Raw genomic sequence first — 132,275 nt, 5'->3', positions numbered from 1 at the left:
AATACCGAGCTCAGGTAAGATTAACAATTATGTCATAGGCATAACTCAAATGGACTATTAATGGTGCCACTAGAACTAGAAGAGTGTTAATCGTGGCAATGTTGAGACACAGAATATGGCAATTGCAAAACAGAGGTCAGTGCTCATTTGGAGTAAAACGGAACAACAAGGGAGATTCCTAACGTGGGTTATGTTGTGATAAGCCACGAGAACCTCATCACAGAACAAAGAATAGACTATGTCACGATGGAGGGGAATGTTCTCAGGCAAATCTTTCAGGAACACATTTAATGCAGCGTATCTTAAAACGATAGGTTATTATAGGTTATTTAATTGGTATTAAACAAAGCGTATGCTTCTGAACGAGAGGGGCAGTGATTGACCTGAGTCTCACAGGGACCTGGGGGATGTTCGGCTCTGATTGGACAACAATTCTGGAAGTTCACAAACTCACGAGGTTTCCCAGGTTCAGACGGGCGGCACAAAATTCGACACTGAACTTGAATTTCAGGGCTGAGGAAGAGCCGCAATGTCGGAGAATCAGTACTAAGTGAGCGCTCTACTGGCGGGGGACTGCAGTTATGCAGCGCCGCACTCTCGGAGGGTCAGCATAGATAGAGCGGCCGAATGCTCGCGGGTCAGTACTCAAAGAGCACCGTACATCGGATGGTCATGCTGAGGGAACGCCGCATGATTTGAGATTCAATATAGATGTAGCGGACGCATTCTCACGGGTCAGCACTGAGGGAGCATCGCACCATCGGAGGGTCAGTAATGAGGAAGGACCCTACCTTTACTGCATCAGTGTCCACAATTCAATGGATTCTATGCTCAAGTGATGTCGGTCCCCGTGGGAAGCGAATCTTTACTCGAATAAAGATTTGCAGGATTTATCATTTTCGTATTGGGGATTGGTAATGGTGGCACATTTCAGCCCAATGTTAAGCAGGTCGTGCTGCATATGAAATGGACTGCTGCAGTCTGACGAGTAGAGACTGCTACTCGAATGTGGTGTAATCAGGAATGAAAGTGAGCATTTCAGAATTAATAATAATGGGAAGATCATTCACAAACAGCTGAAAACGCGGAATCGCATCTGCTAGGGTTCATTGTTCCCAGAAATGGTTAATGCTGCCTTTGTCATAAGTTTTACAGTACAAAAGGAAAGTTGCTCTCACCTGACTCAACTAACATTGATACATTAATACGAACAAAGGGAATGTGGACCTGTCGGTGTTGGCAGTTTGAACAGAAAATTAGGAAGGCCACATATATAATCATTAAACGTCAAAACACCTCTCAGCAATACAAAGCAATCTTCCTCTATTTGTGCATATCGTTGTTCTGTCCGTGTCATTGCTCTGGAAGCATAGGCAACTGGTAAGCATGTCGAATTGTCATCTTTCTGTCACAATACTGCTCCGATTTCGCTGTAACTAGCATCAGTCGAGATTTCGGTCTCTTTGCCTGGATCAAAGAACAATATAAGTTGTACAGTCTTCAGTTGAGACTTTAGATCGAGCCATTCCTTTTGATGATTGTCTGTCCAATCAAACGTGGTAGACTTCTTGATGAGATTTCTGAGAGCAGTAGTTCTGGACGAAAGTTTGGGAATGAATTTTCCTAGATAATTCACAAGACCTAAAAATCGTAAAACGGCCATTTTGTTCTCTGGGACTTTCATTTGTTGTATGGCAGTAATCTTGTCGTTTTCAGGTCGCACACCGTGTTCTGAAATCTGGTCTCCAGGGAACTTCAGAGTCGAAATAGCAAAACTATATTTGGTTCTATTCAGTTTCTAACCAAGTTTATGAACTCTTTAAAAGACTTGTAATAATCTTGAGCTGTGTTCTTCTCTTGTAGATGACCACACGATTATATCATCCACATATACAGGTACACCTTCAATACCTCCAGTCACCTGTTTCATCACACGATGAAAGGTCTCTAATGCTGAGATAATCCCAAATGGCATCCTGTTATAGCAGTCTGTACGAAAAGGCCTGGTGAAAGTACATAATTTCTATTGGATTCACCCAGCTGCATTTGCCAGAATCCTCTGGAGACATCCAGTTTGGGAAAAAAAGTGTTAGCCCTTTCGCCAGTTATTTCTTCCCTTGCGGGTATAGGATGGTGCTGTCTCTTACTATTAATGAGATCTTTAGTGTCGATGCATATCCTCAAATCACCAGAAAGTTACTTCACACAAACCATGGAACTGACCCAGTCAGTCGGTTCTGTGATTCTTGATATAATGCCTTGACTTTGCAATCTTGCAAGATTAAGCTTCAGCCTCACTCGAAGTAGTGCAGGAACTCTTCTCGGTGGGTGTACCACAGGTTTGGCATCCGGTGGTAACTGAATTTTGTAACGGAAGGAGAGAGTACCCATGCTTGTGAAGATGTCTGGAAAACGATCCAGAACCCCTTGAATGTCGCCTTGAATCAGCTGCTGAGATGAACTCGCACTATAAATTCCCTGCATAAGGTGTAGATCTTTCCAGCCCTGTGCACATAAGAGTGATGATTTGTTTGATTCAACAATCTCAAATCTTAGAGATATCGCTGTGTCATGATTGGTAACCAAAAAGTAGCAAGATCCCATTGAGGTGATTATATTGCCATTGTAATCGCGCAGTGGACATGTCGGTGTATTGATTTTCCGAGTTTGCTTCAGCTTTGGGAAGTCAAGCCTATTGATCAAATTAGCAGAAGCGCCAGTATCAAGATTAAAATTGATTGGATAATTGTTAACTTGAAGTACTATGTTCCAATCCATTTCTGTGTTGATAGCGTGAACTATCTTGAGAGGATATGAGACTTCTGTGGTGCATCATACTTCTCCATGATGCCTACGAAGAACGAGTGTTCCAAAGAATAAGCATCTAGATCATTGGAAAAAAAAATCTTGAAAACATTATTCCTTCTAACATTCATCTCTTTTGAATTTAAATTCAAAGATTTAAATTTGTGAGTGGATCTGCACTGAGCAACGAAGTGGTTCTGTTTGCCACATTGTGAGCAAATCTTTCCTGGAGCTGGGCATTTTTTGAGGATGGGCATTCCCATAACTTCCACACGTCATCATGTATACATCATTGCGCACGAAACTTCTTTGCGCATGCGCAGATGTCTCACATCTTTTAATAAGGTGTGCATGTGTAGATTTCGAATGCGTGTGGGCAAGATGGCTCCCGTCTGAAATGCGCCTTTTTTCATCTGTGACACTGCCTTATCACATTCTACCTCGAGGTTCTTTTCTCGGAGGAACATTTCATGATAGTGACTTTTGGATAATTGATGTAGATGCGCATTTCGATCGCATTTTCAAGCGTAAGGTCCTTCTGCCTCAGCAACCGTTCTCTGAGCTTTTCATCGATTATTCCGAAGACAATTTGTTCCCTGATCATTGAATCAGTTAACATGGCGAAATTACAAGATTGAGCTAACAGTTTGAGAGCACTCACAAAGTAATCAATTGTTTTACATTATTCTGATGAAAATAAAATGCTCAAAAGTTTCTTTGTCTGAATTTTGCACATCCATGACACATGCCTAACAAATGATGCAGCCTGCCTTCGAACCCTGCATATCATAATGCATTCTTCAACATGCACGTTGTCCTGAAGCAAACCGGAGATTTTCCTTCCTGAGAATTATTTACATGACTCACATTTCATTTCAAAGCTTACTTTGGAGTAAAGGATCCAACTCGTAAAGATTTGAAAGGTGGCCCGACTGCCACAATAGTGAAAAGAGTATTTTTCGGGTACCGCCAGGCGTTTCTTCAACTGGACATATTACTCCAGGATGCCCCGAACCGACGGCCCCTCCGCCCCCTGTGCTTGACAGGGTGCTCAACAATACCCGAGCCACCACTGGCAATTGTGACCTCACCGCTTTCCCTTCCTCTCGGATCCAAGACAGTGTCTCCCGTGTCCTCACTCGCCCACCGCCCCACGCCCCGCCCCACCAGACCGATTAAAAAAATTAATCATCCACCGTTTCCACAAACTGCTCCTCCCTCACCCCAATCACTCCTTCCGTGTAATCCTGGTACAGTTCACCATCACCCATAACCCCAGGCAACTTCCCATACGATACAGACGATGCAGCACCTGCCACAGTACCCCTTCTCATCACCATGTCTCAACGAGCAGCGTTTTACTAGTTGATTGCCTGCTGAACAGTTTGTCGCAGTCTGCAAGCTTGACCTCGCCCGTCATGTCTCTTGTCATTCCAAATTACGATGTGGAGATGCCGGCGTTGGACTGGGGTGAGCACAGTAAGAAGTCTTACAACACCAGGTTAAAGTCCAACAGGTTTGTTTCAAACACGAGCTTTCGGAGCACGGCTCCTTCTTCAGGTGAATGGAAAGGCTTGTTCCAGAAATGTTTATATAGACACAGTCAGAGATGCCCCGGAATGCGAGCACCTGCAGGCAATCAAATCATCAAAGATGCAGAGAGAGAGGTAACTCCAGGTTAAAGACGTGTGAATTGTCCCAAGCCAGTTCAGTCGGTAGGCCTCTGCAAGTCCAGGCTTGTTGGTGGGGGCCGAATGTAATGCGACATGAATCCCAGATCCCGGTTGAGTCCGCATTCATGCGTGCGGAACTTAGCTATAAGTTTTTGCTCAGCAATTTTGCGTTGTCGCGTCTCCTGAAGGCCTCCTTGTAGAATGCTGACCCGGAGATCAGAGGCTGAATGTCCTTGACTGCTGAAGTGTTCCCCAACTGGAAGGGAACAGTCCTGCCTGTTGATAGTCGCACGATGCCCGTTTATTCGTTGTCGCAGTGTCTGCATGCTCTCGCCAATGTACCACGCTTCGGGACATCCTTTCCTGCAGCGTATGAGGTAGACTACATTGGTCGAGTCGCACGAGTATGCGCCGCGTACCTGGTGGGTGGTGTTTCCACGTGTAATGGTGGTGTCCATGTCGATGATCTGGCATGTCTTGCAGAGATTACCCTGGCAGGGTTTTGTGGTGTTGTGGTTGCTGTTCAGAAGGCTGGGTAATTTGCTGCAAACAATGGTTTGTTTGAGGTTGCGCGGTTGTTTGAAGGCCAGTAGTGGGGGTGTGGGGATGACCTTGGCAAGATGTCCATCCTCGCTGATGATGTGTTGGAGGCTGCGAAGAAGATGTCGTAGTTTCTCCGCCCCAGGAAAGTACTGGACGACGAAGGGTACTCTGTCAGTGGTGTCCCGTGTTTGTCTTCTGAGGAGGTCGGTGCGGGTTTTTGCTGTGGCGCGGTGGAACTGTCGATCAATGAGTCGAGCGCCATATCCCGTTCGTACGAGGGCATCTTTCAGCATCTGTAGGTGTCTGTTGCGCTCCTCCTTGTCTGAGCAGATCCTGTGTATACGGAGGGCTTGTCCATAGGGGATGGCTTCTTTAATGTGTTTCGGGTGAAAGCTGGAGAAGTGGAGCATCGTGAGATTATCTGTGGGCTTGCGGTAAAGCGAGGTGCTGAGGTGACCGTCCTTGATGGAGACGAGTGTGTCCAAGAATGGAACTGAATTTGGAGAATAGTCCATTGTTTGCAGCAAATTACCCAGCCTTCAGAACAGTAACCACAACACCACAAAACCCTGCCAGGGTAATCTCTGCAAGACATGCCAGATCATCGACATGGACACCACCATTACACGTGGAAACACCACCCACCAGGTACGCGGCGCATACTCGTGCGACTCGACCAATGTAGTCTACCTCATACGCTGCAGGAAAGGATGTCCCGAAGCGGGGTACATTGGCGAGAGCATGCAGACACTGCGACAACGAATAAACGGGCATCGTGCGACTATCAACAGGCAGGACTGTTCCCTTCCAGTTGGGGAACACTTCAGCAGTCAAGGACATTCAGCCTCTGATCTCCGGGTCAGCATTCTACAAGGAGGCCTTCAGGAGACGCGACAACGCAAAATTGCTGAGCAAAAACTTATAGCTAAGTTCCGCACGCATGAATGCGGACTCAACCGGGATCTGGGATTCATGTCGCATTACATTCGGCCCCCACCAACAAGCCTGGACTTGCAGAGGCCTACCGACTGAACTGGCTTGGGACAATTCACACGTCTTTAACCTGGAGTTACCTCTCTCTCTGCATCTTTGATGATTTGATTGCCTGCAGGTGCTCGCATTCCGGGGCATCTCTGACTGTGTCTATATAAACATTTCTGGAACAAGCCTTTCCATTCACCTGAAGAAGGAGCCGTGCTCCGAAAGCTCGTGTTTGAAACAAACCTGTTGGACTTTAACCTGGTGTTGTAAGACTTCTTACTGTGCCCATTCCAAATTACCAACGCTCTCGCCCAATTTCAGTCCTTCGCCTATTGCGCCGTTCCAGTGAAGCCCAACACAAACTGCAGGAACAGCACCACATCTTCAGATTATGCAATTTACAGCCCCCTGGATTTAACATGTTTATCGACAGTTTCAGACCATAAAATGTTTACACCCTGTTGTCCTAATGCCACCTTCCACTACAGGGCCATCAGTCAATTGTTCAAAGGCGTTGCTCTCACTGACCGTTGACCGTTCCACTGCAGGTTCTGCTATTTAACTTTATGATTCTTTAAAACTAACATCAGCACTCATTTTGATTTGTGCCCATGACACATTTTCAAACGCCTCCCTGTTCCCATCTGTCCTTGTATTTTCCTTATTGGGAACATGGTGTAGATTTAAGTGTGTTTAATTTAGTACTTCTACGTCAGGAATCTTTCAATCTCCCTGTTCGCCGATTTACAGCCCAGTTTATACCACTCAAGCAAATCTCCCAGGCTGCCCGCGCAGCCTCGAAATACGGCGGAAACGTTCCTTAAGGGACATGCAATTAAAATAATGCTCTATCTCTCGCAATACAGTCGATCAATGCAGCAGTACCAACCTTTCCTTCCTCACAACGCCAGGCACAGATTTTAGACATAAGCAGCAACTTTTTTACCTCTGACATGCACTACTGGGTCTGTTTGAAAGAAATTAGAAAATACGACCATGAGTATGTCATTGGGGCACATACATTTCTATGCTCCTTTGTCTACGGCTGCTTGTACACAGACGAATTGCTGTCGTGATGCTTTCTCGAGAAAATACACAGCACTTACCCTTGGGCTAGCCTCGTTAACATGGTAGTTAGTTCCCCGGCCTACTTTAAGAGTTCTAATTTGTTCATGTCTTTGTGTGGATTTTAAAACATATGCCAAGAAGAATAAATGGTTGAAAATGCTGCAAAAGAGGAGAAGCTTCCTTTCTGAAAAATCTGAGAAGTCAGTTTCATCGATCAGCATGTCAATCTACAATCAGTCTGCAAGACGTTTTCCAGTGCTTCAGACGATGGACTGGAAACCCACTGGAGATGCAACGCGCAGGTGGGACTTCTGTCACTATTATAGGCAATTAATTTGAAGAAGGTCCATTGGGACTAATCATGCACTGAGCGGAATAATGTCCCGGACCTCACAATCACGTGCTTTATTTCACTGCAGCTACATATATTCACCAAATTTCGAATGGAAATAAAACAAAACATAGGTAAACCTGCGATAGTCTTCCTTCCTCTCTCTCTTTATATTTTAGTCGCTATCTGTGCTTGCTTTTTTTCGGCCAGAAATTCAAGGAACGGAAAACATAGACTTGGACCAGGACTTCGTTCGGTGAATAACATGCGTTCGGAAAACGCAGTTATTTGCAACCTCAGCAGTGCATTGCATTGAATCTAATCCATAAATCTCTCTGGCACTTTATTGTAAAGTTACAAATTTTGCACCTTGGGGCCATGTACGATCTGACCAGACACTTGTATAGGCACCGACAGTGTGATGACACCCCCACCCTTAACTGGGTGATGGTTAGTGGGGTGGTGTACACGATATTGGGTTGGTCGTCTGCCTGTATTCCGCGCTGCGCGGTGACTGGATTCATAGGGTTGGGTGCTGCCTATGCAGTCGGTGGTGCGTGTGCTTTCCTTTTCGGGGCCTGGGGGGCTCTATACTTAATCCCTGTTCCGTTTACGTACCGATGGGCAGTTTCATTAAATTCCTGTCAGTCGGGGCCATCTTCCTGGTCTAAATTTGGTCCAAAGGTATCTCTGAAACCATTCTGAACTGAGAGCAGTGATTGCAATTTTGCAATTTGCTGCCTGCATTTGGCATAGTCTACCGAACTCTCCCTTTGTTCCATGATAGAACTGTGGGGTGCTCGTAGGTCTGCTTTTAAGTCCTTGCATTGCTTTTTCAATTGTTCTACATGGTGTTCTGTTTCTTCCCTTAACAAAACTGCGCATTGCGGGTCTTGGTAGGCCTTATCATATTGGGTCTAAAAGCTGCTTAGGTGAGCTAGACAAGATTGGTGTGCCCGTTTGACATCAGCCATTTCCTTGTCCTTGGCTGCTCGCTGCTCTCTGAGTTTCATATTTACTTTTTTGCATTCACTAACATTTCCCTCACTACTCTTCTCTTTCTCTTCGAGCTGTCTGCGGAGCATCCTCACGACCTCCTCTGTGCCTCGCAATTGGACCAAACAGGACACGATTGCCATTTGTTTTGTGGGTTCTCTCGGAGTGACAAAATCACTTCTGGTTCGAGTCCCGTCAGAGGTCGCCAATAATGTTGACTTTATTTACTCGCTATAAATATAGCAGTCACTAAGGTTGCCTTTTGTCTAGATGTTGATGTTATATTGCTTTCAGAGTCGTCAAATGACACCACCAGAGGTTCAACCGGATATCGACAAAGACCCAACAAGCAGTTGGTTAGTTCAAGTTCAATAATACTTTATTTAACTGACACATGCAATAATAAAACTACGAGCTGAACTACACCTAACAACTTTGACAACATGTACTTAACTTCAGGCACCTGGCTTAGGTCAGAGGAACAGTGGCATTTGTTCGTATCTGGATCTGCTGAGTCTGTATTAGTAACTGCTGTTCAACTGGGTTCATCCATCTGGTAGCGAGCTTTGAATTTGGACTTGCTTCTGGTCATAGTGCAGCAGTTGGAGATGGACGTTGCCGGAGCTACAGGTCTAAAAGAGATCGAACAAATGGCAGTTTCTCTCTTTATCCTTGGGGAGGGGAGGGGAGTTGCGCTCTTTTGGATTGTCCTTAGGTTTGGACCCAATTAATTGGGCAGTTCTCAATCACTGTCTTCGATCTGAGCCAATAAAGAGGCAGGCGCCTTGATGGCTGGACATGTCCAAAGCAGTCATTGATCTTGCTGTTTATGCTTCCTGAGTAAAGGGAGTGGCGCCAATGCATCTGGAATTGTATGGGTTACCTGAGTATCAGTCCTTTGTCTTACGGAGATGTGTCATTAAAATGCTAATTGGTTTGGTGTTTCAATGCTGTATGGATTCTCTGCTCACGAACATACATGCAGGCTCTGTGCCTGCCTGAATCGAACATTGTCCCTATTTCCATTTAGGCTTTGCGAACGTCCATGTTTCTTGTCGTAGGTGGCCATCCCAGATGGCTATAGTGAGGAGGGTGTATACCATCTCTCTCTAATCCCATTCTATTCATGTATTTGTCAAGATCCTAAACATTACTATCGTATCTGCTTCCATTACCTGCCTCCGCAACATCCATATCGAACGATAATACGAAACAGTCTCAGTTAGAAATAGAGATGCAATATATGTTGGAGAAGGACTTAATTGAGCCCAACAGGAGTAAATGGAGTGCACTGGTAGTGTTAGTGCCGAGGCCTCATGAAACCATTCGGTCTGCAGAGATTACCGGCGAATAAATGCCATCACCAAAATAGATTCAAAACAAATTCAAAGTTGGAGGATTGTATTGATGGAAAATGCCGTGCCTCTTTAATGCCGAAGATCAGTCAGTTTAAAGGATATCGGCAGGTTACGTTAACGTCGAAGGCTGACGGGATATATGCCTTCGTAACGCCCCGAGGGTTGTTTAAATGCAAGGCAATGCCGTTTGGACTCAAAAATGCGCTAGCAATATTCCAAAGTCTTCTATGCCAACTCGTGGCTTGAGTTTCTAACTGTGTACTCTACTTGGACGATGTGCTAGTGCAGTGACAGTTGGAAAGTCACAGAAAGCAATTGGAGAAGTTAGTCAAACAACAGAAGTTGACGAAGCCAGTTCTCAATTTGGCTAAAAACGAGTTCGGGAAGGCAAACATAACATATTCAAGCCATGTTCAATTCAGAGTTAAAATTGTATACATCCCCGGAAAGGCTAATGTGATTGTTGATGCTTTGTCACGGATTTAAGGACTGACTAATTAATAATGTAGGTACTGGGAAGGGATCGTATTTAATGAGGATGGATAAATAGGCTTCTGTTTGTGATTTATGGTTTGCGAACCACATAATAAAACGTCCATGCCTTGACGTTGCAGTCCTTTTATGGAGGGATATATTTGAGGGCTCTTCCTGTTGATTTCCTTATTTCTGATTTATTTTATTTGCCTTTATATTTTAGATCCGCTAGTGTTTGATGCACGTATGCCTTACCGTCGAGCAGAGAAAGTGAAGCATTCAAAAATAGCACACTGTTCCAGCTTTTGAACAATGGAACTGAGACTTGTTTTGCGCCTGATAGATCGAAAGGTGATATTGGTTAGTTGGTGGCCAATGAACTGGTTAAAATGCCGTGTTGCAGCCGGCAGGAGGCGATGAATGGGTCGTATGCGAATGGATTGTATTCCGAGTGCCAATGAAAGGACTGTCGGGTCCTGGACGCTCAGAGAAGAGGCCATTTCTCGTTCTCGAGAAAAGCTGCCCAGCCACTGTATGTCTGAATCTGCAGTGAACTTGAATGAATAAACAGTCAAAACCACAACAGACTAGAAAGCCGAAACCTCGACATTTACGCCGATAGTAAGCGAAGGTATGCTGGAAGGCAACCATCTGAATGAAAGATTCTTAAATTTTACATTCATCATTGTTTTCCATCATTCTATTTACCTCTGTTTTTGTTGGTCTGATGTGTTTTTGCGCGCGGGTGTGTGTGGAGGTTGGGGCGAGGTAAAGACGATGGGTTAGGAATTAACTAATAATTAGCGCAGCACGGTGGTGCAGTGTTTAGCAGTGCTGCCTGAGGGCGCTGAGGTCCCATTGTCGATCTTGGGTCACTGTCCGTGTTGAGTTTGCACATTTTCCCGTGTCAGCGTCGGTTTCGCCCCCACAACCCAAAGATGTGCAGGGTAGGTGGATTGGCCACTCTAAATTGCCCGTTAATTAGAAAAAATAAATTGGATACTCTTAAATGTATTTTAAAAAAGGAATGAACTAATAGTTAACTAATTGTATTTGCAACACAGTTAATTATATTGATTGTTATTTATAACAATACGTGTGTTTTAATCATCAACCACGGCAACTGTAGTGATTGGGCAGCCAGGGGCCAAAGGCCTGGTGTTTGTCTCAGAACTATTTGTTAATTGCAGTTGTGTTGCGACTCCGGGTCAAGTCATAGATTCTTAGAGTCAAAACTGTTTACTGCATAGAAACGGTCCCTTCGTCCCACCTTGTCCATGCCACCCAATTTCTCTCACGAAGCTAATCCCACTTGCCTGCATTTGGTCCATATCCCTATATACCCACCCTGCCCATGAAACTTTCTAACTGCTTTTTAAAGGACAACAATTTATCCGCCTCTAGCACTGTCTCTGGCAGCCCGTTCCAAATGCTCACCACCCTCTGTGTGAATACATTTCCCTCTGGTATATTTTGTATCTTACTCCTCGCATATTAAACCTATGCCCTCTAGTTCGAAACTTATCTACCTTTGGAAAAATATAGCGATTATTAACCTCATCTGTGGTCCTCATTATTTTATAGACCTCTATAAGTTCAACCCTAAGCCTCCTACCCACCAGGGAAAAATGTCCCAGCTACCAGCCTGTCCTATAACTCAGACCATCAAACCCTGATAGTACCCTCGTAAATCTCTTCTACACTGTTCTAGTTTAACAAAACCCTTCCTATAATTGGGTGACCAGAACTAAACACAGATTCATTTCACAAATTCCCTAACATTCATGCCTTTCTCAACAGTAAATACTGACGAGAAATATTCACTTAGGACCTTTCCCATCCCCTGTGGGTGCGCTGGTAGATGACCTTGTTTAACCTTAAGTGACCCTACCCTCTCCCTAGCCACTCTTTTGCCGTCTATATATTTTTGAAAGCTCTTTGGATTTTGCTTTGCCTTATCTACCAAGCCAATCTCATGTCCCCTTTTTGCCCTCCTTATTTATCTCTTAACAACTTCGACAAGACTTATACGATTCAAGGGATCCATTTAATCCCCGCTGCCTATGCATATCATGTGCCTCCTTCTTTCTTTTGATCAAAGCCTCAATATCCCGTGTGCCAGGGTCTACTTCTACCAGTCTTATTCCTCACTCTAAGAAGAATGTGCTCATCCTGAACCCGAGATAACACTCTTTTGAAAGACTCCCACTTACCAGCTGTTGTCTTGCCTGTAAACAGGCTCCTCCAATCAACTTTTGAAAGTCTCCATCTACCATCGAAATTGTCCTTGTCCCAATTTAGAATTTTTATTTTTGGGCCAGAGCTATCATTCTCCTGACTTACCTTAAAACTAATGGAATTATGGTCACTGGTCCCAAAGGGATCCCGTACAAACATTTCCGTCACCTGCCCTTCCTTATACCCCAAGAGGAGGTCAGCCCCCCCCCCCCTTGCACAATCCTAGTTCATTCCTCTCCCCCAGATTTGCAGGCCCCTACTCAATTTCTGGTAAGCCCCTCTGTTTATAAGATTAAGCACCCAAACGGAAAATCTGGATGGTTTCATGTCAGCCAACTAAAGGTTTATGGAACTCAGTGCAGCCACTCACACCACATTTCACTAGCAATAGCAGACAAAGACGACCCGTCCACTGGAAACGTAATCCAACCCTCCCCCAGCCAGGACAGCACGTCCACAGACACGACTTTGACTCCGCTCCCAGAGATGAGTTTCCGCCACACATTTGATTCACCCCTAGAGATAGCAATAGCGACCGCGAAAACACAGCGGACGTACTTGAAATCCCCGACCAATGGCAAAACAGACCAGGTCCCAATCACTACAGCCCCAGTGACACCGACCATGATATGTTCGGCTCCTCAGAGACGATTTATTTGCCACTACCAGAACCTGACACACCGCCCGACGATAGCGATCCCCCCTTGCCACTACCGCCCTACAGGATAAGAAACAATGACACAGCAATAACACTTATCGACTGATCAGAAAGGAGGAAACGGCTCCCACATCGTCCCAGGCCGCCATGGCACAGAAACTCCAGTCATGAGTTTGACGACCGGGAGATGGTGACTCAGAGTCTGACTCCTACCATGCTAATCCCTCTATGATCATTTTCGGAATGGAACCCTGAGCTGTCCAGATAATGAGAGAAATGAACTGTTCTTGAAAATACAGAAAAATGTGTCATTTCAAACATGGAAGTCTGGCAATATCTGGTCTGAGAGAAACATGAGAGGATACAGGGAAAGATCCCATGAAGGGTTAATAGCAGCTGCAAAAAGCAGGGTTATAAAGTGCAATTTCTTTCTCTCAAGCAGGCATATAGGATTCTTCTATTAAGCTAAAAACAATGGTTCACACCTTCATTGAATGTAAATATCCTAGGAAGCATCTAGAAAAGCATGGATGAAGGTTTCAATTGAATTAAGTGACAAATGTTTAAAACAGGCAGGTCTTTCAAGTCCTAACCAAGTGAAATTTTAGCACACAGTTAAAAGCAAAGGTTTCACACCTTCATTGAAATTAGCTCTCTTAGTAAACAGCTGGAAAAGATGGACGATGTTCAGTCAAATTTGGTGAAAATTCTAAGTGTGAAATTCTACTAACATCAAGTAAATTAAAGAAAATTGGAGACAACCTGTCTATGAGAAACATAATTTAAAGTCAAAATCAAAGGCAAAGTTATGAGCTGGGGACAAATGGAAAATTCTTTTGAACATTACATGTTCAAACACCTGGTTGAAACAAATTCGCTGATGGGAAAAACTAACTCAACACTGGACGGAGAAATTGTCCGCCCACTCAGCGCATCGAACACAGGCTGCGAGATTGCTCGCACTGTGACAGAATTTCATCCTCGGATGCCTTGTCTCCCAAATGTTTGGTTTAAAAAAAAATGAGGGAGTCACATATGGTGAAAAATCTAAATGGGAAACTGATGTTAAGGAGAATCAGACAGACAAACGAGATATTAAGCAACAAGATAATAACAGATATTATGCTTGTACCCCCAGGAATATACAAATATACCAGGAGACAGTGGAAGACAAAAGCAAAATGAAGACGGACCTGATGACCTGCATCATGATCGTCGTTGGATCACTACAGTTGCGCTCGTTATCAGACCCTAAACCCTTCACCATACAGGCCCTAAACATGACCACCAAATATAATAGCCCTAGCCCTGACACCACACCACACATAGAAACAGCCACTAATACCCCAACATGGTGCGAAAACATATAAAGTGGTATTCCCTTTCTTACATGGTAGAAGCCCGATTGCTTATAGCAATACTTTGCAGTGTCATTCAGACACGTAGAATTCGGAAATGGCGAAGCAGAGCCTCCCTCCCCCCAGTATACACACTCAGAGCCACTTTTCTCCGACTTGAACAAACCCCACATTCTTTTTGAACCCTTTTTCTGCCTAATAGATTCCGCAGTTTTCAAGACAAAGTACTTTCTCTGTAAATGACATTAATGTTAAGTAGAAATGTGAGGCTGCTATTGTTTATTTTGTACTGTACTATAAGTTCATTTGGTTATTAGCTAGCAACATAAGTGTAGTTTAGGTAAGGACGGTTAGAGTTTTCCGTTTGTGTGGAGAAGTTGAAATGTATAATGGAATGTTATAGTGCCCACTTAGAATTTTTTATAGATGTGTGATGTATTAAAAAATACTTAGGTAAATGTTCCTTGATTGCTGGTACACGGCACACCAGAGAGCAGAAGATTCAGTAGTGTGAGCCATCACCCTTTGCATTTAGGATCCAGAGGACCGAATGTAGCCATCTGGGATGGCCACTTACAACAAGAAACATGAATGTTCGCAAAGCCTAAAAGGAAATATGGACCATGTAAGATTCAGGCAGGCACAGAGACTGCATTTATGTTTATGAAAGAGAATCCAGACAGCATCGAAACACCCAACCAATTAAATTGTAATGACCCATCTCCGTTAGACAAAGGATTGATACTCAGGTAACTGATACAATTTCAGACACAACGACGGCATTCCCTTTATTCAGGAAGCATAAACAGCAAGGCCGATGACCACTTAGGACATGCCCAGTCATCAATGCACCCTCCCCTTTATGGCTCAGATTGAAGGCAGTAATCGAGAATTGCCCAATTAATTGGGTCCAAACTTATGGACCGCCTAAAAGAACGTGAAACCCGACAAGGATAAAGAGAGATACTGCCATGTGTTCGATCTCTTTTAGACCTGGCGCACCGCAACGTCCATCTCCAACTGCAGCACAATGACCAGAACGAAGTCCAAGTTCAATGCTCGCTACCAGATGGATGAGCCCAGCTGAATAGCAGTTGCTTCTCCAGACCCAGTAGATCCAGGTTCGAACAAAGAGGAGGTAAATATATCTGTTAAGGCCCCAGCTATTTCTCCCCTTGCCTTCTGCAATAGCCGGGGACAGATCTCATCCGTCCCCGGAAGCTTGTCGAACTTAATGCAACTTAGAATAATCAACACTTCCTCCTTTGATATATTGACGTTCTGAAGAGCATTCACACACCTATCCCTGACCTTAAAATCCATCATATCATTTTCCCTGGTGAATGTCGACACAAGGTACTCATTATGCATTTCGCCCACTTCCTGTGTTTCCACACTTAACTTTCATCCATTGCCCTTGAGTGGGCTAACTCTTTCTCCTGCTGCCCTCATGCTCCTTAAATGTGCCTAAAAAGCCTTGGGATTCTCCTTGTCCATGTTTGCTAAATACATTTCATGGCCCCTTTTAGACCTTGTCATTCCACGTTTATGTCCTTCCTACTTTGGCTGCACTCCCCAGCGCTTCATCAGTTTTACATACCTAGATCTATCATATGTAAGCTTACAATTTCCCTTGTCATCCATGGTTCTAGAATACTGCCATTTCTATCCTTCATTTTTGCATCGAAATGCCTGTCCTGCACTTCAATCAACTAGCCTTTCAAAGCCTCCCACATGTCAGTCGTGGATTTGCCCTCAAATATTAGCTCCCAGTCCGCAATCCCCAGTTCCTGTCTAATATGGATGTAATTGGCCCTCACCCAATTCGGCACCCTCAACCTCAAGTCACTCTTCTTATATATGACTATTCAAAATGTTAGGCAATTATGGTCGCGAAGCCCAAAATGCTTACCAACTGAAAGACCAATCACTTGGCCTGGCTCATTCTCCAGTACCAAGCCCAGTATAGCACCCTTGCTGGTTGGATTGTCGTCCTGGACAAACCTAACAAATTGCACTGCATGCGAGCCCCTGGTAGTAAGGTACTCTAACTCAATGTGGGGAGTTACCCTACTCTTCACAACTACTCTGCTTTTTCAGACCTTTTCGGTATCTGACTACACAACTGCTCCTCTGTCTCCTGCGGGCTGTTGGGAGATCTGTAGAACACGCCTAACATTGTGACTTCATCCTTCTTATTCCTGAGCTTCTCCCATAATGCCAAACTACAAGATCCCTCCAATATATCCTCCCTCAACACAGCAGTGATCTGTTCCCTAATCAGCAATTCAACTCTCCACCTCCCGTCTTTCCCTTTCTATTCCATCTATCCCGGAATGTTAAGCTGCCAGTCCCGTCCCGTCCCTCCTTTAACAATGTCCTCGTAATTGCAATTACATCATAGTACGATGCAGGCTCTCAGTTCATCTGTCTTACCTGCTATACTTCTTGCATTGAAGCATTGAAGCAAACACACTCCAGACCTACAGTCCTGCTGAGCGCTGCAGCTTCCATCTTCTGCTCTTACTCTGCACTATGCTTACCTCAGTCTCACTTTTTTTCCCAGTCTCCACGATTACTGGCCTATTGATCCAGTTCCAACCTCCTGCCGCAATAGTTTAAAACCTCCCGCACAGCACTAGCCACCTCTTCTGCTGTCTCTGCTGGATGATGATCTTCCTCTTGTTTGTCATTGAAGGGGTTCTTCGTAGACCCACAGTGCAGTCGAGGTGACTGAGTTGACTTCTCTCAGAATCCTCTACTGCCGCCTCTGCGATGATTCACTGCAGACTTACTAACGGTGTTTAAAATGATATGGAGGAATGGGTGGAACCAGTCGATCGCGGTTATCCGGAGAGAATGTTTTCACTCATGAAACTATTTGAAACCAGACGTGACAGAATTATGATTATTGAAATGGACTCCGCTGCCGGGTGTGCGGAGGGCTGAGGAAATGCTGACATGATGCCCACAACATCTAAGGTGCAGAATGTCCTCATTTATTAAAAAAATAATTTTTATTGAAAAATTTTGAATTTAAACAACAACAACGAACCATAATAAGATACCAAAAATAACAATAATAATAGCAATTATAAACATTCGCCCCACCTCCATGAACAACACAGCATATTAACAACAATGCAAATTAACACAGTATTAAGTTACATAATAGAAACTACAATGAGGAACACCACCCTCCCCCCCCCCCCCCCCCCCTCCTCCTCCCCGGATCGCTGCTGCTATTGACCAAAATACCTCTCTTTGAGCCAGGAAGTCAAGAAAAGGCTGTCATCGTTTATAGAACCCTTGTATTGATCCTCTCAGGGCAAATTTGACCCTTTCCAAATTTATAAATCCCGCCATGTCGCTGATCCAGGTCTCCATATTTGGGGGCCTCGCATCCTTCCACTGCAGCAAGTTCCTTCGTCGGGCTACTAGGGACGCAAAGGCCAGGACACCGGCCTCTTTCACCTCCTGCACTCCCGGCTCTACCGCAACTCCAAAAATCGCGAGTCCCCACCCTGGTTTGACCCTGGATCCAACCACCCTCAACACCGTCCCCGCCACCCCCTTCCAGAATTCTTCCAATGCTGGGCATGCCCAAAACATATGGGCGTGGTTCGCTGGACTCCCCGAACATCTGGTGCACCTGTCCTCACCCCCAAAGAACCTACTCATCCTAGTCCCAGACATGTGGGCCCGGTGCGGCACCTTAAATTGGATGAGACTAAGCCAAGCACATGAGGCCTCACAAACCTCCATGGATCCACTCCACCCATCTGGTCCATAAACTCCCTCAGCACCTTGGCCGCCGCAGGCCTTCTACCCATCCTAGAGCTGGACCGATCCAGTGATGGATCCAACACAGTATTGAATTCCCCCCCCCCCCCCCCCCCGCCATGATCAGACCCTCCAGATCCGGGACCCGTCCCAACATACGCCTCATAAAGCCTGCATCGTCCCAATTTGGGGCATACACACTAGCAAGTACCACCTTCTCTCCTTGTAGCCTGCCCCTAACCATGACATACCTACCCCCCTTATCCGCCACCACCTCTGATGCCTCAAATGACACATTTTTCCCCACCAGAATCGCCACTCCCCGGTTCTTCACATCCAACCCCGAGTGGAAAACCTGCCCAACCCATCCCTTCCTCAGACGGACCTAGTCCGCCACCTTCAGGTGGGTCTCCTGAAGCATTGCCACATCTGCCTTTAGCCCCCTCAGATGAGCAAGTACCCTCGACCGCTTCACCGGCCCATTCAATCCTCTCGCATTCCAGGTGACCAACCGAATCAGAGGGCGTCCCGCCCCCCCCTCCCACCCGTCGACTAGCCATAGCCCGTCGACTGCCCGCCCCAGGTCAACACCCCCTGCCCGACCCAGTCCCCACAGCGACAACACCTCACCTCTGTCTCCCCGGCCCCCACCAGCTCCTTCCTGACCCTACCAGCAGCAACCCGGTATTCCCCTTCCCCCCCTCCCTCCCCCCCCACAGGCTAGGAACCCTCCTAGCCACGAACAATCATCCATTGTACTTCCGTGGGTCAGCTAACTTCTGCTGACCCCGGAAACTCCCCCCAATAACCCGACCCCTCCCAAATTCGGAACATTCCCCCAATCTATCCCTCCTCCAGGCACCGCTCCTGCATGGGGAAGAACCAGCTAAGGCCCCGCCTACCCCCGTCATCGTCTCCACCTCCCAGCCCCGCAGCGCGGGAAAGCAGAGGAAAGCCCGCGCTTTTGCACTGCCCCACCACACCCTTCTGATGCAGCTCCCAAATACCAGCCCCATTCCGTACCCCCAACCCGACATAGAATACAACAAACCCCCCCCAACCCTCCCCGCAAGATACAAAACTCAAACAATGCCCCACCGCAAAAGAAACATAACAGAACGACACCCCCATAAATAACCATATCAAAATTGTAAAAGTACAGAAAAAGAGAACACAGCAACAGCAGAATCCAGCAATAAGGTATTACAACCGACCCCGCACCCCACAACCCCTAGTTCAAGTCCAGTTTCTCCATCCGCACGAAGGCCCATGCCTCCTCCGGGGAATCGAAATAATAATGCCGGTCCAAATAAGTTACCCACAGGCGCGCAGGCTGCAACATTCTGAACTTTATCTTTTTCTTGTAAAGCACCTCTTTCGTCCGATTAAACACGGACCGCCGCTTAGCCATCTCCGCACTCCAATCCTGGTAGATCCATACTACCCCATTCTCCCAGTTGCTGCTCTTCACCTTCTTGGCCCACTGCAGCACATACTCCCGATCACTGAACCGTTGGAACCTAACCTGCACCGCACGCGGGGGTTCATTCTCCTTAGGCCTCGTGGCCAGTACTCTGTGTGCTCCCTCCAGCTCCAGGGGCAGATGGAAAGACCCGGCCCCCACTAGCGAGTTCAGCATCGTGGCCACGTAGGTTGTCAGGTCCGACGCCTCCAGCCCCTCCGCAAGGCCCAAGATCCGCAGATTTTTCCGCCTCATGCGGTGATCAAGCTCCTCGAAGTGGTCCTGCCACTTCTTGTGGAGTGCCTTGTGCCCCTCCACCTTACCAACGAGGATCCCGGCCTCCTCCTCTCGTTCAGTGGCCTGTGTCTGCAACTCCTTGATGGCAGCACCCTGGGTCGTCTGAATCTCCGAGAGCCTTTTGTTCATTTCCTGCAGAGAGCTCAGTACCTCAGCCTTGAAGTCTGCAAAACAGCGTAGGAGAGCAGCTTTTTGCTCCAGGGCCCATTGCTTCCACTCCTCTGGAGCTCCGCCAGCCGCCATTTTGGATTCCTTCCCCCGTTTTGTATGGGGAGCTGCTGCCGTTTTTTCCCCCTTTCCACTCCGAGTTCGAGTCATGGACTGCGGGGAAAGTCGATCAGCACATCTCCCACCGGGAGACGTCGAAAAATTTCCGTTTTGGGCTCTAAAAGGAACCGAAAAGTCCGTTTAAACGGGAGCTCCCAAATGTGCGGCTTCCTACATCATCGCTGTCACTGGAAGTCAGGTGCAGAATGTCTTCATGTAATCTTTTCACTTATGGCCTTTCGAAATCCAAACACAATATACCAAGTGCATTCTCTTATTGCGCCCTGTTTGATACTTCTTGAAAGAACTGTAATAAATTTGAGGGATATTATTTCTCTTTCAAAATGCTTTGTTAAAACTGTTGGAGTGTATTTGGTGTATCCAAATCTTCTGTTGCTCTCTCCCTGCAATATAGATTCTTGGATGTTCCCACTCACCTTCAAACGCGAATACTTTCATGCCTATATTATCCTTACTTTCTTAGCCCGAGGAAGTACGATCATCTCTGATCTCGTGCCTACCACATGCGTTACCTGTGGCGCGCCATATCCTTACTCTCCGTCCCATTGTCGGCCTTCTCCACGCATGGAAAAACTATTGCACCATGTCCCGTCCTCCCATGTTCTATTGGTAGTCTCTTCAATTGAAAATGAACGGGAAATGAGAGATGAATATGGATGGAATGTCTGATTATTAATTCTAACATCAGTAACTCGCATAGTTACTGTGCCACATGTTACATCAGGTTATGATTAACACTGTGAGCCTTGCAAACATGATGTAGGTGCATCAGGGTGCTAGTTCTGAATAATTGCTCCAGTGAATGTGTAAGGCAGAAAGCAACAGGCAAATAAATAACCAAGAATGCAGATTCCAGTTGCCTGAAAGAATATATAATCTGAATGTGCGAAGAATCCCACGCTTCTATTGTGTTCTGACCCACATTTGATATATTTTCTTGCGTTTTCACTGGAAATAAAATGGATCTGGTCAGCAATCAATTTCAAAGGAAAGTAAGTTTCACGAAATAAGATCAGGAATAAAATGTATTACTGGGTAACAAGTGTCCCTCTAACAGTTGTGTGGAGCTTGAAGAGTTTGAATGGCAATATCTTCTTTTAAAAAGTGTCTGATGATGATTTTTGGGGCCAGATTTGATACGAGCCATGTTTCAACAATTCGTCTGGAGCATGAACCAACCAGTCCTTTGAGGCTAATTGCTGAATTACAATGACTGCACGCCGCGTTTTAAATGTAGGTTTCCATGTGCTCGAACACCGAACGGATTCCAATGAGGTGAACTGATCTTGATGTGACCGAATTTCTTGTTATTTAGGCTCTTTATTGCCTTCTGTGGTAAGTACTTTGCACTGTAAATAATTTGCTTTATTTGTGATTCATTTTGCGTCTTTGCTTCGTTTTACTGGCATTTCTATTCTGATGATAGGTACTCATCACATTGCTATTGGAATCGCACATCAGGCACGTATTTTCTTTCTGAAGAAGAGCCAAGCGTTAACCCTGTTTCTCTGTCCACAGATGCTGCCAGCCTTTCTTAAATGTGTTCATCTATGTTTCTGTTTTATTAAAGGTTCCTAGCGTCCACGGTATTTTCCTTTTTATTTTATTTGTGTCTTTACTTATTTTTTGCTGGTTCAGCGAGCTGATAGGGGCAGGGTTAGCATAATAAGAGGCAGCACGGTGGTTAGCACAGTTGCTTCACAGCTTCAGGGTTCCAGGTTCGATTCCCTCCTTGGGTCACTGTCCATGTTCAGTCTGAACATTATCTCTGTGTCTGCGTGGATTTTCTCCGGGAGCGCCGGTTTCCTCCCACAGCCCAAAGGTGTGAAGGTTAGGTGGATTGGCCACGCTAAATTGCCCTTAGGTTAGATGGGGTTGCTGGGTTATGAGATGGGGTGGAGCTTTGGTTTTAAATAGGGTTTTCTTTCCAAGAGCCGGTGCAGATTGGATGGGCAGAATGGCCTTCATCTGCATTGGAACTTCTATGATAATGTCGTCAACCTGTTTTTTCTTTGTCATTTAATCATTCCAAGGTGGATTGTAGTGCAAATACCTTGCAATTTCCTTGCTCATTCAATCTCCCGCCAGCCCATCGCTGATCTGTTTTTCCTCCGACCTGATTTACCTTTAATTTCATAGCGATATATTTCTAAATGTTCCCCGTTCTGATCAAAGATTTATACCCTCGTTCACAGATTTTGTTCGACATGAAGTGCTTGTCCAGCAGCCTCACCAGTTATAGTTGCAATGTGAAAGATCGTATGTTTGAATTAAAATTACGAATACAAAATAATATATATTTTCTGAGCGGAATATAATGAAATAAATCAAGATGCTTCAACAAAAAAAATAGTGGTTGCTTCAAATCTGAAATTAAAACTGAGACTACTGGGTAAACTAAGTAAATGCAGCTGCATATATGGAGAATACAGAATAAACGCTTCGTTGTTACTCCTGCAAGTGATCCGGGAACACTCCAGCTTAACTATAAGACAACGGAAAGTAATCACAGGCCTGACAGCTAATGAGAAGCGAGGGTTCTGCTTCTATGCCGTATACTAGAATGAAGCTTGGACAACTTGCACATAGAGTACTATGTTCAATGACACTAGGCTCAAGGTAAACTCGAAATTGCTGCACTGTCACCTCCCTTGAATTAATGCACATGCACGTCCCACACAAACAAGTTTTAAAGTCACCGCTCTCAATTAGTTAGTTCCTAATTGAGCTACAAACAGGGCACATATGCCTGTCAGGGACATCAAAACCATGAAGACCGGCATTCAACCAGGCTTCATGGAAACATCAGCTTTCGTCGTACTCCTCTACAATGGCCTATTCTTCCCTGAGGCTCCTGTTGAATTTCCTGAAATTTATTCCCCAATGATATTATTCAACGGATAATTATCCAACTTATAATTCAGCAATGGATTCAGAACCTCTGTTAAACTTGCCTCCTTCCTCAACTATCTGCCTGACAGTGCTTGGCACTTACTACGAGTTACTTTTTACGGCCTTTTTCGAGCACTTGCAGGTGAATCATTCTCCTGATTCCGAACGAAAGGGCTGTTTTGAGTTCATTGAGCACATCACTCCTCGTTAGTATAGTGGTCAGTATCCCCGCCTGTCACGCGGGAGACCGGGGTTCAATTCCCCGACGGGGAGTATATTTATATTTTGAGTGTTCAATATTTTAAAAGATGCTTTTTGATCTTTGCAAACTGAGACCACATCAATACCAGTACAATTGATCAAAAGATCAAAGGAAATCCGTTGTAATCGAGGCCGATTGCTTCAGGCGATGGATTTAAAATCATTCGGGTTACTGCCAATTCTGACAAATCTGTCTCATTTGCCCTCTCAAACGGTTTCAATATTTAACGAAGTTTGTTGGAGATAATCAGTGCTGACACGAAATGGGATCCACCTCTGTCTTAAGAACATCCCAACAATCTGCCTCCGCCGTCTTTTGCCGGAAGAGAGGGAAGGAAAACCGCTTCAACTCCGTTTGAAATGAATAAACCTTAATTTCTAAACAGTGACCCCGAGGTCCGGCAGCACCTGAATGTACTGAAAATAGCTACTGTTTCGTGCTCCGACAGGAGTTCCATATGCCCTTCCCCCACTCTGTCTTTTAGCTTTGACAAAAGGTCATCTGGACTTGAAACGTTAGGTCTTTTCTCACCCTACTAATGCTGCCAGACCTGCTGAGATTTTCCAGCATTATCTCCATGGTTTCAGATTACAGCATCCGCAGTAATTTGCTTTTATCCAGTGTTTAACTCATTGCCACTTCTCTTCCAGGAATGCTACCCTTAAAAAGTACTGCTCATCTCCGACAGAATTTCCGTATGTACCTCACCCAGTCTGTCTTTAGCTTTCACAAACAGTAATCTGAACTCGCTGCAGGTGCTGCCTGATCTGCTGAGAGTTTCCATCATTTCTCTTTGGTCGAAGAGTCCACAGATGCTGTCACACTTGCTGAGATTAGCCAGTGTGTCAATGATTCTATGAGTATTTTCTGTATTTCATCCGGATTATTGTATTTGGAGCAGAAATGAATAACAGCTATGCGTTTCATTAAGTTCCTTTTAATTTGCAGTATGTTAGGAGAAAAAAAATACATTTTTTTCAATGCATGAGATTTTTGTTACCGCGCGTGACTAGACCTGTGATTCAATAATCAATACAAACTTTTACTGTGCGTTCGATGAATGTGTAAGGAGACGGCTGCTGGTGTTTACTAATACTCTATATGCCTATATTTGGTACACACTCTATCTAACGTTTAGATACAACCAATTATATAAATTACATATTACCACTGTGAAACTTATATGTTTTGAGGGTGCTAATAGCTTTACTCATCTACTTTGTTTAAAAAGTAAAGTAACTCACCCTAATAACTTGAAGAAACATACAAAATGGCCTTTGAATAGAGTCACTGATTTAATGAGAAATACTGTACTAATTAATCAAGTCTAAAATGTTGGGTATCAATGATAAGGACATGACAGCATATTTCCTCCATCCTAAACAAGTGAGCAAAGGAGATATAAAAAATTATTTTATCTTAGCAAGAAGTAACAGAAACGAACGATAATGAGAGGGATGGTTCCACAAGAAATTGACACTTAAGAGGGCCAGTCAGGGAACAATAGGATATTACATCAATCGCTGACCATCACTTTCAAGAAACTGATTGGAAACTGATTATGCCAATCTAAACCAATCACAAATCGATCACGTAGCTCTTAATCAATTAAGAACTACCTCGTTTTATTTGGGCCAGTTAGAATGCAATAGCGTCGTTAGTCACGCTGTGGGTTGTGGCTTCAAATGAGCTAATAAGCAGAAGTTTTAATTCAACAGGTTGCGCATTAAGATTGGAACTGAATTTTGTTTGTTCTACCGGGTGTCTAGAGGGAAGGAGAGATGACGAAAGGGAATAGACGTCGAGCGTCAATCCATGGTCAAACCGGAAAACAAAACCGTAGCATGATCGTCAAATCTTGGCCTCTTTGATAAATATAAATCTACAACTTATTAAAGATTTCCCAAGTTACTTCCCCAAACCGTCTCCTGTTGGCTAAATGGAAAAAGGCTCAAATGGCTTTTAGAATAACTATTAAAACACCCAGACCCAAACTCGCACGGGACTCCCACTTCCCTCCCCATCAGCTCGAGCCACACCCCAGCAGATCTGCATAACTGTATGACACAGTCTCTTTCAATTACAAGAAACCATTTGTAGAAAAGCCCCAACTTCAGTAGAGCTTCATGTGTTGTGATGTTATACCTCAGATTCGTACATTCGAAGTATTACTTTTGGATCCCTCAACACTCAGTGTATGTTTTGAACAGTTTGGGCCTTGGCGTCGGACCCTGCGGGACACCTCTAGCCACTGCTTGCCACTACCAAAAAAAACTTTCTTCCAATCTCTTTGCCCTCTGCATCCCAATGTACTGAAGGAAGTGGGCATGGAAATAGTTGATGTGTTAGTTGCCATCTTCCAAAATTCTGTAAATTCCAGAACAAGCAAGGCAGATTGGAGAATGCCAAATTTAACCCCGCTATTGTTTTTTAAGGTGGAGGGCGAGAACAGATTATTACAGACCGATTAGTAGGAGGAACCTGTTGTCGTAAAAGATGTGATAAAGGGGCACGTGGAACATATGAACACACTTAGACAAAGTCAATATTGATTCATGAGGGTCGCAAGGTGGCACAGTGGGCTAGCTCTACTGCCGCACGGCGCAGAGATCCCAAGTTCGATCCCGGCTCTCGGTCACTGTTCGTGTAGAGTTTGCACATTCTCCTCGTGTTTGCGTGGGTTGGCCACGCTAAATTGCCCCTCAATTGGAAAAAATGAATTGGGTACTCTAAATTTATTTATAAAATTGATCTATGAAAGGGAAATCACATTTGATAAACCTATGGGCTATTTTTGAGGACTTAACGAGAGGAAAAGACCAGTTGAAGAAGAATATTTGGTTTTCAAGAAAGAAACACAGGTTACTGTGCAAAATTAAAGAACTTCAGACTCGGGGTAACATATTGGCACGTACCGAGAATTTGTTAACAGGAAGGAAACAAAGAGTCGGAATAATTTGTTTTTTTTTTTAATTGGCAGGCAGCGACTAGTGGTGTCCCGCAGTGATCAGCCATTGGACCTGAGCGATTAATAATACACATCAATGACTTGGATGATGAATCCAAAAGCAATATTTCTAGGTTTACTGATGAGGCGAAACTTGGTGCAAATGTGAAGATGAAGACCGTTTATTGTCACAAGTAGGCTTCAAATGAAGTTACTGTGAAAAGCCCCTAGTCGCCACATTCCGGCGCCTGCCCGGGGAGGCTGGTACGGGAGGCTGGTATGTGAGTGGTAATTTTAAAATACTTCGAGTGTATCGATGTGCAGAGGCTTCAAGATGATTCAAACACGTTGAACGATTGGCAAATACATGGTAAATGCATATCCTTGGCCGAAGAAACGAAACGGCAGAGCGTATTTAAAATACCCACAGTAGAGAAGGAAGCATTCGGCACATCGAGTCTACACTGACTCTCTGAAAGTGCACCCTAACTAGGCCCACTCCCTGCCCCATTCCCTGTACCCCCACTTAAACTTTTGACATTTAGGGGCAATGTTAGCATGGGTAATCCACATAACCTGCATCTCTCGTGGTAGGTTGGGGAATGTTGTTTTACGAAGGGACGTGGTTGTTCTTGTAGACCAGTCAGTGAAACCAGGCGTACATGTTCATCAAGCAGTTAGGCAGGCAAATGGTACTTTGTTCTTCATTCCAAGAGGACTTGAGAACAACTGTACGTAGCTTTGCTGTGGCCACAGCTGGAATATTTTGTGCATTTTGCAATCCTTATCTCAGAAGTAATATTATTGTCATAGAGGAAGCGCAGCGAAATTTCACCACGCCGATTCTAGGGATGGCAGATTGTCCTATAATCCGACATTTGGTCGATGGAGCCTGTATTCACTGTGAGTTAGAAGTAGGGAAGGGGATCTAATTCAAGGACATAAAATCCCAAAAGGGCTGCATAGACTGGATTCTGGAATGTGTCCTCTGGCTGGGGTAATCTGGAACAAGGTGTCACTGTCTCAGGATACGGGATAGGCCGCTTAAGACTGAAATGAGGAGCGACTTTGCCATTCAGAGTTTGGTGAACAATTAAATTCTCGAGGGTGGGGGCGGGGCGGGTGGGCGGTGGCGGTGGAGGCCATGTCATTGCCTGTAGCTAAGAAGTAAATCAACATATTTCTGGACGCTCATGGCGTCAAGGGTTATGTGAAGAATGGGGGTGTACGGTTTTAAGATGGAGGATCAGCCATGATCATTTTGAATGGCTGAGTTGGCTCGTAGGACCGAATAGCCCATTGCTACTTCTATGTCTATGTTTTTGAACCTCGGCAAGAATCAATTTGAATCAACGTCTTTGAACAGAATGACTGAATATAATTAATTTATTAAATGCTCATATTAAATTCGTTTACTTGTAATGGATTATTCGTTAAATATTTGGGTACGCGACTGCATCAGATCTTGCAAACTATTTCCCTGGAGCCAAATTAAGAGAAATGCATCGAATCAAACGGAAGGAAAAAACAGCAACACATTGGGAGGATGGAACCACCAAACTTTGGATGACAAAACAGCTGAACACACGAACCGGTTGAGCCACAGGGTCCATAACAATAAGCCTTTGATAAGGATTGGAGACTGTATGGGAAAACGGGCCCTCCTCATTGCGGACTGTGGTCTCCTCGAACATTTCATTGCCCCTTTGCGGCCAAATAACCGGGACTGAAAAAACAAAATTCTCACGGTGCTTTGAATGTTACCTCGACCTCAAACATTCACTCTGCTTCCAAATACTGATTGAATGGTGAAATGTTTGTTGAACTGAGAGCCGAATATGCAGCATTTATCCGTCTCACTAAAAAGTTAGTTACGTCCATCCCGCAGCAGATGGAATCTTTGGCTGTGATAGCACGAGCTGTTGGGAGAGACATTACCTGAATGAGACCGTCAGACGGAGTATATTTGGGAATTTGGAGCAACCTCGGAATTCGGTGCAAAGAGGAAAGACTTGTTCTTTTGCTTTGTTTTCGAACTTTTTTTTATTTTCAGTAAAGTTGTCTTGCCCTGCTGCAGGAGAGAGTGTATAAGGGAGGGAGTTGATTTGTAGGTAGTGCGTAAATAGTTTTCTGCACTCTAATTGTCCATGAAAGAACTTGAAGATTTCCAGCTTTTTAAACATATCTTTTTAAAAGAATTTTCCATTTGGCATGGATTTAAGGTGGAGTCTCAGTCCTGTGGTTTGCACGGACTGCACTATGTAGGCATTCATAGATGTTCCTTGGCGTCTGAATTACCACATTTACAGGAAGTGCCACCCGTTTGACCAGGTCGTGTTTCAGAGCCTGAGCGTCGGCTGGATGCACAGTGGCAGATCCGCGAGCCTATGAGGTTCATGGATAGCGCGTTTTCTCTGTAGTGCAAGCAGCACAAATTCACAGCACTGTGATTGAGCCATCTGCACGGGGAGGGGGGAGGGGGGAGGGGGGGGGGGGGGGGGGGTAAGAGTGGAAGAGAAATTGTGGTCAGAGACTCAATAGATGAGGGCGCAGACAGGTGTTTTGCGGTCACAGACAATACTCCAGGATGTTATGTTACACCCCTTGTGCTGTGGTGAAGGGTGTCACTGAACGGCTGCAGGGCACTCTGAAGGGGGAGCGTGACAAGTCCAAAGTGCTGATTCACATTGGTAACAATGTTATCGGCAGAAGGAGGTGTACAGTTATAAGATTATTCTGGTTATTTGCGTTTATGAATTAAGACATCGTATTGATAAGCAGTGGTGTCTCACGAGAACGTTCCGCGATAAGGAGTCCAGCTGCCCACCGCTCATCACGGACGTGAGAACAGCCATAAACACTGCATAGTGGGAGTCTTTCAATAATGAAATATTTTAATTGTGAGAACTTGTTGCCGAGTTATGCTTGTTGTACTTGGAAAATAGAGGTTCAGAAGATGACTTTCCAGATGCTGAGTAGTTCGGAGAGAGTCAACAGGCCCTTGGCGTGTATCTCAATAACTTGGGTCGTGAATTCAAATTCATTGCCAGAAGAAGTGGAGTGGACGGGATATACACCATTTTCTCTCACAGTTAGTTGTCATTAAAAATGGTAGAATGCGGTTTCAGGCATAATCGTAAAAGGGAGGTGTTAATGTATTGGATGTTACAGACCAAATGAATGGAAACATCGCGCACACAGGTACAAACAGAAACTCAAACTTAATAGTTGCACGATTAAGTCTAAGCATGCAAGCAGACGCATTTATAATGTAACATATGTAACCGAAACAAAGGGGGAGGGAGGGTTAGAAAGAACATCGTCACGAATTTGGCTGATTGTTGCTGTATCTCTGAAGATTGAGAATGAGAAATGAGAAAAAGATCTCATGTTGTTGGAAGTTTGGAAGATCATTCAGGATAAAGAATGATTCATGACAAAGGGACTTGGTCAAATGTCAGAATTGCATGAGAAAATAAAAGATGCGTAGACGCGGGTAACCCCCAATGCATTCCCAGTTCATCGCCTTAACCTCTCGGCCAGGACGACATGCACTCCAGCATGCAAAATCACACCCACCAGTCTTGAAAATAGTTCTCAAATCGAGACTCCTTTATTTTCAATTCTGATGCTGGAAGTTCTGTATTGCATAATTCTGATGGTGAATCTATAGTATTCATATCCGCTTAATCTTATTTGATCGGAAACGTTTCTCTCTGCTTATTTTTTTCTGATTTTCAATCACTCCAAAATACATTCATACAGGTCGCAGATACACACAAATACATTGAGAGATAACACAAGTACACATATTTATTCAATACTATCACGCTGATACACACACAATTCAATTTCAAATATCACAGAATTAATCATGAATATTTATATATTTAGAGCCTGATATAATGGAATAGCTGCAAAAGCCACGATGAAGGCGGTAAACGAGTGTATTTCTTTGTCAACAGCAATAGGAAAAGTTTATATTCTTTCATTTGCCGTATTCATTCTGCAATTTAGAATTGAGGAGATATATTGAAAAGAACATGTGGATTCCATCGGACAGAAGGAAATGAACATCGGTGTGCGTGCAGAATTCATGATAGGAATGTAACAAATATAGGTGCAGAGGCAGTCAGTAAAGATATACGGAGTTATACAAAAGGTTTACATTGCAGACGCAAGATAAGAAATGGGCATATTTTTTAGACTGTGAGAAACGATAAACCGCGGAGGAGCAAGGGGATTTGAGGCTCTCGGTACAGAACTCATTCACCGTCGGTGGAAATATACGATAATTAGTTTCAAGGTATCACTTCCAATCTGTCATATCTCAGGTACCACACCCCTCCACTCTGCCACGCCCCCCTCCTCCGTTGGATGCTTTGAAAAGTCTTTAGAATGTGCTGCTGCAATTCATACAGAAGGAGGCCATTCGGAACACCGAGGCTTCCCGTTCCTCAGAATGGGCACACTACCGAGGCCCAATCCCCTTCCCTACCCAATTAATCCTCCCAAGTTTGGTCACAACGGGGCAATTTAGCATGAGAAATCCATCTAAACTGCACATGTTTGGGCTGTGGGAGGAGACTGGGGCACCAATTAAGCCCCACTACTAGCGTTTCATTCTATTCAACCGCCAGGCCCTGAGTTTAACAATTAAGTTCCAGGCAGGCATTTTGCTCGTTTATCTCACCGAGATATACGAGAAATCGGCCACAAACAAAGGTAGGAGAATACTTGCTGTCAGACAGCAGTTTCATAACCCTGTACCACAAATACCATCTCACGGAGTTTCTATGTGGTCCACTCTTGCTTGCATGTCCAAAATTTCCAGTCAAAAAGTACAACTTAAGCTTGGAATATCCGAGGTCCAAATTATAGTCCATTTCCTCCATAGTTTTACCTGTTTCTCCACGGGCATTAGTGTCCCCTTCATTTGACATATTTCCTTTTCTGCCACCTTCTCAATAGAAATTAGGGATGGACAATAAATGTTGTTCAAGCCAGCTAAGCCCACATTCCTTGAATGAATAAAATTGTTCTTATATTTTTGCTTGCAGTATTCAATAACGTTTAAGTTTGTTTATGCATTTTAATGTTTTAATTTTAGATAACTGCATTTTCTCCCAGTCGCTTTTGTTCACGTTTCGGAATACTGCAGATTATATATTTCAAATACATTTTGGAAATCAGTGCAAGACCGACTGAGGCTCCTTGGACTGACGTGTGTGCGTTTTGTATCTCTCTTTCTCGCTCGCTCAGCATACTATAAAGTCACAAGCGTGCAGCTCTGTTTCTGGCGCCACTCCATCACTGAGCAGCAACCGGATGAGCTTTTAAGCCGAACAAGGCGGAGTGAGTCGCTGGTCTGGTGGGAAGACAAAGCCTACAAGAGAGATTGTGTGAAGGAAGATACAGAAACAAATCTCGCTCCAGAGGTCCTGCCACATCTGCTGCGCATCTCAGCGTTGGCGCGCGAGTGGCCTGGGCAACGGACTGGTGCCCTGGGGCAACCCCTCCGACTCCCCGCCTCTGAGATCACAATACCTGAGAGCGGTGACATCGTGCAATCAGCTGGAACACAGGAACAGGAGAAGGACATGCAGCCACTGAACCTGTACCACCTTTCAGTTAACCAGGACTGGTCTTCAGTAACCAGCACTGTTTCCAAAAACGTAAGAGCCGTGCATGATAAGAATATGTCACTCTCAATTTTACAAGTTTCAATTGTCCTCCCCAGTTTCATTTACACTTCGAGAGTGTTGCATATTTATATGTATATTATGACGTTCTTCTTAGCATTGCCCTGAATGCCTGGGTATTATTTAGTAATGTTACGTTCTCCTCCTTCGGGAATGTTTCACAAGAGGAACTAGTTACTATGTATGTGTCCTTTAATATAATTAATTATATAGTAGGGCGGTACTGGTTTGACAGAGTATTGTGTCCTGCTGATTTTGTGCAGATTTCAGTTCTGTGGTCTGCAGTTCTGGGACGTTGTGTCGCTCTTCATCCTTTAAATATTGATGTTTGGAATGGACTGTGTCCATACACTGCTGTGGGATTTCACAGGCGCATTCTCTCCACATGCCTCCACTGCGCTCATTTGGTCCATGATTTACACATTTGCTCTCTGGACGATTGCATTCAAATTACTGGCTACACGACATCCTTACCTGGCATCACCTGATATTGTCAACCGTTCTCTCTCCATCCTTTAAAACATGCATAAAAATTGCCACCATCAGCCATGCCCCGAATAAAATTAGACTTCGCCATCAGTTCCATGCAGTAATCCCCGCTCTCAGTTCATCTGTCTTACCTCTTATGCTTCTTGCATTGAAGCAAACGTTTCCTCAGCTCGAGCAAGTCTGTCCATCTCTCATCTCGTGCCTATCATATGTTATTTCTGACGCGCCATATTCTTACTCTCCGTCCCATACTGTGCCGCGTCTGCGCAGAGAACAACAATTACACCATTTCCAGTCCTCCGTATTCTATTGGTCGTCTCTTTAATCGATAATGATGAATAATTTCGGGATAGGATAGAAGAATACGGATGGATTGTCTGATTATTGATTCTAACAACAGTAACTTTGCATAGTTACTGCGACACATGGAATCCTGTTATATCCGGTTATGATTAATACTGTGTGCCTTGCAAATATGATGTCGGTGCATCAGTGTACTAGTTCTGAATAATTGTTCCTGTGAATGTGTAAGAAATAGACAGAACAATTAACCAAGAATGCAGATTCCAATTGTCTGAAAGAATATGTAATCTGAGAGAACGATGAATTGCACACTTCCATTGTGTTCTGATCCAGATTTGATTTATTTTCTCGGGTTTTCACTGAGAATAAAATGAGTCTGTTCAGCAATCCATTTCAAAGAGGAGTAAGTTTCACGACAGAAGATCAGGCGGAAAATGTATTACTGGGTGGCAAGTGTTTATGTAACAGTTGTATCGAGCTTTAAGCGTTTGAATGGCAATATCTTAGTTTAAAAAGTGCCTGAAGATAATAGTTTTGGGCCAAGGTTGATACGGACTGTGTTGCGTTAATTCGTGTGGAACATTAGCAAACCACTCCTTGTAGGCTAAGTGCTGAATTACAATGACTGCTGCGCGCGTTTTCAATGACGGTGTCCAAGTTCTCGAACACCGCATGTGTTCCAAAGAGGTACACTGATCTTGGAAGTGACCGAAGCTCTTGTTATTTTGGCTCTTTATTACCTTCTGTGGCCAATATTGATTGTAAGTACTTTGCCCTGCAAAATGTGTTTTCTTTGTGAGGCATTTTGCGTTTGAGCTTCGTTTTACACTGGCATTTGTTTTCTGATGGCAGGTAGTCATCACATCGCCATTGAAATTGCTCATCAGACACGCATTTTCGTTCTGAAGAAGAGTCAAGCGTTAACCCTGTTTATTTGTCCACATATACTGCCAGACGTGCTCAAATGTATTCATGCATTTTCTGTTTCAATAAAGATTTCTAGCGTCCACGGTATTTTGCTTTGATTTTACTTGCTTCTTACCTTGTTTTTTTGCTGGTTGAGAGAGCTGACAGGGACAAGATTAGCATAATGGCGGCAACGTAGTATTTTAGTCATTTATTCATTCGAAGATGACGATTGCAGTATCAATGCCACGCTATCTCCTTGATCATTCAATCTCCCGCCAGCCCATCGCAGATCTGTTTTTCCTCCGAACTGTTTTTTCTTTAATTTCATCTTGATACATTTCTAAATGCTGCCCGTTCTGATCAAAATTTTGTATTCCTGTTCGCAGATTTTGGTTAACGTGGTGCTTGTCCGGCAGTGTCTCATTTTACAGTTGCAATTTAGTTGCAATTATAGTAAAATGACAAATAAAAAATGTATACTTTCTGAACGGCAAATGGTCATATGATCGAATAAATCAATAGGATTAAAAAAAATATTGCGGCTGCTTGAAATCTGAAATTAAACCGGAGAATACTAGGTAAAGCAAGTACAACTGCACAAATGGAGGACAGAATAAACGCTTTGTGGAACGTGTCTACAAGATTGATGTGGTTGCCGCAACGCACTGGATAAATCTCCCCATTCAACGAATTGGATGGCTGCTTTCAAGAGGCGGAAATCGACGGATTCCATCCAAATGCATCAGAAAGCGAGATTTCGAAGTTTCGGCGAAGAAAGTTCGATTGCTCCTTCTGAGTTATTAAGAAAATGTAATGGATATGTTTTCTCGTGTGCCTTATATGGCTTCGAACGGCGAACTGCGTTTTAAAGTGAGTGCTGAGCGTTCAGCGTTTTCCTACCCTAACCCCCCCACAAATACTTCGTTTGGTCTTGTTCTTGTTGATTTGGGGGCAGCACGGTAGCATAGTGGTTACCATCAATGCTTTACAGCTCCAGGGTCCCAGGTTCGATTCCCGGCTGGGTCACTGTCTGTGTGGAGTCTGCACGTTCTCCCCGTGTCTGTGTGGGTTTCCTCCGGGTGCTCCGGTTTCCTCCCACAGTCCAAAGATGTGCGGGTTAGGTGGATTGGCCATGCTAAATTGCACGTAGTGTCCTAAAAAGTAAGGTTCAGGGGGAGTTGTTGGGTTACGGGTATAGGGTGGATACGTGAGTTTGAGTAGGGTGATCATTGCTCGGCACAACATCGAGGGCCGAAGGGCCTGTACTATTCTAAATTCTGAGTCAGAGCGTTGGACCAGTGAAATTTTAACTGAGCAACAGTTTTAAAGATTAACGTGTACTGAACCTGCATCAAATAAATCATGAGATATGTGCAGGTATGAAATTGCATCTTTAAGTGTAATTCTTGGCATGGCACTGTATTTTCACAGCTGATATACCTGCATTTGTTTTCTACCTCGAGTAATTTCTGTATTAAAAGCATTTCATGAGGTGCAAAATTCTTTGGAACTCACCGACCGCGATGGTGAACGGCTAACATGAATCTGTTTCTCGTCTAACACAGATAGGGTGTTGAGATATTTGTGGATAACCGTCCCTCTCCACCTGTCCGTCTCGGCCTGTTCACCTCGATCTGCTGTTGCAGCTGAATCATCCTCCTGATTCCGAATGAAATAGCTGTTTTGAAAATTCAGCTTAAGCGGTTCCTCTTTAGTATAGTGGTTAGTATCCTTGCTTGTCACGCGGGCGACCGCGGTTCAATTCCCCGATGGGGAGGTTTAATTTATATTTTTAGTGTTAAGTTGGTGGTCACATTCTTGTCATCTGCCAAGAAAAGCAGAACATTTTAAAAGATGCAACCACTAAAGCTTTTTAATCTGTGCAATCTGGGAACAATCTGGGACTTTAAACTTCTGAGTTGGGGGGAAAGGAAAGTGAAAGCGACAGGGAGCAGGGAGTTAAATGGCAAGATACGCAGGAGGATAACATGTAGGCAGGTGGATTTAAGCTTGAGGCAGACTAGGAATGCAACAAAAAGGAAGGATAACTTTGGACATCTTAGGACTTCCAATATCTGTACTGATAAGAAAGTTAACATTAAGGCACTTTACCTGAATGCTCGTAGCATTTGTAACAAAGTAGATGAACTAATGGCACAGATCATCGTGAATGATTATGATGTGGTAGGCATCACAGAGACATGGCTGCAGGGGGGTTCAGGACTGGCAGTTAAACATCCAAGGATATACAACCTATCGAAAAGACAGGGAGGTGGGCCGAGGGGGTGGGGTTGCCTTGCCTTGTTAGTTAAGAACAAAATTAAATCTATGGCACTAAACGACATAGGGTCGGATGATGTGGAGTCTGTGTGGGTAGAATTGAGGAACCACAAAGGCAAAAAAACCATAATGGGAGTTATGTACAGACCGCCTAACAGTGGTCAGGACCAGGGGCGCAACATGTACCGGGAAATAGAAAAGGCATGTCAGAAAGGCAAGGTCACAGTGATCATGGGGGACTTCAATATGCAGGTGGATTGGGTAAATAATGTAGCCAGTGGATCCAAAGAAAAGGAATTCATGGAATGCTTACAAGATGGCTTTTTGGAACAGCTTGTCATGGAGCCCACAAGGGAGCAGGCTATTCTGGACCTAGTGCTATGTAATGAACCAGACTTTATTAAAGATCTTAAAGTAAGGGAACACTTAGGAAGCAGCGATCATAATATGGTTGAGTTCAGTCTACAGTTTGAAAGAGAGAAGGCAAAATCGGATGTAATGGTGTTACAGTTAAATAAAGGTAATTACGAGGGCATGAGAGAGGAACTGGTGAAAATCAACTGGAAGCAGACTCTAGCAGGGAAGACAGTAGAGCAAAAATGGCAGGAGTTTGTATGCATAATTGAGGACACTGTACAGAGGTTCATCCCCAAGAAAAGAAAGATTATCCAGGGAGGGATTAGACAGCCATGGCTGACAAAGGAGGTCAGGAAATGTATCAAAGAAAAAGAGAGATCCTATAAAGTGGCCAAAAGCACCGGGAAATCAGAAGATTGGGAAGGCTACAAAAACAAACAGAGGTTAACAAAGAGACAAATAAGGAAGGAGAGGATCAAATATGAAGGCAGGCTAGCCAGTAATATAAGAAATGATAGTAAAAGTTTCTTTCAATACATAAGAAACAAACGTCAGGCCAAAGTAGACATTGGGCCAATTCAAACTGATTCTGGAAGGCTAGTGATGGGAGATGAGGAAATGGCTGGAGAACTTAATAAGTACTTTGCGTCTGTCTTCACAGTGGAAGACGTTAGTAATATCCCAAAAATTATAAAGGGTCAGGGGGCTGAGTTGAGTATGGTTGCCATTACAAAAGAGATGGTGCTAAAAAAGCTAAAAGGTCTTAAAATTGACAAATCTCCTGGCCCCGATGGGCTACATCCTAGAGTTCTGAGGGAGGTGGCTGAAGAAATAGCGGAAGCGTTGGTTGAGATCTTTCAAAAATCACTGGAGTCAGGGAAAGTCCCGGACGATTGGAAGATCGCTGTTGTAACCCCCTTGTTCAAGAAAGGATCAAGACAAAAGATGGAAAATTATAGGCTAATTAGCCTAACCTCGGTTGTTGGTAAAATTCTAGAATCGATCGTTAAGGATGAGATTTCTAATTTCTTGGAAGAGCAGGGTCGGATTAGAACAAGTCAACATGGATTTAGTAAGGGGAGGTCGTGCCTGACGAACCTGTTAGAATTCTTTGAGGAGGTGACAAGTAGGTTAGACCAGGGAAACCCAGTGGATGTGGTCTATCTGGATTTCCAAAAGGCCTTTGATAAGGTGCCACACAGGAGGCTGCTGAGTAAGGTGAGGGCCCATGGTGTTCGAGGTGAGCTACTGGCATGGGTTGAGGATTGGCTGTCTGACAGAAGGCAGAGAGTTGGGATAAAAGGTTCTTTTTCGGAATGGCAGCCGGTGACCAGCGGTGTCCCACAGGGTTCAGTGTTGGGGCCGCAGCTGTTCACCATATATATTAATGATCTGGATGAAGGGACTGGGGGCATTCTAGCGAAGTTTGCTGATGATACGAAGTTAGGTGGTCAGGCAGGTAGTGCTGAGGAAGTGGGGAGGCTGCAGAAGGATCTAGACAGTTTGGGAGAGTGGTGCAGGAAATGGCTGATGCATTTCAACGTGAGAAAATGTGAGGTCTTGCACTTTGGAAAAAAGAATCCAAGCATAGACTACTTTCTAAACGGTGAGAAAATTCATAATGCCAAAGTACAAAGGGATCTGGGAGTGCTAGTCGAGGATTCCCTAAAGGTAAACATGCAGGTTGAATCCGTGATTAAGAAAGCGAATGCTATGTTGTCATTTATCTCAAGAGGGTTGGAATATAAAAGCAGCGATGTGCTACTGAGCCTTTATAAGGCTCTGGTTAGGCCCCATTTGGAGTACTGTGTCCAGTTTTGGGCCCCACATCTCAGGAAGGACATACTGGCACTGGAGCGTGTCCAGCGGAGATTCACACGGATGATCCCTGGAATGGCGGGTCTAGCATATGAGGAACGGCTGGCGTTCCTGGGATTGTATTCATTGGAGTTCAGAAGGTTAAGGGGAGATCTAATAGAAACTTACAAGATAATACATGGCTTAGAAAGGATGGACGCAAAGAAACTGTTTCCGTTAGGCGAGGAGTCGAGGACCCGTGGGCACAGCCTTAGAATTAGAGGGGGTAAATTCAAAACAGAAATGCGGAGACATTTCTTCAGCCAGAGAGTGGTGGGCCTGTGGAATTCATTGCCGCAGAGTGCAGTGGAGGCCGGGACGCTAAATGGCTTCAAGGCAGAGATAGATAAATTCTTGATGTCGCGAGGAATTAAGGGCTATGGGGAGAATGCTGGGAGGTGGAGTTGAAATGCCCATCAGCCATGATTGAATGGCGGAGTGGACTCGATGGGCCGAATGGCCTTACTTCCACTCCTATGTCTTATGGTCTTATGGTCTAAGCCAATACCACCACAACGGATCAAAAGGCCAAAGGATATCTGATGTAATCGCAGCCAATTGCTTCAGGCGATTGAATGAAAATCCACTTGGGTTTCTGTCAAATGTGCCTCATTTTCCCCTCCCGCTGTTTCAATATTTCACTAAGTTTATTGGTGATAAGCTATCCTGACACGGACAGATTGTGATATTTTACTTCACGAATTACAGTTAGTCAATCCAGGTGAGCATCATAAAAATGCTTCACATGATACGATGGCGTGTTCTGCATCTACACACGCAGGCATAAAATCAATTTCAATCATTCCCTTTTGTGCACCATGGCTGAATATATGGGTTAAGCAACATTTAAGTCAATTTTATTTCGTACTAGATTACTGGAGAACATTTGACTTAGCCAAGTATTTCTTCGAACCAAGGCACAGTAACCAGAATTGCGCACCTCGGAATCCATTGGGAACGAAGCAAAAGCATCGTCGCTGAGTGGGATCCAGCCACCAACATTTCGATCAACAGCCGAACGCACCAACCGATTGCGTCACAGACAGGTTTCGCCAATTTCAAACAATAAAATTATATGGGAAGACAAAGATGCTGTTAGACCTGCTGGGATTTTCCAGTATTTTCTGTGTTTGGTGGGGACTGTTGGATTTGGAGCGAGAAAGGAATAACAGCTTTGCGATTAATTAAGTTAGTTTTAATTTGCTGTATATTGGGAGAAATAAAATACATATCTTTCAGTGCAAGACGTTTCTGTCATCGCGCTTGACTAGATCTGTGATTCGATAATCCATGTAAAGTGTTACTGTGCATCAGATGAACGTGTAAGGGGACGGTCCTATCGTATGTTTACTCATACTCTATATGTCTATATTTGACACACACTCTATATAACATTTAGATAAATGTAATTATATAAATTGCATATTACCACTTTGAAAACTTTATTGCTATTGAGGGTATAACTTGCGTTACTAATCTACTCTTTTTAAAAAGTAAAGTACCTCACCCCAAGTAGCCAGAAGGAAACATACAAACTGGCCTCTGAATACAATCAGTGATAGAGTCTGACTTAATGAGGATGATGTATTAGTTAATCAAGTCGGAAATGTTGGCTATCAATCAGACGAACATGACAGCAAATTTCCTCCCAACTGAACAAGGGAACAAGGGAGATATAAAAGCATAATTTTATCACAGCAAGAAGAGGGATGGTTCCACGAGAAATTGACACTTTCGAGGACCAGTCAGGGCACAATAGGAAATTACATTAATAGATGATCATCACCCTCAAGAATCTATTTGGAAACAAATTCTGCCTATCTAAAACAAGCACAAATAGATCACGTAGCCCTTAATCAATGAAGAATCCTAGTCTAATTTAGGCCACTTAGAATGCAACAGCATCATTGATCTTGCTGTGTGTTTTGGTTTGTAATGATTTAATAAGCACAAGCTTACATTGAACAAGTTACGCATCAAGTTTGGAACTGAATTTCGTTTGGAATACCGGGTGTCCAGAGGGAAGGAGGAGGTTACGGGAGAGAACAGAAATCGAGCGTCAACGTGGGTCCATGGTCAAACCGCAAAACTAAACCGTAGCGTGCGCGTCACATATCGGTCTGTCTTTGATAAGAATAAATCTACAACTTATTAAAGATTTCCCCTGTTACTTCACCAAACCGTCTCCTGTTGTCTCAATGGCAAAAGTCTCAAATTAATTTCAGAGTAACTATTTAAACGCCCAGACCCAGCCTCTCGCTGAACCCCCCCCCCCCCCCCCCCCCCACCAATCAGCTCAAACTATACCCCAGAAGATCTGTATAATTGTGTGATACTGTCCCCTTCAATTACAAGAAGCCATCGGTAAAATAGCCGCAACTTCATTGGACCTTCATGTGTTGTGATGTTATTTTTGAGATTCGGATATGCGAAATATTATTTTTGGATCCCTGATCCCTCAATGTATGTTTTGAATAGTTTGGGCCCAAGCGGCGATCTCTGCGTGACACTTCTAGTCACTGTTCTATAACAATAGGCCTTTGCTAACGATTGGAGACTGCATGAGAAAACGTGTCCTGCTCTTTGCAGACTGAGGTCTCCGTGAAAATTTCATTCCACCTTTGTGGCCAAATAATCGGGACTGTAAAAACAAAATACTCACGGTGCTTTGAATGTTAACTCGATCTCAAACATTCACTTTGCTTTTATATACTGATTGAAGGGTGCAATGTTTGTTAAAGTGTGTGCAGATATTCAGCATTTTCCGTTTCAGTAAAAGGTTAGGTACGTACATCGTGCAAGAGACAGAAGGTTCGCCTGTGAGAACACGAGCTGTTGGGAGAGACATTACCTGAGTGAGACAGACTGAGTATATTTCAGAATGTGGAGCAACCTGGGAATTCGGTGAAAAGGAGAAAGAGTTCTTCTTTTGCTTTGTTTTCAAACTTTTTTTTATCTTCAGGAAAGTTGTCTTGTTCTGCTGCAGGAAAAAGCGTATAAGGGAGATATTTGATTGGTAGGTAGGGCGTAAATAGTTTTCTGCATTCTAATTGTACAGGAAGGAACGTTAAGAGTACCAGATTTCAAAAATAATAATGTTCCAATGGCAAAAGTGTGACTGCGGATCTCAGTCCTGTGTTTTGCACGGCCTGCACTATGTAGTAATTCATAGATGCTCTTTTGATTATGAAGTACCACATTCACAAGAAGTGCCACTGATTTCACCAGTTTCACAGTCGTGTTTCAGAGCCTGAGCGTCGACTGGATGCACAGCGGCAGATCCGCGAGACCATAAGGTTCATGAATAGCGCGTTTTCCGATGTGGTCACCTCGCAGCTTAAGGAAGTGCAGTCATAGCGGCAATGCGTAACCCGATCAGAAAAAAAGGGGCCGGCAGGAAGCCAGGAAAGCACCAGCGTGCAGCTCCGTCAACAGCCGATGTTGTGTCTGAAAACGGCGAGAATTAAGTTTTTTCTTGGTACTGCAACAAGAACAACTTCGCAGCACTATGGTTGGCACATCTGCACAAGGGAGGAGGAGTAAGAGTGGAAGAACAATTGTGGTCGGGGACTCAATAGTCAGGGGCGCAGACAGGCGTTTTGCAGTCACAGTCAAGTCTCCAGGATGCTGTGTTACAACCCTGGAGCTAGGATCAAGGATGTCACTGAATAGAAGCAGGGTACTCTGAAGGGTTAGCGTGAACAGTCCGATGTGCTGGTTCGCATTGGCACCAATGATATAGGCAGAAATAGGTATATAGGTATGACATCATATTGGTTATTTGTGTTTATAAATTAAGAAATCGTATTTAGAAGCAGTGCGATCTTACGAGAACGTTTCGCGTTAAAGGGTCCTGTTGGTCACCACTCATCACGGACACGAGAACGGCCACAAAAGCTGCTTCCAGGTAGTCTTTCAATAATGAAATATTTCAGTCCTGAGAAGCAGTTGACGAATACGGATAGTTGTACTTAGAAAATAAACGACTAGAAGATTACTTTATAGTGCTTTCCAAATGCTGAGCCGTTCGGAGAGAGTAAACAGGCTCTCGGCGTGTAACTCAACAACTTGGGTGTCAATTCAAATTGATTGACAGAAGATGTGGAGCGGACGGGATCAAATACACCACTTTCACTCAGTCGGTTGTCAGTAGAAGAGATAGAATGCAATTTCAGGCATAATTTTTAAAGTAAATGTATTGGAAGAACCAGATCTTCCATAGAAATGGCTGGCAATATTGCACACAGAGAGACAAACAGAATCTCATCTGCATGCATCTACATTTACATTTATAATTAAACATATGTAACTTCAACAAAGGGAGAGGGGGGTTGTCAGAAAGAAGATCGTGAAGAAGTTGGGTGATTGTATTTCTGAAGGATGTGAAAAAGATCTCGTGTTGTTGGAAGGTGTGGAATATAATTGCGGGGAAAGAATGATTTATGAGCAAGGAACTTGGTCAAATGTCAAAATTGCATCAGAAAATGATGCGTAGTCGGCAGGATTCGAACCTGCGCGGGGAAACCCCAATGGATTTCTAGTCCATCGCCTTAACCACTCGGCCACGACTACATAGGGAACGACCTTAGAAATCATACTGACCAGTCTTCAAAATACTTCTCACAATGGAATTCTCTTACTTCTGATGCTGCATCTTACTCTTTTGTATTATTCTGACGGTTACGTGAATCTGTATTATTCATGTCGACTTAATCTTATTTGATCGGTACCGTTTCTTTCTTCCTATTTCTTTCTGTTTTTCAATCACTCCAAAATATATTTATACAGATCGCAGATGCACATAAATACAGTTCCTTTCCTCCAAAGGTTTAGCTGAATCTCCACAGGCATATTAATTTCAATGGAAATTAGGGATGGACAATAAATCTCCAAGCCACCGAAGCCCACATCCTTTGAATGAATTAAATGTGCTGATAATTTTGTTTGCTGTATTCATTCTGGTTTTAACTTTTCATTCTGCATATTATTGTTTTAATTTCAGATAATGGCATTTTCTCCCAGTCGTTTTTGTTCACGTTTCGCAATATTGCAGAAAGTATATTTCAAATACAATTTGGAAATCAGTGTAAGACCGACGGAGGCTTTGAACGGTGAACTGCTTTTAAAAGTGAGCGCTGAGCGTTCAGCGTTTTTCTGTGTCCTGAATACTTCATTTGTCATGTTATTCTGCTTATGTGTCACTGAGCGTTGGATCAGTGAAATTTTTACTGAACAGTTTTAAGTTCAATATTTTTTAACGTGTACTGAATCTGCATCAAATAAATATTGAGATGTTTACAGATATACAAATTGCATATTTAAGTAATTTTTAACATGACACTTTCACAGCTGATAAATCTGCATTTGTTTTCTATCTCGAGTAATTCCTACATTAAAAGTATTGCTCAAGGTGGAAATTGCTTTGGGACACCACGCACGCGTTGGTGAACGGTTACCATTAATTTGTTTCCCATCAAACAAGGATAAGGTGTTGTGAAATATATCTGAAACCTTCCGTCCCCACCTGCCCGTCTCTATCTCCCTATCGAAGAGTTCCTTTTTTCCGACCTTGTTCGAGCGCTTGCAGCTGAATCATTCTACTAATTCCGAATGGTAAGGATATTATAAGAGCTGGACGTGCGAAGTTCGTTGTTAATGTAGTGGTATTTTCCCCGCCTGTCACGTGGGAGACCTGGTTTAATTTCCCGACGGGGAGATTTGTTTTCTATTCTGAGTTAAATTGGTGTTCACATTCTTGTCCATCTGCCAAGAAAGCTTACGATATTAAACTATGCAACCACTAAAGCTCTTTGATCTGTGCAAACTGAGAACATATCAATTCATCACAATGGATCCTTATACCCCTGTATTAACACGACATACTTGGATGCTTCACCCGATGCCGGTGTTATGTAGTTCCATTGTATACTTCGTGTTGCTCGATTATGTATTTATTTTAGCTTCTTTTCTTTTCATGTACTTAATGATCCGTTGAGTTGCTGGCAGAAAAATACTTTTCGCTGTACCTCGATACACGTGACAATAAAAAAATCCAATCCAATCCATCAGGTCGAAGGAAATGTGTAAGGAGATGGTACTATCGAAGGAAATGTGTAGGGAGATGGTACTATCGAGGCTGATTGCGTCTGGCGATGCACTGAAAATCTATTGGAGTTCCTGTCAATTCTGAGAAATGTGCTTTATTTTGCCCCTCAAATTGTTTCAATATTTCACTAAGTTTATTGGAGATAATCAATCTGACACGCAATACGATCCACCTCTGCCTCAACAAGAAAGGAAATCGCCTCAGCTCCATTTGAAATTGATAAACCCCCATTTTTAAACAATGCCCCCATTCTTGATTGTCCCACAAGGGGGAACAATTTCTGCCAATCCAGCCTGTCAAGACCTCAGGGAAAAAAAGAAATCCAAGGTGGCGCCGGAGCTGGGCGACTTCTTGCAAGCTGTGCCCAGCAGACCCTCTAATTCTATATTTTACAAACGTTTGAGGTCAGGTACCAACCGACTCACAAACAGCGTTTTCCCTGCCGCCATCAGACTTTTGAATGGACCTACCTCGTATTAAGTTGATATTTTCTCTACATCCTAGTTATGACTGTAACATTACATTCTTAGTCTCTCCTTCCCGCCATACGCACGATATGTGTTGTCTGTGTAGCATGCAAGAACCAACACTTTTCACTGTGTACTAATATATGTGACAATAATAAATCTAATCAAATTAAATGAAAACATCTCAGAATCTTTTATTTTTCATTCTATTGGTCTCTTACTCTTCGAAACCCGAAAGCATGCACACCTAACGTGTCCAACCTCTCCTCGTACATATACATCTCTGAACAGATTCAAATACACTTACATCTTTGCAGGAAAAAAATGACCAATACTGCACACGATATTGCCGACGTGGCCTCTATAGAATTCGTTATTAATTATTTATATAAGAGGTGTAGCGAAGGCAGAATTTTTGCTGCTCAGATGGCGAAGTGCCTTCTTGAAGCACTGCAGTCACTGAGGTGCAGTTACACCCACAGTGCTGTTGAAGAAGTGAGTTTCAGGATTACACACAGCGACAGTGTGGGAACTGCGACACATGTCCAAGGCAGAATGGTAAAATTATGTACTCAATTCTTCTGTATTCCATTCCATTATCAATAAACACTCAATTAGCTTTCCAACCCGTTCAATTCACTGCAATAGGAAGGTTTTATTAGGGCGTTGAGTTTTGCCCAGCTACAACAGTTATACTCAAAATTGCTGCCCCGTTGTGTGACCTTCATGGGCGATTTCAATCAGTTTCAGCCTGACTTGCGAAACTTCTTTGGTTTACTTTGAAACGAGACACCTTCCCAGCAATACACAGGAATGTATATCTTAAAAGGGGGTTTCTGCTGCTGGGTTGGAATGACCAGTGATTTGTAAAGTTGCAATACGACAGCCAGCAATTCTAAATTTGTGTTAATTAATTCCACGATAGACAGTTAGTTAGGAGAAAAGAAAATTACACTTTTTTCAATGCATGTGGTTTTTGGTATCGCGCGTGACCAGATCTGTGATTCAAGAATCATGTAAACTTGCACGATGCATTAGATGAATGTGTAAGGATATGGTACTATCTGATGTTTACTAATACTTTACGTGCCTATATTTTATACACACTATTTAACTTTTAGATACAACCAATTATATAAATTGCATATTACCACTTTGGACACTGTATTGGTTTTGAGGGTATCAGTAGCTTTACTAATCTACTTTTTAAAAAAGTAAAATAACTCACTCCAAGCAACTAGAAGGAAACATGGCCTCTGAATACAATCACTTATGGAGACTGATATATTAAGGACGATGTACTAATTGAATAAGTCTGAAATGTTGGATATCAATCATAAGGACATGACTGCACATTTCCTCCATCCTAAACAGTGAGGAAGGGAGATATAAAAACATAATTTTATCTTAGCAAACGTGAACGAGAGGAATGGTTGCGCAAGAAATTGACACATTAGAGGGCCAGTCAGGGGACAATAGGACATTTCATCAATAGATGACCATCACCTTCAAGAAACGATTGGAATCTGATTCTGCCAATCAAAACCAATCACAAATCGACCACGCTGCCCTAAATCAATGAAGAACCCATGTCTCATTTCGGCCAATTAGAAAATGATAACATCACTGATCACGCTGTGGGTTGTGGCTTCTAATGTGTTAATAAGCAGTAGTTTTCATTGCTCAAATTGCGCCTCAAGTTAGGAACTGAAGTACGTTTGTAATACCGGGTGTCCAGAGGGAAGGGTTAGGGGAGAGAACAGAAATCGAGCATCATTCTGGGCCTATGGTCAATCCATTTCAAAGGGGAGTAAGTTTGAGGAAAGAAGAGCAGGAGGAAAATGTATTACTGGGTAAGTGTCTATGTAACTGTTTTATGTATCGATCTTTAAGAGTTTGAATGGCAATATCTTATTTTAAAAAGTGCCTGATGATGATTTTTGGGGCCAGATTTGATACCGACGATGTTCGTCTGGAGTATTAAGCAACCACGCGTTGTAGGCTAAGTGCTGAAATACAAGGATTGCTCCCCGCGTTATCAATGTAGGTTTTCAAGTTCTCGAACTCCGAACGTGTTCCAATGAGGTGCACTGATCTTGAAGTGAGCGAATCACTTGTTGTATCGGCTTTGAACGGTGAACTGATTTTTAAAGGGAGCGTTGAGCGTTCAGCCTTAATTTGGTATTGTTCTTGGTGCTTATGTGTCACTGAGCGTTGGACCAGTGAAATTGTAACTGAACAACAGTATTAAAGTTCAACATGTTTTTAACGTGTACTGTCTCTGCATCAAATAAATGTTGAGATGTTTACTGATATACAAATTGCATATCTAAGTGTACTTCTTAACATGATATTTTCACAGCCGACACATCTGTATTGGTTCTCCACTTCGAGTAGTCGTGGCCGAGTGGTTAAGGCGATGGACTAGAAATCCATTGGGGTTTCTCGGCGGAGGTTCGAATCCTGCCAACTGCGCATCGTTTTTCTTTAAGATTGTAGTGTAGTCGGGCAGCATGGTCGGCACGGGTTTGGAGGGCCGAAGGGCCTCTTCCTGTGCTGCACCTTTCTTTGTTCTTTGTTCTTTAAGTAATTTCTATATTTAGTATTTCATGAGGTGCAAAATGTTTTGGGACACACCGCGTTAGTGAACGGTTAACATTAATTTGTTTCTCATTGAACAAGAACACTGTGTTGTGAAATATATCGCTAACTTTCCGCCTCCACCTGTCCGTCTCTATCTGTTGTCAGTGCTTTGGCACTGACTATCAGTTATTTTGTTCGACCTTGTTCGAACACATGCAGCTGAATCATTCACCTCATTTCTAATGAAATGGCTGTTTGAAAATTTAGGTGTAACACTTCCTCGTTAGTATAGTGGTAAGTATCCCCGCCTGTCACGCGGGAGACCGGGGTTCAATTCCCCGACGGGGAGAATTAATTTATGTTTTGAATTGGTGGTCACATTCTTGTCCATCTGCCAAGATAAGCAAAACATTTTAAACGATGCAACCATTAAACCTCTTTTATCGGTGCAATCTGGGAACACATCAATACCAATACAATGGATCAAAACGTCAAAGGAAATCCGATGTAATTGCGGCCGGTTGCTTCAGTCGATGCAATTAAAATCCATTCTAGTTTCTGCCAATTCTGCCAAACGTGCCTCATTTTCTCCCTCAAACAGTTTCAATATTTCACTAAGTGTATTGGAGATAATCAGTCCTGACACGGAATACGATCCACCTCTGCCTCAACAATATCCCAAGTCTCTGCCTCCACCGTGCTTTGCCGGAAGACAGTTCCAAAGAGTGATGTACTGTGCAAAATTAAAGCACTTCAGACTCGGGGTACAGATTGGCACGTACCGAGAATTTGTTAGCAGGCAGTAAATAGAGAGTAGGAATAGATTGTTCTTTTATTAATTGGCAGGCAGTGATTAGTGGAGTCTCGCAGTGATCAGTCATAGGGCCTTCGCTATTCCTTATTCACATCAATGATTTGGATGGTGACTCCAAATGTAAGATTTCTAAGTTTGCTGATGAGACGAAACGGTGCAAACGTGAGTTGCCATTTTAAAATACTAAGAGTGTACAGATGAGCAGAGGCTTTGAGATGATTCAGACAAGTTGAGTAAGTGGGAAAATATCTGATAAATGCATATCGTTGGACGAAGATAGGAATCAGCAGAGCGTATTTAGAATCCCAACAGTGCAGCAGGAAGCCATTTGGCCCATAGAGTCTGCACTGACCCTCTGAAAGTGCACTCTCACTAGGTCCATTCCCCGCATTATTGCCCATAACACGTAGGGGCAATTTGAGCATGGCCAATCCACCTAACCTGCACATCTTTGGTGGCAGATTAAGAAATGATGTCTTACGAAGGGACACAGGTTCACCAAGCACCGAGAGAGGCAAATGGTCTTCATTGCAGAGGGCTTGAGAACTGCTGTACATAGCATTGTTGCGACCACAGATGGAATATTGCCTGCAGTTTTGCTGTCCTTGTCTCAGAAGTAATATTCTTGCCATAGAGGGAGCGCAGCAGAAGTTCCCCAGGCCGATCCCTGGTTTGGCAGGATTGTCTCCATCAGGCGAAATTGGTTCGTCTGGGCTTGTATTCACTGGACGTTAGAAGCAGGGGAGGGGATCTATTTCAAATACATATAATTCTAAAAGGGCTGCATAGACTGGATTGTGGAATGTTTCCTCTGGCTGGGGTAGTCTACAACAAGGGGTCGCTGTCTCGGGATAAGGGATCGGCCATTTAAGACTGAAATGAGGAGCAACTTTGTCACTCAGTGGATGGTGAACGATGAACTTCTCGACGCGGCGAGGTTGGGGGGGGGGGGGGGGGGGTGGTCGGTGGCTGTGGAAGCCATATCATTGACTATAGCTAAGAATTAAATGTACATATTTATGGACCCTAAAAGCGTCAAGGATTATGAGGAGTGGGGTGAATGGTGTCGAGTTGGAGGATCAGCGAGGATCATGCTGAATGGCTATACAGGCCCGAAGGACTGAATAGCTCATAGCTGCTCCTAGTTTCTATGTTGTGGAGATGCCGGCGTTGAACTGGGGTGAGCACAGTAAGAAGTCTCACAAACCAGGTTATATTCCAACAGTTTTGTTTCAAACACTAGCTTTCGGAGCCTGAGGAAGGAGCAGTGCTCCAAAAGTTAGTGTCTGAAGCAATTCTGTTGGACTTTAATATGGTGTTGTAAAACTTCTTACTTTCTTACTTTCTATGTTTTTGTACCTCGGTAAGAATCAATTTGAATCAGCGTCTTTGAACACAATGACTGAATATAATTCTCTAATTTAATATATGCTCATTCTAATTCAATTTTATTTTTAAAGGGTTATTCGTTTAATATTTCAAACGAATGATGATATTACATCAGATCAGATTTCCCTGGAGCCAAATAACGTGAACAAAAATGCATAGCACCCAAGCCATTCGGAACGAAAAGAAGCAACTCCTGAGTGGGAGTGAACTGCTAACGTTTCCGATTAGTAAGCAGCTAAACGCCCTAACGGATTGCGCCACAGAGGCTACAACAGGTGCTTTTCCTCAGGTTTGGAGAATGTATGGGAAGTGTCCTGCTCATTGTAGACCGAGGACTTCTCGAACATTTCGTTGCTTCTTTGTGGCCAAATAATCGAGACTGCAAAAACAAAATACTCATGTTGCTTTGAATGTTAACTCGACCTCAAACATTCACTCTGCTTCTGTATACTGATTGAACGGTGAAATGTTTGTTCAAGTGTGTGCGGAATTTTCAGCATATCTCCGACTCACGAGAAGGTTAGATATGTACATCGTGCAACAGATATAAGCTTCGCCTGCGAGAGCACCAGCAGTTGGGGGCGACAGCACCTGAGTGAGACAGTCAGGGTGAGTATATTTGGGAATTTGGAGCAACGTAGGAATTCGGTACAAAGGCGAAAGTGTTGCTATTTTGCTGTGTTTTCTAACTTTGTTTTATCTTCAAGAAAGTTGTCTTGTCCTGCTACAGGATAAAGGGTTTCAGGGGGAAGATTTGATTGGTAGATAGTACGGAAACAGTTTTCTTCACTCGAAATGTACATGAAGGAAGATTTCCAGCTTTTTAAAACTAACTTAAATATTTTTCCATATTGCGTGAATTTAAGGTGTGTCTATTACCAAAAGAGTGACTGGGGATGTCAGTCCTGCGTTTTGCATGTCCTGCGCTCTGTAAGAATTGATAGACGCTCCTTTGATTCGGAATTATCACATTTGCAGGAAGTGCCACAATTTGACCAGATTGAGAGTCGTGTTTCAGAGCCTGAGCGTCGGCTGGATGCACAGCGGTACATCTGCGAGGCTATGAGGTTCATGGATAGCGCGTTTTTAAACGTCGCCACCCCGCAGATAAACGAAGTGCAGCCATACATGTCAGAAGAAAGGGGCAGGTAGGAAGCCAGGAGAGCCCCAACGGGTAGATGTGAAGAACCAATTGTCTGTGTTCGGAAAACGGTGAGAATTATGTTTTTTCCTCGGTCGTGCAATCCGAACAAATTCACAGCACTGTGGTTGGTCCATCTGCACAAGTGGCGAGGAGTAAGATTGGAAGAGCAATTGTAGGAGGAGTCTCAATAGTGAGTGGCTCAGGCAGACTCCAGGATGCTATATTGCATACCTGGTGGTATGGTCAAGTATGTCACTGAATGGCTGCAGGGTACTCTGAAGGGGGAGAGTGAACAGTCCGAAGTGGTGGTTCACATTGGTACCAATGGTATAGGCAGCAAGAGGGATATTGTTATAACTTCATCTTGTTTATTTGTGTTTATTAATTCAGAAATTGTATGTATAAGCAGTGGGATCTTACGAGAACATTTCGCGATGAAGAGTCATGCTGGTCACGACTCATCATGGGCACGAGAAAGGCCACAAAAGCTGCTTCCTGGGACACATGTAATAATGAAATACTTTAGTTATAAGAGCATAAGAACTAGGAGCAGGAGTAGGCCACCTGCACCCTCGAACCTGCTCTGCCATTCAATTAGATCATGGCTGAGCTTTTATGGACTCAACTCCACTTTCCGGCCCAAACACCACAACCCTTAACCCCTTTATTCTTCAAAAACCTATCTACCTTTATCTTAAAAACATTGAATGAAGGAGCCTCAACTATTTCACTAGGCAAGGAATTCCATATATTCACAACCTTTTGGGTGAAGAAGTTCCTCCTAAACTCAGTCCTAAATCTACTTCCCCTTATTTTCAGACTATGCCCCCTAGTTCAGCTTTCACCCGCCAGTGGAAACAACCTGCCCGCATCTATCCTATCTATTCCCTTCATAATGTTATATGTTTCGATAAGATCCCCCCGCATCCTTCTAAATTCCAACGAGTACAGTCCCAGTCTACTCAACCTCTCCTCGTAATCCAACACCCTCAACTCTCGGATTAACCGAGTGAATCTCCTCTGCAAACCCTCCAGCGCCAGTACGCCCTTCCTCAGGTAAGGAGACCAAAAGAGAACACAATACTCCAGGTGTGGCCTCATTAACACCTTACACAATTGCAGCATAACCTCCCTAGTCTTAAACTTCATCCCTCTAGCAACGAAGGACAAAACTCCATTTGCCTTCTGAATCACCTATTGCACCTGTAAACCAACTTTTTGCCACTCATGCACTAGCACACTCAGGTCTGTCTGCACAGAAGCATGTTTTAACATTTTGTCATTTAAATAATAATCCCTTTTGATGTTATTCCTCCCAAAATGGAAACCACCCATTTATGAGAAGTTGTTGACGAATATGGGTTGTGTCACTTGGAAAATAGTCAATCAGAAGGTTACCTTATAGTGGCTTTCCAGATGTTGAGCAGTTTAGAGAGAGTAAACAGGCCCTCTGCGCGTAGCACAATAACTTGGGTGTGAATTCAAATTCATTGACAGAAGATGTGGAAAGGATGGCATCAAAGACACCATTTTCACTCAGTTAAAAGTGGTAGAATGCAATTTTAGGTGTTATTTTAAAATGGAATTGTAAACGTCTTGGAAGACTCGATTAACAAAGGGACAGTGAGGGTCAGAAAGAAGATTGTCAAGAAGTTGGTTGATTGTTTCTGTATTTCTGAAGAATGACATCAACATGTCATTGCGTGCAAAGAATGAATCATGACCAAGGAACTTGGTGAAATGTCAAAATTGCATGAGAAAACAATCAGCAGGATTCGAATTTACGTGAGGAATCCCCATTGGATTACTATTCCATCGCCTTAACCTCTTGGCCAAGACTACATACCCGAGAACCTGAAAAATCACACACACCAGTCTTGAAAATACTTCCCACAACGGAACTCTCTTATTTTGACTTCTGATGCTGCATATTACTGTTTTGTATGGTTCTGGTGGTTACGTGAATCTGCATTGTTCATTTCGACTCAATCTTAATTGACCGGAAACGTTTATTTCTGCCTATTTCTTTCTATTTTTCAATCATTCGAAAATACATGTATACAGATCGCAAATACAGAAAAATACATTGAGAGATAACACAGATATACACATATTTATTCAATACTATCGCGCTGATGTACACAAAATTCAATCGAAAACAGTATTAATCATACGTATTTATAGATTTAGAGCCTGACATTATCTAATAGCCGCAACAGCTACGATGAAGGTGGTATAGGTGTGCATTTCTTTATCGACAGTAATATGAAGAGTTTGTATTCTTCTATCATTTGCCGTATTTATTCTGCAATTTGGATTTGAGGAGATATAAATAAAAAGAACATGTGGATTTCATCGGATAGAAGAAAATGAACAGTGGTGTGCAGAATACAGGATGGGAATGTAACGAATTGTAGATGCAGAGGCAGTCAGTAAGGATGTGTGGAGTTACACAAACGTCTTAAGTTGCAGGCACAAGATGAGAAATGGGCGTACTTTCCAGATGGTGAGAAACGATAAACCGTGGAGGACCAAGGGGATTTGAGGGTGCTGGTACAACACATTCACAGTCAGTGGAAATACAGGATAACTAGTTTCAAAGTATCAACTTCCAAGCTGTCACATTCCAGGTACCTCCCCCCCCCCCCCCCCCCCCCAGCCCCCATACATGGACAAATATTTCAAATGTGCTGCTGCAATTAATAGACTCAGAGAATCCCTGCAGTGCAGAAGGAGGCCATTCGGCCTACCGAGGCTGCACGGTCCTCAGAAGGAGTACCCTTCCTAGGCACGCTACCCCGCCCGATCCCCGTAATCCCACCAAATTTGGACACAAAGGGACAATTTAGCATGAGAAATCCACCTGAACTACGCATATTTGCGCTGTGGGAGGAAACTGGAGCACCAATTAGGTCCCACTGTTAGCTTTTCGTTATATCCATCCACCAGGCCGTGAGTTTAACAATAAATGGAGGCCGTCAGACAGCTGTTTCATGACCCTTTACAACAAAGACAATCTCACGGAATTTCTCCGTGGTTCACTCTTGCTTGCATGTTCAACATTTCCAGTCAAAAAGTACTTCTATGCTTGGGACATCCGAAGTCCAAATTACAGTCCCTTTCCTCCAATGTTTTACCCGATCCTCCACAGGCATTATTGTCCCCTTTGTTTTACATTATCGGTTACCGCCACCTTCTCAATGAAAATTAGGGATGGACAATAAATGTTGTCCAAGCCAGCGAAGGCCACATCCCTTGAATGAATGAAATTGTACTTATATTTTTGCTTGCAGGATTCACTATTTTAACATTTTATTTCTGCATAATAATGCTTTAATTTTAGATAATTGCATTTTCTCTCAGTTGTTTTTGTTCCTGTGTCTCAATATTGCAGATTATATATTTCAAATACATTTTGGAAATCAGTGCAAGACCGTGAGCGTCCTTGGACTGATGTGTGTGCGTATTATGTATTACTTTCTCTCTCACACTGCATACCATAACGTCACAAGCGTGCAGCGACTCTGCTGATGGCACCAAGCGTTCACTCAGCAGCAACAGGCCGAGCCTTTGAGCCAAACTTGGCGGAGTGAATCGGTGGTCGGATTGGAGGCCAAGGCCTATAAGAGGGAGAGTGCAGAAGTAAGATCCAGAAATATTTATCTCTCCAGAGACTCTGCCAGAATTGCTGCGCATGGCCTCTGCCGCGGACTGGCGCCCTAGGCCAACTCGTCCGTCTCCCCGGCCTCTGAGGTCACAACACCTGAGGTCGGCGATTTGCAATTCTGCTGATTGCAGGAGCACAGGAACAGGAGAAGGACATCCAGTCACTGAGTCTGTACCACCCTTCAGTTAACCAGGTCTGGTCTTCAATAACCGGCACTGGCTCCAAAAACGTAACCGCCCTGCATGATAAGAATCTGTCAGTCCCAATTTTGCAAGTTTCAATTCACCTCCCGAGTTTCAAGTGAAGTTCGAGAGTATTGCAGAATTATTTTTGTATGATGGCGTTCTTCCTAGCACTAATAATAATATTGTTACTGTTACAAGTAGACTTACATTAACTCTGCAATGAGGTTACTGTGGAAAGTCTCGAGTCGCCACATTCCGGCTCCTGTTCGGGGCCATAGAGCGAGAATTCAGAATTCTCAACTGGTACCGCGCTGTCTGTCTTGTTTTGCATTACAAACCAGCTGTCGAGCCCACTAAGCATTACTCTGAATGGCTGGGTTTTATTTATTAAAGTTACGCTCCCCTCCCTCTGGACTGCCTCGCAGGAGGAACTTGTTGCTGTGTGTCTACATTCATATAATTATTTATATTGCACTGCGGTGCTGGATTAATACAGCATTGAATCCTGCTGAGTTTGTGCAGATTTCATTTCTGTGGTCCACAGTTCTGGGGCGTTGTGTCGCTCTTTATCCTTTCAATATTAATGTTTGTAATGGTTTGTAATGTAAAAGAAATCTTGCCCCATCGTTTCCATGCAGTAATCCAGGCTTTCAGTTCATCTGTTTTACCTGATATACTTCTTGCATTGAAGTAAACGCTTCCTCAGCTCTAACAAGTACGTCCATCTCTCATCTCGTGCCTACCATATAAGTTATCTCTGGCGCGCCATATTCTTACTCTGCGTATCATTCTGGGCCGTGTCCGCACACGGAATAACTATTGCAACATGTCATGTTCCCGTTTTCTATTGGTAGTCTCTTCAATCGAAAATGATGAATAATTTCGGTAAACGATAGAAGAATACGGATGGATTGTCTGATTGTTGATTCGTACACAGTAACTTGCACAGTTACTGTAAGACAAGGAATCCTGTTACATCAGGTTATGATTAATACTATGAGCCTTGCAAACATGATGTGGGTGCATCAGTGTGCTAGCTCTGAATAATTGTTCCTGTGAATGTGTAACACAGAAGAAATAGACAGAACAATTCACCGAAAATGCAGAATCCAGTTGTCTGAAAGAATATGTAATCTAAGAGAGCCAAGAATCCCACCTTCCATTTTGTCTAGATTTGATTTACTTTCTCGGGTTTTCACAGAGAATAAAATGACTGTTCAGCAATCCATTTCAAGGGGAGCAAGTTTCCGGAAGAAGAACAGGAAAATGAATTACTTGGTGGCAAGTGTCTCTGCAACAGTTGTATCCGGCTTTAAGATTTTGAATGGCAATGTCTTATTTTAAAAAGTGCCTGATGATGATTTTTGGAGCCAGATTTGATACCAACGATGTTGCGTTAATTCGTCTGGAGTATTGAGCAACCACTCATTGTAGGTTGACTGCTAAATTACAATGATTGCTCCCCGCGTAATCAATGTAGTTTTCCAAGTTCTCGATCTCCGAACGGATTCCAATGAGGTGCACTGATCTTGAAGTGACCGAATCTCTTGTTATTTAGGCACTTTATAACCTTCTGTGGCAAATATTGATTTCAAGCACTTTGCACTGTAAATAATTTGTTTTCTTTGCGAGGCATTTTGCGTCGGTGCTTCGTTTTACACTGGTATTTGTTTTCTGATGACACGTTGTGATCACATTGCCATTGGAATCGCTCATCAGGACGCATTTTATTTCTGAAGAAGAGTCAAGCGTTAACCCTGTTTCCTCGTCAACTGATGCTGCCAGGATCGCTCAAATTTGTTCATGTATTTTCTGTGTTATTAAAGATTCCTAGCCTCCACGGTATTTTGCTTTGATTATATTTGCGTCTTTACTTTTTGTTTTGCCGGTTGAGAGAGCTAACATAGCATAATGGCGTCAAACTGTTTTTTGGTCATTTAATCATTCAAACATGAGGATTGCAGTAACAATGCCACGCAATTTCCTTGATCATTCAATCTCCCGCTAGCCCATCGCAGATCTGTTTTTCCTCCGAACTGGTTTCTCTTTAATTTTATCTTGATATATTTCTAAGCGTTCCCTGTTATATCAAAGGTTTATATTCCCGTTCACAGATTTTGTTGGACATGAAGTGCTTGTCCAGCAGTTGAAATGTGAAAGATCGTCTGATTGGATTAAAATCACAAATAAAAAAAATATTGTTTCTGTACGGCAAAGGGTCATATGATCAAATAAATCAGCATGGTTGAACAAAAATAAAATTCTGCTTGAAATCTGAGTAATTGAAGCAAGTGCAGCTGCACAAATGGAGAAGACAGAATAAACGCTTCGTGGAATGTGTCTATAAGATTGATGTGGTTGCGGTAACGCACTGTACAAGCGAAAATCTCCCCATGCAAGGAATTATTGCTGCTTTCAAGAGGCAGAAATCGACGGTTTCCATTTAAATGCATCAGAAAGCGAGATTCCAAGGTTTCGGGGAAGAATATTCGGTTGCTCCTTCGGAGTTAATAAGAAAAGGTAATGGATATGTTTTCCTGTGTGCCTTACATGGCTTTGAACGGTGAACTGCTTTTTAAAGGGAGCGTTGAGCGTTCAGCCTTAATTTGGTGTTGTTCTTGTTGCTTGTGCGCCACTGAGCGTTGGACCAGTGAAATTGTAACTGAACAAGTTTTAAAGTTCAACATGTTTTTAACGTGTACTGAATCTGCATCAAATAAATATTGAGATGTTTACTGATATACAAATTGCATATTTAAGTGTACTTCTTAACATTATATTTTCACAGCTGATAAGTCTGTATTTGTTTTCCACCGAGTAATTTCTATATTAAGTATTTCATGAGGTGCAAAATGTTTTGTGACACGCCGCGTTGGTGAACGGTTAACATTAATTTGTTTCTCATTGAACAAGGACAGGGTGTTGTGAAACATAGAACATAGAACAGTACAGCACAGAACAGGCCCTTCAGCCCTCGATGTTGTGCCGAGCAATGATCACCCTACTTAATGATCACCCACGTAACCCGTATACCCGTAACCCAACAATCCCCCCATTAACCTTACACTACGGGCAATTTTTAGCATAGCCAATCCACCTAACCCGCACATCTTTGGACTGTGGGAGGAAACCGGAGCACCCGGAGGAAACCCACGCACACACGGGGAGGACGTGCAGACTCCACACAGACAGTGACCCAGCCGGGAATCGAACCTGGGACCCTGGAGCTGTGAAGCATTGATGCTAACCACCATGCTACCGTGAGGCCCCTATATCGAGAACATATCGAGAACTTTCCGCCTCCATCTATCTGTGTCAGTGCATGGCACTGACTTTGAGTTGCTTTGTCCTAATGAAATGGTTGTTTTGAATATCAAACGCGAACACTTCCTCATTAGTATAGTGGTTAGTGTCCCCGCCTGTCACGCGGGAGACCGGGGTTCAATTCCCCGACGGGGATTATATAATAATTTTAAGATTACAGATTTTCCGTGTGCCAGTAGAAAAGTGGAAAACCAGAATTCTAAGAAACTCCATGGAGGAGCATTTTTATGATGCTCGCCTGCATTCACTAACTGTATTTCGTGGAATGAAATATCACACATTCAGAATTCCTGGCTGCCGCATTACAACTTTGCGTATCACTGATTATTCCAACCCAGCAGCAGAATCCCCCTTTTAAGGTATACTTTTCTGTGTATTACTGGCAAGGTTTCTCATTTCAAATTCTGTTTTCAATTCCCGTACTGGCCTGCCAGAACAGGCCTCCCAGGAATGTGGCAACTAGGGGCTTATGAAAGTAAGAGATTTTTAAAAATATTTTTTTCAATGCAAAAGGTTTTTGGCATCGTGCGTGACTAGATCTGTGATCCATACAAACGTTTACTATTCATTAGATGAATGTATAAGTAGACGGTGCTATTTTATGTTTACTAATACTCTATATGCCTAGATTTGATACAAACACTAACTAACTTTTAGATACAACCAATTATAGAAGTTGCATATTACCACTTTGTACACCTTGTTGGTTTTGATTAGCTTTACTAATCTACATTTAAAAAAAGCAAAGTACCTCACCCCAAGTAACTACAAGGAAACATACAAAATTGCCTCTGAATACAGTGACCGATAGGATCTGATTTAATGAGGATGCTGTACCAGTTAATCAAGTCCGAAATGTTGGGTATCAATCATAAAGACGTGGCAGCATATTTCCTCCATCCTAATCAAGTGAGCAAGGGAGATATAAAAACATGTTTTTATCTTAGCAAGAAGTTAGAGAAATAAACGTTCATGAGAAGGGTGGTTCCACAAGAAATTGGCACTTTAGAGGGCCAGTCAGGGGACAATAAGAGCATAAGACATAGGAGCAGAATTAGTCCGATCCCTACAGGACACCTCAAGTCACTGCTTGCCACGACCAAAAACACCCCTTTATTCCAATCTCTTTCTTGTCTACATCCCAACGTACTGAAGGAAGTGGGCATGGAAATAGTTGACGTATTGGTTGCCATCTTGCAATATTGTGTAAATTACAGAACAAGCAAGGTAGACGGAGAGTGCCAAATTTAAAGAGGGAAGGCGAGAACCGATTATTACTGATCGGTCAGTAGGAGAGAAATGCTGGATTCTGTAATAAAGGACGTGATAACAGGGTGCATAGAACATATCTACGGGCTTACACAAAGTCAACATTGATTTGTGAAAGGAAAATCATATTTGACAAACCTATGGACGTATTTTTCAGGACTTAATGAGAAGAACAGACATGGGTGAACGAGTACAAGTCCTGTATTTGGATTTTCAGAAAGCTTTTTCTGAAGCCACACATAAGAGTTTACTGTGCAAAATTAAAGCACTTCTGACTCGGGGTAACAGATTGGCACGTACCGAAAATGAGTGAGCAGGCAGGAAACAGAGAGTAGGAATAGATTGTCCATTTATTAATTGGCAGGCAGTGATTAGTGGGGTCCCGCAGTGATCAGTCATAGGGTTCCAACTATTCCTTATTCATATCAATGACTTGGATGATGAACCCTTATAAGATTTCTACGTTTGCTGATGAGACGAAACTTGGTGCAAATGTGATTTGCCATTTTAAAATACTAAGAGTGTATAGATGAGCAGAGGCTTCGAGATGATTCAGACAAGTTGAGTAAGTGGGAAAATACATGATAAATGCATATTCTTGGACGGAGATATGGAACAGCAGAGCGTATTTAGAATCCCCACAGTGCAGCAGGGAGCCATTTGGCCCATAGAGTCGGTACTGATCCCCTGAAAGGGCACCCTCACAAGGCCCACTCCCCGCCCTGTTGCCCATAACCCCAATTAATCATTTGACACGTCGGGGCAATTTTAGCATGACCAATCCACTAAACCTGCACATCTTTGGTGGCAGATTAGCAAATGTTGTCTTACGAAGGGACACGGTTTCACCAAGCAGTTCGGGAGGCAAATGGTATGTTGGTCTTCATTGCAGAGGGCTTGAGAATAGCTGGACATAGCATTGCTGCGACCTCAGATGGAATATTGTCTGCAGTTTTGCTGTCCTTAGCAGAGAAGTAATATTCTTGCCATAGAGGGAGCGCAGCAGAAGTTCAGCAGGCCGATTCCTGGTTTGGCAGAATTGTCCTATCAGGAGACATTGACTCGACTCGGCTTGTATTCACTGGAATACTCGAAATACTCGACTCGACTTGCAGAGGCCTACCGACTGAACTGGCTTGGGACAATTCACACCTCTTTAACCTGGAGTTACCTCTCTCTCTGCATCTTTGATGATTTGATTGCCTGCAGGTGCTCGCATTCCGGGGCATCTCTGACTGTGTCTATATAAACATTTCTGGAACAAGCCTTTCCATTCACCTGAGGAAGGAGCTGCGCTCCGAAAGCTCGTGTTTGAAACAAACCTGTTGGACTTTAACCTGGTGTTGTAAGACTTCTTACTGTGCTCACCCCAGTCCAACGCCGGCATCTCCACATCATGTATTCACTGGGAGTTAGAAGGAGGGGAGAGGATCGAATTCAAATATATATAATTCCAAAAGGGCTGCATAGACTGGATTGTGGAATGTTGTTTCCTCTGGCTGGGGTCGTCTACAACAAGAGGTCACTGTCTCAGGATACGGGATAGGCCATTTAAGACTGAAATTAGGAGCAATTTTGTCACTCAGAGGGTGGTGAACGATGAACCTCGACGCGGGGGAGCGGGTGACGGTGGCTGTGGAAGCCATATCATTGACTATAGCAAATAATTCAATAAACATATTTATGGACCCTAAAGGCGTCAAGGGTTATGAGAAGAGTGGGGTGTATGGTGTTGAGTTGGAGGATCAGCCAGGATCATGCTGAATGGCTGAACAGGCCCGAAGGACCGAATAGCTCATTGCTGCTCCTAGTTTCTATGATGTGGAGATGCCGGCGTTGGACTGGGGTGAGCACAGTGAGAAGTCTTACAACACCAGTTTAAATTCCAACAGGTTTGTTTCAAAGACTAGCTTTCGGAGCCTGAGGAAGGAGCAGTGCTCCGAAAGCTAGTGTTTGAAGCAAACCTGTTGGACTTTAACCTGGTGTTGTAAGACTTCTTCCTGTCCTATTTTCTATGTTTTTGTATCTCGGTAAGAATCAATTTGAATCAGCGTCTTTGAACATAATGGCTGAATCTAATTCTAATTCAATTTTATTTTTAAAAGGTTATTCGATTAATAGTTGGATACAATATTGTATCAGATGTTGCAAACGATTTCCCCCGAGCCAAATAACGTGAACAAAAATGCATAGCACCCAAACAATTCGAAAAGCAACACTCACTCCTGTGTGGGATCGAACCACCAACCTTTCGCATACAAAGTGGTTAAATGCACTAACGCATTGTGCCACAGAAGCTCTAACAGCAGCGTTTACTAAGGATTGGAGACTGTATGGTAAAACGTGTCCTGCTCATTGCAGACCGAAGTCTCCTCGAACATTTCATTGCCCCTTTGTGGCCAAATAGTCGGGACTGAAAAAACAAAATACTCACGATGCTTTGAATGTTAACTCGACCTCAAACATTCACTCTGCTTCTATATGCTGATTGAACGGTGAAATGTTTGTTGAAGTGTGTGCGGAATATTTAGCATTTCTCCGTCTCACTAAAAGGCTAGGTATGAACATCGTGCAAGAAAAAGAAGCTTCGCCTGTGAGAGCACGAACAGTTGGGAGAGAAATTACCTGAGTGAGACAGTCAGCATGAGAGCATTTAGGAAGTTGGAGCAACGTAGGAATCCGGTGAAAAGGGGAAAGAGTTGTTCTTTTGCTTTGTTTTCTAACTTTGTTTTATATTCAGGCAAATTGTCTTGTACTGCTGCAGGATAGAAGGTATAAGGGAGAGAGTTGATTGGTAGATAATGCGTAAATAATTTTCTCCACTCCAATTATACACGAAGGAACGTTGATTCCCAGCTTTTTGAAAATAACAAATAATATTCAAATGGCGTTAATTTAAGGTGTATATTACCAAAAGTGTGACTGGGCGACTCAGTCCTGTGGTTTGTACGGTCTGGAGTCCGTAGGAATTCATAGACGCTCCGTAGTGTCTGAATTACCACATTTACAGGAAGTGCCACCGATTTGACCAGTTTGAGAGTCGTGTTTCAGAGCCTGAGCGTCAACTGGATGCACAGCAGTAGATCCGCGAGGCTGTGAGCTTCATCGATCGCCCGTTTTTAGACGTGGTCACCCAGCAGCTTAAGGAAGGCAGTCATAGCGGGAATGGGTCACTTCCTTCCAGAAGAAAGTAAGAAGTCTTACAACACCAGGTTAAAGTCCAACAGATTTGTTTCAAACACGAGCTTTCGGAGCACTGCTCCTTCCTCAGAAGAATGATTCACCTTAGGAAGGAGCAGTGCTCCGAAAGCTCGTGCTTGAAACAAATCTGTTGGACTTTAACGTGGTGTTGTAAGTCTTCTTACTGTGCTCACCTCAGTCCAACGCCGGCATCGCCACATCATGGCTTCCAGAAGAGAGGGGGCAGACAGGAAGCCAGGAAAGTCCCAGCTTGCAGCTCACTCAAGAACCGATTTCTCTGTTCGGAAAACGGTGAGAATGATTTTTTTCACGGTATTGCTGTCAGGACAAATTCACAGTACTGTGGTTTGCCCTTCTGCACAAGGGGGCAGGAGTACGAGTGGAAGAACAATTGTGCTGGGAGACTCAATAGTGCTAGGGGCGCAGACAGACGTTTTGCGGCCACAGACAAGACGACAGGCTGCTGTGTTGATCCTTTGGGCTCGGGTCAAGGATGTCACTGAACGGCTGCAGGGCACTCTGAAGGTGGAGCGTCAACAGTCCGAAGTGCTGGTTCACATTGGTACCAATTATATAGGCAGAAAGAGGTGTACAGTTATAACATCATATTGTTTACTTGCGTTTATAAATTAAGAAATCATATATATAAGCAGTGGGATCTCACGAGAACATTTCGCGATAAAGAGTCCTGCTGGTCAGCAGTCATCATGGACACCAGAAAGGCCACAAATGCTGCTTCCTCGGAGTCTTCCAACAATGAAATAATTTAGTTATGGTAAGTTGTTGACGAATACGGGTTGTTGTTCTTGGAAAATAGATTAGAAGATTACAGTGGCTTTACAGATGTTGAGCAGTTCGGAGAGAGTAAACAGGCCCTCGGCGTGTAGCTCAATAACTTGGGTGTGAATTCAAATTCATTGACAGATGTGGGGAGGACGGGATCAAAGACACCATTTTCACTCAGAGTTGGTTGTCATTAGAAGTGGTAGATCGCAATTTCAGGCATAATTTGAAAAGGAAATTGTAAATGTATTGAAAGAACCGGATCTTACAGAAAAATGGATGGAAATATTGCACACACAGATACAAACATAAACTCATCTGCATACAGCCAGACCCATTTATAATGACACATAAGTAGCTTCAACAAAGGGAGAGGGGGGTTAGAAAGAAGATCGTCACGAAGTTGGCTGATTTTTGCCGTATTTCTGAGGAATGAAAATCAGAAAAAGATCTCGTGTTGTTGGAAGGTGTGGAATATCATTGCGGGTAAAGAATGATTCATGAGAAAGAAAATTGGTGAAATGTCGAAATTGCATGAAAAAAACAGAGATGCGTAGTCGGCAGGATTCGAACCTGCGCGGGGAAACCCCAATGGATTTCTAGTCCATCGCCTTAACCACTCGGCCACGACTACATGCACTATATCACGAGAAATCACACTCACCAGTCTTGAAAATAGTTCTCCAACCGGGACCTTTATTTTGACTTCTGATTCTGCATTTTATTGTATTGCATGATTCTGATGGTTACGTGAATCTGTATTATTCATTTCGACTTAATTCTATTTGATCGGAAACGTTTCTTTCTGCCTATTTCTTTCTGTTCAATCACTCCAACATACATTGATACAGATCGCAGACACAGTAATACACTAATACAGTCCCTTTCTTTCAAAGTTTTAGCTGATTCTCCACGGGTATTACTGTCCCCTTTAATTGACATTTTTCTTTTACCGCCATCTTCTCAATGCAAATTAGGGATGGACAATAAATGTTTTCCAAACCAGGGAACGCACATCCATTGAATCAATAAAATTGTGCTGACATTTTTTGCTTGCGGTATTGAATATCTACTATCTTTATTTCTGTATATTAATGTTTTAATTTTAGATAATTGCATTTTCTCCCAGTCGTTTTTGTTCATGTTTCGGAATATTGCAGATTATATATTTCAAATACATTTTGGAAATCAGTGTAAAACCGACTGAGGCTCCTTGGACTGATACGAGTGCGTCTTGTGTATCTGTCTGCAGACCATCGCGTCACAAGCGTGCAGTTCCTCTGTTGCTGGCACAACGCGGTCACTCAACAGCAACAGGCCGAGCTTTTGAGCCAAACATGGCGGAGTGAGGCGCTGATCGGGTGGGAGGCCAAGGCTTACAAGAGAGAGAGTGCTGAAGGAAGATCCAGCAATATTTCTCTCTCCAGAGATGCTGCGAGACCAGCTGCGCGTGGCCTGGGCCTCGGACTGGCGCCCTGGGGCAACTCCTCCGACTCCCCATCCTCTGCGGTCACAATGCCTGAGCACAGTAAGAGATCTTACAACACCACGTTAAAGTCCAACAGGTTTGTTTCAAATCACTAGCTTTCCGGGCACTGCTCCTTCCTCAGGTGAATGGAAGGAGCAGTGCTCCGAAACCTAGTGATTTAAAACAAACCTGTTGGACTTTAACCTGGTGTTGTAAGACCTCTTACTGTGCTCACCCCAGTCCAACGCCGCATCTCGATATCACAATACCTGAGGGCGGTGACGTGGGTGCAATCAGGAGAAGGACATCCAGCCACTGGGACTGTACTAACCTTCATTTATCCAGGTCTGGTCCTCAGTAACCGGCACTGGCTCCAAAAACGTCCCAATTTTGCAAGTTTCAATTCACCTCCCCAGTTTCAAGTGCAGTTCGAGAGTGTTGCAGATTTACATTTGTATGATGGCGTGCTTCCTAGCATTGCCCTGAATGACTGGGTTTTATTTATTAAAAGTAACCTTCCCCCCCTTCTGGACTGCCTCACAAGAGGAACTTGTTGCTGTGTATGTATTCAGCAATATAATTAATTATATTGCAGTGCGGTGCTGGATTAATACAGTATTGTGTCCTGCTGAGTTTGTGCAGATTTCATTTATGTGGTCCAGAGTTCTGGGGCGTTGAATCGCTCTTTATCATTTCAATACTGAAGTCTGTAATTGTCTGTGTCTATACACTGAGTGGGATTTCTCAGATCCATTCTCTCCTCATGCCTCCACTGAGCTCATTTGGTCCATGATTTACAACTTTGCTCTCTGGACATTTGCATTTAATTTGCTGGCTGCCCGACACCTCGACCTGGCCCCAAGGCGGATATAGTCAACAGTTCTCTCTCCTCTGAAACCTCTATAAAAAATGCCACTACCAGCCATGCCCCGAATAAAAGACTTGTCCCACCATCTGACCTCCAACACTCCTTTCACCTCGTCACCATTCTGACTTGGAAAGATATCTCTGTTCGTTCACTGTCGCTGGGTCAAAACCTTTCAAATCTCTTGCTAACTGCACTGTGGACGAACCGACAATGGACTGCAGTGGTCCAAGAGGGCAGCTCACCACCAACTTTGCAAGGACAATTAGGCAGAGGCAATAAATGCTTGTAAAGCCAGTGATTCCCATATTCCAAGGATGACATTTTAAAAAAACGTACTGATGAGATTAAGTTGTATTCAGCTAAGTAATGGGAATATTGTTTTTCATCCCCACTCCAAATTCAATCCCCGACCTGTCGCCTTTCCCCCTTTTCCTGGCAAAACTCTGACTACAGAGAGGGCCAGACCTGATGCAATCTTGGTGTCCTATTTCATGAGGACCTTCCGGGCACATATCTGCCTATTTCAACATTAATAAGATTGCTTAACTAAATTCCTGCTTGGTGCTAAACGCTGCTAAATTCCTCACCTTTGATTTGCAACTTATAGGCTTGACTATCAACAGCAGCAATAAAAGTATCACCACAAAGAGTAAAATCTGAATTCACTGGAGTGTAAGCAGCTGGTGTGACCAAGTGAATCACTTGTAACACACCGAACACAGCCTCTCTCTCGTAACAGCGTGCGTCAATTTTTCACCTATCTTTATAATTGGCAGGAAAAACAAACCACCTCTAAGCATATGAAGGGTCTGAATGGTCCCTCTCTGGTGCGAATGTTTGGCTGTTAGTAAATGGAATGGCTGAATTAATCCATTTCAAAATTCAGCAGGTGAGCAGTTTTTCTGCATTGTGAGTGTAACGCTCCGCATGTTATGCTCCTCGTGCTCAATGTGGGAGTTCAGGGACCCGGCCGATGCCCCTGACTCCTTCATGTGCGGGAAGTGTATCCAGCTGCAGCTCCTGTTAGACCGCTTGATGGCTCTGGAGCTGCGGATGGACTCACTTTGGAGCATCCGCGATGCTGAGGAGGTCGTGGATAGCACGCTCAGTGAGTTGGTCACCGCAAATTAGGATTGGTGAGGGAGACAGGGAATGGGTGACCAACAGGCAGAGAAAGAGCAGGAAGGCAGTGCGAGTGGCCCCTGCGGTCATCTCCCTCCAAAACAGGTATACCGTTTTGGATACTGTTGGGGGAGATGACTCACCAGGGGAAGGCAGTAGTAGCCAGGCTCATGGCACCGTGGCTGGCTCTGCTGCACAGAAGGGTGGGGAAAAGACTGGCAGGGCTATAGTCATAGTGGATTCAATTGCAAGGGGAGTAGACAGGTGTTTCTATGGTCGAAAACAAGACTCCCAAATGGTATGTTGCCTCTCGGGTGCACGGGTCACGGATGTCTCAGATCGACTGCAGGACATACTGAAGGGAGAGGGTGAACAGCCAGTTGTCGTGGTGCATATAGGCGCCAACAATATAAGTAAAAAACAGGATGAGGTCCTACAATCAGACTTTAGGGAGTTAGAAGATAAATTAAAAAGTAGGACCTCAAAAGTAGTAATCTCAGGATTGCTACCAGTGTCACGAGGCAGTCAGAGTAGAAATTCAAGAATAGTCTGAATGAATATGTGGCTTGAGAGATGGTGCAGGAGGGAGGGGTTCAGATTTTTGGGACATTGGAACCGGTTCTGGGTCGGTGGGACCATTACAAATCGGATGGTCAACACCTGGGCAGGACTGGAACCAATGTCGTATGGGGTGCTTTTGCTAACAATGTTGAGGAGATTTTAAACTAATGTGGCAGGGGGATGGGAACCAGATTAGGAAGTTAGTGGTCAGTAAAGAGGCAGCAACTAAAGCCAGTAAGGTACTAGATAATAAAATCAATGTGGCTAAAGGGAAGAGTAGACAGGGAAGAGATGGTGAACGCAAAGGGACAGGTGGTCTGAGGTGCATTTGTTTTAATGCAAGAAGTGTAGCAGGTAAGGCAGATGAATTTAGGGCTTGGATTAGTACCTGGGAATATGATGTTATTGGTATTACTGAGACTTGGTTGAGGGAAGGGCAAGACTGGCAACTAAATATCCCAGGGTATAGATGCTTCAGGAGGGATAGAGAGGGAGGTAAAAGGGGTGGAGGAGTCGCATTACTGGTCAAAGATGATATCACGGCTGTGATTAAGGAGGGCATGATGGAGGATTCGAGCACTGAGGCAATATGGGTAGAGCTAAGAAATAGGAAGGGTGCAGTAACATTGTTGGGACTTTACTACAGGCCTCCCAAAAGCGAGCGTGAAGTAGAGGTACAAATATGTAGAGAGATTATAGAAAAATGTAGGAGCAATAGGTTGGTCGTGGTGGTAAATTTTAACTTCTCCAACATTGAATGGGACACATGTAGTGTTGGAGGCGTAGATGGAGCTGAATTTGTAAGGAGCATCCAGGAGAGTTGTTTAGAGTAGTATGTAAATAGTCCAACTCAGGAAGGGGCCATACTGGACCTGGTGTTGGGGAATGATCCTGGCCAGGTGGTTGAAGTTTCAGTCAGTGATTTCTTTGGGAATAGCGATCACAGTTCTGTAAGTTTTCGAATACTCATGGACAAAGACAAGAGTGGTCCTAAAGGAAGAGTGCTAAATTGGGGAAAGGCCAAGTACAACAAAATTCGGCAGGGACTAGGAAATATGGATTGGGAGCAGCTGTTTAAGGGTAAATCCACATTTGAAATCTGGGAGTCTTTTAAGGAAAGGTTGATTAGAGTGCAGGACAGACATGTCCCTGTGAAAATGAGGGATAGAATGGCAAGATTAGGGAACCATGGATGACGGGTGGAATTGTGAGACTAGCTAAGATGAAAAAGGAAGCATCCATAAGATCTAGGCGACTTAAAACTGATGAAGCTTTGGAGGACTATCGAGAAAGTAGGACAAATCTCAAACACGCAATAAAGAGGGCTAAAAGGGGTCATGAAATATCTTTGGCTAACAGGGTTAAGGAAAATCCCAAAGCCTTTAATTCGTATATAAGGAGCAAGAGGGTAACTAGAGAAAGGATTGGCCCACTCAAAGACAAAAGAGGGAATTTATGCGTGGAGTCAGAGGAAATGGGTGAGATTCTTAATGAGTACTTTGCATCGGTATTCACCAAGGAGAGGGACATGACGGATGTTGAGGCTAGGGATGGATGTTTAAATACTCCAGGTCAAGTCGGCATAAGGAAGGGGGAGGTTTTGGGTATTCTAAAAGGCATTAAGGTGGACAGGTCCCAAGGTCCGTATGGGATCTACCCCAGGCTTCTGAGGGAAGTGAGGGACGAAATAGCTAGGGCCTTAACAGATATCTTTGCAGCCTCCTTGAGTAGTGTGAGGTCCCGTAGGACTGGAGAATTGCTAATGTTGTCCCTTTGTTTAAGAAGGGTAGCAGGGATAATCCAGGGAATTATAGACCTCTGAGCTTGACGTCAGTTGTAAGCAAACTGTTGCAGAAGATACTGAGGGATAGGATCTATTGACATTTGGAAGAAAATAGAGTTATCAGTGATAGGCAGCATGGTTTTGTACAGGGAAGGTCATGTCTTACAAACCTGATAGAATTCTTTGAGGAAGTGACAAAGTTAATTGATGAGGGAAGGGCTGTAGATGTTACATACATGGACTTCAGTAAGGCGTTTGGTAAAGTTTCCCATGGCAGGTTGATGGAAAAAGTGAAGTCGTATGGGGTTCAGGGTGTACTAGCTAGATGGATAAAGAACTGGCTGGGCAACAGGAGACAGAGACTAGAGGTGGAAGGGAGTGTCTCAAAATGGAGAAAGGTGACTAGTGGTGTTCCACAGGGATGCGTGCTCGGATCACTGTTGTTTGTGATATACATAAATGATCTGGACGAAGGTATAGGTGGTCTGATGAGCAAGTTTGCAGATGATACTAAGATTGGTGGAGTTACAGATAGCGAGGGGGACTGTCAGAGAATACAGCAAAATATAGATAGATTGGAGAGTTGGGCAGAGAAATGGCAGATGGAGTTCAATCCAGGCAAATGCGAGGTGATGCATTTTGGAAGATCTAATTCAAGAGCGGACTATATGGCCCTGAGGAAAATTGATATACAGAGAGATTTGGGAGCTCAGGTCCATTGTACCCTGAAGGTGGCAACGCAGGTCGATAGAGTGGTCAAGAAGGCATACAGCATGCTTGCCTTCATCGGACGGGGTATTGAATACAAGAGTCGGCAGGTTATGTTACAGTTGTATAGGACTTTGGTTAGGCCACATTTGGAATACTGCATGCAGTTCTGGTCGCCACATTACCAGAAGGATGTGGTTGCTTTAGAGAGGGTGCAGAGGAGGTTCTCCAGGATGTTGCCTGGTATGGAGGGTACTAGCTATGAAGAAAGGTTGAGTAGATTAGGATTGTTTTTGTTGGAAAGACAGAGGTTGAGGGGGGACCTGATTGAGGTCTACAACATTATGAGAGGTATGGACAGAATGGATAGCAACAAGCTTTTTCCAAGAGTTGGGGTGTCAATTACAAGGGGTCACGATTTCAAGGTGAGAGTGGGAAAGTTTAAGGGAGACGTGCGCGGAATATTTTTTACGCAGAGGGTGGTGGGTGCCTGGAACTCTTTGCCAGCAGAGGTGATAGAGGCGGGCACGATAGCATCATTTAAGATGCATCTAGACAGATATATGAATGGGCGGGGAGCAGAGGGAAGTAGATCCTTGGAAAATAGGCGACAGGTTTAGATAAAGGATCTGGATCGGCGCAGGCTGGGAGGGCCGAAGGGCCTGTTCCTGTGCTGTAATTTTCTTTGTTCTTTGTAACTGTATCCATGAGTTTCCAGTTTAGAAAGAGAATGCAAACATTCCCACAGTCAAAACCAGCAATTTGTATTTATCTAGCACTGTAGCTGTAGCAAAACATTCCAAAGCCCTTCACAGGAGTGTTGACAGTCTATACATTAAAATATTTTATTCTTGAAAAAAGGGACATCCTAATTAAACTTTTTGACTTCAACTCATCAAGACAGCTGCAAGAATACCAAATCTAAAAGGAACAATAATTTATACTGCTCAAGAAAAGAGTGGACCTGATTGAGCAGCATGGTGGTACAGTGGTTAGCACAGCAGGGATCCGGGTTCAATGGGTACCTATCTCTGTGGGGATGCATTTTATCCTCATGTCTACATGAGTTACCTCAGGTGCTCAGCTTTACTTCCAAAGATATGCAGGTAGGTGGGTTGGCCATGTTAAATTGTCTCCTCGTGTCCAGTTGCAAGATTTTGTTGCCAAAATTCATAAGAATGTTATATGTGGCATGCAGAATTATTTTTAAAAAAGCAACACTATTTTGTGGGAAGGGAGGGGGGTGTGGCGTGGAATTAGTGAGCAAAATGCAATATTTCCAAATATTTTTACATCAGAAAATGTGTCTTTCAGCTCCGAAGTTGAGGGGCAATACCTCCCTGATGTTTCACAGCTGAAACAATAAAAATTACAATTGGCTTTATGAGGGCAGCATGGTGGCGCAATGAGTAGCAATGATGCCTCACGGCGCTGAGATACCAGGTTCGATCACGGCTCTGGGTCACTGTTTGCACATTCTCACCATGTTTGTGTGGGTTTCGCCCCTCACAAAGATGTGCAGGGTAGGTGGCTAAGCCACGCTAAATTGCCCATTAATTGGAAAAAATGAAATGGGTATTCTAAATTCATATATTTTTTAAAAATAGGCTTTTGGGGAAATGTTTTTACCTGGGATTTGGGATGATCAAACTGGTTCAGATCTCACCCAGGTAACATTGGGCCCATATACATGAAGTAATATTTCTCGCTGCTCCTCACCCTGCCAGGGCAGATACTGGTTCTCTCCTTGCCGTTCAAAGCTCCTCATGCAATTGTTGCGTCCAGCATGCTGTTGCTGCTGTATCAAGTAATTAAACATAACTGCTTTGTGTGCAGAAATTCATTCCCACAGTGTGTAGTGGAATTCAGTCATTTAAAACACATGAGCAATAAATGGTAGCAGCACTGAAGGGATAGAAGCTGTGATGGCAGCAGGAAATTACCAGAATTATATTGGAGGGATTAAGAAGCATGCAGTGCCTGTATGAAACATGCTTTTTTTTCAGAAGTATCTATATGAAATTGGAGGGAGGGGGAAGGAGTGGCAGGATGAAATTGCAAGAAATAGAAAGGACTTCCAGTGAGGAGTTGGAGGGAGTGGAAAGGAGAGTCAGTGTGAAATTGGTGGATGGAGGGGGATGCTACATTGAACCGAAATCCAGTGAAAAGCATTTTTCTGTGGCCAACAGAACATACACAGTTTGTACATTGTAGACAAAAAAGAATAATCAACAGAGTACATTGACAAATGGGACATCGACAAACAGTGATTGGTTACAGTGCAGAACAAGGGGCCAACCAAAGCAAATAAATGAACAAGAGCAGCATAGGGCGTCGTGAATAGTGTTCTTACAAGTAACAGATCAGTCCAAGGGGGAATCGTTGAGGAGTCTTGCAGCTGTGGGGAAGAAGCTATTCCTATGTCTGGATATGTAGGTGAGAGACGGATGAAGTCAGAGTACATGAACTCCTCTCCCATAGACTTTTCTCCTCTTCAGAAATAATTGCGAGCCAGTGTTTTGAAGGAACAATGTGTCATGCAGTAGAAATACACAAAGTCAAATCTTGGCTCTGCTGACTCATATATCACAGCAATACTGAGCAGAGAGTAATAGAATGAAGGGCCGATATATCTTGGCATGATTAGGAACAATGAGAAGGTCCTTACCGGGCTGCTGTTTCACATTCATTTCTGGGTGGCAATCTGGGACTGGGACAGCCAGATGCTGGGAGCACGACACCTGCTGCCTCTGTCACTATGGGAAGTATCTACTTTCGGATGGATCATCAGCAGGGGAAAATGTAGCAAAGCAAAATGAAATTGTCCTCCTTTGAGGAAAAATGACTATTTAAAGCAGTACATACCTTGGAATTTAAAAGTGCATTAATTCCCTTTGTGGAAGCAGCAACGAGGAGGAATCAATATACACTGAGCCATTGCAAACATCCTTTAATGATTCTGTAATTTTCTATGAAATGCTAGAAATTGTACGCGGATTTTCGAGATGCAGAGTGTACTGACTGTCTTATGCTGTGCTTTCGTAGGTTTAAGTGAACCCTGACATCTGTACATTAAAACTGAACTTAAACTTTGATTGGTTCATTCTGTCTCACATAAACCAACCCCACAGTCACCAATCTCCTTCTAAAAGAAATAAACCAAGCTCAAAATCAAAGACACTAATCTCCTCTTGTCTGACATAAACCAACCTCACATACCCTGACTCTAAAATCCTTCTGTCTGATATAAACCAACCTCACAGTCATAGATACCAGTCTCCTCCCATCTTAGATAAAAAAAGAACAAAGTCACTGCCACCAATTGCCTCCTATCTGAAATAATCCAACCTTAAAATCACTTACACCAATCTCCTCATGCCTGGCATAAATCAACCTCACAGTCCCTGACCCTTATATCCTTGTTTGTGACATAAACCAACCTCACAGTCAGTGACACCAGTCTCCTCCAGTCTGATATAAAGACCCCAAAGTCACTGCCACCAATCGCCTCTGAAAAGATGTAAACCAACCCTACAGGCTCATAAAGAATAAAAACGACACATTACTTGCATTGGATTTGTCTCCATTCTCATGCCAAGGGAATTGTTGAGCCAGTCACGTGAAGTAACATTTGGGGACTCTAGTTTCTCCATCAATTCCCATTCCCTTGTTTCTGTTGAATAATGGGAATGCAACTGTGTGTAAATATGCAAGTTTGTAAGAATGATCAGCACAGACAAATCAGCACTTTCCAACTGGAGATGTTAATGAGTAGAACGTTTCAGACATTGAATATAAATATTGCACTAATATTAATTTACAATAGCAGTAGAATGTATAATTTTATTGTAAAATAATTTATGGTGTGAATTTAGGGGACAGTTGACAGGCAGTGGTTCTGAAAGGGGCTCTGAAGCCTTAACAGGAAAAAAACATGTTATCTATCTAGCATATTCAACTCTCGGCTAGGTATAGAGCTTACTAACATCAGCAGAAAAAAACATTGGCTGAATTAACATGGTTCAGTACTGGGTATGATTAACAGTAGCAATAACAGAAGATCCAAACCTCTGCAGTCTCATGTGAACTTGTTGGTGTCTCAGCAAGTTAGAAGACCGATTAAATCCCTTCTTACACATGGAGCAGATGAATGGCTTCTCTCCGGTGTGAACACGCTGGTGTGTCAGAAGTTCGGACGAACGGGTAAATCCCTTCCTACAAACAGAGCAGGTGAATGGCCGCTCCCCAGTGTGAATGCGGTGATGAGTCAGCAGGTGGGATAAGTGAGTGAACCTCTTCCCACAAATAGAGCAGGTGAATGGTCTCTCCCCAGTGTGAACTCGCTGGTGGGCAATCAGGTGGGGTGACTGCCTGAAACCCTTTCCACAGTGAGTGCAGCTGAATGGTCTCTCATCAGTGTGAACTCGCTGATGTGTCTGGAGGATGGAAGACTGTGCGAATCCCTTCCCACAGACAGAGCAGGTGAACGGCCTCTCCCCGGTGTGGCTCCGTTGATGATTTCTCAGCTCAGATGGATAATTGAATCCTTTATCACACAGAGAGCATGTGAACGGCCACTTTCCAGTGTGGCTGCGTTGATGAAGTTCCAGTTTTGATGGGTAATTAAATCCCTTCCCACAGTCTCCACATTTCCAAGGTTTCTCCATGTTGGTGGGGTTCTTGTGTCTCTGCAGGTTGAATGATTAGTTGAAGCCTGATTCACACACAGAACATACCTACGGATTCTCTCTACTGTGAATAGTGCAATGCTTTTGTTTTTAACGAAGTGTAACTGTTTAAAGCCCTCTCCACAGTCAGTGCAGTCCAAAATTAACTTGAGTGTCTGTCGCAGTGCTTTTCCAGTCACACTGATTTTGAATTATTTTCCCACAGATAGAATAGGCAAACATTTTGGTTTCCACATTCAAAGACTGCTAATATTTAGGTCATGATGAACTGAGTGCTGCTGTCAGGTCGGGATGTGATGTTCGACTCAAATTTCTCGATCGCTCCTCTTCAAATGCCCTGTAAAAGCCGTTCAAAAAGTCATCATTGTCACTGCAGGATGGAAATTCAAAATAGACCATTCTAGGTTCTACAGAACATTCTTTCCTCACTTGTTGACTGAAAGTTGTAAATCCCCAATCCAGGCACTTTTCCGCCTCTGACATTACTAAATCTAGGTGTTCCATTCTACATTCACTTGTTCCCCTCCATCTCCTCACCTGAAGATGCTGACTTTGACTGGGTTCTGGTCTACACTCACTGGTTTCCCTGAAAATCACTCTCCTTCCCCCCTTGAAGATGGACGGGTACCATTCATTATGATGCTGAGCTTTGACAAAGTCATCCAGTCTCGAAGTTTAGCTCCATTCTCTCTCCACAGACCTGCTGAGATTCAAAATCCAGCATCCACAGAATTTTTTTTTCTCCATACTTAACTATTTGTCTCCAATATGAGACTTGTTCTTAAGCTGTCTATGTGATGATCTTCAACAATAAGAGTTAAAAGGCGTGTCCACTGCTCTGAGCTGATGCTTCACATGTGCACATTCCAGCAGGGTCACTGGACCTTCGTCCCAATCCCTCAGTAAGTAACAGCAGTGACAAGAGTAAATGAGTAACAGGCGGGACCCAGATTCTAAAGGCTTTCTCAGGCGCAATTAAGAATGGACAAAAAAATGTAGAAGCTGATTACAAACAAATGACACTGCAAGTAGGATCACCGGTATAACAGGAGGCCAGTCAGCCAATTTAGACAATCCACCATTCAAAGAGATCATGGGAACTTTGTTTCTTGCTCTTCTGCAGCATTTTAATAGTGCCCTAATGTAGTAAAACGTTGCAAGTGGTTGACAAGCGCAGAATCAGATAGAAAGTGACACCAAGCAGCCTTCCACCATTTTGAATAGAATTATTTGAAGATATGCAAGATACTGAACCCCATGTTACAAAGAAGGAGCAAATACTCATTGGTGAGCTGTATCAGGCACCAGATGGCACATTTTAAAGTGTTTTCAATGCAAAACACAGGCAGTGGAAACAAGGCAGTAAGCTCCCGCAGTAGAACAAAATGGAAGATTGACGAGCGAACAGGAAACAGAGAATTGACATAAATTAGTCTCTTTCTAGTTGTCAGGATGTAACGAGTGGTGTGCCACAGTGTTGTTGCTTCAACCTTTTACAATTTATATGAATTGACTGAGGTGAAGGGATGAAAATGATGGTTGTGAAATTTGCTGATGACTCAACGGTACCACTATTGTTTCACAGCTCCAGGATCCCAGGTTTGATTCCCGGCTTGGGTCACTGTGTGGAGTCCACGAGTTTGCCCCGTGTGTGCGTGGGTTTTGTACTGGTGCTACGGTTTCCTCCCACAAGTCCCGAAAGATGTGCTGCTAAGTAATTTGGACAATCTGAATTCTCCCTCTGTGTCCCCAAACAGACTAGGGGCTTTTCACAGTAACTTAATTGCAGTATTAATGTAAGCCTACTTGTGACAAAAACGATCACTATTATTATAATTTAAAAGATAGGTAAGCAAATTTCGAAGAGACATACGGAGGTTACAAAGGGATAAGGGTAGGTCAAGTGAGTGGGGAAAGATCTGGCAAATTGAGTATACTGCAGAGAATTGAGAAATGGTCCATTTTGGCAGGAAGAATGAAAAATAAATTATCTAAACGGCTAGAGATAGCAGAATCTTGAGTTTTAGAGGGATATTAATCACAAAGCCTGGTACGGAGATGCAGCCAGTAATTCGGAAAGATAATGGAATTATATTTTTCACTGTGAGGGGAATAGATTACAAAATTAGGGAGATTATCTTTCAGTTGTACATGAAGAAGGAGCCGTGCTCCGAAAGCTCGTGTTTGAAACAAACCTGTTGGACTTTAACCTGGTGTTGTAAGACTTCTTACTGTTCAGTTGTACAGGGTATGGTGAGACCACATCTGTGTATACTCTTGGTCTCCTTATTTATAGAAAGATGTAAATGTATTTGAAGCAGTTCAGAGAAGCTTTACGAGACTAATACCTGAATGGACAGGTTGACTCATTAGAAAAGTTCAGCTTTATACACTGGAGTTCAGAAGAGTAAGAGACAATTTTATTGAAACCTTTAAGATCCTGAGGGGTATTGGCAGGGTGGATAGGAACATAAGATCCAGGAGCAGTAGACAATTTATCCACATTGGCCGCCTCCGCCATTCAAAACGATCATGCTAGATCTCCTCGTGGCCTAAACTCCACTTTCCTGCCCATTTTCCATAACTCCCACCCATTGCTAACTGAAAACCTATCTATCTGATCCTTAAACTAACCCAATATCCGAGCAACCTCTGTGCTCTGAAGTACTGAACTCAACAGATTTTGAGAGAAGTAAGTTTTCCTCATCTTTGTTTAAATCTGCTACTCTCTTTCCTAAAACTCTGACCTCATGTTCTAGATTACAGGGTCATACAGTCATAGAGTTTTACAGCACGGAAAGAGCTCCTTCAGCGCTTCGTATATCTTGTATACAATGGCATTTCAAGTGCTCATTCAAACACATCTTAATAGTTGAGGGTTCCCACCTCTACCATCCTTTCAGGCAGTGAGCTGCAGATTCCAATCACCCTCTAGGTGAAAAAGGTTTTCCTGACATCTCCTCTAAACCCACTGCTCAGTACCTTAAATCTATGCCCCCTGGTTATTGACCCCTGAATTAAGGGGAAAAGTAGCTTCCTATCCACCCTATCTATGTCCCTCATAATTTTATACACCTTGGTAATATTCCTCCTCAGCCTACTCTGCTCCAGGAAACAACCCCAGCCGATCGAGTCTCTCTCGATAGCTGAAACACCAGCACAGGCAACATCCTGGTGAATCTCCTCTGCACCCTCTCCAGTGCAATCACTTCCTTTCTATATTGTGGTGACCAAAATGCATACAGTACTCCAGCTGGATCCTAACCAGTGTTTTATGCAGCTCCAGCATAACCTCCGTGATCTTATATTCAATGCCTTGGTTAATAAAGGCAAGAATCACATCGGCCTTCTGAACCACCTTCTCTACTTTTTCTGCTGTCTTTAGAGATCTGTGAACCAAATACCCTTTGATCCTCTGTACTTCCTAGGGACCGACCATTCATTTTGTATTCCCTTGTAAGTCCTCCAAAAATGCATTACCTCCTACTTTTCATAATTGAATTCCATGTGCCACTCTTCTGCCCATCTAACCAGCACATCTATGTCACCCTGCAATCTAAGGCCTTGCTCCTCACAATTTACCACAGCACCAACTTTTGTGTCATCTGCGAACTTACTTATCATACCTCCTACATTCCCATCCAAGCCATTAATATACACTACGAACCACAAGGGACCCAATCTGATCTCTGGGAGCACCACTTGACACAGGCTTGCAGTCATAAAAATAATCTTCAACCATCACCCTCGACCTCCGACTACTGAGCCAGTTTTGGATCCAGTTTGCCAATTGTTCTGGATCCCAAGGGCTCTTACCTTCTTCATCAGGCTCCCATGTGGGACTTTGTCAAAAGCCTTTTTAAAGTCCATGTGGACTACATCAACACACTCCCCTCATCTACACACCTGAACAACTGCTCAAAAATAGCCATCTAATTTGTAAGACAAGGGGCGCGATCTCACGGAATTTGTTTTAAGTGTGGTAGCGAGCGGAATTAGCTGGGTGTTTCCCGACGGCAGACCCGGCAAGGCCGTCACTGGTATCTAACGTTAATTAGCCCACTTAATAAACCCCCACAAGATTTACGTTATAAATTACTGTCCCGCCAGCTTATTCACTGGGACCACGCCCAAACGCTGCCCATGAACAAGGGAGAGCAGCACTTAAACCGTTCCCTCAGAGCAATCCCCAGATAGCACACAGCCATGTCACTGTGGAGACCAACATCGCGATTCGGGGATCCGACCTGGTCAGACACATGGACGCGGTCGAGTCCTCCGAGGGGCTCAGTGGGACAGCCACAGGGAAGCAAGGGCTGCCTGGGAGGGGGTGCAGCAGGCTTCAGGGCAAGGAGTATGACCAGGAGGACTGCCACTCAGTGCCGTAAGAAGTTCAATGATCTCAAGTGGACTGAATGGATGAGTTGGCAACAGCCCCCTGACACTGGTCATCCATGTCATCCCCGGCTCCCCCCTCTCCCCTGGTGACTGCGCCTGGCACCAGCCCCACCCGCTGCCCAAGGCTACACTGTGCCTGGCACGACACACCTCCCATGCCAATCCCCGCTGACTTTGCACCTGGCACCGGCTACCCAGCACAATGTCACGCCTGTGCCGCAGCACATTCTGGCACCAAATGGCACACCTCCACCCATGCCTGGCAGTCTGCGAAATTAGTGAACAAGCTTCTGGGGCAAAATCTGATGAGAACCAGATGCACATCAGGTGGAGGCAGGAACGACCAGGGGAGACAGCAATTGAAGGTCTGCTGGGTCTAAGCACCCATCTGAGTCCCCATCAGATGTCGTGCCTTTGGACCCGGCCTTCTGGAGCTAATGCAGTCTATAGGGTGCTGCCATGAAATTCAGAGGAGGATGTCAGTGGCCCGACAGCCGGTCCTTAGTTGATTGAAGGAGTCCCAGAGTCCAACGGCGCAGGAGATTGCGCTGGCAATGCATTGCACCAATGCCAACACTGCAAGGGTGGCGACAACAGTGGAGAGCCATGAGTATGGTGTCCAATGCGTAGCTCTGTCAGTGACGGCCATGGCTGAATGCCTCAACAGCATGTCCAAGTCACTGGGGGAATGCCCTTGATGCAGGTGGACCTTTCTGAGATGCTGCAGAGTATTTCCCTGTCTCTCCCCTGTCCCCCTGGGGGCTCCCCCACCCTGCTCACTGAAGCAGTGGCACTGGTGCCCTGGGCTGACTGCCCGATTTTCAAAATGGCTACTCACATCCTCGGATCCCCGTAGTATCCATTTCGCTGGCTTCATGTTTTTCAATAGTTGCACTGAATGGCGCTGCGTGACCGCTCGCTGGGGAGGCGGTAAGATCACAGGTGACCATTCAATAGGGGATCTTTCCCTTTAAAGTTATGGAGATTGGACTTAATTGGTGCTTATTGGTTTCTCGCCACACTGCAGAGGGATCCTGAACTCACCAATGGGAGCAGGCCAGTTAGATCTGAAACCAGTCAGCACATGGCGTGGTTCCCGAATTTGGCCTCTCCCGCTATCCAACAGGCTGGTTCATTTTCACGCCCGTTGTGACGAGGCCGGTACATCGTGCCCATAATCTCTCTTTTACAAAACCATACTGACTATCCTTAATTAATCCTTACCTCTCCAAGTGGAGATTCATTCTGTCCCTCAGAATTCTATCCAGTAGTTTCCCTAACACACTGGCCTGTAATACCATGATTTGGCCCTAATTCCCTTCTTGAATAAAGGCACCACATTTGCTATCTGCCAGTCCTCTGACACCTGCCTGTTGCCAGAAAAGATTTGAAAATATTTGCCAGAGCCGTTGCAAGCTCCTCCTGTGCCTCCTATGGCAGCCTGGGATGCATCTCATCTGGCCTTCGGGTTTTATCCACTTCTCGGCCCGTTAGAACTATTAATACTGCCTCCCTCTCAATGTTAAGTCATTCAAGTAAATCACAATGTGCTTCCCTGATTTCTTTACCTACATCATCCTTCTCCATAGTGAACACAGATACAAAGTCCTCACTTAAAACCTCACCGATATCTTCAGGTTCCACACACAAATTGCCACATTGATTGTTAATGGGCCCTACTCTTACCCTGCTCAACCTCCTGCTCTTTATATAATAAAACTCCTTTGAAGTTCCCTTTATTTTACCCACTAGTGCTTTTTCATTCCGCTTCTTTGCTTTTCGAATCTATTTTTTAAGTAACCCCCTGAAATTTGTATATTCCTCTGGGGCTTCCACTGTTTTGAGCTCTTGGTATCTGTCATGAGCCTCCCTTTTTACCCCTTATCCAATGCTGGTGACCCCTTGATATCCAGGGTTCTCTGGACTGATTGCTCCCACCCTTCACTATCATGGCCCTGTACATTCTCTCTTTTTTGAATGAGTCCCACTGCTCTGATGTAAATTTTCCTACGTGGATGCTACAATAAGTAGTAGTTAACTTTGGACAGATCCTGTCTTATTTTATTAAAATTAAGATTGTCCCACAAGAGGAAGCATCCACCCTCCATCTTAGTAAATACATTTTATCATCTTACATACCTCAATTAGTTCTCTCATTCTTGAAGCTCGAGAGAGTATAGGCTGAAACTGCTGAAACTCTTCATAAGACTGATCCCTCATCTCTGGAATCAATCTCGTGAACCTGCTCTGAACTACCTCTAATGCTACTACGTGCCTCCTCAAATAAGGGGACCAAAACTGTGCACAATACTCGAGGTGTAAACTTACTAATGCCTTGTACAGTTGCAGCAACAGTCGCTGCTTTTACACTCTATCCCTTCAGCTACAAATGCCTGTCTATATAGGAGGGGCAGAAGAGAGGAAGAGCAATAGTGATTCGAGATTCTTCGGTGCACGGTTTTGCAGTGGTTAGCACTGCTGCCTCACAGTGCCAAGGACCGGGGTTTGGTCCTGGCCCCGGGTCACTGTCCGTGTGGGATCTGCACATTCTCCTCATGTTTGCGTTGGGGTAAGTGGAAAAATTGGAAAGAAAAGTCATAGGGGATTCTATAGTCAGGGGAACATAAAGGCGCTATTATGGCCGTCAACAAGTTGCCAGGATGGTGTGTTGCCTCCTTGATCCCAGGATTCAGGATGTCACTAAACAGCTGCAAGGCATCCTGCAGGGGGAAGATGTAAGGCAGAGGTCATGGTACATGTTGGTATCAATGTCACAGATGGAAAGAGGGATGATGTCTTTCTAGCATCAAGAAATCAAGAAGCTAGGCAGGAAACTGAAAAAACAGGACCTTTCGGGTTGTAATCTCTGGATTACTCTCAATGCCATGTACGAACAAGCACAGAAATAGAAAAAAAGCACAGATGAATGCATGGCTTAGGATTTGGTACAGGAGGGAGGATTTTAGATTCCTGGATCACTAGGACCATGGAAGGTGAGACCACATGCGGGACTGTCTCCATTTGAACCATAGTGGTACCAACATCCTTACGGGTCAGTTTGCTGTTGGGATGAAATTAAACTAAATTCAGCAGGGGAAGGGGACACAGACTGTTTGCGGAATAGGGGCATAGCACAATACAGGAAATCAATCGGTGGCCCTAATGTCTGTTACCGTGAAATGTTTCGAGCGGCTAGTCATGAGATGGATGAACCCCAGCCTCCCAAATGGTCTTGATCCATTGCAGTTCGCCTCTGGCGGCAACCGATCCACAGCAGATGCTATCTCTCTGGCCCTAGAATCAACTCTTGAACATCTCGACAACAAGGACACCTACGCCAGACTGATCATAGACTGCAGCTATGCCTTCAACACCATTATCCCAACCAAGACTAAAACCAAACTCTGCAACCTTGGACTTATCCCCTCCCTGTGCAGCTAGATCCTTGATTTCCTCACCAACAGACCGCAATCTGTCAGGATAGGTAACAACACCTCCTCCACAGTAATCCTCAACACCGGGGCCCCGCAAGGATGTTTGCTCAGTCCTCTACTGTATTCCCTATACACACATGTCTGTGGCTAGATTCAACTCCAATTCAATCTATAATTTGTAGATGATACGACTGTGGTGGGTCGTATCTCAAACAACGTTGAATCAAACCACAGAAGGGAGATAGATCACTTGGTTGATGGTGTACCAAAAACAACCTCTCTCTAACTGCTGGAAAGATGAAGGAACTGATCGTCAACCTCAGGAAGCGTAGCACGACACCACCACCCCGTCTACATCAATGGCTCTGAAGTAGAGAAGGTCGATAGCTTTAAGTTCCCAGAGATCACCATCACCAACAGTCTGTCCTGGTCCACTCACGTTGATGCAACAGTCAAGAAAGCCCAACAACGTCTCCACTTCCTCGGGAAGCTAAAGAAATTCGGCTCAGAGTTAAAGAGCTTGATTCTGAGCTTCTGATGCTGCAACACATCAGGGAGGGGGAAAGGTTCCTAGACACTGTGTTCCAGGAGGCAGTCACACCACTCAGAATAAATAACTTAAAATTTGGCCAGTGGTCAGGGACAGGAGGATGAAACAGGTAGAGGGATTCAGGAGGTAGGGTTGCTGGAGCCTCAGCCCTTGCCCCTGTCCAGGAGGTTTGTAATTCTTGTTCCCTGTGTGCAGAGGAGTGGGGGACTGCAGGGAAGATGAGCAAACTGAACACAGCACCGTGGTACAGGGAGCCGTTCAAGTGGGGGGAGAGAAAAGAAATGTAGTCATAATTGCGGACAGTACAGTTTGGTGCATTGATACTGTGTTCTGTGACCAGGATCGAGAGTCCCGAGGGCTGTTTTGCTGCCTGGTGCAAGACGTGTTTGTTACGTGAATTGGACATTCTCAATTCTCCCTCAGTGTACCCGAACCGTAGTGTGGCGACTAGGGAATTTTCACAGTAACTTCTTTGCAGTGTTAATGTAAACCTACTTGTGACACTAATAAAGATTATTTGTACCAATGATACAGGTAGAACAAGGCAGAGGTTCTGCTAAGGGAGTTTGAACAGCTAGGAGCTACGTTAAAACGATTAACCAAAAAGGTAATAATATCTGGATTACTATCTGAGCTACAAGCTAATTTGCACAGGGTGAATAAGATTAAAGAGGTAAATGCGTGGCTCAGAGATTGGTGTGAGAGAATTGGGTTTGAATTTATGAGACCTTGGTACCAATATTGGGGAAGAGGGGACCTGTTCCGATGGGACGGTCTTCATCTGAAGCAGGCTGGGAACGGAGTCCTGGTGAGTCACATAACTAGGGCTGTGTATAGGGCTTTAAACTAAATAGTGGGGGAGAGGGTTCAGTTGTATGGAGAATTAGAAAATCAAAGTTAAAGGAGAAGGTAATGGTGAGGTCTTTAAACTAGTTAAAGGGGACAAGAGGTCGGGAGAGGGTAGTACAGTTTCCAGACCACGTAATAGAACAGATAGAAGGCAGGAATTTAACCTCAGGTGGAGCAAAAAGGGGGATAAATATGAGAATGCAGGACTGAGGGTATTATACTAAATGCGCACAGAATACGGAAAAGGTAAATAAATGAGCTTGTTGCACACATTGAAATTGGCCGGTACGATGTTGTGGGCTTCACAGAAACGTGGCTGCAAGGGATCAGGGCTGGAATCTAAATATCCAAGGATATGTGTCCTATCGAAAGGACAGGCAGATGGGCAGAGGGGGCAGGGCTGCATTGTTTGTAAGGAATGAAGTTATATCAATAGCAAGAAGGATGTGGATCAGAAGGCACAGAGCTGTGTGGGTAGAGTTGAGGAATCACAATTGAAAAAAAGACCCTGATGAGAGTTTGTCTGGTCCCCCGAGCAGTAGTCAGGATGTTGGGCAGAAACTACAATCAGGAGATAGAAAAAGCACATCGGAAAAGTAATACTGCAATAATCATGGTAGACTTCAATAAACAGGTGGACTGGGAAAATCAGGTTGACAGTGGATCCCAAGAAAAGGAATTTGTAGAATGCATACAAGATGGTTTTTTTGGAGCAGCTGAGGTAAAGCCCAGTAGGGAACAAGCAATTCTGGTTTTAGTGATTTGTAATGACGCAGTCCTGATCAGGGAACATAGAACATACAGTGCAGGAGGCAATTCACCCATCGAGTCTGCACCGACCCACTTAAGCCCTCACTCCCACCCTATCCCTATAACGCAATAACCTCTCCTAACCTTTGTGCACATTAAGGGCAATTTAGCATGGCTAATCCACCTAACCTGCACGTCTTTGGACTGTGGGAGGAAACGCAGACACAGGATGAAGGTGCAGACTCCTCACAGACAGTGACCCAGCACGGAATCGAACCTGGGACCCTGGCGCTGTGAAGCCACAGTGCTATCCGCGAGCTATTGTGTTGCTCTTAAGGTGAAGGAATCTTTAGGGGGAGTGACCACAATATGATAGAATGGGCGGCACAGTAGCACAGCGGTTAGCACAGGTTCTATTCCCGGCTTGGGTCACTATCAGTGTGGAGTCTGCACGTTCTCCAAATGTCTGTGTGGGTTTCCTCCAGGTGCTCCGGTTTCCTCCCACAAGTCCCGATAGATGTGTTGTTAGGTCATTTGGACATTTTGAATTCTCCCTCTATGTATCCAAACAGGCGCCGGAATGTGGCGACTAGGGCCTTTTCACAGTAACTTCACTGCAGTATTACTGTAAGCATACTTGTGACAATAATAAAGATTATTATTAGATTATTAATGTTAATTTACCCTGCAGTTTGAGAGGGAGAAGCGAGAATCAGATGTAACGGTGTTACAATTGAATAAAGGCAACTACAAAGACATGAGGGAGGAGCTGGCCAGAGTTGATTGGAAGGGAAGCCTGGCAGGGAAGACAATGGCACAGCAATGGCAGGAGTTTTTGGCGGTTTTCGGGAGGCACAACAGAAATTCATCCCAAGGAGGAGGAAACATGCCAAAGGGAGGATGAGGCATTCTTGGCTGACGAGGGAAGGCAAAGAGAGCATAAAAACAAAAAAAAAACATGCAAGTTGGTCAGTATTAGTGGGAAGCCAGAGCATTGGGAAGCCTTGAAAAGCGAGCAGAGGACAACTAAAAAAGCAATAAGGGGGGAGAAGATGAAATATGAGAGTAGGCTGGCAAGTAACATAAAAGAAGATAGGAAGAGTTTGTTTCAATATCTAAGAAGTAAGAGAGAGACAAGAATAGACATTGGACCACTGGAAAATGAGGCTGGAGAAGTAGTAATAGAAAAGAACAAAATGGTAGAGGAACCGAATAGTTACTTTGCATCAGTCCTCACGGTGGAAGACACCAGTACGATATCAGAACTTCAGGAGAATCAGGGGGTAGAGGTGAGTATAGCGGGTATTGGGGCTGGTTTAGCACACTGGGCTAAATAGCTGGCTTTGAAAGCAGACCAAGGCAGGCCAGCAGCACGGTTCAATTCCCGTACAAGCCTCCCTGAACAGGCGTCAGAATGTGGCGACTAGGGGCTTTTCACAGTAACTTCATTTGAAGCCTACCTGTGACAGTAAGCGATTTTCATTTCATCATAGGAGAAGGTTCTGGAGAAACTGAAAGGTCTGAAGGTGGACAAATCACCTGGACAGGATGGATTACACCGCATGGCTCTAAAAGAGATAGCTGAGGAGATAGTGGAGGCATTGGTGGTGATCTTTCAGGAATCACTGGATGCAGGGAGGGTCCCAGAAGACTGGAAAATGGCTAATGTAACACCCTGTTTAAGAAGGGAGGGAGGCAGCAGATGGGAAATTATAGGTCGGTTAGCCTGACTTCAGTCATTGGTAAGATTTTAGTGTCCATTATTAAAGATGAGATTGCGGAGTACTTGGAAGTGCATTATAAAATAGGACTGAGCCAGCCTTCCTTCATTAAGGAGAGATCATGTCTGACAAATCTGTTAGAGTTCTTTGAGGAGGTAACAAGGAGGTTAGACACAGGAGAACCAATGGAGGTGATCTATTTAGATTTCCAAAAGGTCTTTGAGAAGGTGCCATATAGGAGGCTGTTAAATAAGTTAGAGCCCATGATGTTAAGGGTAAGATACTGGCATGGATAGAGGATTGGCTGACTAGCAGAAGGCTATGGCATAAAGGGCTCTTTTTCAGGATGGCAGCCGGTGACTAGTCGTGTGCCTTTGGGGCGGTGTTGGGTCCACTGCTTTTCACAATATACATCAACAATCTGGGAGAAGGGACTGAGGCCACTGTTGCTAAGTTTTCAGATGATACAAAGATATGCAGAGACAGGTAGTACTGAGGATGGTGGGGGGCATAGAAGAACTTGGACAGGCTAGGAGAGTGGGCAAAGAAATGGCAGATGGAATACAATGTGGAAAGGTGTGAGGTTATGAACTTTGGTGGGAAGAATGGAGGCAGAGACTATTTTCTAAATGGTAAAAGGCTCAGAAAATCAGAAACATAAATTGACTTAGGAGTCCTCGTTCAACATTCTTTTAAGGTTGACGTGCAGGTTCAGTCGGCAGTTATGAAGGCAAATGCAATGTCAGCATTCATGTCGAAAGCACTAAAATACAAGAGCAGGGATATACTTCTGAGGCAGTATAAAGCTCTGGCCAGATCCCACTTGGAGTATTATGAGCAGTCTTGAGCTCCGTTTCTAAGGAACGATATGCTGGCCTTGGAAAGGGTCCAAAGGAGATGTACAAAAATGATTCCTGGAATGAAGAGCTTGACACATGGGAGCAGTCGAGGACTTTGGGTTGATATTCTTTGGACTTTAGAAGGATGGGGGGAATCTTATTTAAACTCTCAGGATACTGAGATGCCCAGATAGACATGGAGAGGAAGTTTCCACAAGTAGGAAAAACTAGAACCTGAGGCCACAGCCTCAAACTGAAGGGACGATCATTTAAGACTGGGGTGAGGAGGAACTGCTTCAGGCCAAACTGGGTGAATTTGTGGAACTCTTTGCCACAGAAGGCTGTGGTGGTCAAATCAAGTGCCTTTAAAACAGAGATAGATAGGTTCTTGATTAATAAGGCGGCGATCAGGGGTTATTTGCAGCAGGCAGGAGAATGGGATGAGAAACATATCAGCCATGACTGAATGGTGGAACACATTCAATGGGTTGAATGGCCTAATTGTGCTCCTATGTCTTATGGTTATGGGGGTGGATTCTCCGCAGACCAGCGCCAAAATCGCTTTCGGCTCGGGGGTGGAGAATCCACTTTCCGGCGATTCCCTGGTACCCGAACTTCGGCGTGATCACGGAGTACACTGCGCAGCTGGGGCCCGTTGACAGAGGCCTCCTCAGCGATCCTCCGCTCGGCGTGGAACTAACCTGCTATTGCCGATTGAGATGCTTGCATGGCAGCTGCAGACTCGGTCCCCGGCCACCCTGGTGGGGAGCGTGAGGATCGGACCCCATTGGGGAGGCCTTATAGATGGCCGGGGGTTACATCCGCACGGTTAGATGCACGGGCGCTTGGCCGATCGGGGGGGGGATCTAATTTTTGCGTCTGGCTCCGCGGTCCGAGTCTGCCATGGAGCTCAGCCTACCGATGCTGTGTGCATGCGCGGACTCCAAACCGGAAGTGTGGGGGGTCATATCTACAAGTAAAGGGTCCAAGCTAGCCCCCTGCAGGCATTGCTCCACTTTTTCACAGGAATCTCTGGAGTAAACCTCCAGCGTTTCTCCGCCAGTGTGGGAACATAGTCCCATTTTGGGAGAATCCAACCCATGGTCTTTCAAGGGAGTGCAGCTGTTTCAAGTTTCAAGTAAGTAAGGTAAGTCTGAATGGCTATTATTGCCAGGATTATTACAGGTGAAACAGATGAGTTAAGGGCAAGGATTGCCACAAGGAATTGTAATATGGTAGCCATCATTATGTTGTGGTTGAAAGGAGGGACAGGATTTTCCGTTCAACATTCCGGGACACAGAATCTTCAGGCAAGATAGGGGAGGGGGTAAAAAAAGAGGAGACATTGCATTATTAGTTAAAGAGTCAGTTGCAGCAGTTAGGAGAGTTGGTATCTTGGAGAGGGTTTCGAATGAAGCTTTGTGCATAGAGCTTAGGAATACAAAAAGGGGCAGCCACATTGTTAAGTGTTTACTATAGCCCCCAAGAGAATCAGCGGGAAATTGAGGAGTATATATGTGCACAATTCGCAGGGGTGTGTAAAAATAACAATTGGGTAATTATATTAGGTAATTTAATGTTTCCCAACATTCATTGGGATAACTAAAGTGTTAAGGGGCTTATGTGGAGTACATTTCTTAAAATGTATGCAGGACAACCTTTTAGGTCTATATGTAGAGGGATCAACAAGGGATGGCAGTGCTGGACCTAAGTCTGTGGAATGAAACCGAACAGATGGCGTGGGAGCATTTTAGTGATAGCGACCACAACATGATACAATGTCAGCATGTTGTGGACTGAGAAATAGACATGTGGGAAAAATAAAGTTTTGGATTGGGGAAAGAGTAGATTTGAGTAAAATCAAGCAGGATCTGGCTAAGGTAGACTGGGAAAAGCTGCTTGTGGCTTCCCCACAGAAGAACAGTCAGGACGGGGGGTGGGGGGGGGGGAGTTGTTCAAAAAGGAACTGGGGAGGGTACGGGTCTAACATATTCCCTCTAGTGTGATAGGAAGGAGTAACAAGCCCAGAGAACCACATTCTCCCTGTGTCTGCATTGGCTTCCTCCGGTTTCCTCCCACAAGTCCCAAAAGACGTGCTTGTTAGGTGAAGCTGACATTCTGATTTTTCCCTCAGTGTACCCGAACAGGCGCTGGAGTGTGGCAAGTAGGGGCTTTTCACAGTAACTTCACTGCAATGTTAATGTAAGCCTACTTGTAACAATAATAAAGATTATTATTATTAGATATTCAGGATACGATGAGGAGGAAAAGACAGGCTTTCAGCAGGTACAAGGGGAGCAAATCAGCAGAGGCATTCGTAGAGTACAGAAAGGTCAGCCTGGAGTTTAAGAAAGCAATTAGGAATGGAAAGAGAATTCATGAGAAAGCTCTGGCTGGTAAAAGTAAGGAAAATACCAAGATATCCTATAAGTATATCAATTGGAAGTGAATAACGAGGGAAAGAGTAAGACCCGTTAGGGACCAAGACAGCAATCTATGGGTGGAGCCAAAATAGGATGTTGAACAAATATTTCACATCTGTCTTCATCCAAGAGAATCAGGAAGCAGGTATGGAACTTAGGGAGGCAGACAGCAAGGTCCTTGAGAAATTTAATTAACCCTTTGTTGATCTTTAAAAGTTCCCCAATCTTTCAACCTGCGACTAGCCTTTGCAATATGATATGCCTTATTTTTTTCTCTTTTTGTTATCTTTAACTTTCTTGGTTAGGCATGGATGTTTCTCTCTTCTGACAATCTTTCTTCCTCTCTGGAATATATTTTAGTTGGGGAGAATTGAATATCTCCTTAATCAATTGCTCATCAACTGTCCTACCTTTTAGGCTTTCTTTCTAGTCCATACATGCTAAGCCTGTCCTCATGCCAAAGTGATTACCTTTGTTTAACTCCAGAACCTAACTGTGGGGCTCCAGTTTGTTGCACTCAAACTAAATTTGAAATTCTATCATGCTATCATCACTCTTTCCTGGAGGATCTATAACTATGAGGTAATTAATTAATCCCTCCTCATTATACACCAAATCCAAAATAGCCTGCTCCTTGGTTGGTTCAACAACTTATTGCTCCAAGAAACAATCTCTAATACATTCAATTAACTCTCCGTCGAGGATCATCTTGCCAATTTTATTAATCCATTCTGTATGCATATTAAAAGCATCCATAAATATTGTAGTCCCTATCTTACGAGCCTCCAATATTTCCTGGTTTATACTGTGCCCCACTGCTGAACTACTGTTTCAGGACCTACAGATTACTCCCGCAAGACTTACATCCTTTGCCATTTCTTATTCCACATCTTGATCTCCAGTGCCTCCATGATTTCTCACTACAGCACTGATCCCTTCCTTTACTGGAAAAGCTACACATCTCCTTTTCCTTTCTGTCTATCATTCCGAAATACCGAATACCCTGCTTGGGTTACTGTCTGTGCGGAGTCTGCACGTTCTCCCCGTGTCTGCTTGGGTTTCATCTGGGTGCTCCGGTTTCCTCCCACAAGTCCCAAAAGATATGCTTGTTCGGTGAATCGACATTCTGAATTCTCCATGTACCCGAACAGGCGCCGGAGTGTGGCAACTAGGTGTGTTTCACAGTAACTTAACTGCAGTGTTAATGTATGCCTACTTGTGACAATAATAAAGATTATTATTACTGTATTCAACTCCCACATCTGGTTCCTTGTGGAGGTGAGGTTTCTACTTGCGGCCACATTTCTAGCTCGGGGTCACTGTTTAAAAATAAGGGATTGCTGTTTTAAAACAGATCAATTTTTATTCTCTCAGAAGGTCATGAATCTCTGGAACTCTTTTCCTCAAAATGAAGTGGATTCACCAGTGTTCCGAAAGCTACTAATTTGAAACAAACCTGTTGGATTTTAATCTGGTGTTGTAAAACGTTTACTGGGAATATTTTAAGTCAGAGGTAGATAACTTCTTGTTATCAGGAGGGAAGGCAGGAATGTGGGGTTCAGGTTACAAACAGATCGTGCATTATCTCATTAAATAGCGCAGCAGGATCGACAGGCTGAGTGGCCTCACTCCTGCTTCTAATTCCTCTTCATTTGACCAGTCTGCGACGGGTGCAGCGCATTGCGCAGGTGTAGGAAGGTCCCGCCCCACGCAATCAAGACTGCACAGCGCGTGCGCACTGCGGCTGGAGGAAGGCAGCTTCAGGATCTTTCTGTGCAGGTCTCAGGCCCCCGAGTCAGGCCGGCCGTGTGCGGCGGATGTGCTTTGCAGAGATTTGCGGGGGTGGAAGCGGTCGTTACCGTTAAATCGATGATGCATCGTTCCACGTAATCGGATGGTGCAGCGCCTCCCTTATCCTGTCCGCCGCTTACCAGCCTCCTCACATTTCGACCGAGCCGATTCGGAACAAAAGACCCGTCCAGAATTCTCCGCGCCTGGCCCGAGTGAGCATGCGCACTGTCAGGGCCTCGGCAACTGACCAGGCCGAATAGAGCGGTTTCTGGGGCGCAGGGGATTGTGGGAGCGCAGCCGCCAATCATTGGGTGAGCATTTTATTTCAGTCTGAGGTGGGATGCTATGTTACATGAAACCTTTCTCCCTCCGCATCTGTAGCCCGACGTTCTGCATATTTCCAGTGTTTTCCCTTTAAAAAAAATTACGAGCTATTGTTCTCTGCAGCCGAGTGCATGGGTCCTCGAAGGCCTGCCGGGTGCCAAAGTTCAGGACATCACCTCACCACTGGAGCAGGAGTTGGAGGGAAAGAATCCAGTTGCAGTGGGCCACCTTGGTGCCAACCACATCATTAGGATGAAGAAAAAGGTCCTGCTGAGTGAGTATGAACATGGAACCACAAGATCCTACAGCGCAGTAGGAGGCCATTAGCCCATCAGGTCTGCACCAACCCTCTGAAAGAGCACCCTAACTAGGCCCAGTCCTCTGCCCCATCTCCATAATACCACCCAACTGCACCTCTTTGGACGCTAAGGGCAAGGTTAGCATAGCTAATCCAGTTAGACTGCACACTGTTGGACTTTGGGAGGAAAACAGAGCACCTGGGGGTAACCCACGCAGACACCGGAGAATGTGGAAACTCCGCACAGACAGTCACCCAAAGGCTGGAATTGAACCCGGGTGCCTGCTGCTGTAAGGCAACAGTGTTGACCACTCTGCCACCATGCTGCCCAAACAGGAGCTAAATAAAAGAACAGAGGTAGGAATGCAATGATCTGTGGATTACCACCTCATCCAGCAAACTAGCATAGGGTAAATAAGATCCAGGCATTTCTCCCCAGCAAAGATTTCAGGGCGAGAAATATGTTTCAATTCATGGAGCACTGGCACCAGTCGACATGTTTTTTTTATCAAGTAGAGAGTCAAGGGTTATGGGGATATGGTGGGAAAGTGGAGTTGAGGATTTTTTTTTTTGCAATGTTAAAGTACCCAATTGTTTTCCAATTCAGGGCCAATTTAACGTGGTCAATCCTTCTATGCTGCACATCTTTTGGGTTGTGGGGGTGAGACCCACGAAAACATGGGGAGAATGTGCAAACTCCACATGGACAGTGACCCAGGGTCAGGATCAAACCTGGGTCCTCAGCCATGTAAGGCAGCAGTGCTAACCACTGCACCACCATGCCTCCCCGGAGTTGAGGATTATATCAGATCAGCCATGATCTCATTGAATGGCGGATTAGTCTTTATGGGTCGAATGGCCTACTTCTGCTTTTATGTCTTATGGTCAGTACTGGAGAAAGAGGTAGCTGTATCATGGTAACTCGTTTTATCTAAATCATGCAGGTTCCAATGTCCTGGCAAGTTGCATAAATAGCGCCTTAAACAGATTTCAACCAAGTCATGGGGACAAGGGTTCACCTCACAAGGGATTTGGAAATTTAAAGAGAATTTACAAGGCAATTGTGCAGGGTATTGATGCAGGTGATGGTATTCCGAGTGTGACAGGAAGGGACAGTGGTCCATAAAAAATGGTCAGTTGGGGGAAAATGTCTAAAAACTAGCACAGGAAAAATGGTTTCAGGTGCAATCCAAAGTTAAAATTTGAAGCAATGGAAAGGATGTTGATGTGGGTAAACACAAGATGTGTGGGAGAGGAAGTGATAGATAGTTTAATGGTAATGATGCATTATAGAAGGAGATCCATGCATGGATTCTTAGTGAAGAGCGAGGCTGAGAGTGGAGCCGTGGATATATAAGAATGTGAGAAAGCGCTACACTGAAATGGAACCGGGAGATAAAGAGCACAAGAAAGAGTAAGACTGAGCATGGAATGCCAGCTGGAGTTCTGGGCTGATGTCAGGATTCAAAAATGACATGGGGCAAATGGAAGCAACAGATTGGTTGTGTACAGTCGTGTAAGTAATTGCTCCACAGGTCAGGGTGATGAAAACCGTAAAAGTCCATGGGATGTAATGTGGCAAATTGGATACAAAGTTGGGTTACCAACAGGAAATAAAGGGTAATTGTCACTGGCTGCCATTGCGAAAGGAAAGCTGTTTTGAGTGGTGTGCTGCAGGGCTATCTGTTGGGACCTCTGCTGTTTGTTTTATATAATAAGGATTTGGAGTTGAATGTGTGGGGGCAATTTATAATAATTTTTATTGTCACAGGTAGGCTTACATTACCACTTGCAATGAAGTTACTGTGAAAAGCCCCTCGTCGCCACACTCTGGCGCTTGTTTGCGTACACAGGGGGAGAATTCAGGATATCAAATTCACCTAACCGCACGTCTTTCGGGACTTGTGGGTGGAAATCGGAGCGCCAGGAGGAAACCCACGCAGACACGGTGAGAACGTGCATACTGCACACCAACAGTGACCCAAGCCAGGAATTGAACCTGGGATCCTGGAGCTGTGGAGCAACAATGCTACCCACTGTGCTACCGTGGTCAATTTGCAGACGACACAAAAATTGACCATGTAGTGCATAGTGCAGAGGCTCCAAAGTGAGAAAGATAGGTTGGTGGAGTGGGCAGGAAAGGGGCAGTATGAGGTAATGCAATTTGGGAGGGCAACAGTAAAAGAGAATACATAATAGACGAGAATATCCTGAGAGGGGTCGATGAAGTTAGAGATCTTGGCATGCAAATTCACAGTTCGCTAAAGGTAGCACTACAGATAGATAAGATCGTAAAGAAGGCATGTGGAGCGCTTGCCTTCATTGGCCTTCAAAAGTAGGGATATAATGATGGACACTGGTGAGGCACAACTGTATTGTGCCCAGTTCTGGTCACCACATTAGAGGAAGGACGTAATTGCTCTGAAGAGGGTGCAGAGAAGATTTACAAGAATGTTGCCGGAGTTGGAGAATTGTAGCTACGAGGAGAGATTGGTGAGGTTGGGTTTGCTTTTCATGGAACAATGAAAGCTGAGGGGTGGCATGATTGAGGTATACCAAATTATGAGGGCTGGAGAGCACACAGGAGGAATCTGTTTCCCTTGGCAGAGAGTTCAAAACAGTGGCCATAGACTCAAGCTGAGTAGCAAAAGGATTAGAGGTGGGATGAGGAAAAACATTTAGACAGAGGATTGTGGGTGACTAGAATTTGCTGCCTGAATAGATGGGGGAGGCAGGGACCCTAAACTCGTCTTAAGTACCTGCATCTGAAATTATGTAAGCTGCAAGGCTATTGGCCACGTACACAAAGATGGGATTAGAAATGGCACCTGTCTTTTTTCAAAAAGGGCTGGGAGAGAGGAGAGAGTTCATTTCAAAAAGGGCGGGGGAGACAAGAAAGTTCATTTTAAAAAGCACGGGGAGAGCCGATGGAGTTCACTTCAAAAAGCACGGAGAGAGAGGAAAGACTTAATTTCAAAAAGCGAGGAGAGAGTCAATTTCAAAAAGCGTGGTGAGAGAAGAGAGAGATCACTTTAAAAATTGTGGGTAGAGAGGGGAGTGTGCATTTCAAAAAGCGGGGGTACCAGAACCAGGGGGCATAGCCTCAAAATAAGGGGAGAAGATTTAGGACTGAGTTGAGGAGGAACTTCTTCACCCAAAGGGTTGTGAATCTGTGGAATTCCTTGCGCAGTAAAGCAGTTGAGGCTACCCAGTTGAATATTTTTAAGGCAAAGATAGGTAGATTTTTGAACAGTAAAGGAATTAAGGGTTATGGTGAGCAGGGAGGTAGGTGGAACTGAGTCCAGAGAAAGATCGGCCATGATCTTATTAAATGGCGGAGCAGGCTCGAGGGGCCACGTGGCCAACTCCTGTTTTTTATTTTATTTTATTTTTAAAATATTTTTATTAGGTTATTTGCACGTTTTTACTTTAAGAACAATAAAAGCGACATAAACATGGTACAATAAACATTTCCACCCCATCACAATCTTCACACACCCCAACCATAAAACAACAGTCCAGCCCTCTTTCTCCCCCCTTTGGAATTCTGCTTCTCCTGACGTTTTAATTTTCCCCGAGAAAGTCGTCAAACGGCTGCCACCTCCAGGTGAACCCAACCATTGACCCTCTTAAGGCGAACTTTACTTTCTCGAGACTGAGAAACCCAGCCATGTCACTAACCCAGGTCTTTACACTTGGGGCCTTTGAGTCCCTCCACATTAATATGATCCGTCTCCGGGCTACCAGGGAGACGAAGGCCAAGACGTCGGTCTCTTTCGCCCCCTGCACTCCCGGCTCTTCCGACACTCCAAAGATCGCCACCTCCGGACTCGGCATCGCCCGTGTTTTGAGTACTGTGGACATTGCCTTAGCGAAACCATGCCAAAACCCTCTAAGCTTCGCGCATGACCAAAACATGTGGACATGATCTGCTGGGCTTCCCGCGCACCTCGCACACCTATCCTCTACCCCAAAAACCTTGATCATCTGGGCCACCGTCATGTGTGCCCGGTGGACTTCCTTGAATTGTATCAGGCTAAGCCAGGCACATGATGAGGATGTATTAACCCTGCTCAGGGCATCCGCCCTCAGACCCGCCTCTATCTCTCCTCCTAGCTCGACCTCTCACTTGCCCTTAAGCTCTTCCACCGGAGTTTCCTCCACGTCCAAAAGTTCCTGGTAAACATCTGATACCTTCCCCTCTCCCACCCAGGTAGTGGAGACTATCTGTCCTGTATCTCCTATGGCGGCAGCAGCGGGAAGGCCAGAAACCGCCTTCTGAAGAAGTCTTGCACCTGCAAATACCTAAACCCATTCCCTGCTGGCAATTTAAATTTATCCCCCAAGGCTTTCAAGCTGGGGAAGCTCCTGTCTATAAATAGATTCCCCCAGCCTCCTAATTCCTCCTATCTCCGGAACCCGCCATCTAGCCTACCCGGTACAAGCTGATGGTTATTATAAATCGGGGTCCAAACCGATGCTCCCCCCACTCTCTTATATCGCCTCCATTGCCCCCAGATTCTCAGAGCCGCTACCACCACCGGACTTGTGGCGTATCGGGCCTGCGAGAATGGAAGAAGTGCCGATATCAGTGCTCCCAAACTTGTGTCTTTACCTGACGCCGCCTTCATCTGCTCCCACACCGACCCCTCTCCCACTACCCACTTCCTAATCACGGCTATATTAGCTGCCCTGTAGTAATTGCAAAGGTTCGGCACAGCTAAGCCACCCCCCCATCCCCCCCACCCATCTGCGCTCCAACAACACTTTCTTCAATCGCGGGGTTTTACCTGTCCACACAAAGCCCACAATAACCTTATTTACCCGCTTGAAAAAGGCCCTTCCGACGAAGATGGGGAGGCACTGAAAGACAAACAGAAATCTGGTGAGGACCGTCATTTTCACGGTCTGTACGTTCCCCGCCAGTGATAGCGGGAGCATGTCCCATCTCTTAAAATCCTCTTTCATTTGTTCTACGAGCCGGGATAGGTTTAACTTGTGCAGTGCCTCCCATTCCCGGGCCACCTGGATTCCCAGGTACCGAAAGCTCCTTCTTACTGTTCTAAATGGCAGCTCTCCCAGTCTCTTCTCCTGCCCTCTTGCCTGGACCGCGAACATCTCGCTTTTCCTCATGTTGAATTTATACCCCGACAAATTACCAAATTCCCCGAGGATCCGCATCACTACCCCCCCACCCCCAACCCCATCCCCTCCAAAAGGTCTGAAATATACAAGCGTAGGTCATCTGCGTAAAGCGTGACACGGTGCCCCCCCCCCCCACCCCACCGCCCACTGAACCAGCTCTTTCCAGGTCCTAGAGGCTCTTGACGCCATGGCCAAAGGTTCTATGGCCAGAGCGCAAACAATAACTGGAGAGGGGGCACCCTTGCCTCGTCCCACGGTGCAGTTTAAGATACCCCGACCTCAGGCAGATCGTACGCACACTCGCTACTGGTGCCTGATAGAGCAACCGCACCCAGTGTGTGAAGCCCTCGCAAACCCCAAACCTTCCCAGCGCTTCCCACAGGTAATCCCACTCCATCCGATCAAAAGCCTTCTCCGCATCGATTACTACCGTCACTTCCATCTCCCCTCCTTCTGAAGGCCTCATAATAACATTTAAAAGCCTTTGAACATTGGCCTTGAGTTGCCTGCCCTTTACAAATCCCGTCTGGTCTTTCCCTATCACCCGCGGGACACAATCGTCTATCCTTGTGGCCAGTATCTTAGCCAGCGTTCAGTAGAGAAATTGGCCTGTATGACCCGCATTGCTTCTCCCGTTTCAGGATCAATTAAACTGAGGCCTGCGACATTGTTGCGGGGAGGACCCTTCTCTCTTGCTTCATTAAATGTCCTCACCAGCCGTGGTGAGCTCAATATCTCTGAAAACGTCTTATCGAATTCCACCGGGTAGCCGTCTGGCCCCAGGGCCTTGCCCGACTGCATGCCCTCCAGCCCCTCAATTATTTCCTCAATTTCAATTGGACTCTCAGCCCTTCCACCACATCCTCATCCACCCTCGTAAACCTCAACTGACCCAAAAACTACCTCATTCCCTCCACCCCCGCCGGGGTCTCCGACTCATATAATGTTCTGTAAAAGTCCTTCAGCACCTCATTCACCCCCACTGGGTCCAGGACCGTATTCCCACCTCTACTCTTTACTCTTCCCTATCTCCCCATCCGCCTCCCTTTTTTTGAGCTGGTGCGCTAACATTCTGCTAGCCTTTTCCTCATACTCATAAATTGCTCCCCTTGTCTTCCTCAGCTAGTTCCACCGCTTTCCCTGTAGTCAACAGCCCAAACTCAGCCTGTCACCTCTGCCTCTCCCTCAGTAGCCCCGCTTCCGGGGCCTCCGAGTATCCTGTCCATCTGCAGTATCTCCTCAACTAACCTATACCTCTCAGCCCGTTCTGCCTTTTCTCTGTGGGCCGTATTGAGATTAATTCTCCCCTGACCATTGCCTTCAAAATTTCCCAAACCGTTGCTGCAGAGACCTCTCCTGTATCATTTGTTTCCAGGATGTTTTGGATGGACATGTTCACCTGCCCATAGATCGCTTCATCTGCTAACAACCCCACATCCAGCCTCCATAGCGGGCCATGTCCTCTCTCGAAACTAACCCGTAGATCTACCCAATGTGGGGCATGATCTGACACTGCGATTGTCGAGTACTCGGTATCCACCACCCCCGGTATTCGAGCCCTACTCTGAATGCAAAAGTCGATGCGAGAGTATACCTTGTGGACATTGGAGAAAAAAGAAAACTCCTTCGCCCTTGGCTGTGCAAACCTCCATGGGTCTACTCAATTCCTTTGCCACGGCTGGCACCTTCCCTGTTCTGGATTTTGACCGGTCCAATTCCGGATCAATGACTGTAGAAAAATCTCCCCCCATGATCAAGTTATGTGACTCTTAAGTCTGGGATCTTACCTAACACCCCCCTCATAAATACCACATCGTCCCAATTAGGAGCATATATGTTCACGAGTACCACCCGCACCCGCTCCAGCTTCCCACTAACCATTATGTACCTACCCCCCATGTCTGACACGATTCTCCCTGCCTCGAATGCCACTTGTTTATTGATCACACTTTCTTTAAGACAGAGACAGATAGATAGATTCTTGATTAATAGGGGGTTCAGGGGATATGGGGAGAAAGCAGGAGAACGGGGATGAGAAGCGTATTAGCCATGGTTGAATGGCGGAGCAGACTGGATGGGCCGAATGGCCTAATTCCACTCCTATTACTAATGGGTGACCACCAAAAAGGGTGAGATGTCTAGTTAGGTAGTGCAGAAATATCTTGTAGAAAATCCCCAACGAAACAGATATACCACTTAGAATACTTGAGGTAGGGGCAGCACAGTGGCACAATGGTTAGCATTGCTGCTTATGGCACTGAGGAACCGGGTTCGAATTCCGGCCCTGGGTCACTGTCTGTGGAGTTTGCACATTCTCCCCGTGTCTGCGTGGGATCCCCCCCCCCCCCCAACAACTTAAAAATGTGCAAGGGAGTTGGATTTGCCACGCTAAATTGCCCCTTAATTGGAAAAAATAATTGGGTACTCTAAATTTATAAAAGAAAAAGGGCAACAGCCAAGTGAATTGTACCACGTTGGCACTGTGAGGATTAACATTTTTGGGAATGTCATAGTTATGAGGAACTCAATTGTTTGAGCAATAGATATTTGTTTCTGCGGTCGTAAGCAATAATCCAGGATTAGATGTTGCCTCCGTGGTGCTGGGCTCAAGGATATCTCAACAGGCAGCTTGGTGGCACCGTGGCTAGCACTGCTGCCTCAAGGCGACGAGATCCAAGGTTCGATCCCGGCCTTGGGTCACTGTCTGTGTGGAGTTTGCACATTCTCCCCGTTTTTGCATGGCTTTCACCCCACAACCCAAAGATGTTGAGGGAATTTTTGAGGACATTACCAGTGCAGTAGATAACGGGGAGCCGATGGATGTGCGAGATCTGGATTTCCAGAAAGCCTTTGACAAGGTGCCACACAAAAGGTTACTGCATCAGATAAAGATTCATGGCATTAAGGGTAAAGTAGTAGCATGGATAGAGGATTGGTTAATTAATAGAAAGCAAAGAGTTGGGATAAATGGGTGTTTCTCTGGTTGGCAATCAGTAGCTAGTGGTGTCCCTCAGGGATCCGTGTTGGGCCCACAATTGTTCACAATTTACATTGATGATTTGGAGTTGGGGACCAAGGGCAATGTGTCCAAGTTTGCAGATGACACTAAGATGAGTGGTAAAGCGAAAAGTGCAGAGGATACTGGAAGTCTGCAGAGGGATTTGGATAGGTTAAGTGAATGGGCTTGGGTCTGGCAGATGGAATACAATGTTGACAAATGTGAGGTTATCCATTTTGGTAGGAATAACAGCAAACGGGATTATTATTTAAACAATAAAATATTAAAGCATGCCGCTGTTCAGAGAGACTTGGGTGTGCTAGTGCATGAGTCACAGAAGGTTGGTTTACAAGTGCAACAGGTGATTAAGAAGGCAAATGGAATTTTGTCCTTCATTGCTAGAGGGATGGAGTTTAAGACTAGGGAGGTTATGTTGCAATTGTATAAGGTGTTAGTGCGGCCACACCTGGAGTATTGTGTTCAGTTTTGGTCTCCTTACTTGAGAAAGGACGTACTGGCGCTGGAGGGTGTGCAGAGGAGATTCACTAGGTTAATCCCAGAGCTGAAGGGGTTGGATTATGAGGAGAGGTTGAGTACACTGGGACTGTACTCGTTGGAATTTAGAAGGATGAGGGGGGATCTTATAGAAACATAAAAAATTATGAAGGGAATAGATAAGATAGATGCGGGCAGGTTGTTTCCACTGGTGGGTGACAGCAGAACTAGGGGACATAGCCTCAAAATAAGGGGAAGTAGATTTAGGACTGAGTTTAGGAGGAACTTCTTCACCCAAAGGGTTGTGAATCTATGGAATTCCTTGCCCAGTGAAGCAGTTGAGGCTCCTTCATTACATGTTTTTCAGGTAAAGATAGATAGTTTTTTGAAGAATAAAGGGATTAAGGGTTATGGTGTTCGGGCCGGAAAGTGGAGCTGAGTCCACAAAAGATCAGCCATGATCTAATTGAATGGCGGAGCAGGCTCGAGGGGCCAGATGGCCTACTCCTGCTCCTAGTTCTTATGCGCAGGGTAGGTGGATTGGCCACGCTAAAATTGCCCCTGAATTGGAAAAAATTAATTGGGTGCTCAAAATTTTTTTTAAAAGAAAAAAGAAGGATATCTAAGCTGCTACAGGACATTCTGGAGGGGGAGGATGGACAATCAGTCATCGTAGTGCACATTGGTACAACACATACCTCTAAAAAAAGGGGTTGAGAGCTTAAAACCAGAATATCGGGAGTTCGGAAGTTGAAAAATAGGACCTCAAAAGGCAGTTATCTCAGGATTAAAAGCAAATTACTGCGGACACTGGAATCTGGAACGAAAGGGAAAATGCTGGAAACTCTCAGCAAGTCTGGCAGCATCTCCCTCCAGATGCTGCCAGACTTGCTGAGATTTTCCAGCATTTTCCCTTTCATTTCTGGATTAAAACCAGTGCCATGTGAGTCAGAGCAGAAATAGCAAGAGATGTCAGATGAATACATAGACATAGACATAGAACCGTACAGCACAGAACAGGCCCTTCGGCCCTCAATGTTGTGCCGAGCCATGATCACCCTACTCAAACCCACCCTATACCCATAACCCAACAACCCCCCCCCCCTAACCTTACTTTTATTAGGACACTACGGGCAATTTAGCATGGCCAATCCACTTAACCCGCACATCTTTGTACTGTGGGAGGAAACCGGAGCACCCGGAGGAAACCCACGCACACAGGGGGAGGACGTGCAGACTCCACACAGACAGTGACCCAGCCGGGAATCAAACCTGGGACCCTGGAGCTGTGAAGCATGTATGCTAACCACCATGCTACCCTGCTGCCCCTGATACGTGGTTGAAGAGACAATGTAACAGGGAGGGTTTCTAAATTCTTGGACATTGTTACTTGTTCTGGGGAAGGTGGGAGCAGGACAAACTGGACGGATTTCACCTGGGTAGGACCAGGACTGAAGTCCACAGAGGAGTAATTGCCAGAGCAGTTGGGAGGATTCAAACTAAAATTTCAGGGGGGATGGGAACCTGTGCAAAAAAATCAGAGGAGAGAAAACCCCACGAACAAGAACAAAAGACAGAGCGGGGAATACAAAAATGAAATGCAGAGAAATCAAGGCCGGAATCAAGCTGAGCCACAGTGAAAAATAATAGGAACTGGACAAGGAGTGTTAAAAAGACAATCATTAAAGCTTTGTGCCTTAATGTGCAGAACATTTACAATAAACTGCATGAATTGATGCTCAAATGTATAAATAAAAGTGTATGATGATATAGTTGGGATTACAGAGACGTGGCAGCAGGGTGACTAGGAACAGGAACTGAACATCCAGAGTGTTCAGTATTTCCGAAGGACAGACAAATAGGCAACAGGGGTGGTGTTACATTGCTGGTTAAAGAGCAATTATCACAAGAGTGAGGAAGGATATTAGCTCCAACAATGGTGTAATCTGTATAGGTAGAGCTGAGAAACGCTAAGGGGCAAAAAAACTTTAGTGTGGACTGTATATTGACCTCCTAAACTGTTATAGTGATTTTTGGGAATGGCATCTATTATTATTGGTGATTTTAGCCTGATTGGATAAATCAAATTTGTAACAGTACCTTAGAGGAGGATTTCCAGGAATGTATATGGAATAGTTTTCTGGACCAAAATGTTAAGGAACCAACTGGAGAACAGGCCATCGTCGACTGGGTATTATGTAATGAGAAAGGAATAATTGGCAATCTAGTTGTGCAAAGCTCCTTGGAGATGAGCGAATATAATATGATAGAATTCTTCATCAAGATGTTTTTTTAAAAATAATTTTTATTCAAGTTTTTTAATAACATTAACAAATTTTCCCTGCATATTAAAACATACATATCGTGCTTCCACACCGAAGCTAGAGCAGAACTCGCCCCCCCCCCCCCAAAAATAAATAGTAACAAATATCAAATGGTTATGCAAAAAAGAACAGGAAAAAAAGAACAGAATGAACCCACCGCTGTAAAATCGAACCTCCCGACCATCCCCAAACCCACCTCTCCATGCCCCCCCCCCCCCCCCCCCCCAGGTTGCTGCAGAGACTGATCTCTCTCTACCCCTTCGGCAGGAAATCGAGAAAGGGCTGCCACCGCCGAAAGAACCCCCGTACCGAACCCCTCAGGGCAAATTTCATCCTCTCCAACGTAATGAACCCGGCTATGTCGTTGACCCAGGTCTCTGGACTAGGGGGCCGCGCATCTCTCCACTGCAACAGAATCCTACGCCGGGCTACTAGAGACGCAAAGGCCAGAATGCCGGCCTCTCTCGCCTCTTGCACTCCCGGCTCCGAAGCCACTCCAAAGATCGCGAGCCCCAGCCCGGCCTGACTCTGGACCCAGCCACTTCCGACAAAATCCCTGCCAACCCCTTCCAAATCCCCTCCAGGGCCAGACATGCCCAAAACATATGGGTGTGGTTTGCTGGGCCGCCCAAGCACCTTCCACACGTGTCCTCGCCTCCGAAAAACCGGCTCATCCTAGCCCCCGTCATGTGAGCCCTCTGCAGCACCTTCAGATGGATTAGGCTGAGCCGCGTGCAAGAGGAGGAAGAATTCACCCTTTCCAGGGCGTCCGACCATATCCCATCCTCAATCTCTTCCCCAGCTCTTCCTCCCATTTCACTTTGAGCTCATCTACTGAGGCCTCCTCTTCCTCTTGCATCAGCTGGTAGATAGCCGAGATCTTCCCTTCCCCGACCCACGTTCCCAAAAGCACCCTATCCTACACCCCCATCGGCGGCAGCCGCGGGAACTCCGCCACCTGCCTCTTAACAAAGTCCCTGACCTGCAAGTACCTCAAGGCGTTCCCAGGGGGAAGGTTCCACTTCCCCACCAGCTCCTCCAGAGTCGCGAACTTTCCATCCAGGAAGAGGTCCCCAAACTGTCTGATGCCCGCCCTGTGCCAGCTCCCAAATTCCCCATCCATTCTCCCTGGCGCTAAACGATGATTGCCTTGTATCGGGGCCCAAACTGAGGCCTTCACTTCCCCCCTATGCCGCCTCCACTGTCCCCAAATTTTAAGGGACACAACCACCACCGGACTCGAAGAGTACTTTGCCGGGGAGAGCGGGAGTGGGGTCGTCACCAAAGCCTCCAGACTCGTGCCTGCACAGGACGCCGCCTCCACTCTTCCGTGCGTCACCCTCCCCTTCCGTCACCCACCTACAAATCATCGCCACGTTCGCTGCCCAATAATATCCACATAGGTTGGGCAGCGCCAGGCCCCCGGCCTCCCTTCTTTGCTCCAAAAATACCCTGCTTACACTCAGGATCTTCCCCGCCCACACAAACCCCAAAATCGACTTGTTGACCCTTCTGAAGAAAGCCTTCAGGATCAGCATGGGGATGCACTGGAAAAGGAACAAAAATCTCGGGAGCACCGTCATTTTAACCGACTGGACCCTGCCCGCCAGCGAGAGCGGCAGTGCATCCCACCTCCTGAACTCCTCCTCCATCTGCCCCACCAGCCTCAAAATATTGAGCGTATGCATAGCCCCCCAGGTCCTAGCAACGTGGACCCCCAGATACCTGAAACTCTTTTCAGCCCTCTTCAATGGGAGTTCCCCTATCTCTCTCTCTCCCGACACCCCCCCCCCCCCCCCCCCCCCCCCCCCCCCCCCGGATGCAGGACTAACAACTCGCTCTTCCCCACATTGAGCTTATATCCCCAACTCGCTCTTCCCCACATTGAGCTTATATCCCGAAAAGTCCCCAAACTCCTCGAGTATCTTCAGCACCTCTGGCGGCCCCTCAACCGGGTCCGCGACATACAACAGCAGATCATCCGCATATAGTGACGGCTGGTGTTCCACAAGGGGGTCCTTGTCCCGCTTCAGGAGCAAAGAAATAATCGCCTTGGACATCGTCGGGGGCAGAGCCCCCCCCCTCCTTAGCCTCATTCAGGGTTCTCACCAGCAGCGGGCCCAGCAGATCTATAAATTTCATGTAAAATTCCACCGGGAACCCATCCGGCCCCGGCGCTTTCCCTGTCTGCATGCTGCCAAATGCCGCCACCAGCTCCTCCAGCTCAATCGGGGCCCCCAAACCCTCCACCCGCTCGTCCCATACTCTTGGGAACTCCAGCTTATCCAAAAAGCGATCCATCCCGCCTGCTTCCCTGGGGGGAACTGCCCGGTACAGCCCCTCGTAGAAGGATCTGAACACCCCGTTGATGTCTTTTCCACCCCGCACTAGGTTCCCATCTACATCCGTGGCTCCCCCAATTTCCCTAGCCGCCTCCCGCTTCCGGAGCTGGTGGGCCATCATCCGACTCACCTTCTCCCCGTGTTCGTACGCTGCCCCCTGTACCCTCCTCCACTGCGCCTCCGCCTTACGGGTGGTCAAAACATCAAATTCCGCCAGGAGACTGCCCCGCTTCCTCAAAAACCCTTCCTCCGGGTTGTCTGCATAACTTCTATCCACCCTGACCATCTCTGCCACCAGTCTCTCCCTCTCGATCCTCTCCCTCCTCTCCCTGTGCGCCCGGACGGATATCAACTCCCCTCTGACTACTGCCTTTAGTGCTTCCCCAGCCATCCCAACCTGTACCTCCCCGTTATCATTAGTTTCCAAATACCTCTCTAAACCCCTATGGATCCGTTCACACACTTCCTCTTCTGCCAGCAGCCCCACATCCAACCACATCAGTCGCTGATCCTTCCTCTCACCCAGCTCCAAGTCTACCGAATGTGGGGCATGATCAGAGATAGCTATCGCCGAATACTCCGCCGCCACCCCTCTCGGGATCAATGCCCTGCTAAGCACGAAGAAGTCAATCCGGGAGTACGCCTTATGAACATGGGAGAAAAAGGAGAACTCCCTACCCCCCAGTTCCAAAAATCTCCAAGGGTCCCCCCCCCCCCCCCCCCCCAATCTGGTCCATAGACCCCCTCAGCACCGAGGCCGTTGCCGGCCTCCTGCCCGTCCTGGACTTCCAACGATCCAGAGCCGGATCCAGCACCATGTTAAAGTCCCCACCCATAATCAATCCTCCTGTCTCCAGGTCCGGGATCAGGCCCAGCATACGCCGCATGAAGCCCGCACTGCCCCAGTTGGGGGCGTAGACATTGACCAAAACCACTTGCTCCCCCTGAAGTCTCCCACTCACCATCACATATCGCCCTGCAGAGTCTGCCACCACTTTGGATGCGACGGACGATAGGCTCTTGCCCACCAAGATTGCCACTCCATGGTTCTTTGCATCAAGCCCCGAGTGGAACACCTGTCCCACCCAACTTTTTGTAACCTCACCTGATCCGTAACCCTGAGGTGCGTCTCCTGGAGCATAGCCACATCTGCTCCCAGCCCCCTCAAGTGAGCCAACACCCGGGACCGCTTCACTGGACCATTCAGCCCCCTCACATTCCATGTAACCAACCGAACCCGGGGGGATGTCACCTTCCCTCTGCGCCTGTCAGCCATACCCCTTCCTCAACCCACCACGTGCCCAGGGAAACCCCCAGGCCCGCTTCCCACGGTGGCAGACCCCCCCACCCAATCCCCCCCTCGCCATCCCTTCATTCCCAATCCCTGCAGCAACAACCCGGCACCCCCCCCCCACCTCCTCCCCCCCGCCCCCCAAGCCCCCCCCCCACCGCCCCCCAAGCTAGGGCCTCCCCTAACTGCGTTACCCCCAACATTATGTTTCCGTGAGTCTGCTGACCCCGCCCTCTCCCGCTGTAGCCATAATCCTCCCCCCCCCCCCCCGGTGAAACACCGCCACCAATCCCTCCCTATCAGTGCCGGCCCCGCCTCCAATTCCTCCAGCGCGGGAAGAAAGCCCGCGCTTCCAACCCGAGCCCACCCCTTGGCCCGACACGCGGGAAAGAGGCGTGCACATGACCCATCAGGGCCCCAGCCTGCTCCCCAACCCACCAGTGGAAAAAACAAAGAAAAGCACCCCGATAAATAACCAACAGCCCCAAAACTAGAAAAAAAAACCCCACAAAGAACACAGATGACAATAGCCAAAATAGCAAAAACAGAAAAAACAAACATGAAACAACCATTAGTACACAAAGCCACAATCAGCAAAATGATACCCAGGAAGGCAAAGCCTTCAAGCAAAGTACATTTCTCTTCGGTCCCCCCAATCCTCAGTTTGAGTCCAAGTTCTCAGCCTGGACAAAAGTCCAGGCCTCCTCCGGAGAGTCAAAATAGAGCTGACGGTCCTTGTACGTGACCCAGAGGCGAGTCGGCTGTAGAAGGCCAAACTTTACCCCCTTCCTATGGAGCACTCCCTTCGCTCGGTTGAAGCCAGCTCTTCTCTTCGCCACCTCCACGCTCCAGTCCTGAAACTTCCGAACGTCCGTGTTCTCCCACCTGCTACTCCTCTCCTTCGCCCACCTCAACGCGCACTCCCGGTCAACCATGCGGAGAAAACGGACCAGCACCACCCTGGGCGGCTCGTTCGGTTTAGGTTTCCGCTGCGACACTCTTCAGGCGCCCTCCAGCTCCAGGGGCCCGTTAAATGACCCCGCACCCATCAGCGTGTTTAACATGAGGACCACAAAGGCGGCCAGATCCGAGCCCTCTAGCCCCTCTGCGAGGCCCAGAATCCGCAGATTCTTCCGGCGGGAGCGGTTCTCCATCTCCATCCTATCTTGCCATTTTTAATGCAGTCCCTTGTGTGTCTACACTTTCACTGCCAGGCCCAGAAGCTCATCCTCATTCTCTGAGACCTTGTGCTGCAGCTTCCGAACCACCACGGCCTGAGCTGTCTGAGTCACTGCCAGCTTGTCCAACGAGGCCTTAAATGGCTCCAAAATCTCAGCTTTGAGCTCCCTGAAGGAGCGCTGAAGCAGCTCCTGCTGCTCCCACACCCACTGCTGCCACGCTGCTTCCCTGCCCGCCGCCATTTTGTTTTTCCTGCCTCTCGCCTTTCTCTGTGGAAGAATCGACCTTTGGACCGCTCCACTGCGAGTCCAGTCCATCCACCGGCTGCTGGGCACACTGGCTTTGTTTTGCCCCCAGGAGAAAGTTGAAAAAACGCCGTTGTGGGCTCAAGTCCTTAATTAGCGGGAGCTGTCGAACGTGCGGCTTAGCTCCGCATTGCCGCCACCGGATGTCCCTTCATCAAGATGTTGAGTGACATAGTAGTCTCTGAGACTAGGGTTTGGAATCTAAATAAAGGACACTATGATGCTTTGAGGCGTGGGTTGACTAAGCTGGATTGGGGAATGTTACTTAATGATGCTAGATAGGCAATGACAACCATTCAAAGAGCGCTGGGTGAACTGCAACAGTAGTTCAATTTAGTCTGCTGCAAAAATAAAACAGGAAAGATGACCAAACCATGGCTTACAAGGGAATTTAGAGATAATAGTAGATTCAAGGAAGAGGCATACAAATTGGCCAGAAATAATAGCAGACCTCCAGATATGAGAGCTGTTTATCATTCACCAAAGGTGTATAATGGGATTGATTAAGAAAGGGAAGTTTGCGGGGAATATAAAAGCTGACTGTAAAATCTTCTATAGGTATGTGAAGAGAAAACGATTGGTCCCTTACGGTTGAAAACAGGGGAATTTATAATGGGGAACAAAAAAATGGCTGACCAACTATTTACATACTTTGGTTCTCTCTTCACAAAGGAGGATATAAATAATATGCCAGAAATGATGGGGAACACAGAATTTAGTGAGAGGGAAGAACTGGAGGAAATCAATATTAATAGGGAAATGGTGTTGCAGAAATTGATGGGATTGCAGGCTGATAAATCCCTTGACCGGATAATCTACATCCCAATGTACTTGAGGAAGTGAAAATGAAATGAAATGAAAATCGCTTATTGTCACAAGTAGGCTTCAAATGAAGTTACTGTGAAAAGCCCCTCGTCGTCACATTCCAGCGCCTGTTTGGGAAGGCTGGTACAGGAATTGAACTGTGCTGCTGGCCTGCCTTGGTCTGCTTTAAAAGCCAATGATTTAGCCCTGTGCTAAACCAGCCCCTGGTTTCTACAGTGGCTGTAGAAATAGTGCATGCATTGGTTGTCAACTTCCAAAGGACTCTGGAACAGTTTCTACAGATTAGAGGGTAGCTAATTTAGCCCCCCAGTGTTAAAAAGGGAAGTAGAGAGGAAACAGGGAATTATAGACCAGTAAGCCTGACGTTGGAAGTGGGAAAAATGTGAGAGTCCATTAAAAATGATGAAATAGCAGAACACTTGGAAAGCAATGGCCGGATTGGGCAGATTCAGCATGGGGTTATGAAAGGGAAATCATACTTGACAAATCTCCTGGAATTCTTTGAGGATGTAACTAGTAGAGTTGACATGGGGGAGCCAGTGGATGTTGTTTATTTCGACTTTCAAAAGGCTTTCGACAAAGTCCCACATCAGAGATTAACATGTAAAATTAAAGCGCATGGGATTGGGGGTAGTACTTTGAGATGGATAGAAAACTGGTTGGCAGACAGGAAACAAATAGCAGTAAATCCCCCAATCCAGATACTAAGCTCGTCAAATCTACCTGATTTTCAAAATGATCAACCTTAGCGATCAATCTCTTATTCACATGGGCCATCACCGCTATCTCAGTCTCCAACGATGCAATTTGCTCACCTTGCCTCCCCAGCACCTTCTCCACACCCTCTAGCGCATGGCCATGCTTCTGTATCACCTCGACGGACTTATCAAGTTTCACCCGGAAAGGGCCCAGTGTTTCCTCGATCAATTTACACAGACTCTCCGACACCAACATCCACAGCTTGCTGAAATGCTTTTCAAACCTCTTTGCAAGCAGACCTGAGAGCATGTCTGCTGTTATCGGGTTTGCCGTCATTGGCAATGCTGCTGTCGCTATTTTCTCTGCTGAGGAACTGTATAAAGCCTCTGAGTCTGCCGAAGAATTGTCCACTGTGGGTTTTTTGCTTCCTTTCCTTTTTGGCATGTGTTCAATGTGAGAACCCTGTATTACCGATCCTGCTTTCATGCATATATCCCCTGACTAATCGGGCATAAAAGACCTAAAAGACGCAGATCCTGATGGGAGCTACCGCCACAGGAAGTCCCCAGCGGATTTAATCCTAACCAACTGTACCTCTCCTCAGCTGTCAGTGCCACCATTTGAGGAATCAGTCTGGTAAACTTGATAAGGCCGCTGAGGCGATACAGAAGCATGGCGATGCACTAAAGGGTGTGGCGAACACTCCCCATATTGCAAGGACATTCTTCCTCAGATACAGAAACCAAAACCACAGACAATATTCTAGGTGTGGACTTACCAAGGCCCTGTATATTTACAGCAAGACACCCATGCTCCTGTACTTGAATCCTCTCACTATGAAGCCAACACACCATTTCCTTTCATTACTGTCCACGGGGATAGTGCCGTTCTTGTTTGCGCATGTGATATATTCTGAAGTTACAGCGCTGAATTATTTGGATGAATGGAGGCGGATAAGGCGGGTGGGGGGAGCATTGTTTCTGTACGTTGGTGACCTGCTCTTGTGTTACTGACCCAGTCTCCTCTATGGATGAATTATGAAGCTACTGAAGAGCTATGGCTTCATTTTGGGCAATAAGTTGAACCTGAAGAAGAGTGAATATATTCTGGTTAATCCGCAGGGGAAGGAAGCCAATTTGGAGATATTGCCTTTTTGTGTTGCCAAACGTAGCTTCCGTTATTTGGGTACCCAAGTGGCCCATGATTGTCCTACTCTTCAGAGGTTAAACTATAAAAGTCTGATTAGTAGGGTGAGGTACGATTTACAGACTGGGATAACCTTCTGCTTTCCCTATTATGGGCAGCATGGTAGCTTCACAGCACCAGGGTCCCAGGTTCGCTTCCCCGCTGGGTTAGGTTGAATGCCACCTCCTGCGTGTGGCTTAAGGTGTATATAGGGTTCACCGTACTAAGGCTCGGATGAGTGGATTCTTTGAGGAAGTGGAGGACAGGTGTGAGTGGATTTCTCATGGGCCTGCTAATCACCCTGCATGTCCTGGCCATGTCCAAGGTGGTAAGCTTTTTGGGGTCTACCTCTTTAGCAGCGTGTCAGCCATTCTTAAAATTGATTTGGAGCCTTGTCCATTGGTGCCCATTTTCGGGGTGTCAGACTCCCTGGGGCTGCAGACTGGGTGAAGGCTGATGTTCTTGCTTTTGCCTTGCTGGTAGCCTGATTGGAGATCTTCCACTCCAACTAGTGCCTCGGCCTGGTTGGGTGAACCTGTGGAATTTCTATGTTTGGAAAAGGTCAAGTACATGGTTAGGGGGTCGGTGGAGGGGTTCTACCTGAGGTGGCGACTATTCATCTCATACTTTAAAGAATTAGTCACCACCAGCTTGTAGGGGAGGGGTGGGAGGGAGGGGCAAGCTTATCATTATTGGGAGGGATAGGTATTTTTGTTGGGCTGATGCGAGTTATAAGATCTGTTGAGGGTTTTTTTTTTGTTATTATCGTGATACTGTATGAGCCGGTTTGTGGTGTTTGTTCATGAACAATGTTTGATGAAAATACTTTTTTAAAAAGATCATATTAGCTGGAGTTTATGAGAATGAGGGGGATCTCATAGAAACCTGTAGAATTGTAACAGGACTACACAGGGTAGATGCAGAAGCGATGTTTTCAATGGTGGGGAGGTCTAGAACCAAGGACCATGGATGCAGGGTAAATCATTTGGAGCTGTGACGAGGAGAAATATCTTCACCCAAGGAGTCGTAAGCCTGTGGCATTCGATACTTCAGCAAGCCTTTTGAGGCCAAAACATTTTTGTTTCCAAGAAGGAGTTACATATAGCACTTGGGGGAAAAAGGGTTCACGGGATACGGGGAGAAGGTGGGAACAGGTTACTGAGTTGGATAATCAGCCATGATCATAATGAATGGTGGAGCAGGCTCAAAGGGCCGAGTGGAGTCCTCCTGCTCCTATTTTCTATGTTTCTATGTCTTTGCTTCTTTTACTCATTAGTTTAAAATTATGCCCACTCGTTCTCAATGTTTTCACAATTGGGATTTTCACAGTAACTTTGCAGTGTTAATGTAAACCTACTTGTGACACTAATACCAGCCTCCCCGTATAGGCTCCGGAACGTGGCGACTAGGGGCTTTTCACAGTAACTTCATTGAAGCCTACTCGTGACAATAAGCGATTTTCATTTCATTTCAATAAAGAATATTATTATCTTTTTCCTATCTACTCTGTGCCTTGATGATTGTGAATACCGCTTTCAAGTCTGCCCTTAGCCTTTTCTACTCCAGTGAAAGCAGGCAAAACCTCTCCAATCTATCATTAAAACTGAAGTTCATCATGCTTGGAACCATTCTCATGATTTTTTTCTGAGCACTCACCAATACATTCACATTTTTCATAAACTGAGTGCAGTGCCCTGACATTGTTGGGAGTACTCCAGCTGATGAGGAACTAGTGACTTATGGAAATTCAACGTAAACTCCTTGCTGTTGGACTCTATGCTTCTCTGAATAAAGCCTTGGATACTATGTGCTTTATTAATCACTCTGAGCCTGTCCTGTCCACCTTCCATGATGTTTGCACATATGTATCCAGGCCCCTCTTCTCCTGCACCTCCTTAAGGGCTATACCCTTTATTTTATATTGTCTCTCCATGTTCTTCCCACCAAATTGAAATACTTTGCAATTATTTGCAGAAAACCTAAACCTTGTCCACCCCTTCAATCAACTTGTCTATATCCTTCTGGACGTCTACATATTCTGCTCACAGTTTTTATTTCCAACGCATTTTTTGTCCCAATGCAAACCCTCCCCTCTCCATTCTCCACCTTTATGCCACTACTATCACCTTTAGAACAGTACAGCACAGAACAGGCCCTTCAGCCCTCGATGTTGTGCCGAGCAATGATCACCCTACTTAAACCCACGTAACCCGTATACCCGTAACCCAACAATCCCCCCCATTAACCTTACACTACGGGCAATTTAGCATGGCCAATCCACCTAACCCGCACATCTTTGGACTGTGGGAGGAAACCGGAGCACCCGGAGGAAACCCACGCACACACAGGGAGGACGAGCAGACTCCACACAGGCAGTGACCCAGCCGGGAATCGAACCTGGGACCCTGGAGCTGTGAAGCATTGATGCTAACCACCATGCTACCGTGAGGCCCCTTCTGCTAACATTAACACTTCCTCCGTCTTGTGACCTCGCCTCTTCATTGCATTCTCTCCTAGCTCCCACGAATCACTTACATACTCTGCTCTGCTCCCCCTTCTCCACCACCTATACAAGAAATCTAAGTACGACTTCCGCAAAGCCACCCGAGATGCCAAGAATGAATATTAAACCAAGCTAGAGTCACAGACAGACTCTCGGCGATTGTGGCAAGGACTAAACAACATAACGGGCTACAAAGCGAAGCCAAACAGCATCTCTATCAGCAGCGCACCCCTCCCCAATGAACTCGATGCATTCTATGCTCGGTTCGAACAGGTAACCAGCAATCCGCTGTCGAGTGCCCCAGCAGCCCATAATTCACCCATATTCACCATCACAGCTTCCTAAGTCAGATCGGCCTGCCTGAAAGTGAACCCACTGAAGCCGACGGGCCCGGACGGGATCCCTGGTCGTGCACTCAGAGCCTGCACGGACCAGCTGCATCTCGGGTGGCTTTGCGGAAGTCGTACTTGGATTTCTTGTATAGGTCAGGGTCGTCTGATCTGAGCCTGATCTGCCATTCAATCAGATCATGACTGATCTCTACTTTGTCTCAAATCCACCTCCCCAATTGTTCACCCATTCATTATACCGGTGCCAAAGAAGAACCTGGCAACGTGCCTCAATGACTACCGTCCGGTGGCCCTGATTTCAGTCGTAATGAAGTGCTTCGAGAGGTTGATCATGAAACGCATCACCTCCATGCTCCCAGAACACCTTGATCCACTGCAATTTGCATACCGTCACAACTGGTCCACAGCAGATGCCATTTCCATGGCCCTACACTCATCCCTAGAGCAACTCGACAACAAGGACTCCTACATCAGACTCCTATTTATTGACTACAGCTCTGTCTTCAACACCATAATCCCAGCCAAGCTCATATCAAAGCTCCAAAACCTAGGACTTGGCTCCCCACTCTGCAACTGGATCCTCAATTTTCTGACCAACAGACCACAATCAGTAAGAATGAACAACATCTCCTCCACAATAGTCCTCAATACTGGGGCCCCGCAAGCCTGCGTACTTTGCCCGCTACGCTACTGTACACACACGACTGCGTGGCAAAATTTGGTTCCAACTCCATCTACAAGTTTTCTGACGATACGACCACAGTGGGCCAGATCTCGAACAACGATGAGCCAGAATACAGGAGGGAGCGAGAAAACCTAGTGGAGTGGTGCAGCGACAACAATCTCTCCCTCAATGTCAACAAAACTAAAGAGCTGGTCATTGACTTCAGGAAGCAAAGTACTGTACACACCCCTGTCAGCATCAATGGAGCCGAGGTGGAGATGGTTAGCAGTTTCAAATTCCTAGGGGCGCACACCTCCAAAAATCTGTCCTGGTCCACCCACGCCAACGCTACCACCAAGAAAGCACAACAGCGCCTATACTTCCTCACAAAACTAAGGAAATTCATCATGTCCACATTAACCCTTACCAACTTTTACAGATGCACCATAGAAAGCATCCTATCTGGTTACATCACAGCCTGGTATGGCAACTGTTCGGCCCAGGATCGCAAGAAACTTCAGAGAGTTGTGAACAACACCCAGTCCATTACACGAACCTACCGCCCAACCATTGACTCCATTTACACCTCTCGTTGCCTGGGGAAAGCAGGCAGCATAATCAAAGACCCCTCCAACCCAGCTTTCTCACTCTTCCAACTTCTTCCATCGGGCAGGAGATACAGAAGTCTGAGAGCACACACGAAAAGAGTCAAAAACAGCTTCTTCCCCGCTGTTACCAGACTCCTAAATAACCCTCTTATGGACTGACCTCATTAACATTACACCCTGTATGCTTCATCTGATGCCGCTTCTTATGTAGTTACATTGTATACCTTGTGTTGCACTATTATGTATTTTCTTTTATTCCCTTTTCTTCCCATGTATTTAATGACCTGTTGAGCTGCTTGCAGAAAAATACTTTTCACTGTACCTCGGTACACGTAACAATAAACAAATCCAATCCAATCAAAGGGATGAATTGCCTACTTATCTCCTGTGTTCCTATGTGAGGCAAACTGCCTCTGCCACCCACACAGGCAACACATTCCAGATCACCCTCTGGGGGAGAAAAACTTTGGCCTTGCATTTCCCCTGAATCATCCTGCCCCTCACCTTGAACTTGTCTCCCTTGTGACTGACTCTTCAACTAAGGGGAAGAGCTGCTCCCTATACATGCCTGTCCATGCCCCTATAATCTTGTGCACCTCCATCAGCTCGAGCCAAATCTTTTCTGCTCCAACGAAAACAACCCAAGCCTATCTAACCTCTCTTCATAACTTGAATGTGCCATCCCAGGAAACATGCTGGTGAATCTACTCTGCATCCCCTCCAGTGCAATCACATCCTTCCTATAATGTGGCAAGCAGAACTCCAGCTGTGGCCTCGCCAAAGTTGGATGTAGCTCCAACATGACCCCCCTGCTTTTGTACATACATAACTTATACATAGATTGATAAAAGCAAGTGTCCCATATACTTTTAACACCGTCCTATTAACCTGCTCTCCCGCCTTCCGTAATCTGTGGGCAAACAGGCCACGGCACCTTTGTTCCTCAGAAACTCTGTCATGCCATTCATTGTCTAATTCCTTGTCAAATTACTCCTAAAGTGTATCTCCTCACACTTTTCAGGGTTAAATTCCATCTGCCACTTATCTGCCCATTTGACCATCCCATCAAAACTTCCTGTAATTCAAGAAGCGTCACAATTAACCACATGGGCAATCTTTGTGTCATCTGCAAACTTACTGATCCTACCCCACAAATAGTCATTTATATAAAGGGCGAATAATAGATGACATAGAAAATAGAAGCAGGATGAGGCAATTCAGCCCTTCGAGCCTGCTCCGCTATTCACAATGATCATGGTGGATCAGCAAGTTCAATATCCTGATCCCGCCTTCACCCCCATATCCCTTGATCCCTTTAGCCCCAAGAGGTAGATCTAATTCCTTCTTGAAGTTACTCAACATTTTGGCCTTAACTACTTTCTAGCAAATTCCACAGATTCATCACTCTCTGGCTGAAGAAATGTTACCTCATCTCAGTACTAAAAGGTTTACCCCTTATCCTCAAATTATGACCTCTTGTTCTGGGCTCCCCTATCATTGGGAACATTCTTTTTGAATCGACCCTATCTAATCCTGTTCAAATTTTGTAAGTTTCTATGAGATCCCCTCTCACTCTTCTTTTTTTTTTATAAATGTTTTTATTCAGTTTTCGTATTTTATATTGAACAAATTACAAATTGTTAGGAGAGAGAAACAAAAAAAAAAACAAACAAAAACAAACACGCAAAAATTAACATACATATTTACAGGTAAGCATCTTCGTAGTAGTAACTGCGCCCCCCCCCCCCCCCCCCCCCCCCCTCAACATGTTTATTTAGCTTGGTTTTGGGCCTTAGCTAGCCATCGAACCCCCGTAACGAACCTGTAGCCCCCCCCCTCCCGCTACCTTCCCCCGACTATTCTTCCTCTTGTACATTGGCCACAAATAGGTCCCGGAACAGTTGCATGAATGGCTCCCACGTTCTGTGGAAGCCGTCGTCCGACCCTCGGATGGCAAATTTGATTTTCTCCATTTGGAGAGATTCCGAGAGGTCGGACAGCCAGTCCGCAGCTCTGGGCGGTGCTGCTGACCGCCAGCCAAACAGGATTCTACGGCGGGCGATCAGGGAGGCAAAGGCAAGGGCATCCGCCCTCCTCCCCAGGAATAGATCTGGCTGTTCTGAAACCCCGAAGACCGCCACTATCGGGCATGGCTCCACCCTCACTCCCACCACTTTGGACATTACCTCGAAGAAGGCTGTCCAGTACTCCACGAGTCTGGGGCAAGACCAGAACATGTGGGCGTGGTTGGCCGGGCCTCTTTGGCACCGTTCACATCTGTCTTCCACCTCCGGGAAGAACCTACTCATACGGGTTCTTGTTAAGTGGGCTCTATGTACCACTTTTAGTTGCGTCAGGCTGAGCCTTGCGCACGTGGAGGTGGAGTTGACCCTATGCAGTGCTTCGCTCCAGAGTCCCCACCCGATCTCCATCCCCAGGTCGTCCTCCCATTTCCTCCTTGTTGCGTCCAGTACGGTGTCGACCCTATCTACCAGTCGGTCATACATGTCACTACAGTTCCCTTTCTCTAGGATACTTGCGTCCAGTAGGTCTTCCAGTAGTGTCTGTCGTGGCGGTTGTGGGTACGTCCTTGTCTCCTTTCGTAGGAAGTTTTTGAGCTGCAGGTACCGTAGCTCGTTCCCCCCAGCTAGCTGAAATTTCTCTGTCAGTTCATCCAGTGTTGCGATCCTGTCGTCCGTGTATAGGTCCCTGACTGTCAGTGTCCCCCCGTCCTGCCTCCACCTTTTGAAGGTGGCGTCGGTCAGTGCTGGTTTGAACCTATGGTTGTTGCAGATGGGAGCCCTGTTCGACATTTTGGTCAGGCCAAGTTGCTGCCGCAGTTGGTTCCAGGATTGGAGGGTGGCTGTCACCACTGGGCTGCTGGAGTGTTTTTTGGGTGGGGATGGGAGTGCTGCCGTGGCGAGGGCCCGGAGGGAGGTTCCCATGCAGGAGGCCTCCTCCGCACGCACCCACTCAGCTTCTGGCTCCTGGATCCATCCCCTTACTCGCTCGGCTGTTGCTGCCCAGTGGTAGAATTGTAGATTCGGGAGGGCTAACCCTCCCCTGGTTTTTGTTTTTTGTAAGACCTTCTTTGGGATCCTAGCATTTTTACCCCCCCATACGAACGCCATGATGAGTTTGTCCAGCGCTTTGAAAAAGGCCTTGGGGATGTAGATCGGAATGGATCTAAACAGGAAGAGGAACCTGGGCAGTACGTTCATTTTCATCGTCTGAACTCTCCCCGCGAGGGAGAGCGGGAGTGTGTTCCATCTTTGCAGGTCCTTTTTAACTTCCTCCGTCAGGCTGGTGAGGTTCCATTTGTGGATCCCTTTCCAGTCATGGGCTATTTGGATCCCCAGGTAGCGGAATTTATGTCGGGCTTGTTTGAACGGCAGCCCCTTTAGTGCTGCCCCCCCCCCCTTGCGGGTGTAATGGGAAGATCTCACTTTTGCTCATGTTGAGTTTGTAGCCCGAGAAGGCTCCAAACTCTTTCAGGAGCGCGATGATTCCGTCCATGCTGCTTTGTGGGTCCGAGATATAGAGGAGCAGATCATCCGCATAGAGTGAGACTCTGTGCTCTCTACCTCCCCTTCGGATCCCCCTCCAATTTTTTGCTGCCCTGAGCGCGATTGCTAGCGGTTCAATTGCTAGTGCGAACAGCAGCGGGGACAGTGGGCATCCTTGTCTGGTGCCCCTGTGCAGCTGGAAGTATTGGGAGTTGGTATTGTTGGTCTGTACACTCGCCATGGGAGCGTTGTACAGGAGCTTTACCCAAGCGGTGAACCCTGTTCCAAGCCCGAACCGCTCCAGTACCTCTATGAGGTATTTCCACTCGACTCTGTCGAAGGCCTTTTCTGCGTCCAGGGAGACGATCACCTCTTGTGTTCTCTCCCCGGAGGGGGTCATTATCACGTTCAGCAGGCGCCTGATGTTCGCGGTCAGCTGTCTACCTTTGACAAAGCCCGTCTGGTCCTCTGTGACCACCTCAGGTACACAGTCTTCTAGCCTTTTGGCTAGGATTTTGGCCAGTATTTTGGCGTCTGCATTCAGCAGAGATATGGGTCTGTATGACCCACATTCCGTTGGGTCTTTGTCTTTCTTAGGTATCAGCGAGATTGAGGCCTGTGCTAACGTGGGTGGCAACGTGCCCCTAGCTAGCGAGTCTGTGAACATCTCCCGCAGGTGCGGGGCCAGCGCTGTCGCAAATTTTTTGTAGAAGTCCGCCGGGAATCCGTCCGGTCCCGGCGCCTTCCCCGCCTGCATGGAGCTAATGCTCTCCATGATCTCTCCCAGTGCTAGTGGTGCTTCCAGATCCCGTTTTCTGCCCTCTCCCACAACTGGTATGTTCAGTCCGTCAAGAAACCGGTTCATCCCAGCCTTCCCCGTTGGGGGCTCTGAGGTGTACAGCTCTTGGTACCCTCTCACTCTTCTAAACTCCAATGAATATAATCCTAGTCTCTCCTCATTTGACCGTCCCACCATCCCATGAATCAGGTTGGTAAACCTTCGCTGCACTCCCTCTATAACAAGAACATCCTTCCTTGGATACACACACCAAAATTGCACACAATACTCATGGTGTAGCCTCATGAATGCCCTATACCTTTGCAGTAAAACATCTCAATTCCTGTGCTCAAAACCGCTCACTATGAAGACAATCATACAATTTGTCTACTTTACTGCCTGCTGGACCTACCCACTTACTTTCAGCGACTAATGCACGAGGACACTAAAGTCTCTCTGAGTATCCACGTCTCTCAATTCACACCCATTCAAATAATAATCTGCTTTCCTGTTTTTGCTACTGAAGCAGATGACCTCTCATTTATCCACACTATACTGCATCTGCCATGCATGTGCCTACCATGCAGCCTGTCCAAATCCCGCTGGAGCATCTCTGCATACTCCTCACAGCTCAACCTCCCACCCCACTTTGTATCATCTGCAAATTTGGAGAACATATATTTAGTTCCCTCATCCAAATCATTAATATATAATGTGAACAGTTGGGGTCCTGGCACAGATTCTTGTGGTACCACTAATCTGCTGTGTGAGACGTTGTCGAAAGCCTTCTGAAAATCTAAATAAACCTCATCCACAGGTTCTCCGTGGTCAACTCTACTCATTACATCTTCAAAGAATTCGACTAAATTTGTTAAGCATGAGTTTCCTTTTGTGAATCAATGCTGACTTTGTCTGGTTACACCACTGCTTTCCAAATGCTGTGTTATGAAATCCTTGATAATGGACTCCAGCAACTTCTCTACTCTGACATTAGACTCATTGATCTATAGTTCCCTGTTTTATCTCCACATCCCTTTTTGAATAGTGGAATTACATTCCCTACACTCCAACCTGTAGGAACCATTCCAGAGTCCAAAGAATTTTGGAAAATGACCATCAATGGATCTACTATTTCTAGGGCCACTTCCTTAAGTACACTGGGATGAAGATTATTAGGTCCTGGAGGTTTGCCCACCTTCAATCTCATTAATTTTCCCCAAAACCATTTCTTTACTAATACTAATTTATTTCAGCTCCTCACTAAAACTTGTGCTTTGCAGAACTTCCAGTACAGTATAGTATTCATGTCTTCCTTTGTGAAGACAGAAGCGAAGTACAAATTTAGTTCCTCAGCCATTTCTTTTTCCCTGTAATTAATTCCACCGTTTTTGACTGCAAAGGGCCTACATTAATTTTTCTTAATCCTTTTCTCTTGACATACCTGTAGACATTTTTAGTCAGTTCTTATGTTACCCACTTGTTTACTTTCAAATTGTAATTTCCTCTTCTTGCTCAATCCCTTGATTTGCCTTTTATGAATTTTAAACTGTTCCCAATCCCCAGGTCTATTGTTTTATTTTGCTAATTTTTCTGCCTCTTCTTTGAATCTAATATTTTGTAAGCCATGGTTTGGCTACTTTCTACTTTTGTGCCAAATAGGAATATACAACTTTTGGAGTTCACCTATTCGTTTTTGATTGCCTGCGATTGCCTGTCCGCTGTCCTTTCTTTCAGTAATGTTTCCCAATCCGTCAAAGCCAGCTCATGCCTCATATCATCGTAGTTACCTTTATTGAGGTTCAGGACCTTGGTCTTAGAATCAACTACCTCACTATTCACCTTGATAAAGAATTCTACCATATTGTGGTCACTCATCCCCAAAGATTCTCTCACAACGAGATTGCGAACTAATCCTTTCTTATTGCACAACACCCAGTCCAAGATGGCCTTTTCACTTGTTCTTTCCTCAACATACTGGTCCAGAAAACCATCCCGTATACAATCCAAAAATTCCTCCTCTTTTGTACTGTGACTAATTTGAGTCACCTTATATGCAGATGTTCCTTAAATCCACCCAGACAGATTCCACATTATTTGTACTAATATCTTTCCTCAATATTGTATCAATATCTTCTTTCATCAACAATGCAACTCTACCACTTTTTCCTTTCCTTCCTAAAACGGAATAGCTTCTCAACGTTTAGTTCCCATCCCTTGTCACCTTGGAGCCATGTCTCCGTAATCCCAACTATATCATATCCCTTTACATCTATCTGCATGACTAATTCATCCGTTTTATTTTGAATGCTCCATGCGTTCAGGTACAAAATCTTAAGGCTAGTCCTTTCAACGTACCCTGTGCCTTCCCTACTATTTGGTAGTGTTATTATCTGATATGGGCTCTTAATTTCTCTGCCTATCACTTTTCCTATTCTCTTTTCTGTCTTTTCTTCTTGTTCTTGATTCCCCCTGCTCTGAATCCTTACATAGGTTCCCATCCCCCTGGCATATTAGGTTAAATCCTCTCCAACTGCTCTAGCAAGTAAACCCCCCCCCCCCCCAGGACATCAGTCCTGATCAGTCAATGTGCAACCCCTCCAGTTTGTACAGGTCCCACTTCCCCCAGAGCAGGTACGAATGCCCCAGGAGTCTGAAACCCTCCCCCTCACACCATCTCTTTAGCCACGTATTCATCCAATACATCCTACTATTTTTACTCTGACCAGCAAGTGACCCTGGTAGTAAACCTGAGATCACTACATTTTGAGGTCCGACCTCAACTTTCTTCCTCACACTCTATATCCTGCTTTCAGGACCTCATCCCTTTTTTTTCAACCTATGTCTTTGGTACTGATGTGAACCATGACCACTTTCTGTCCACCCTTCAGCTTCAGAATGTCCTGTAACCGCTTCAAGACATGCTTGACCCGAGCACCAGCAAGGCAACATATCATCCGGGAGTCTCGTTTATGGCCACCAAAACACCTATCTATTCCCCTTTCAATCTAATTCCCTATAACTATTGCATGCCTATACTTTTTACTCCTCCGCTCTGCAGCAGAACCAACCGTGGTGCAATAAATTTGACTGTTGCCGCTTTCCCCTTAGAGGCCATTCCCCTCAACATTATCCAAAACGATATATTTATTTTGCAGGGGAATGGCCATAGGAGATTCTTGCACTGCCCGCTGAGCGCTCTTGCTCTGCCTGGTGGTCACCCATTCCTTTCCTGCCTGTGAGTCCGAGTCTGCGGTGTGACCACCTCTCTATACATGCTATCCACGGCACACTCCGCATTACGGATGCTCCACAGTGTCCCCAGGCACCGCTCCAGCTCTGAAACTCGTGCTTCTAGGAGCTGTAGCTGGAGTCACTTCCTGCACACATGCTGGCCCCGGGCACTAAAAGTGTTACCAGTCTCCCACATGGAGCAAGAGGAGCAAACCAAGGCTTTGAGTTCTCCTTTTAAACTTACCCTTTTAAATTCAAGCTTTTGAAGATGCTTGATATTTGAATAAATTCCAATTTCTAAGGCCTTTCTTTGCTTGTCCTCATTACTAGCAATTAGATCCCTTAGATTAAACACCACAATACCTATTTTCAAACTATACTTGATGAAAGTTATAAAGACTTACTGACCTTGTCCACTACTTATCAATCAGCTCTCTCCCTTGTAGCTTTAGCTGTAGCAGGGCAAGACCACTCTTTGAAGTTTTAAGTATTACAAAGCAAGGAGAATAAACAAAGAGCACTTATTCCCGCTCTGCACAGAATTGCCACCCTGCTTCAAATTTGCAAGTTTAAAGCTTAAAGCTCACACTGCCTGTCACCTCACTCTGGATGTGGCCTCCCTCCTACTGCTCATGCACAAAACCCACTATCCTGGACCGATCACAGATCCTTGTGGTATGCCTCTGGACACTGGCTTCCAATCGCTAAAGCAGCTTTCTGTCATCGCCCTCTGTCTCCTACAAATAATAAATTTTGAATCCACCTTATCAAACTACCCTGTATCCCATGTACATTTGTCTTCTTTATAAGTCTCCCAAGGGGGCCTTGTCAAAGGCTTTGCTGAAGTCCCCCTTCAGAATGCCCTGGCACCAGGATTTAATGACACTCCAGACACTGGCACCAGGGAGGCCAGATCATACCACGACTTTGAGCTTTCCTGCCATGACAAACCCTTCAGCACGGCAGCACAGTAGCACAATCGCTTCACAGCTCCAGTGTCCCAGGTTCGATTCCGGCTTGGGTCACTGTCTGTGCGGAGTTTGCACATCCTCCTCGTGTGTGTGTGCGTGGGTTTCCTCCGGGTGCTCCGGTTTCCTCCCACAGTCCAAAGATGTGCAGGTTAGGTGGATTGGCCATGATAAATTGCCCTTAGTGTCCAAAATAGCCCTTAGTGTTGGGTGGGGTTACTGGGTTATGGGGATAGGGTGGAGGTGTTAACCTTGGGAAGGGTGCTCTTTCCAGGAGCCGGTGCAGACTCGATGGGCCGAATGGCCACCTTCTGCACTGTAAATTCTATGAAAAATTCTATGAAATTTAAAGACTTTTTTTTAAAAAAAAATTAAAAATAGGTCAAATAAATTGCTGAAGCAATGACATACAATTTAACATAATTTGAAAATACCTACCAGGACTTACTCACCAATCTGCTGCTCCTCTTGGTCCCACATCACCTTCTGGACTGTGATATTTTCTTGGAATGCTGCTGTCTGTCCTCACACCACTGCCGATTTTCCCTGCCACCATCACTGCAAAGGTAAGTGATGAGATGAGAAGAAACCTATTCATGCAGGGTTGTGCATATTTGGAATTCCCTGACTGTGATAGTTATGGAACCATCATTATTAAATATATACAAGGGTGAGATGGACAGATTTTTTTTGTCCATGAGGGATTCAGGGAGTGGGCAGGGAAGTATAGTTGAAGCCCAAGATCCGCCCAGATCTTATTGAAAGGCAGGATTGGCTATTGGGTATTTTTCCTGATCCATTTTCCCATGTTTTTAGTTCAGATTCGCAGCAGCCATAAAATGTTTGTTTTCTTTTTTTGCAGGCTCTGCTCACAGGATCTAGTCAAGAAACACTCGTGAATCATTAAGAAACAATTTCTGGCAGGGTAAAGATTGGTTGTGTAAGTTGGTTATCCTAATTTAAAAAAATTCTTCAGGTGTTTATCTAATTTCATTCTGAAAGACTTTCTGGCATTGCTATAAGCTGGAGTTGAGGTGAAGGTGAAGCTGCTACTTCCTTTCAGACATGCCCGAAAACTCAACTGTTGGACCAAATTTCCATTAGTTGACCCAATGTCTCCTCACTATCCAAGTTTGTTTCATGATTTTCCTGTGAAGTACGTTTAAATATTTTGGTATGTTAAAAGCACTCTCTTGTTCTTGTGGTGTCCTTTGGAGTACAGTCAGGACTGGCAATTTCCAATATTAAATTGAGAAGGCATTCTTCTCCTCCAAGCGACATGCCATCCTGACTTGGAACTACATCACTATTCCTTCACTGTTGCTGGGTAAAATTCCTGGAACTCTACCAAACAGCACTGTACAAACAGCACACAGACTGCAACTCTCTACCGAACAGCACACAGACTGCAGCAGTTCCAAGAGGGTGGTTCACCACATCTTTTCAAGGCTCCGAAGGGCTTGGCAATAAATGCTGAGGTAGGCAATAATGCCACATCCCATAAACAAATAAAAAAGAGAAAGCAGAGTTTAGAGGTCATTCGGCTGTAAAACATGCACTGACCGTACAATATACAAGAGTAATGTTTTGGGAACCAGGGTTTCTTTAGAGTCTTCCATCTATTTTGCATATACCGAGTTTCTTTTCATTTTTGGGTTGTGCACATCATTAGCAAGCACAGGATATATTGCTAATTCCCAATTGGCCCGTAAGGATATAACCATGTAAATACTATGCCTCGAAAGCAGTAGCTCACTGTACCAGTACCTGTTCACCATCTCCAAGTCACAAATGAGGAGGTTCTGTTTTTTCATTCATGGGATGAGGGCATCACTGGAGAGATGAGCATTTATTGCTTATTCCTAATTTCCCTTGAGAAGGTGGTGGTGAGCTGTCTTCTTTAATCACTGAAGTATATGGGTACACCCAAAGTGCTGTTAGAGAGGGATCTCCAGCATTGTGACTCGGCAACAATGAAGGAACTGCGATAAATTTCGAAGTCCGGATGGAAAATAAACTTTCTGGTGTAACCCCTCTGTATTAACTGCCCTTCTCTTTGCGATGGTTGGAGTCATGGGTTTGGAAGATATTGTCTGCTTCAGTGCCTGAGGAGTTATGAATGGCGGCGAACATTGTGAAATCATCAATGAGCATCTCCACCTCTGACCTTATGGTGGGAAGTCATTGATGAACAGCGGAGGATGATTGCACCTCGGACTCTACCATGAGGAACTCCTGCAACAATGTCCTGGAACTGAGATGATTGACCTTGAACAAACAGAACCATCATCCTTTTCTTTTCATTTCATTTCATCCTTTGCACTAGGCATGACGCCAACCAGCGGCGAGCTTTCCTCCGTTTCCGATTGACTCTAGTTTTGCTTGGACTCCTTGATGTTATACGTGGTCAAATGCTGCCTGGACGTCGAGGGCAGTCAAGCTCACCTCACCTCTGGAATTAAGCTTTTTTTTCCATGTTTGAACCAAGGCTATGCTAAAGTCAGGAGCTGAGTGATCCTGGCGGCACCCAAAGTAATCATCATTGGGTAGGTTATTGCTAAGCAAGTGCCATATGATACCACTGTTGACGACCCCTTCTTTAACTTTCCTGATGATCGAAAGTAGACCGATAGTGCGGTAATTAGCAAAGTTGGATTTGTCTTGCTTTTTGTGTACAGAACTTACCTGGACAATTTGCCACATTCTCAGGTAGACGTCAGTTGTACTGGAACAGCTTGACAAGGGGTGCATCATGTTCTGGAGCACAAGATTTCAGAAATATTAGAATATTATCAGGGCTCATAGCCTTTGCAGCATCCAGTGCCTTGAACCGTTTCTTGACAACACGTGGAGTGAATCGGATTGGCTGAAGACTGGCATCTGAGGTGCTGGGGACTTTGAGTAAGGCATTGAGTAAGGCAAGATGGATCACCCACTCGACACTTCTGGCAGGAGATTGTTCAATTGCTTCAGACTTATTTTTTGCATCGGTGTGCTCGGCTCCCCTGTAATTAAGGATGGGGATATTTGTGGAGGGTCCTCCTCCAGCGCATTGTTTAATTGTCCACCATTATTCGCAATTTGGTGTGGCAGGACTGCAGAGGTTAAATCTGCTCCATTGGTTGTGTAATCACTTAGCTCTGTTTGTCAATTGCTGCTTATGTAGTTTGGCATGCAAGTATTTATGTACTGCAGCTTCACCAGGTTGACAGTTCATTTTGAGGTATCCTGGTGTTGCTCCTGGTGCATGGTAACATCACCCACTACAAGTTGCCCTCCAAGCAAGACACCATCCTGACTTGGAAGTGTATCACTATTCCTTCAATGTCAATAGGTAACAATCCTGGAACTCTCTTGCTGACAGCATTGTGGGTGTACCTACACCACATGGACTGCAAAGGTTCAAGAAGTCAGCTCATCGCCACCTTCTCAAGGGCAATTGGGGATGGGCAATAAGTGCTGATTTGGCCCAGCATCACCTGTATTCTATGAACAATTTTTTTTAAAAGTTGAAGGTTGGTCATCAAGAAGTGAAATGAAGAACAACATTTTCATCAGATGGCAGTTGGAGTCTGGACAAAACCATCTGAGAGGGCAGTGGGAGGCAGGTTTGATCAAGGTGACCAATGGGGATTTGGATTGCTATCTGACAAGAAAAAATGAGCAATGTTATGGGGACTGGGTGGGGGAGTGGAACTGGGTAGGATGTTCTTCCAGAGAGCATGTGCAGACTCGATGGGCTGAATGGCCTCCTTTTGTCCTGTAAAGAGTCAGTGAATGTGACTGTAATATTTTTCCTCTTCGCTCACTATTGCAGTCCATGTGGTGAAAATCCTTCTATTTTGCTGTTATTTGTGAGTCACAAGATTTTCACAGCGCACTGATGAAGAACAACGATATTTGTCCGAGTTGACCAGAACACTTTCTATTTACACAGAGACTTTAATAAGTTAAAAGATCCCAAGGCGTTTCACATGATGAATTGAATTTTGACACCAAGGCACCAAAAAGGATGTTAGGATAAATAACCAAAATCTTGGTTTCAAAGAGAATCTTTAAAGAAGAAAAAGAGGCAGAGTTCTTCGGGAGAGAAGCAACAGAAGCAGCATTATACAGGGTTTGTGTAACTTTCTTGGCATCTGAAAACGATGTCTCCAGTTATGAAACCCAATAACCCATATGTTTTCTTAACTTGTCCTGTCACCTTCAGAGATGTGTGGACAAACAAAGCTAACTCTGTCCTTTTTTGCACCATTCATTTTGCGTTTTTTCTTCTTATTCTTCATTGCTAATTACTGACACAGCCTGTGGCAAGTCCAGAATACGCGATGAGCATTTCATATCATTTTTTTCCCCTGAAGAAATGGGTGCTGACAATATAGCATCAGAAGGAAGAAGGGTAAAGAAAATGGTAGAGTGAAATTTGATAGCGGAATGTACTGCACATTTGGTTACTTTTGACTTAATAAATTGCCTGGTTACATGACTATCATTCCAGGTTGCTCAAGACACTGAATGAAGATGATAGAATTGCTTGCCACATAGGTGTCTGGAGATGCCAGATGATTGAAGAGTGGTTGTGACTCCTTTCTTTTTTCAAGAAAGGTTTCAGTTTGACATCACTGGTGTGTAAGGTTTTAAAAATAAGTGAAGAAGAGGGAAACAAAATACAGACACATTCATCCCCTACTCTTTACAGGACAGAAGGAGGCCATTCAGCCCATCAAGTCTGCACATGCTCTCTGGAAGAACATTCTACCCACTTCCCTGCCTTATCCCCGTGAGCTTGCACATTCTTTCTTTTCAGATAGCACACATCCCTCTCTCTCCTGCACACACACGTACCTCTCTCTCATGCGCACACAAACGTCCCTCTCTCTCATGCGCACACACACGTCCCTCTCATGCACACACATCCCTCTCTCTCTCATGCACACACATCCCTCTCTCTCTCATGCACACACATCCCTCTCTCTCATGCACACACATCCCTCTCTCTCATGCACACACATCCCACTCTCTCAAGCACACACATAGCTCTCTCTCATGCACACACATAGCTCTCTCTCATGCACACACATAGCTCTCTCTCATGCACACACATCCCTCTCTCTCATGCACACACATCCCTCATGCACACACACATCCCTCTCTCATGCACACACATCCCTCTCTCTCATGCGCACACATCCCTCTCTCTCATGCACACACACATCCCTCTCATGCACACACACATCCCTCTCTCTCATGCGCACACACACATCCCTCTCTCTCATGCGCACACAAAGTCCCTCATGCACACACACATCCCCCTCTCTTGCACAAACTTCCCTCTCTCTCATGCACACACACATCCCTCTCTCATGCACACACACATCCCTCTCTCATGCACACACAAATCCCTCTCTATTGCACACACAAATCCCTCTCTCATGCACACACACATCCCTCTCTCATGCACACACACATTCCTCTCTCATGCACACACACATTCCTCTCTCATGCACACACACATCCCTCTCTCATGCACACACACATCCCTCTCTCATGCACACACACATCCCTCTCTCATGCACACACACATCCCTCTCTCATGCACACACACGTTACTCTCTCATGCACACACACATCCCTCTCTCATGCACACACATCCCTCTCTCTCATGCACACACACATCCCTCTCTTTCATGCACACACATCCCTCTCTCTCATGCGCACACACATGTCCCTCTCATGCACACGCACACGTCCCTCTCTCATTCACACACACTTCCCTCTCTCATGCACACATCCCCCGCCCTCATGCACACACATCCCTCTCTCTCATGCACACACATCCCTCTCTCAAACACACACATCCCTCTCTCATGCACACACACATCCCTCTCTCATGCATGCACACATCCCTCTCTCATGCACGCACATCCCTCTCTCAAACACACACATCCCTCTCTCTCCTGCACACACACATACCTCTCTCTCATGAGCACACACACGTCCCTCTCATGCACACACATCCCTCTCTCTCATGCACACACATCCCTCTCACTCATGCACACACATCCCTCTCTCTCATGCACACACATCCCTCTCTCTCATGCACACACATCCCTCTCTCTCATGCACACACATAGCTCTCTCTCATGCACACACATAGCTCTCTCTCATGCACACACATCCCTCTCTCTCATGCACACACATCCCTCATGCACACACACATCCCTCTCTCATGCACACACACATCCCTCTCTCATGCACACACACATCCCTCTCTCTCATGCGCACACAAACGTCCCTCTCTCATGCACACACACATCCCCCTCTCTTGCACAAACCCCTCTCTCTCATGCACGCACATCCCTCTCTCTCATGCACACACATCCCTCTCATGCACACACATCCCTCTCTCTTATGCACACACATCCCTCTCTCTCATGCACACACATCCCTCTCTCTCATGCACACGCATCCCTCTCTCTCATGCACACGCATCCCTCTCTCTCATGCACACGCATCCCTTCTCTCCCATGCACACGCATCCCTCTCTCTCATGCACACACATCCCTCTCTCATGCACACACACATCCCTCTCATGCACACACATCCCTCTCTCTTATGCACACACATCCCTCTCTCTCATGCACACACATCCCTCTCTCTCATGCACACGCATCCCTCTCTCTCATGCACACGCATCCCTCTCTCCCATGCACACGCCTCCCTCTATCTCATGCACCCACATCCCTCTCTCTCAGGCACACACATCCTTCTCTCTAATGCACACACATCCCTCTCTCATGCACGCACACATCCCTCTCTCATGCACGCACACATCCCTCTCTCATGCACACACACATCCATCTCTCATGCACACACACATCCATCTCTCATGCACACACACATCCCTCTCTCATGCACACACACATCCCTCTCTCATGCACACACACATCTCTCTCTCATGCACACACACGTTACTCTCTCATGCACACACACATCCCTCTCTCATGCACACACATCCCTCTCTCTCATGCACACACATCCCTCTCTTTCATGCACACACATCCCTCTCTCTCATGCGCACACACATGTCCCTCTCATGCACACGCACACGTCCCTCTCTCATTCACACACACTTCCCTCTCTCATGCACACATCCCCCGCCCTCATGCACACACATCCCTCTCTCTCATGCACACACATCCCTCTCTCAAACACACACATCCCTCTCTCATGCACACACACATCCCTCTCTCATGCATGCACGCACATCCCTCTCTCAAACACACACATCCCTCTCTCAAACACACACATCCCTCTCTCTCCTGCACACACACATACCTCTCTCTCATGAGCACACACACGTCCCTCTCATGCACACACATCCCTCTCTCTCATGCACACACATCCCTCTCTCTCATGCACACACATCCCTCTCTCTCATGCACACACATCCCTCATGCACACACACATCCCTCACTCATGCACACACACATCCCTCTCTCATGCACACACACATCCCTCTCTCTCATGCGCACACAAACGTCCCTCTCTCATGCACACACACATCCCCCTCTCTTGCACAAACCCCTCTCTCTCATGCACGCACATCCCTCTCTCTCATGCACACACATCCCTCTCATGCACACACATCCCTCTCTCTTATGCACACACATCCCTCTCTCATGCACACACATCCCTCTCTCTCATGCACACGCATCCCTCTCTCTCATGCAGACGCATCCCTTCTCTCCCATGCACACGCATCCCTCTCTCTCATGCACACACATCCCTCTCATGCACACACATCCCTCTCATGCACACACATCCCTCTCTCCTTTGCACACACATCCCTCTCTCTCATGCACACACATCCCTCTCTCTCATGCACACGCATCCCTCTCTATGCACACACATCCCTCTCTCCCATGCACACGCCTCCCTCTATCTCATGCACCCACATCCCTCTCTCTCAGGCACACACATCCTTCTCTCTAATGCACACACATCCCTCTCTCATGCACGCACACATCCCTCTCTCATGCACGCACACATCCCTCTCTCATGCACACACACATCCATCTCTCATGCACACACACATCCATCTCTCATGCACACACACATCCCTCTCTCATGCACACACACATCCCTCTCTCATGCACACACACATCCCTCTCTCTCATGCACACACACATCCCTCTCTCTCCTGCACAGACACACATCCCTCTCTCTCATGCGCACACAAACGTCCCTCTCTCTCATGCGCACACACACATCCCTCTCATGCGCACACAAATGTCCCTCTCTCTCATGCGCACACAAATGTCCCTCTCTCTCATGCACACGCACACATCCCTCTCATGCGCACACACACGTCCCTCTCTCATTCACACACACTTCCCTCTCTCATGCACACACACTTCGCTCTCTCATGCGCACACATCCCTCTCTCTCATGCACACACATCCCTCTCTCATGCACACACACATCCCACATGCACACACTTCCCTCTCTCATGCACACACACGTCCCTCTCATGCGCACATCCCTCTCCCTCATGCACTCACACATCCCTCTCTCTCATGCACACACATCCCTCTCTCTCATGCGCACACACATGTCCCTCTCATGCGCGCGCACACGTCCCTATCTCATTCACACACACTTCCCTCTCTCATGAACACATCCCCCGCCCTCATGCACACACATCCCTCTCTCTCATGCACACACATCCCTCTCTCTCATGCACACACATCCCTCTCTCAAACACACACATCCCTCTCTCATGCACACACATATCCCTCTCTCATGCATGCACACATCCCTCTCTCATGCACACACAAATCCCTCTCTATTGCACACACAAATCCCTCTCTCATGCACACACACATCCCTCTCTCATGCACACACACATTCCTCTCTCATGCACACACACATTCCTCTCTCATGCACACACACATTCCTCTCTCATGCACACACACATCCCTCTCTCATGCACACACACATCCCTCTCTCATGCACACACACATCCCTCTCTCATGCACACACACGTTACTCTCTCATG

The 132,275-nt window shown here is 45.3% G+C and overlaps 1 protein-coding gene and 5 non-coding genes across 6 annotated transcripts; 3 read left to right on the top strand and 3 right to left on the bottom strand.

Moving 5' to 3' along the window:
- The first annotated feature begins 23,406 nt into the window (after positions 1-23,406).
- trnad-guc lies at positions 23,407-23,478 on the top strand. The gene has a single exon. It is a non-coding gene; the product is annotated as a tRNA-Asp (tRNA).
- Positions 23,479-42,801: 19,323 nt separating this feature from the next.
- Positions 42,802-42,883, bottom strand: trnas-aga. Its single transcript has one exon. It is a non-coding gene; the product is annotated as a tRNA-Ser (tRNA).
- A 4,394-nt stretch (positions 42,884-47,277) lies between these two features.
- trnas-aga lies at positions 47,278-47,359 on the top strand. Its single transcript has one exon. It is a non-coding gene; the product is annotated as a tRNA-Ser (tRNA).
- Positions 47,360-47,744: 385 nt separating this feature from the next.
- trnad-guc lies at positions 47,745-47,816 on the top strand. Its single transcript has one exon. It is a non-coding gene; the product is annotated as a tRNA-Asp (tRNA).
- A 15,979-nt stretch (positions 47,817-63,795) lies between these two features.
- Positions 63,796-63,877, bottom strand: trnas-aga. The gene has a single exon. It is a non-coding gene; the product is annotated as a tRNA-Ser (tRNA).
- Positions 63,878-72,079: 8,202 nt separating this feature from the next.
- Positions 72,080-91,397, bottom strand: LOC119975791 (gastrula zinc finger protein XlCGF49.1-like). Its single transcript, XM_038815647.1, has 3 exons — positions 91,265-91,397; positions 73,822-74,778; positions 72,080-73,426 (listed from the first exon to the last, which is right to left on the bottom strand). The coding sequence occupies exons 2-3, from the start codon at positions 74,418-74,420 to the stop codon at positions 73,369-73,371; spliced, it is 657 nt and encodes a 218-aa protein (XP_038671575.1). The 5' UTR covers positions 74,421-74,778; positions 91,265-91,397; the 3' UTR covers positions 72,080-73,368.
- Between the last annotated feature and the right edge of the window lie 40,878 nt (positions 91,398-132,275).

This window comes from Scyliorhinus canicula, chromosome 13, assembly GCF_902713615.1.
Source record: "Scyliorhinus canicula chromosome 13, sScyCan1.1, whole genome shotgun sequence".
In the NCBI taxonomy this organism is placed as follows: domain Eukaryota; kingdom Metazoa; phylum Chordata; class Chondrichthyes; order Carcharhiniformes; family Scyliorhinidae; genus Scyliorhinus; species Scyliorhinus canicula.
The sequence above is the reverse complement of the archived record's forward strand: the minus strand, read 5'-3'. Positions and strand labels throughout refer to the sequence as shown.

Excerpts from the sequence above, each read along its gene's own strand:
- LOC119975791 (XM_038815647.1), bottom strand. The coding sequence starts at position 74,420 with ATGGAGAAACCTTGGAAATGTGGAGACTGTGGGAAGGGATTTAATTAC. Across the intron at positions 73,427-73,821 it reads GTTCACATGAGACTGCAGAG|AAACAAGGGAATGGGAATTG; the intron begins GTTTGGATCTTC and ends ATTATTCAACAG.